The sequence below is a fragment of the Vidua macroura genome, chromosome 3 (assembly GCF_024509145.1).
Source record: "Vidua macroura isolate BioBank_ID:100142 chromosome 3, ASM2450914v1, whole genome shotgun sequence".
In the NCBI taxonomy this organism is placed as follows: domain Eukaryota; kingdom Metazoa; phylum Chordata; class Aves; order Passeriformes; family Viduidae; genus Vidua; species Vidua macroura.
This window is the reverse complement of record NC_071573.1, coordinates 31,891,797-32,025,443: the sequence shown is the minus strand read 5'-3', so window position 1 is coordinate 32,025,443 and position 133,647 is coordinate 31,891,797. Positions and strand designations below refer to the sequence as shown.

General features: G+C 42.9%; 3 protein-coding genes and 1 long non-coding RNA gene across 7 annotated transcripts; 2 read left to right on the top strand and 2 right to left on the bottom strand.

The window, feature by feature from the left end:
* Nucleotides 1-49,043: 49,043 nt before the first annotated feature.
* Nucleotides 49,044-79,971, top strand: PARP1 (poly(ADP-ribose) polymerase 1). The gene is made up of 23 exons (XM_053974280.1): nt 49,044-49,176; nt 53,016-53,178; nt 53,688-53,806; nt 54,542-54,756; nt 60,074-60,170; nt 61,601-61,717; nt 63,181-63,357; nt 63,780-63,921; nt 65,462-65,602; nt 66,305-66,547; nt 67,500-67,568; nt 68,292-68,424; nt 69,596-69,791; nt 71,079-71,207; nt 72,574-72,657; nt 73,461-73,583; nt 74,045-74,173; nt 74,879-74,977; nt 75,529-75,681; nt 75,968-76,095; nt 76,456-76,517; nt 77,588-77,702; nt 79,135-79,971. Exons 1-23 carry the CDS (start codon nt 49,057-49,059, stop codon nt 79,214-79,216), a joined length of 3,036 nt encoding a protein of 1,011 aa, XP_053830255.1. The 5' UTR covers nt 49,044-49,056; the 3' UTR covers nt 79,217-79,971.
* A 2,915-nt stretch (nt 79,972-82,886) lies between these two features.
* LOC128805041 (uncharacterized) lies at nt 82,887-85,589 on the bottom strand. Of its 2 annotated transcripts, none has more exons than XR_008436249.1 (3): nt 85,348-85,589; nt 85,106-85,267; nt 82,887-83,467 (listed from the first exon to the last, which is right to left on the bottom strand). It is a non-coding gene; the product is annotated as an uncharacterized LOC128805041 (long non-coding RNA). The 2 variants fall into 2 exon arrangements; XR_008436250.1 differs by having other exon boundaries at nt 85,106-85,200.
* A 54-nt stretch (nt 85,590-85,643) lies between these two features.
* On the top strand, nt 85,644-124,080 carry LIN9 (lin-9 DREAM MuvB core complex component). 3 transcript variants are annotated; one of them, XM_053974429.1, is made up of 15 exons: nt 85,644-85,722; nt 95,275-95,307; nt 96,334-96,428; nt 98,954-99,058; nt 100,927-101,060; nt 105,058-105,183; nt 110,003-110,160; nt 111,042-111,175; nt 112,099-112,218; nt 112,391-112,492; nt 117,251-117,331; nt 120,598-120,723; nt 121,049-121,231; nt 121,338-121,435; nt 122,727-124,080. In XM_053974429.1, exons 1-15 carry the CDS (start codon nt 85,644-85,646, stop codon nt 122,830-122,832), a joined length of 1,680 nt encoding a protein of 559 aa, XP_053830404.1. In that variant the 3' UTR covers nt 122,833-124,080. The 3 variants fall into 3 exon arrangements, with proteins under 3 accessions (XP_053830404.1, XP_053830406.1, XP_053830405.1); XM_053974431.1 differs by lacking the exons at nt 85,644-85,722; nt 95,275-95,307; nt 96,334-96,428 and adding an exon at nt 97,192-97,272; XM_053974430.1 differs by lacking the exons at nt 85,644-85,722; nt 95,275-95,307; nt 96,334-96,428 and adding an exon at nt 97,292-97,351.
* A 2,525-nt stretch (nt 124,081-126,605) lies between these two features.
* Nucleotides 126,606-127,442, bottom strand: MIXL1 (Mix paired-like homeobox). Its single transcript, XM_053974432.1, has 2 exons — nt 127,155-127,442; nt 126,606-127,078 (listed from the first exon to the last, which is right to left on the bottom strand). Exons 1-2 carry the CDS (start codon nt 127,440-127,442, stop codon nt 126,662-126,664), a joined length of 705 nt encoding a protein of 234 aa, XP_053830407.1. The 3' UTR covers nt 126,606-126,661.
* Between the last annotated feature and the right edge of the window lie 6,205 nt (nt 127,443-133,647).

Here is a 133,647-nt window from a genome sequence, read left to right as displayed (position 1 = left end):
CACTTTCTCTTGGAAAGATCCCATGTAACTGATATGGAGTCTATATTTCTCTGCTGGTTGATCAGATCACAGTCAGATGAGAGATCCTTATGGTATGAATATGGATTAATTAGAGCCTGTACACAGCAGAATCCAAGTTGGAACACAATCAATAACTTGCAGTGACATAATTCTCCATGGGTTCTGGGAATTGTGTGTGGGTGAGCTCACATTGCCTACAGTAAAAGCAAGCAAAAGGCCTTTGTGAGAGTAGCCCAAATAGAAAATCAAAGACAGAGATTAATTAAAACAATATTTTGTCAGAAATACTTAATAACAAGTTGGCTTTTATGGAACACTTCCTTGGAATCTCTCAAAACCTGTGACAAATGTGAGTTAGTTCATTTACTTCTCCAAGATTAGCTGGCAGTATGCAAGGCTTCCTCTACCCACTATTAAAATGCCACCACTCCCAGACTGAGCTGCATCGTTAATTTTGCGCTGCCGGTGCTCGTGGAAGCTCTCGGGCGCCTCAGGCAGAAGTTATGTCTGCCTCCTGAGGGTTTTAAAGATACCATGGTGTAACAAGTTGTGACATTCCCAGGCTTTTCTAAACAAGGAAACTGGTGGCAGCATTACTCTGCTGAGGCTGCTCTGGCTCCCCGAGTGCTGAGCACCCGCGAGCTGCAGGCTTCCCTCTGGCCCAGGAGACGGGGCTGTGCTGGAAAGCTCCATCCTGGAAAGGCAGGCATCCGTGGAAAGGTGTGCTGAGACACAAGCAAATGCGGCCCAGGGCTGAATTTATTTTTTTGATTAAAATAAGGTTATGGTTTATAAAAAGCGGTGATATTTGTGTGTGCTAAGAATACTCAGATTTCCTCAGATCTGATCTTTTAAAATGTTCATTTCACTTCTCAGCATGAAAACAGCTCACAGAACTGCTATGTAGAGATATATATATATATATATATATATATATATATATATATATATATATATATAAATATAAAACATTATTTTTCTGCAGTTAAGACAAAAAATGGTTTTAAAAAAACGACAAACAAACCCAACCTGAATCCAAAGTGGTGTTTCAGACCATGGAACTCCCCTGGCACACCAGTATAGCACCAGTATGTTGACACACAGCACTGGGAACACATCCTCCCCCAGACATCTCTCTGGAGAAGTGCTGCAGGATGCATTGCAAAGCTGCTATGTCAAGGGCAGGCCCAAAGGAAGCTGAGACAGCTGAATCTCCTGGGTGTCTGGTGAAAGAGTAGGTGGTGCTGGCCCAGGTGGCAACAAGGACAAGGACATCCTGCAGATGGCTGGGCCTTCCACACTCTTGTAGCCCTTAAATCCAGAGGAGCCGCCTCTGACTCCATCCAGTCTGGCAAAGAGTAGAGTGCAGTTGTCTTGTAGCTGTCTGCTCCTTGATAAGCAGGCGTGGATGGAGAACCTGTGTGTGAAACAGCCTTGTCTCAGTGCTGGCCAGGCTTGAGCTGGACTTTCTGGTTGATAGTGGTAGCCTGATGGCCAAGGCTTTGGGGTGAGTTACATGCATGTGGATGCTGCTGTGGGAAGTAGGTGCTGGGGCTTTGATCAGTATCCTGAGAATTCCATATCCATCAGGCCTGAGGGGCTCCAGTGTGGGGCTCATGGCCACCAAACACCCAGTCAGAGGAGAATAATATCCTAGCAGAGAGCAGGAGAAGGGATTTGTTATGGTCACTAGCTGACTTTCAAGGAGCTGTCATAGGATTTTATGATGGGAGTTTTTCTCTTTGTTTTCCACAGAGTCTAAATAAGCTGCATCTCAAACATTTTGCAGGTATGGACTTCTTGAGTTGCACACTAAATGATGAGGGAAGTGTTGTGAGGCCAGAGGGAACTTAAGATCAGGTAGTTGTTTTAGTTTACCTTGCAGCTGTAGAATGACCTTTTCTTCTTTCCCTGCTTGCCCTAGTATTTGTGATGTTCTTGTGGAGAACAAGTTGTTCAGTGGAGAACTGGAGATTCTACAAAAGGAAGGGATGGTGCTTCTCTGTTAAAGTGCTCTGAGGACTGGGCACACCACAGGCTGCCTCTGACTTTGGAAAGGGAGAAAAAAACTCCTGCAAACTGAATGAATACCAATGACATACCTACAGCAACCAGGGGTTCATCTGTTTTAAATACACCCCACTCCTGAGCTTGGGTTCTTTCCAAGGCAGCCTTGAGTATTTTACAAGTATGTTAGGAGATACAAAAATAGATGCAAGCACAAATCATTAGAAGTGTTATTAACAAAGACAATAAGGAGCCAAGCAGAGCTGCTGCTCACTAACAATCCCTGAGGGACAGGAGGAGCCCTGCAGTCTGCACTCCAGAACACCAGAGTAAATCCAGCATGGCTCCACACGCTGTCACTGGAAGCAGAGTTTGGCTCAAGGAGTACAGCACTCTCCTAACAGGAAGGATCAATTAATTTCATTCATGTGCAGGAGGTTCGATTTATATCTGCCGCTAGAAAATCCATTGTACCAGCTGGAATTGGGGCTGGCACAACCCTGTGTCCTCACAGAGACAAATGCAGCTCTGTGCAGAGGAATGACTTATTTAAGTGCCACTTGTGGCCCATGGACAAATGTCAGACAGCCCAGACACGGGGCTGGGTTTGTGACTCAGTGAGCTTTTCCTGGTGCAAATGAGAGCTACACTTATTGCTGACATAGTACATGGGTATATCCTGTACACACAAGATTTCTCAGTAGTTAAAAAAAAAAAAAAAGATTCTTTGTGTCCAATCTGGTGGAAATCCTGCATTGATTCCACTGGGAACAATAGTAGCTTCATATTTATTAATTATTCTTCTGTTCCATGACCATCAAAACAACAGGAAATTTTAGTTTCCATAAATTCTATTAGCTTAAGACTTTTAATATTGGCATTTACAGCTGTGTCCTGCTGTGTCTTGAAAACATGTGATGGTACCAAGATCACCAAGAAATGCTTAGGATTCTGGGACAAATCTGTTCCCCTGGCTCCTGCCTTCCTTTCCAAGCTTCAGTTAAAGCATCCCTTCATCCTTACAGCCTGTGCAAAATGCATTGCAGTAATTTCTGGGAAATGTGAGGATCTCATCACAAGAGTCCTTATGTTTTAATGCCTGTAGCCATTTTCTTTCTTCTCAGCTCAGTTTTTGTACAGTTGTTCTTCCTCCAAACAGCTTTGGACTGTTCTATGTTGCCCCTTGTGTCTGTGCCAGGCTCTGTAACATCTCCTAAATTCACCCTGTGTGAGCTGTGTTGCTCAGAGGGAGAAAATCCACAGTAAGTAAATTCTCCCAACAGAGAAACAGAGAAAATAGTCAGGAAAAATGTGTACTTATTGTACAGTGACAAGGTAGCTGAGGAAAGAGGACAGGCACTAGAGAAATGTTCTGGACAGGCCCAAAGCTATTCTGCAAGCACAAACATTCCCTTGCCCTGTTCTGAGTCATTCATGCTTGCCCTGAAAATAGAGCAGATACCCCAGTCCCTAGTATGTCTTCCTGCATTCAGAGTTTCCCAGGAAATGTGAGATATGAACAAAAATCTGGAGCTCAATCTATTGATTATTGCACCACAGCTTTGGATTTGGGTCTGCCTGCAGTTCAGTTGTGGGTTGCTGTTTTAAACTCGTATGACTTAGGCTTAATGTCAGTCTTCGTTTGTGTAGATGATTTGGCAACACCTCTACAATGATCTCTAGAGATTCAGAGATTGATTCTGGGGTTTACCTGTGACTGTTATGGGTTAACAAAGATGTTAACCTTTACTGAAACCATCAATAGTGTCAGGCAGCTGCATCATGTAAGATAAAGAAAGCAACCTGACTAGAATAAATTTCTACCCTGCTTGTCCATGACATCAACTGCTTGTCCAATAGAAGTCCTTTGCTCTGAATTGTATCCTGTTGATAACTTTCTGCCACTGAAATAATATTCTTTGTCTTAATCTTTTGTTTGCTTTTCCCTGTCATTAAGTCTTTTGTGTGGGAATGGACAGAAATTACAAAACTTAGAGGCAGATCTTAATTTATTTTCAAACACTCACACAAATCTATAAGAAAGGAAAGGAGGCCCTTGCTCTATTAATGCTATGCTGCCTGTATTTTCCCTCTCATTTCTCTTCTGCCATTGAAACAAAGATATTTATGGAGAACATCAGGAAGGCTATAAACACATCAGGAACACTAAAACACCAGCTGCCAGTGTCACTTGTGGCACTGGCTATTTGTTTTGCTGCAGATTATTTTTTAAGAGTCTTGAATGTCTCTCTCCGCATTTGAACTTATGGAGACTCTCTTATACTATTTACAAGTTCCCTTTTCTTCTTTTTCTTGCTTTAACCTCATTACCCCCTTGTACAGCACCTTTCTCTGTGAAACTTTCTACCTTGCAACATAGCATAACACTTTGTTACTGATTTAGCATTCTGTGCACTTCCATCGTGCTCTTTGATTAGAGCAATCCTCCCCAACATGATCTAATTATTGATCACAGGCATTATGGGATGCTCCTGGGCATTCACTTTTGTAAGTGTGGGCGGTACAGTTTCTCGGTGTTCGCTCTTGTGACATTTAGAGCTTTGGATTATTCAGTCCTCTCATACCATGGTTCAGTAGATCAGTTACCGTGCTTGGAAATGCCCAAGGCTTTCTGGCTTAAAATGTTTGTGTTTTCCAGATTTATTCCTACACCTCACAAAATACAGTGTCCTTTTTCCCCTCACCTTCTTTTCTGCTGAGGGGAATCTCATTGCCAAACCCACTGTCTCCACATGCTGATCCATTTTTCTCTTTCAGCCTTGTCCTGTAGCTCCCAGTACCAGTCTTATTCCAACACAGCCAAATTGCTGCTGAAGGCCAAGAGGAGACCCTGTTCCTTCAAGAGCTTTTTAGCCTTGCCCAAAAAATCCAGTTTCTTTACACAGCTATGTACGTTCTGTCCTGCAGCTGGTGGAGAGGCAGATTCTTCAATCTTCCAGGAACGATCGAGTCTGCTTAAGTTGAGCATTTGTTTCTATGGTTAAGTTTAGGTGAAACCTGTAGGAAAAGTAGGTATCTTCATCCATTTGGCATCCTTTCTGCTTTTCTCTCTTTGGAGGACAAGCATCTAATGGTTTAGAATACTTTGTGCATAGTAGAACCAAGCATCTGTGTGTTTGGTTTCTGAGTGAGTATATTTTGCCAGAGACTATAATTTAAAAGCTGAGTGCTGTTACCATCGTGCTGTGGTCAGGGCTACTCTGAAGGACATAGGAAGGATTCAAAAGCCTAAAGTAAATCACAGCAGAGCTGCAGGTGATAGAGAAATACCACTATTCATAGAGGAGCACTAATGAGCAGCAGGAGGCACCTGAAATTATGTGACAGGGAAATAATTTGTCTGTGTAATGAAGCACCTTTAAATTTAGGCGCCTGAAAGATTAAACAATCCTGAAAGGTAAGTGGGAATGGATTACTGAGTGGATTTAGTGGCTTTAGGGTATCTGAGTTACAACTTAAGGCAGTGTTTGGACAGATGAGATTCCCTTCATTTTACACTTGGATTGGCCCCGTTAAGGTCATTCTTGGACACGTTTTCTAGTAGGAGTGTGAGATGAGATGGGAGCTTTTTGCACACAGTCTGTTTCTCTCAGATTAAGTCTGAGTGAGGCAAATGATCTTCTGTAGCTTGAGAAGCACAGCAGTCTATCAGGTAAACTACTGCAAAGCTGTCACACTCTGCCTTAAATGAAATTGCTCCTTAGATCAAATCTTTTGCCTCTTGCATAGTACTTTTCACTTCTCAATAAAAGCTGGTTCAGACAGGTTCATAAATGTTATGTATTGTAAGACAACCCTTTCAGAAAGCTGAGAAACAGAAAAGCATATGCTGCTCCCCTTTCTTGGGATTTGCCTGAATCGTGGTGGTGACAGAGGCTGGTTTACCAGCACACAAAAATTTTGATCCTGGAGAAAGGTACCCATCTATTTGACAGCTGTGAGGAACCAAATTTACCAACACAGCAACAGTGGAAAAGAGTTCTCTTCCTTGTACTGTTCTACCTCTTATCTGGAGGGACCAATACAAAAAATTAGTTAAAGGTCCAAAGAGTGAGTCATTCAATCTTTGTCTCTATGCTGCAGCTGCCCATAACTTTGTAGTCTCAGTTGGATGGAAATCAGCAACTCTTGTGACAAAGGTCACATCAGATGAGGTGTAAGCCATAAGCACTGCTGGATAGCTCAGGGGTTTCCAGCAGGATGGGGAATGTTATGCATGGAATAGATGTTTTATGTTCTCTTAAGCATGGCTGCCTGGGCTCTGGTCCATGCTGAAGGTTTTGACCAGCCCTTTCTGGGACAGCAGTAGGTCTCTGGCCTGTTCCAAGGTGTAGATATCCTCAGCAGGAGTTTAATAGTTTCAAGCAGACTTGCTGAGAACAGATGAAGGGTCTTGCCTGAGGAATGCTTTAGTGAGGTCACTGATAGTCAGTGATGTGTAAGAATTTCAGGGGGTTTTATGATATCACCCACTGGACTTCAAGCTTTCCAGTGGGGATGGGACTCGGTGAGAGGGCATCCTGTGATCCAAAGGGGAGGCCTCTTGTTATGTTCAAGAGGGAGAAGTTTTAGATATGCACTATGCAACATGGATTTTCTCTGCTGCCAGTTCTTTCCCTTAGGAGCAAGTAGGGGACTTAATTTTCTGAGACTGTATTAGCTCGTTTTGCAAATGCTGCACTGACATACAACAGATTGTAGCAACGTTCTGTAGCTATTAGGAATTAAAATAGGAGAAAAATGATATTTTTAAGCTTGTTCAGCAAAAGAAGAAATTGCAAATCTTCACTCGAAGCTTAATGCACTCAACTAATGTTGGCAAGAGTTGTGAATGTAGAAGTGAAGGTTGTCATAGTCAGGAAGGCAGTAATGACAGAAGCTGCTGCTCACGCTCTGGGAGCTGACATTAGCAGTGTGCATGGGGACTGAAAGTCCTCTTGTTAAGTGGACTCAAGCAAGGACATGTGGGAAGGAAGGCTGGTTCATTTGTTTTAGCAATTGATCCAGCTGCAAAAGACTTCTGGTGCTATCAATGTGCTATCAGTCTAAACCACTGCCTGCAAAGCTATATTTCTTTTCTTCCTGAGATCCATCTACTTTTTTATTTCTCCTGCCAGAGCTGGAAGATTGCTTTAAATTGCTTTTTGGCATAGAAGAACACCTGCTTAAATTCCTTTTAATCTAGAATGGGATTAATGTTGCATTTGCTGATCTTGAGTTATTCTTGCTGACAGGAAGCCTATACCTGGTACATTGATTTAAAGAGATGAGCCAAGTGCAATGGGGACTGGGCAGGAAGTATTCCCAAAACCCTAAAAGGGGTGTTTATGGTGGAAATTATTCCATTTCTGGATTTCTTAGGTAAAAAGGGGTAGCAATTAGATAGATGCTGGGTAGAGGACTATGGTGAGCTCAGGGAAGGATTACCATAACTGCTTTTGGTTTTCAAAGGCTGAGGGACAGAGGACAGCCTGCACTTTCCTACCCTTGAATAAAAGTGCCTAATTCAATCTGAACCACTTCATTTCAGGGAGATTGGAGTTTTCAGTGGTGCTTTTCATCCCAAAAATGATGATTTTCTGTGCTAGAGGAGACTTAGGGCTCTTCGCTGCAGAAATCTGCACTGGGCTCTGTGTCACAAATAGCTGGAAAAAATTTCACTGTCTGATTCTCCTGGGCTCTATAGGAATGCTGGCTGAGGCAGCTGGAATACTTATTATTGATATGGCTGTAGGGAACTGTCCAGCCATGTCACCAGAGGCTGAGATTCAATCCCATGATCTCACCCTAAGCATTCTAGTGCCTTATCTGCAAGGCCAGTGCACATTCCTCTTGTGAAACTCTTACTCTGGTTGCTTTTGAAGTTTTGCCCCAGCGTGCTTCTGCATCGAACAGACTTCTCAGTTGGATTTCAAAAAGAGCATTTCTAATGTCCAATTGAACTGGAAAATCCATGCTCAACAGATTTAACTATGATTCTCCATTTAGTCATTATTGTTGGTGAACTCATAATTTCCTGAGTTGTTCCTGTGTGTCCTTAATTAACACCTCTGTTCTGTGTCCACCCCCTTGTTGTGCAAGTGAAGCTGTGGGGTGTTTCCTGGTTTTTGGATCCCTCACAGACCTCAGAATGCACCAGCACCTCCACAGCCCACCAGGTCCTGTTCACTTCTGGTCTCTGTGGTTGGTTTTTTAACACTCTCATCCCCAAAAAGTGTCCACATCCCTGTTACTCAGCAGCAACACAAAGTGCTGTGGACAGCAGCTTTCCCCAAAGGTGTTGGCTGTCTTTTGAGATGGACACCTTGCAAGTGGCTGCAAAGGGCTGCAACTCTGTGAAATTTTTCCCTATAAGAAGCTGTATCCTCAGGAGTTCAACCTTCCTGTGGCACATTCAGCACGGCTTTTACTGAGCTCAGGCAGGGCTTATTTCACTCAGTTCTCCATGTGAAAGTGGCAAGGGTGAAGCATGATGGACCTCACTCCTTTGATTCATATGCTGCTGTGGTTTTTTGTATTTTTGGTTTGGTTTTTTTCCCCCCCTTTTTTTTTTTTTTTTTTGGTTAATGGCTTGATTTTTCTGAGACAAATCCCATCTGGCCCTGATGTTTTGTCAGCCTTGTGACATTCTAAAAAATTTTATAACTATTTCTGGCATTATCTCAATTTCTGACTATTTCTGCTTTCTTCCCAAAAATATATGGCTGTTCTTGGCATCTTCTCCACATTCCCCATTCCTTATAAACGTTGCATAGAAAACTTGCTTTATCCACATCTGCTCCTTCTGTGCATAATTTACCTTTCTACTCTGCAGAAGAGCTGTCCCCTCAAATATGCCACGTTCTCAGCTATCTGTAATTCTTCTTTGTCAGAGGGAGCAGTAGTTCTGTCAGCCTCCACTTGCTGCTTTGCCCATCAGCTTCCTGTACACTTCTGATTTTTGTCTCTCTTCAGAGGTTTCTGTTCACTTCAGGTACTCTGCATGGGATTTTGATCCCAAACTGCCTTGCAGCACTCAGAAAAGGAATATTTGTTACCATAAACTTTGAGGTGTTATCTTTATTTCCAAACCAGGTTTTTTAATACTAGAAATCCTTAAAACTGCTTTCAAATTATCGAAGTGTGGAAAACATGCCTCCATGGGAAGATCAACTGAAGACTTGATCACTTTGCATAAATATATCCATGAAGAGAGGTGATCTGAGAGTGGGTAAGGCTTTTCTGCCCTGTTGACAGAGGCACAAGCAGGTGGCTAGTTTGCCATCTAGACATTTCTTAGGGTGACCTCTTTGATGTCTGTCTGTCTTGCTTATGAATGGAAAGTTAAACTTGTAGACGTGGAACAGAAGCCCCAGTTTCCCACAGACTGGTCCCAAATCTCTTTGCTCCCTTTATTAATTAATAGTTTTCCCATGGGTATTTCTGAAGTTTTTTGCTGCTGTACCCCAAGCTCTACTCTCTCTGTAAAATCAATCTGGAGCTCTTTGGCCAGTTCATAACCTTGAATTTTTTTTTTTTTTTTCTTTTGAGATACAGTCTTCTGTCTCCATAATCTGTTGTCCTTGTGCCTCCTTTTCAGCTGGAGGAACTTTCCAACCTAAGTGATTTCTGTGCACATATAAAGGTATCATGACATCACCCACTTCACCCACTGGCATATTTCCATGGCTTTGGTGTGGTGGTTGAACTCTCTCCATGCATACTCATGGGTGTCTCCAATTTAATAGAGAATTAAAAATCCAGCAAGTTGCAGGTGGTGTGCAAAGACACAGGCAGCAAACAGGCCTTGAAATTGTGAACTATTCTGAGTCTGAAAAAGTCTGTCACTGCTATCAGGGACTGAAGTGATTTGATAACTCTGTCAGCCTAGCAACATGACAATACTTCAGGAGAGTTTTAAAAACTTACTCTATATTTTTCCCTTGTCAATAATATTTGTTATTATTTGGTGTTTGCTAGCCTTTGCTAGCCTGCCAGAAGTGTTGTCAGAGTAAACTCCCCTGCATTCTAGGGAGGAGGGGGAAAATCAATCTGAACACTGAAATGAAATCATAATTAGTAACATTTGGAGGGACTACATGCAGTAGAGCAGTCCAGTCCTGTGCTGTGCCAGTTGCTGTGACTTTTAATGGCCCACTTGTAGCTTGGCTTTCCAAGGATATTTTTGTGAACCTGTCTTGACCTACAAGATCTAGACAAGATCTTGATCTTTTAGATCTAGGCAAGGTCTCTGATCTCTGGCCTTGGTGGTTTCCCACAAGAGTAGATTGCATCTGTATCTGTGCTAATTCCCTAATGACATGCCATCTACTGTAGTATCATATTTTGGGACTTCCTCAGTAGTGCTGGTCAGTGGGAGAGAACATCCCATAAAACCCATATGCATCTGTTGGATACCAAGGTTGCATCAATGGTATCTCTGTAGGGCTGGGGAGTAGCAACAGGAGGAATACTGGGATTTGTAGGGGAATTTGAGTGGGTAGGATCTCTCTCTCTCTCACTTAGTCTCTTAGCAACAGCAGGCCCAGCAGGGTATGGCACTGCTTGCTGGGGGTGTGCAGTCCCCTTTGTCAGAGAAGAAGAGCAGAACTTCAGCACAGAGGAGATGGGGAAAGGAGGGGAGGAAGTAAGAGCGTGAACCCTGTGGGAGAAACGATGAAAGGCAGCTTACCTGGTACACAACCATCAGTGAGCAGCTTATTCTTCTAGCAGCAATGGGATGGCAGTGGGGAAAAGGTGTCCTAGGCTCTCACAAAGCGAGGTGTGTGCAGCCTTGGCCTTCATTTATTTCATTCCCTTCCCCTTAATGCTCCCCACAGGGGCTTTTGGCGTGGGTAGGTGTCACTAGTGAATGTCTGAGCTGGGCAGCTCACCTGCTGCCTTTGCCTGCCCCAGAACACGCCTGGCTTCCCTGTGCCTTGCCTGCAGCACAGCAGGGTGACCCCAAGACCTCCTCCTCAGCCCATCCTGCTGCTGCAGCACAGAGCAGTGGGAGATTGCAAGAGCACAGGCCAGTGCTGAGCTTTGGTGCATCTACCACTCAGATTTTCCCTTTGCATTATAAACTCTTGCAGAGCTGGTTTCTGAGGGTCTGTCCCAGTGTGTTTCTTGGGCCTGAGCAGTTCAGAGTGCAACACTGTGCCTAAAAGCTGTGTTTTGCAGCTAAATCTGTGATCCTCTGTGCTGTGTTCACTCAAGTGATGACTGTGGTGATACTAATCTGCATATTGGAACACAAGACTGAATCACACATGATCAGTCATTTCCCACATTATTGCTCTTCTGAAATATGGGGTATGTTTGCTATCTAGCAGGTAGGCTGTGTTTTTTTTTCCTTAATGTAAACAGTGGGCTTTTTGTATATAAACTACCCTAAGTCATCATGGGAAGGCAGAGATGAAGAAAGGAAAATGGGACATGAATACCAATGTTCTGCTTAACCTTCTTTCTCCTTCTGAAAAAATAGCAATGCATTTTTTCCTCGGGAATGGTGCAGTTTGCTTCTTTATACCTGGAGAGGCATTGTGTTAAATCTACTATGAAGCATTATAGGTGGTGGTGGCAGCATAATGGCAGCTTCCAAAGACCCTCTTTTTCATAGCTGACAGGTTGATGCTGAATTCAAGTGTGTTCAGAATGGCAGTATTATTTCTTTCTTACCTTTACATATTTCCTTGGGTTTTTTTTCTTTTTTAATGCCACATTAATATATAAAACAGTAGAGGGAAAAGGATTCTCTCTTTTGCTGTAAACCCTCTCTTTGTGGCTGTTAATGGCACAGGGAATGATGACATGTAAAGGATTCCATAAGGCAAAATGAGATCTGAAAGTCAGAGTTGTAGACTCAGCTGTTTATCCTGGAACTGGCTGTTATAGTTCAGCCTCAGCTTCTCTGCAAACACAGACCCTGAATTCTCTCCGAAACTGATCCAGAATCAGCTCTGAGCACTGTGACAAACCTCAGATCTCCTGTTCAACATGTTGACATTTACTTCTGACTGCAGAAGGTGTATCTGCCTCCACTTGCCTTCCAAAATATCCCCAAAATGTAAGTTTTTAAGGTGACTGGTACTATTGTGCAAGGGGAAATTCTTCATTGCTGGCAGCCTGAGAGACTGTCTTCCATATCTGATTTCTCTTGAAGGAGACTTATGCATCTACAGCATATCTGCAGCTGCCACTGACTCTAGATGTCACTGAGGGTGCCCTGAATTGTGAAGAGGCCTGACCCTTGGCATCTCTAATTTAGACTGTTCTCTGCTTGGCTTTAGGATGTGTTCCTGTGTAAATTGATCTGTGTAATAGCTACAGGTGAGAGGTCTTTTACAGTTCTCCTTATGCTGTAAGTCACTGTAATGTCTGTTCCAATATTGGATGCAAATTCTCCTGTGTTATGTTGCTGTGAAGCAGGCAGTGAGAGAGAGCAAAACCAGAGCTGGTGCCATTTGCCCATCAGGGTTAAAAGGAGAAATTAACAAAACTGAATGTACTGGAAGGGAGAGAAGGGATGTATGTGTATGAACCTCCAAAAGAAAAGCTCCTATTCTGTGATCAGTAGTGATCTGTGAGTGGTAAGAAGCTGATTGTCAAGGGAGATAATGGAAAAATCTAGTAAAGGAACTGAAAATCAAACTGTATTTGTCAAAAACGTCTGAAAGCATGTAGTCAACTGGCAGATCTGCTAGGGCTCCACAAGCTTCATTAATAAAATCAGTAACTACTTCCAAAAGGCAGCCAGCTTGATTCCCCTAGTGAAAGGTGCTAGGAGGGATCCTGACAGCCTTTTGTCAGGCTGGAGTTTCCTCCAGAGAGCAGGAAATTCTGTTTAAATGCTAGCTAAAAATAAATCTGTAAGAAGCCTAAAAGAAAATAATAGATAAAAATCATCAGGACTCTTTAAACAGAGATTGATTTCCTGTAGTATATATAAATTGATGCTGCTTCAACCTACATTAGTGAGAAATTTGGCTCCATAGCCCTGGCATTTGTCTTGTAAGTTTGAAAAATTGAGGACTTACTCTGAAAAACATTGAGTGGAAAGAGTATAGCAGTTCACCATTACTTCTAAAGTGGCATGACTGTGCCATAACATTGGCTTTGAAATCCCTGAGTCCGTGTTGCAGCAGAGAATCTGACCCACAGACTCATCCTCTGTCCAAGAAACGTGTTCTGTCTCTCACATCAGCCAAGCAAGAGAAAATCTACAAATAGTGCTGAGCTGACAGTTCTGCTGGGAGTGCCAGAGACAGGACAAAACCCAGCTCATTCCCCTGTGCTCGCTGCTTCATTAGTAAAGATAAGATTTACAAAAGCACGTAGAACAGATAAACTGAGTAAGAATCCCTTCTGTAAACTCAGAATTCCCACTTGCTTTTTAAGGTGTTTCCAGCAAACTCTGCTTCCAGAGTTCAGAGGAGATGCTGTCAAAACATTTTGTGTTTATTGTGATTATTGCTCAGGCAGTGTGGAGAAGGTGAGGCCAGTGATTTCCACAGTGTTGTCATGAGCAAAGGGGAGCTGCAGCATCATCACTGAATCTCTCAGTGAGGCTGATCTAAGGGAGGGTGAGAACTGACTTGCAGCTGGTATTTGTATCAAGGTGGAAATTATCCTCTCATTTCTTTTCACATAAAGTGGCCTTCTGAAATGTGTACTCAGCCAGAAATCGCTGGGCAGTGTAAAGGAGGCTCACTGTAAGGAACACAAGGGTCTCTGTGCAAGGCCTCTGTGCATTGACCCACTTCTGACTGAGCAATGCTGCATCACTGTCAGGGCTTTGGTTTTCTCACTTGGATGCTCTGAAATAATTGAAGGGTTTTGCCCACTGTGATCTAAACTAGTTTTGAGATTGAGTTGGAACTCTGGATCATGGCTATGTGCACCTAAAGGCTGAATCAGAGAGTGACCCCTCCATCCAGGAACCTCCTCTAGGGCAGATGAATTATTTAATGGCGCAAGGTGAACTTCGCAGGGTACCAGTTCAGGAGAGGATTTCTTCAGCAGCACAGGTGCAGCCACTGTCCCTGGAGGCCTTTAAGGAAAGGACTCAGGGCAATGTTCTAGTTGACCAGGTGGTGTTTGGTCATAGGCTGGACTCAGTCTCAGAGGATTTTCCAACCCAACTGATTCTGTGAAATGCTCTTCACCTTGTCCTTACAGACAATTCAGGAGGCAGCAGGTCTCATTCTGACATGACTCAGAAGTGTGAGCAATCCTCTGCACATCAGGTGCCTCTTTGTTTGCATCAGTGCACAAGTTATGCTGTCTCTGCCACGTTCCTGAGTTTTATTTACTGCTCTAGTCTTACTCAAAGTTCCACCTTTTCTAAATGGCCAGCTGAAACATTTGAATTTCCTTCTCTTTCAAATTCATCAGCTGCACTTGACCCTTTAAAGTACAGATACTAAACCAGTGTTTAAAATAAAATGCCATTTCTAAGTAAACACCCACAAAGTTAGTAGGCATTTGCTCAACGGAGCACGTCCAAGTTACATTAAAAAGACCAAGCTGAGACCCATCTGCTTTTTAAATATTAATTGGCTCAGTCCCCAAAACCAAAAGCACTAATTTTTTTTTTTTTTATTGGGAGTTGTGATTGTCTTTTGAGAAATTTTACAAGAGAAGATTAATTTATCTCTCTAGCAGTACTTGGCATGACCCACAGCTGTTTCTAATGTGACTGCCTGGCTAGGAGAACCTGTTTTTACAAGTACTCTAAAGTGCAGTTAGTAGTAATGCAGAGAGGATTATGCTTGCTTTTGCAGGATCAGGTTTGCTCTCCTAATGGAAGAGGAAAAAAGTTCTGCTCAAAACTTCCTCTGGGTAGACTTAGGAAATGATGTGGCTTTCTGTGGGGAGGACCTTACAGAGAAGCAGGATAAAATTATTATATAAAAATATGCTTCTGACTTAAAAATTAGTCAGTGTTTTTAAAGCAAAGGAGAAATTGAACCGCTCCAAAATGAAAACTGCCTTGTGCCATTTTCATGTTATCAAGAATTGCTTTGGAAAAGTGTGGCAATGGTTAATTTTTAACACTTATCAACTGGGTTTTCATTTTAAAAATTGTCATTATTAGCTTATATTTTGGAGTTAGAAAATTAAATGCCTTTCTAAAAGTATCTTTACAAAAGCATCCTCCAGGTTGCAACCCTGTAAGAAGCTTTACATTTTGTTTTTCATGAATGAACTCTACTGCACAGTCCTGAGGAAATACTTGAGGAGTATCTGTGTTTAGGTGAAAAAAGCAGAGCTGAATTCAATAATTTAGTACCTGCATCTTTGTTAAGGAAAACAAAACTGCAGTATTATAAAACAATACGTGTTAGTTGGACAATGAAATGTTATTCTCTTCGGAGCTAATGATGGATTTGCTCTTACTGCAGTAAATCCAGTATTCTTTTTAAGAGATGACAGGCATGTGCAAGAACTTTTCAGAAACAAAAGAAAGATCCAGTAATTTGGACTAAATATTTATTTATTTATTTAATAGCCTTCCATTTTGGACAAGCCTTCAAAACTAATCCAAACTTGGCCAACATAGGAAGGATGAGTCCATGTCACTGAAAAGTGTCCAAGTTGTAAGGCATCAAATGTAAGGAGACATTTCAATCAAAAGTCATGCAACCAGTTCTCCTTAAAGGATCTATATGCACAAACACAAACAAATTTGTCATTTATCCCTCAGATAAGGTGCTCTCTGAGCAATCCCAGCAGACAGCTCCAGCAGCTCACTCAGTGAGCTCCAGCCTGGATTTTTCACCAGTTGATCTGAGACCAAGGGACCAGCAGCTATTGAATCACTCACTATAAGAAATGTGGTTCAGTGATGCATTTTCAGCTGCGAGGGCAGAGCAGTGGTGCATTGCATGGAGCTGAGTGCCAGCACCAAAGTTTTGACACCCAATCACTGCTGTGACTTTCAAAGCGAGCTTCCTTCTGTGCTTGTTCTCAGTGTCACCACAGAAGATCCATTTGGTGTCACAGCCACCAGCAGGAGCTCAGTGCCCCACGGCCTTTGTGTTCACTTCTAGCAAGTGCCAGTACTGGAGCTGTAATTTAATGTTGTCCCACCTGCTTATGAAATCTATGAACCCAAGGATGAGAGGGAGGACATAATTTTACTGTTCCTTGAAGTGGGCAGCCTGCTGTCTGCCCTGTATTATCCTGGGCTGTGGGGCATCACATTCCCAAGCAGGTGATTCTTAGTCTGTTCTGAACATGAGTAGTTGTCCTTGTGAGGTACCTGTCATTCATTATTTATTTCCTTTCAAAGCAATAATGAGAATGTAACTTTGGATGTTTTTCCTCAAAAAAAGGAACTTAATACATCCACAAAAATCTTGCAAAAGATGTCATCAAGATTGAAACTACCAGTGTTCAAGTGGCAGTTTTTAATTGTACAGGACTGTTCTAGGAAAAAAGGGTTTGCCAATATTGTTCAACCATTGTAGACATACTTCTCTGTGGTTTGATACCCTCATGGAGTTCTCAGAGGAAGATATACTATTTGTGTTCCCAACAAGATTGTACAATGTGCAAGGAAAACAGCTGACCAGGCTGCTCTGCAAACTTTTCACAGAGGTATGCAGGAATTGTTCTTCTGGTGGCTCTTCATTGCAATATCAGTTTACCTTTCCTTGTGGTTTTAGTGTCAAAACTAGAAGAGAATCAGAAAATTTAGAAGCAACAGCTGATGAAGGAGCTAGTAAATAGCCTGTCTCTGAGTATTTTTGCTTTTCTCTGAGTATGGTTTTCATTACAAAACAAGAAGCATGTACCAGGACTTTTAAGGGTGGAGATAATGGATATTAAACTGATGTTTTTGTCAGCAGTAAGTTAAAAATTTTACTGCTTTTTGTAAGTAGCAGTTTGTCATGCTTTACACGGGAACATCAGAAAGGCCACATTTGCTGAGAGTAAAGGTCCATCTGGCTCAGCATCCTGTCCCTGGGTAGTGGCCAAGAAATTATGCCTAGGGGTGAGTATGAGAACACAGAAAATCAATAGTGATTCTTCAGGATGTGTCTCCAGCCATGAGCTGCCAGTGACTCGTGAACTTCCAGTTTTTCTCTGTGCATATTCCAAGACTAACAGAATCCAGTTTTGTATCTGAGGGGAAAGAAAAGGGTAGATTTTGTAGATCCTGAGACATGTCTGTTGTTAGTGATGCCCATGGCTGCTCAAAGAAGACAAGCTGCCTGTGTTCCCCAGGGAGTCTGTGTGACTCAATGACAGCAGTGGTTCCCATTCCTTCTCCATCTTATCTCGTTCCACAGTTTCCTGCTCATATACAAGCTGTCTCTCTGTTCAGAAACAGGATAGATTGCCAATTTTTTCTATTTGTCCCTCACCATCCCTTGGCTCTCCCCTGTTCACTCATCAGGCAAAGATGAACCATTTCCCCACTGCAAACACCTCTAGGCTGGCTGTAGTATGTGACAAGGGAGGGTAAAGCCAGCTCCCATCACAGTATTTCCAGCAAGAACAGGAGCAGGTTCCCCAGGGACCTCTGCACAGGCCTGCTGATCTCCCCAAGGCTGGAAGACTGAAGTTGGGAGCTTCATCTGCCCGCTAAATTGGTCCAGGGAAAAGTATCAGTGCTCCTGAGCACACCTCCCAGCACAGAGTTTTCCTGTAAAGCCTTTGACTTCATAAAGTCTGTGCTGAAATTTGATCCAGGACACTACATCCAGCAAGATTAGTGGCAATCAAAACCTTGTAGGTGAGAAAAGCAAGTACTCATTCAAATATGAAGTAACTCATCTGGAAGGCATATCCTGTGGTGTAGTTTTAAATTAACAGCCTTTTTTTTCAATTTGCTGTAGACAGCAGACTGGTGAAGCTCTGGATGCAGACCCCTGCATGATCTAAGATTTGCAGGTGCACTGTCTTTCTGAAGTGAAATTGAAACGTTTCAAAAGTTGATACAGCTTACAGATGCAGTGAAGGAACATGTAACTGGAGTGAGAGAATGCAGCCAGCAGAAAAATTCTCAACTGTGGTGTTAATAGGTTGTTAGAATGGGAATAATATATTAGAGAGCTTTCCCTGTTAGTGCTTTGTCACAGGCATAATTAAAGGGGTGTGACACACAGCAGTGGGAGCCTGGAGCAATCTGCTGCGTGGCTCGAGTTTGATCCAAACTACTGTCATGCTCTTCCTTGTGTCAGCAGGACATGGGGGTTCAGGCAGTTTGAAGCTGAATTTGCCCCTCCAAGGAGGGACTTGGATGTGCATGTGCAACAGCAATGTGTAGGCAGGGCTGGTGTTGAGTCTTGCTGCTCCTCACAGCTGAGTGCACACGGTGAGCACACCCTCAGTGGGCAGGGATGCTGCTGATAGACATCTGCTAAGAACTGGACTGAGATCCTCCAACCTCTCCATATCAGTTGCTGAACAGATGGTGAGCCATCATCCTTGTTATTTTCCATTCCAGACTCATGGAGAGATGTAAGCTGGCAACTTCTTTTTCTCAGCTTGGGACCAACAGATCTTTAGAAGTCAAAACAATATTATTATCCTATTAATTTCTAGGGAACCGTTGAGATTTGGGTGCCTCATTCTAAGTACATAGACAGGATAGAGGCTAGTAATAGCTCCCAAATAGTTTAGGTCAGTATGGATCTAATTTTGGCATAAACCTGCAAGATATACCTAAATTTCCTTTGTGCCAATCCCATGTTTTGCTGAAAGGGGAGTCGTTCAGGTGGGATTGCGTGGATGAAAAGTTACTATCTCTGCTCCCAGCTTTTTCTGGCAATAACTGTTCATGACAGACTCCTGATTTTTGTAGTGACCTGCTGGAAGTGCCTTGCATGTTCTCATTTTCTGTCATGTTGGAACAGAGTATGTGTGTGCCTGCAGCTGGTTATCCTTTGTTGCAGCGCTGTGGGGGTCTCTGGTTCGGGCTTGGTTACTGTTAAGCCCCTTAGTGTGATATCAAGCATTCATCTGACGACACCATTCGAGTCAGATGGGTACAAAAGTAAATAAAAATATTTTGGTGAACAATTCCTAGTGCCAAGGCTGAGCTGAGAAGCTAAAACCACAAGCATTGTCTCTGTTAGACAGCAAGGCAACAGAAGCTACAACAAACCGCTCTTACATAACGAAGCAATTATGATTTCTCAGTCTCACAAGTTTTTTGACAACACAGCTTTCTCAGGCTTTTCACTGATAACACTTTGAGGCTCTTCAGGGAAAATATGATAAATAAGCAGTCACTGTTCCCAGCGTAGCTTTGATCACCAGTTTTTACTGAAGAAATATCTTACGTTTTACATCTACGCTGATACGCTCTCACACCTGAAAAATGTCACGTAGCTGTCACTGAGGGAAGTAACAAGTCAATAAGGGACGATCCCTTATGGAATCAAAACCAAAACAAAAAAGTCATTGTACCTGTAGGAGGGAAACAAGAAGCCTGGGTTAACTTTCATGGTTAGAAAGAGAACTAAGTAATGACGCTGTCATAGAGTTTCTACAAGCCATTTTTATCCTATCTTCCTGAAATATTAAATTACATGAGCTGCAGTAGCAAGATCTCCAGACAAAACTGTAGCATACATACAAATTAAAATTAAATTATAAATGGCTCTATACAGGGAAATGTAATTCTTCCCATCAAAGTATTGAATGGACTGGGGAGAACATGTCTCTTAGGGCTTATAGAAACACTTGGAGAAGGCTACCATTTGTTGTTCTAAAGCAATAAAAATTAATATTTGTGGCTGAATTTTGCATTACTTTTGCAAAGCAACAAAGGCAGCTAGGATTTGAGCTAATACTGTGGGAAAATAAAAATGATGCTTAAACCCAGGTTCCAGGTGCAAAAGGGTGTCGTGTGGGCGTTTTTGAGATCCAGACATGAAATTGTACATGTTGTAATTTGGCAGCTCAAGCACACCTCTGTGCTAAGAGCAGGGGCCCCAAGGAGTCAGCCCATTTTCAGAATGCATCACGTCTTCAAACCCTGGGAATGCCAGGAGTGTGTGCAGAGAGACTGAGCACAGGATGCATCAGAACCCCTTTAGGTGTGCAAGTGTGGATTTCTTTCTGCAGGAACATTCTCCTGGTCTTAATTGCTCTCAGAGGGGGAGGAGGAGCTCAGAGTGTTCTGCAGTGCTCAGCTGCTTCCAGAGCTCACACTCCTTTGGGGCCAGATTCAGAGATGTATCAAGCACCTGCAGCTCCCTTCCACATTCTCTAGAAATTCCAGAAGGCTGCTGGATGGGTCAGCATTTGGACCTCTTTAATAGTGGTTATTCCCAAGTGCCTGGGAAAAATAAAACCTTGTAGGTTTGGTATTGTTTCAGGCAGACAAAAGGACAAAATTACTGAATCCAAGTGAAATTGCTGGCAGGATTTTCTAAGGTAAAGTACTGCCTGCTACCTGTGAAAAATACCTATATACATAGTTTTGTTCTTTGTGAGGTAATAATTCTGAGCTCTTTAATGACCACAGATGTTAAGGACTCCCTCTGGATGTATCTTGAATGGTAGTAACTATAATAACTCTCAGCAAAGAACCTCAGCCACCTAGCTGAAATCTTGCTGTAAAAATGACTTGGGCAAAACTGATGATTCAGAAGGTGAAATATTACTTCACATGGCATGTGGGTGTTCTTCTAAGGTTTCCATTCAAGGATCCACCTTGTTTGGTTTTATGAGAGCTGACAAGACTTCACAGCTCTCACTAGCAGACTGTAATACAAAGCACGGCACTAATTCAGAGGTGTCAGATCTGCCACCTGAGATAAAATAAATGGGAACCATTCAAATTTCTTATTAAGCCCTCAGCCTTTTCTGTAGGAATAATTTAAATAGGCAAATTGAGAATAAATTCAAGTTACATATGGAAAATGCTGCTCAAAACAGCCTAGGAAAAAGAAAGCTAGTAAATAGCAATGTGAAGTACAATGGGAAGGTCTATTAAAATAATTAAATTTACACGTATATCACATTTAGTCTCAAAGCACCTCGTAAACATTAATTAACCTCTTGTGCTCTGGAAATATAGCACCAATTCCTCTGTTTTATAGAGCTGCTTCAGACTTCCAAGGAAGAGATCATACATTCAGAAAGCAGTAAAGAACTGGCTGTGGCCCTGGAGACTTGGTGACCTTTGTCCATCTGGAAAAGGTTAGGACTCCTTTGTAACTCGATTACTCAAGTAGGGAAAACATATAGAAAGGTCCCTGTCAGAGCAGCTCTGCAACAAGTGTGGTTCTTACTCCAGCTACATCCCATAACCACCACAGAGAACGAAGAGCCATTGCTGGGAAATTCCTCTTTCCCAAGAAAAGGAGAAGCCAGGCAGTTCTGGGCTCCTGTTTGTGGGTTGCTGCGGACCCCAGCCACGTGCCCGTCGCAGTGTCACCATGTAGGGCAGCCCCTGGCAGGCTGTGGCTGTTCCCTACCTGTGAAGGTGTCCCTGAAACAAGGGATGGGTGCCTGGCCTCTGGATGAGCAGCCTGGCAGGTAGCTCGGGCTGTTGGCTGCTCCTGCAGAAGAACTTGCCGTGGAAACACTGCATTATTTCTGTCAGACACTAGAATACGGCCATCATCATGTTAGGAAATAGCCACAAACAAGTGGCTTTTAATATTAACAAAAAAAACCCAAAAAGGTAATGAGATAGGTACAAGGGCACAAATTCATGATTAGGGCTGAGCACGTAAGGAACACAGGGAGATGGACTTGGAAGAGCATCATTAAAGACCTCTACAGGTAACTGGTTTTTTTAGCTGGGGAGCTGCTTGGAGTCAGCTGAGCCCAGTTCCTGGCTAAGGTAGTTGAGTAGGGCCCTGGAGAGAGAGAAAGAAGGGTGGGAACATGTGGAGGGCACCTCGGAGTGCAGTTTCCCATGAATGATCTAACAGCTAGGGAAGGGAATGTTCTTCCCTCAGCCCCTGCATGGTCCTGTGGCTTTCCTTTTACTAGCTGTGGCATTTATTTGGCCACAGAGAAATTAAGTTCAGGTAGCAGAGCTGGCAGAGACCAGCACCATGGAAGAGGAGGAAGAGATTTTCACTGATTCACAGTGGCAACAGGCTGGGAAAAGGAATGGAGCAAGGCTGGCTCTGAGCTGAGACCAGCTGTGATGAGAGAGGCTGTGATTTCAGTTCCCCTTAGGTTCTCTTTGGATTTTACTTTATTTTGCTTTTGGAGGTCTTTTTTTTCTTAATTTCTTTTTCGAATCAAAAATATTTTATGTGACTCAGAGAGTCAAACACTTTGCTGTAACAAAAGTGAATGTAAGATCTTGTGAAAAACTACTGACTTACCTGTGAAGGCCTTTTATTTCCCCTAGCAACTCCCTGGTTAAAGAGAGCTGTGCTGGAAATATGCTTTGAAATTTTGTTTTCAGGAGATTAAAGCCTGATGGAAACATGCAGCTCTTGAATGAATGTCCTTTTGTTATGCTAAGACTTCCTACAGAAATGCTCGCAGAAAATCTTCAACTGCCACTGTGTTTGTAGGGAAGGAACAATTTAATTGCAATAATAACAAGGTGATTCTGAAAGAATAAATCATGTCTTCAGCAAGCCATGCCTTAAGTGTAGATCATTGTTGTAGTGACATCTCCAAACAATTACTCAGCACAGGAGAAGTCAGCATGGACTATGAAACTCAGAGACCCAGCAGTGGGAATGTGCTAGGAACAGTTTTCCTGTTATATTTCCTACCCTGACCCTTTCCCAGGAGTGAGGGAGAAATGATGCTGTGGAAGCTGAGATTATTTGCAAGAGGTTATCACAAGCAAAATGGCCTTTTCTGGATGAGCTGGACAATTCTTAGGGAAAGGGGAGAACCTAATTAAAGCAACTGTTATGTGTGACTGGGAATGGGACCCAAGTTCTCTTGCTGACTGACTGCCAGCTTGGAGCAGCAGCCACTGTAAGCCTTCATCTTCTGAGACCACAGGATTGGCTCTGGCAAAGTGAGTCTGAGCCTCCTGAATCAGCTAAGGACAAGCTGGGAAAAGAAAATGGAGACATAAACATGGAAAAGCTCACCCTCTTCATATATGCTCTGTGGGCAAGTGAAATGAGGCATTCATTTACATTTTTTAAAATTGGATATATAATTGGAGTAAATAATGCAAACTGCACTTGAATGCAATGGTAACACATATTTCTGGAAAGAGTTATTAACTTCTGGGAAGTATAGGTAAAAGCTGTACAAATCAGGAAAGATTTCATTATGTAGTTTGGTGTAATAATACAATGGTTTCCTAAGGCAACCTTCTACATAAGACTAGCTTTTTCTTCCTGCCTATGATTGATTGATGGAGTTTATTAATTTCTTTATTATTTGTATATAGTGTGTGTGAATAATCTCCTAGTATGATTCTTGGTCACCAGGTGATTTATCAGCTCTAAATTTCAGAGGGCCAGAGCCGATAGAACATGGTGGTCCAAGGGCAGAATCATAGAATTGCAAAGGTTGGAAAAGACCTCTAGGATAATCAAGTCCCAACTATTAACCCAGCACCACCACCACGTTCACCACCAAATCATTTTCTCAAGTGCCACAGCCACACGTTTTTTTGAACACTTCCAAAGATGGTGAACTCCACTGCTTCTCTGGGTAGCCTCTTTCAATGCTTTCCTAAAAATTTCCTAATATTTCCCTGGCGCATTTTGAGGCCATGTCCACTCATCCTGTCACTTGTTTCCTGAGAGAAGAGACTGACCTCACGTGGTTACAGTCTCCTTTCAGGCAGTTGTGAAGAATGATAAGGTCTCCCCTGAGCCTCCTTTTCTCCAGGCTAAACAACCTCAGCTCCCTCAGACACTCCTCTTAAAACTTGTTCTCTTTCATCAGCTTTGTTGCCCTTCTCTGGACATGCTCCAGTGTCTCAATGTCTTTCTTGTAGTGAGGAGTCCAAAACTGAGCCCAACATTCTAGGTATGGCCTCACCAGTGCTGAATACAGGTGTAATTCTATTCCATTTTTGTTGATCATGGAATTCATGTATTTGGCCTGGGTCTGATTCACTTAGTGAGTTAATTTAAAACCTATTGTGCCTGTGCAAGCATATACCAAGGATTTAATTTGCTTGAAGACCGAGAAGTGAATGAAGAATGAATTAACAAAGCCAAAGCCATTCACTTCTTCATTCAAGCAAATACCCAGGTAATATAATTGGGCAAATGTCTGAACTGAGCACATATCTGGGGACTAAGAATCATAGATTCTGCTCTTACTCTGCCAGGTGCATAGAGCACTATATATATTCTGAATAACCAACAGGGACATGTATTACATGTGCTGAAATTAAACAGAGTTGCAATCATGCTGCAATCATGCTGCTTCCATCAGCTGCTGCAGCTGCAGCTTATTTACACAAAGGGAGGAAACCTTTGGAAGCTCTTTCCTTTCCTACGGGAGCTGAGAGGGCCAGCTCTTTCTGAAACACTGAAATAGATCAGCCAGTTCAAATAAACCAAAGCAGGCCTGAAATTCTGTATTTGGGTTCACATGTGGCCCTGACCTTGGACCTGGCTTGGTTAAGCAAGCCAGCACAAAGTCACTGACTGGAGAACAGGGGAGTTCAATGCTGAGCTGTTACAGTAGAATGCAGATGGGCCCTGCTGTTTTCTTTCCTTACAGGGATGAGGAGATTTGCTTGTTTGTTTGTTTTTGGCAGGTTATTTTTTGGTGTTTTTTTTTTTTTTTTTGGGGGGGGGGGGGGGTTGGTGTTTTGGTTTGGTTTTTTTTGGTTTGTTTGGGTTTTTTTTGGTTTTTTGTTTTGTTTTGTTTTTGGTTTTTTTTGGTTTTTTTGTTTTGTTTTTGTTTTTGTTTTTCAGTTCTGAGTACTGCTTTGCTATGACTTTAACCTGGTGGGAATCATAATGGGAAATGCAATGAGCCCTTTGTTTCTCTGTGCCATGGCTCCTTGGGGGCCCTTGGAATGCAGAGCAGCACAATCTGCCCTCACTGAGAAGTTGTGAGGATAAGGGAATTAAGTCATGAAGGGACTAGGTTAACTGGTGACTGTTGCCTGAGACAGATATCAAAGTATAGCTTCCTTTTGTCTCATCTCTTCTAGCTACATGAAGCATTTGAAAGCATTTGCTATTCTGTGTATTACACTGGAATATAATTTGTGAGTAGAAAGTGACAGAAATGCTACCACAGCAACAGGCTGCTGAAGTAAAGTTTGATCCTTTTTTTTTTGTGTATGTGTTATTTAGTAAGAAATACAAAGAAGTTTCTACATTAATTCCTGCTGATTTTCCTCTATGTTGAATCCAATGCTTTTTCACTCAGATAGTTTGTTAGACATGCTCCAGTAAACAGACATCCAGAAAGAGATCAGGGTAATTTACTGCCCAAAAGATATTTGTCCCCATGAACACATGCTAGAGCAAAGATGGAGCCTGTCACTGTGCAGCAGAGGCTTCTGCATGCCCAGTATTCTGTAAGATGAGACATCTAAAACTCCACCTCAAATCCTGTGCTTTCTTTTCCTCATACTTTGTGCTTGTAAAGACTGTTTCTAGTAAAACAAGGTGTTCTGCCCTGACAAGGCTTTCTCTTGTAGCATTTGGTTAAACTCTGTCACTGTGAGCTGGGGTACAGTGGCTTGGCCAGATGATAGCATTGCCTCCCAGAGACACCACTCTAATCTTCAGTCTCATTCCATTTTGTGATTTTTTTTCTTGCTGCTCTGTGCTCTTGTTTCGATAATTCAGAAGGAAATGTTTTCAGCAAGCATCCAAAGTGTGATCAAATGCTGGTGTAGGGTTTTTTGTGGTGGCTTTTTTTTCTTTCAATTCAAACTTCATTCTCCTTTTCTTTTGCAAAATTGAGGGTGAAGATGTGCAATGGCCCAGATTCATTCCCAATCACTTCACTGGGAGTCTGCCTGCTAATCAAATGTGGGTCTTTCTTTACCTGTTGCAATTCCTACTGCTTTTTTTTTTTTTCTGTCCATACACACCTCCTTCCATCCCCTCAATTCCTCTGCAACTCCAATCACTTCTGTTTCATTTCTGTGTTTTATGGCTACTCCTGGGGTAGCCCCTGGGATCCAAGAGCAGTTACAGGATTTGGGACCAAAGAAGGCTGGATGAAAGCACTTCCCCTGAAGCTGATGCGTTTTGTCACTCCTGCATCAGTGACATGAGAGGGCACTTTAAAAACACTGAGCTGGATCCAGACTGAAAGGCTTGACAGTTTTGTGATTCTCAAAGCTCAGCTGCCTGGGAAGACTTTAGTAGTTGCTGTGAGGGTCACAGGAAGACTTTAGTCAGGTTAGCACCTAAAATTCAATGCAGAAACAATTTATGCAGCCCTTATTCCGTGTGCCAGCCCTTTGCATATCTTTGAGGCCTCTTCAGTCCTTCAGAGTGGCACAAATGTTCCACCTGGTCCCTTCCACAGAGACAGGGGAGTTGGTGAATGAGCTCTCGGTTTTAATCTGAGCCATCAGCTTTAATGGAAATCAATGTTAATTAAAGAAAACTCATCCCTGTTTGAAGCAAAGGCTGGTTCATTTGCAGGATTAATCACTCCAGGGGCAGACTGGCATTTCCCCTTCTCTCTTGGCATGGGTGGAAACCACCTACACATTTGGAACTTCCAACTCCTCCTGCTGTGTGATGGCACAAAGGGGCAGATTTGTCACTCTCTGGGGACCAACCATATGAAACTGTTTTATTTGCTCAGTCATTTGCAGAGGGTGGCTGGTTTGTGCCTGGGAAAGCCAGCTGGTATCAGATGGCTGCTTTAACAATTAGGAGAGTGCTGTTACTGCTGTCTCCATGGGGGGGGTTATCCATCAAAGACAGTAAACATCTTTTCACCCTCCACAAATGACCATCCCCACGTGCAAGGAGCTAGGAGAACCTTCCCAGCTCACTGCAAAAGAAGACAGGGCCAGTGCAATGAGCTACAAAAAAGCACAAATACTGATTCTCCTGGGAAACACAAATGTGGAGGGGACAGAAACTGAAGCCTCAAAGGGCTTTTCCTTTCACTTGTGATAAATTATTAAATGCTAACCTTGATTACAGCATTAGTCTAAAATCCCTGTGTCCAGAAACCCTTCAAATAGCAGTTCTCCAACCTTTCCAGTGGTGCCACCTTTGAGTCTCAGGCCCCAGCAATGAAACTTCTGGCCCCCATTTTCCTCTTGCTCACCTCTTCCCCTCGGGCTCAGATTTAATGTTATGTTCTCCATGCCACTGCCAAAGAAAGCTTTTCTTAACAGGGATGAGAGAAGGGAAGAGGTGAGAAACAGGAGCTGAATTCCCTGAGGTTGCTTCAGCCCTGATGGGACTTGATACACTCCTGTCACACCTGTGACCAGCAGTACCTAAGTGGGTAAATTCGGTGTTCATCCAGGAAAAAGAGCAGCTGGCAGCTGTGAGAGAAGCCCTGGGGGGGAAGGAAGATTTGTCACTATCTATTGACAAATGGTGGAAAATAACTGACAAGGGCAGGTCTTTTCAGGTACAGGGAAGTTTGGGGCATTTTGTCAGCTAGTGAAGGGAAACAGCCACCCTGACAAAGCTTCAGCCCCATGCTGCATTGCAAGGGACCCTAAAATAAACAAATAGGAGATTGAAGATTTTGTTTGTTGGTTTGGACTTGTCCATTGTTGATTTTTAATGGCAAAATCTCTGATGAATTTCACATGGACTCTTCCCTAGAGGATTTAGATGGATATTTGGGTGGATCTGAGGCAATGGACTAGCACTTGGGCCATGGTAAGTAGCTGTGATGGCTTTGAGGAGGTACCCCAGCTGCTGGGGAGCAAGCACTGGAGGTGCCTGAGGGATGGGGATGGGGCCAGGACAGCCAGGGCTGAGCAGACAGCCCTTGGTGGAAGTCTCCTGTTGTAAGAAATATGTACTAAATTTGTTCTCTAGTGGGGGTAAAGGGAGTCATTCTGGGGTAGAACAACAGTCAGGACTGCTGGAGACTGAAAGAAAAAGTAAGTGAGGCATAGAGAGGCAGTAAATGCAAAGCATTTGTCCTGTTAAGAGCACCTTCACAGCCTGAGGACCAGGATTAAGAGAGCTGTCTGCTGTCTTCCCACTGCCTCACCCAGTACCCACCTGCTTTATCCCAGCAGCCTCCTGATGTGGGGGGCTCATTGTCTGGGCACCAGGCTGAAATGTCACTGCTGTCCTGTAGAGAGTGAAGGGTGTGGCATTCACATTCTCTGGACAGAGGGACATAATTCTGTCTCTCAGGAGAAACACAGAGAGAAGAAGAGAAAACAATCTTTATCTCTACTCCTTTGTTTTCCCCATGTAGAATTTAGTATAGAAATTGTTTACCTGAAGTAATTACTTAATTAAATTCTGGTGAAGGTTGTTTGGGTTCAATGACCAGTCGGATCCAGCTGTATCTCCAGCTCTCAGCAGAGTCACGAGTTTGTTAATTAATTGTTAGTTAGGTAAGTAAGAAGTACCTATGTAGAATAGGATAGTCTCTCTTTAAATAGTGTATTAATGTAATATAGTATAGTTTTAATAAAGCAGATCCTTCAACCTTCTGATCTGGAGCCAGACATCATCATTTCTTCTCAGTCGGGGTTGCCTGTTTTACAATAGAAGGGTAGCACTGTTCCAGCCTTTCCCTGCAGTGCTCGAACCCTCACCCCATCAGAGCCTTCCAGGAGGCCTTCAGGTGCATCCACCAAACAAAATTTTTCCCCTTCCTACACGGATTGTGGCTTAATCAATACAGCCTAAACACAGAGCAGCCTACAGCTGCTTTCCATGCTGCAGAACAGCTCTGTGTTATAAACTCTGTGTTATGAAGTCTGTGGTCCCACAAGCCTGGGGGGGGAAAGAAAATAAAATCCAAGTGTGGACACAGCAGGGAAGTGAGGCCTGCTGATAGAACAGAGCACAAAACACTGGCAGTGCAATTGAAGGGTCTCCAGGGCTTCCTTCTGATCCAGGGGATAGTTTGGAACAGAATACAGAATATCCAGTGGCCTGGCCTTGGCTTAATATCAAAGAGAGATTGATTACTGTAGGAGTGGTGGTGAGCCATGGGCATTTGAGAATCCCCACATGTTAGAACTTCATGTCAGCCTTCAGCCAGTGCTAATCAGAATCTGATTTAAATTCAAAATTTTTTTAGCCTATACCTGGTCATGCTCAAGTTGTATTTGACCTTTAAGCATCCTTTCCCAAGTTACGTGTTCCTTTTAGCCATTTTCTTACCAGCCCAAACACAAAAGGTCTCGCCAGGTGGGCAGAAGTCTCAGGCTGTTTTCTTTCTTTTTTCTGTCTGACTTGCAGCCTCCTCTGTCTTGTAGCAAAGGCAACTTTCCCTTTTATGCTCCCTACACCAGATGGATAAATTAGACTTGCTTTTGCCCATTTGCTGGCAACTGTACTGCAAGATCTCAAGCACTTGATATTAACAGAATTATTATCAGTTAATAACAGCTTTCTGTGCAGCATAAACTGATATGCTAAGGAAGAGTGGGCCTAATAGTCAAGCATTTTCTAGATTACTCTTCCATTTACTAAAAGCAAACAATTGCTGCTAAAAAAGAATGAAAAGAAAGACAGATTTCATCTTGCTGTGCAAGATGTGCATTTCAACAGCTGCAGGTTTCTCAGAAGGCTTTTTGGAGTTAATCAGCAAAAGGGCAAAGGGTGGGCAAAATCTGGGCCAGGAAATTTTCTTGGCAGATTTTCAAGTCCATTAATAACAGCTCAGTCACTGGCAGGGTGGGGGAGCAGAAGAGATGTGGGGGTAAAGCCAGGAGTGCTGTTCTGCACTGTGATAGCTGAGGGGGCAGAGCAGTCCAGCTGCCAGCCTGGCAAAACCACAGCACCAATATGTGGCACAAAGCACCAAGCAGCCACTGGAGAAGGACAAAATCATCCCTGTGACGTGTCCAGCCCCAGGGATGACAGCAGGGAGCTGCCCCAGGAGCCACTCTCCTGCACAGGACTGCTGCCTCCTTGCTGCCCTGGCTTCTCGCTGTCTTAGCATGGGCTGGGAGGTTTTTCTGCATTGTTTTTATGTTCTCTTTGCTGCCTCAGAGAAACAGGGCACTTGGAGCTTTGCTTCTCTCACCACACCTGGCTGGGGGGATCAATAGGTACCTGTGCCAGGAGGAGAGGTACATATTGCTGCTGAGGGCTCCTTGGGAGAGGTTTCCTGACCTATTAATGGCACAGATGTGGGAGTGGCACGGAGAGAAGCTCCTCTGTATCCCTGTGTCCTGGCTGCTGGGACCAGCCCCTGCCTTGCAGCTCCCACTCCCTTCCATCAGCTGCTGCTCTCAAGCCACAAGTTCTGTCACAGAGGCCATGAGGTCTGTGCCTGGCTCTTGCTCTGCTGTTTGTGTTGTCAGAGGAATTTGAGAAGACTTTCTGATGCCAGAGTGCATGCCTGCACTCTGAGTGTTGCTCCAGGCTGACTCCTTTTCTCTTCCACGGGCCAGGAAGCCTCCCCTCTGCAGTTAGCAGGGCTGGCACCCACGTGCCTGTGTTCCATCCCTCACTACCTCCCCTTTGCTCTGTGCCTTTGGCAGGAGCTGGGAGGATGTTTTCCTAATTTTGCAGCACCAAAGCACAAGGAGCAGATGGGCTGAGCCTGTTGCTGAGTCTGCTTCCTCCCCTCTCAGCATATTTGGCAAAGGGGAGGAGATGCTGGAAGCTTGGACTCTTGCTGGACTTGTGCTGGGGCCAGACCCTGGCATAAAGCTGGTGCTTGCTGCAGGTTCACAGCTGAGTTTGCAGGCTGGGCTCAGCCCCATGGATCACACTGAGGCACAGCATGAGAGTGTGCAGAGTTACACAGATCTGGCTCTGGCTCCCAGGGGTGTTGGTTAGAGTGAGATCCCTCCTTTCTTGCTCACACCACTGCCCGCAGGGGTTATAGGCATAAACCAGCCATGCTACAGCAGCTCAGGTGAGCAAGCAGAATTTTGAGGTACCCTGAGGTGGTCCCACATGGACAAAATTGTTCTCAGGGGTAAGCTGAGCCTTTCAACTGACAAGAGGAGGAGCCTAGAGATGTGAGTCTTCACGTGAAATACCTCAGCTGGATGTCTTGGATGGGATGAATCCCCACAGAGACTCTTACACCAAGCAGGTGTTTTCCAAAGCACCTTTCCCTGGCAGTGTTTGTTTTCCGTGGTGGGTCCTCCAGCATGCTACAAGTGCTTGGTTTGCCCTACCCACAGCATCCTTGTTCACAAGATTTATCTGACCCTACAGCCTTCACTCTGGCTGCTGCTTAAGGAGTGTGTCCTCCAGCTTGTAGAAGCTCTCCCTGGGCACTGTACAATTCCTGTGGGCCAGCATGGAGACAGGGGATAAAATGAGCACCAAATTGCACAGTACTTTAGCTAAGGTGCACTTCTCAAGGCTGGTAGGGGATGAATTTCATAGAGAAATAATGTGTACCTCTCCAGACAGTGAGGAGTGAGCTGCTGCAGATTTACAGCCTGTAGCATCCCTAAACAACAGCTCTGCGTCCTGATGAACTGAGCAGGGAGTTGAGGAGGCTGCAGCAAAGTGTCTAGGCTCAGGTGATCAGAGACAGGATGGAGGCTCTGGATGCCTGTTTGGATATTTCTTTTATTCTTATGGTTGTTCGAGGAATGAGAGAAATGAAATACATTTTTGTGGCTCCACAGCTGGCCTAGATGATATTGTGTTCCATGCCTGTCAGATTCAGGCAGTTTGTTAAAATTAGAGATGATAGATTTATGGCCCAGAAGGGATTGCTGCAGCAGGCCAGACTTCCCCCTCTGATTTCAGCTTCTCTAGTCCTCTTCCACTCCCTCGGTGTTCTCCCCTCTAGGGACAGAGAAGCACAACTCTAACATAAATAAAGAGGAGCAGTAGCCCAAAGGCTCCTGTTTTGTGCAGGCTTCACCATGGCCACTGTGACACCAGCAGTCCCTGGGTGCTGTTCCCTTCTGGCCCAGAGAGCTGCCTCAGCACCTTCTCTCCATGTCTGTGGCTCAGGACAGAAAAACAAATATTTGAAGGTTTGAGAGGGAAATGAGAACAGGGACAAAGATCTTCACTGTTCTTTTAAAGAAGACAATGGCTCACAACTTTGACCTCCAGCACCAAGGGTTTTTCTAGACTGTCAAACTGGGATCAGAACATCATTCCTATAGCCCATTTTCAGCACACTTGCTTCCTGCTTGGACAGAGTTTGGTTTTCCTCACTTCCTTTAGCAAAATGTGTATCTCAGTACCTCATCTCCCCTTGCCACAGCTCTTTCCCACAGGCTTCTCTGCTTTACTCAAACTGCTGTCACTCTTTAAGTGCACTCCCAGTGCTTGACTCAGCCATTGTCCAGCAGGGTGAGATGAGGTATCAGGCAGTAGCTGTGGTGTCTGAAGTGGACAGGCTGCACACAAGTGTAGCTCCTTTGCAGGTTACAGAGCTCCTCTAATTGCTGTGCGTCTACATTTTTTTTTTAAAGCAACGTTTCTACCATAATTCCATGGGGCAAGAAACTGATTAAAATGTATCAAACAGTATCATCTTCAGTGCTTTGAAAATCCCTGCAGCTGGTGGGTGGCTGTGGGGGAGGGAGTGATTGATGCAAAATGTCCCCTCTCCCCAAGAGATCTTTCTCCCCCACGCCATAATCCTGCTACTTCGTACTTATATAACGTTGTCATCTCCTATAGCACGTATGCAACTGATTTGTCACCAGAGAGCATGGGACAGAGACTTGGAGGGTCCTGACTTCTGTCACTGCCATGCAGTGGGCTCTTGGCTTCAGTTTCGCTCTTTGCAAAGGAGATGCTATTGATTTTTGCCTTGCTCAGCTGATGTGAGATGAAGTGTGCGTTGACAGAAATGTTTTGAGATCCTGTGATGGAATGTGTTAATTTATTAATGGAATCTTCTCTAATCATCACATTTCTTTCAATCAACTAACAAAAAACATTTGTGAGGGTGCAGTGTGCTGTTCAGCAAGCAAAACCTGACCCTCAGACAGCCCCCCCAGCCATGTGGAGAGAGACAGTGCTGGAGTCCTGAAGGGTGGCAGGACCAGAGATCTGCTGCACTGGGGTCCAGTAGCCCACAGCACATGGGATGGGCTTGGAAAGGGTGGGTATTTTTAGGGAGAAGGAATTAGGCAATAAGGACAAAGCGAATCTCAGGAGGGGAAACACTGAGAGATGCTTCATGTGTGCGTGCATGATGCATGGGTGTTATTTTAGGAGAAAGCTCATCTGCCTGTCCCCTAAAGAACATGACAGTGCTCCTGAGCTCTGCCAGCCCCCATCTGAACTGGGAGAGTTTTATTCAGTCCCAAACACCGCAGATGTGCCGGTGCTCTCAGCTCAAGGGGGCTAAGAGAGTTGGTCAGCCCAAACACATTTATAAAACGTTTTGCATCCATGTGGCAGCAATGGAAATGTTACATTCCTGGCACCACTGCCATGGATCTGGGATATGACCAGAAAAGGAAAGGCTGCTACCCTGCCAGAGTGTGGAAGGGGCAGTAGGGGAGGGAGAGAGTGTGAGCAGTCACTGTGCAACAATGGGGAGGCAGAGTTAATTTTGCCTGTTATACAGTTTCAGTGTAACACCACTGAATTAATCTCCTGAGCTTTAATATTTAAATCCTGGTATTTTTGCATATTAAATCAGGAGAAGCAGTCCTTGAGGCAGGAGCAAGGATTGTCTATGTTCCTGCAGCATCCAGGTTGGACAGCTGCCATATTCAGCTAGCAGCAACAACTATCATTAGGTTTAATTAGTGATCAGTGTGTCATCTTAACTAATGTGAGAAAGTTTACCAGGCAGAGTGTATTGGATTTTCTGTGAACAATATAAGTAATAGGAATATTTCAAGAGTCCTTATAATAAGCAGAGTTTGCTGCTAGGCCAGGTTTACCTTCATGGTGTGATGTGCCTACGAAGCTGGAGCTCAGCCTTTGTGCAGGGTCAGAGGGGAGGTTTTGGTCCCTGGCTCCCAAACCCCTTCTGCTACTGCTCAGCAAACTCCCTTGTGAGCTTGCAGACTTCCCTCTTGAATGATTAGGGTTTCTGTCTTTGAAATACATGCTGTTTGTCTGCCCTCTGAAGTGTAGCCCATCACTGTTAGAAACACGATGTCTCTGTAACTTCAGCCAGCTTTTTGTCAGAAATTCCCCCCCAGGAAGGCTCCCCCTGCTTTGTCAGAGCCATTCCTCCTCCAGTCCTGCACGCAAGGCATGCACTGTACGTGGTCCTCACAGTGGGATGTCTGGGAGGGCAGCAGGAGCAGCTACAGCTGGTCACAGTCCCAGCATTGAGAACACATCCTGTACTCAAAAAGTTCTGACACACAACTCCAGCGAGTGGCTGTGCAGCAGTGTGTCACATCATCACACCCAGTCTGAACTTTACTGAGTCTGGTTTCTTTCTGCCTTTAGGTTCATCAGCAGCAGCCCTTTTCACTCCTTCTCCTCTATCCAAACCTTGGATCTGGTCTTTATTTATAAGACAATATCTCTTAAAAGGCTTTTTTTGTGTCCCATAAAACATGGGTGCTCAGCTGGAACTTGTACTGAGTAGAAGATAAGGAAGTCCTTTCTTGGTTGATGTAGCATAGATGTTTTGTAAATTGTTTCTTTCTTTTCTCCTAAAGCTTTACTCTCTAGTTAGATGTTGGATTGTGATGATATCAAATTTACAAATACACCTGTCAGAAAGAATTATAGTTCAATTTTGAAGGCCACATTATTCATGTGGGCCACTGAGTTTTACTGGTCTGGGGCTTTTGCTCTTTGCTAGGTCCCAGCAAGCACTTTCCATGTACCTTTGGGAAATAGCACAAGCTAGGGGAAACAACTCCCAGCCTGTGCTTCACAGGGAGAATCCAGAATCAGTTACGCCTTTCTGCCTACAATGCTGTACTTCTGAGAGGCAGCAAACCAAAATTAAATCTAATTAACAGCCTCTGGGGCCTGGTACATTTTGCGTCTCTTTGGCTGGCAAATTGGAGCAACCAAGGATGACTTAGGAGTCACTTCAGAAACAGGATTCAGTACTGAAACAGAACTACAGAATGGGTTTGGATTTAAAAGCACAGCACTTGCACTTTTTGCACAACTTCCATCATTCTAAGTAGCAGAAACCAGCTTTTTTCAAAGGCTTCCTGCTAATGTTGGTTGAAAATTGCATGCTCCTAACACTTCTGTCTACCCAAGAAATAAAGTGATCCTTTGATTCTAGATTAGAAATGGGGGTATAGTTTAGAAAATTAAGTCTACCCTCTAAAATCCAAAGACTCTCCACATATTTATTAAACTTTATTGTAACCAAAATGTCCCCAACAAAAATGTCAGTCATTGGTTTGTCAAAGCCTTTTTCCCTTACCAGTGGAGAACACCCAGCCCGGAGAGATCACTGGCTGGCTGGACTTCTCAGCATATGGGACTTGCTGCTCTTCCTCATTAGCAGATGTCAGCAAGCCATCAGCTTGTCATTTTTCTGGCTTCAGATGCCCAGGCTTGCACACCAAAAGGTTCCCATCTAATAAGTAACATTTTGCTCAATGCAGCCTAGTGTTAGAACCATGGAACGGTTTGGGCTGGAAGGGACCTTAAAGATCAACCCCTCTGCCGCGGGCAGGGACACTTCCCACTACACCAGGGTTGCTCAGTGCTCCATCCAACCTGGCCTAATAGCCAGAGACATGTCCTGAAAGTGGAAAATACGCAGATCTGCAAAGAGGAAGCCAGAGGCACGAGGTTGCCACTGCAGTCACGTTTTCAGACCTCGTAGCTCACCTGCCCCTGAGCCCTGGCACCCACGAGCCTGTCACGTGTTGGAGGAAATCCCGAGCAGGGACAAGGCAGTCCCACTCACTCTGGCAGCACGCACAGGCAGCAGCATGTCTGCTGAAGTCACACTCAAGCAGTATTTTTAACGTGGCTGGAAAGAACTGCCAGCTCCTCTGCTGTTGAAAATGGGGCTATTTTTAGCAATTAGCTGTATTCAAATGTTCCTTCCACGATCTGCACAGGCAGTAAATGGTTTAGTAGATTACCAGATATTCCCCTAGATAAAAGCAGTTTTTGCAGTGTTAAAAAATGTTAACTTAGATGGAAATCTTCACACTTCATAGTACCAATTCACACTGAGGCAGGGCTGGGAAAGGGATATAACCTTGGGGATTCCTGGTAACATTTGTGTGCCCCCATTCTGAGAAAAACTTGACTATTCAGCTATGCTCTCTGGTTCCTGGTAGTGCTTTGCATTACTATAGCTTCTTTCAGCTCACAATCTCAGACCTTTCCCTCAATAACGTTAAAGAGGTGGACAAGATAATCGGTAGGTGAGTGGGATCTAGTCCCATCTGGCAAACTCTTGCTGTTGAATGTAGTCCTCAATAAAATCCTTTTGAGTTTCCTGGCATGTGGCAGTCTGTGCCTTCCTATAAACTATATGGTGATATTAATAATAACCCTAATAGTGGTTAAGAATAATGTTTCTCAAACAGGTCTTGCATCAGCCATCAGGCTGCCATGGGGTGGCAGGAGATGGCTATGATCTGGAGATTACATGGATTGTTATGGAAAAGGAACAGTGCCTCAGATGGCCCTGATTCTGCAAATACTGGAACTGCTTTTTCTCAAAGCATATGCTTACACTTGAAGCCTGTAGTCGAGGAGCTTAAGCAGACACACAAAATTAAACAAGTGTTCAACAGATTTGTTACAATTTTAAGTCCTCTATTTCAGAGGGTCTGGCATTCAGTACGGCAATGCAATTGTAATGCCTCTTGCTTGATCTGTAAAGCTGGGGAATTATTTAGCTGGGGAAAAATGTAAAACATCGATTGCGTGCATTTGGCAGCTTTCCCTGATTTTGGACAGGGGAGAGCCACAGGCCTGCCAGATTCAGCATTTCTTTGAGTTCAGCATGAGAATGCTGGAGGCAGCTCTCCCATCACTTGGAGTCCTTCAGGAAGGACTGGATGGAAAAAGTTCCTTTCAGCTATAAAATCACCTGTGCAATAGGTTAGCAGAGCTACACCAAGACAAATCCCTTCTTCTGCAGGGCAGGAAAGGGAGGCATAGTCTGCCTTTTATTTCTCTTGATGAAAATCTCTGTGAGTCAGGATTTCCTTTGCAAGCCAATATGGAAACTTTAATGCCTGACATTAAATATTCTTTTTAAAGCTGGGCTGAACTGAAAATAAAAGTTAATTAGAGCTTCTTGCAAAGGAAATAAAAATGTATATTACTTAAAGTAGTGACATTTCCTTTTGATAGAAAGCTGGTGTTTCCAAGAGTCTGAGATAAAGGCTAATAGGCAAGCTAATCAAAGAACACAGGAACAAGTCCTTATGTAATACCTCTCCCGTCTGTTCAGTACAAATCCATTTGATCTTTACCATTAAGGAAGGGAATTTAGCTTCATGTCACAAAAAAAGAATATCTGAGAGTACAAGAGAAGAATTGTGTCCAGGCCACAAGCTTTCTGTCTGGGCTCACAGGCATCTTTCTCCACAGTCAAGTTGCAGTGAGATGTGGAGCTTTTTTTGACGTGCTGTAAAACCAGTCACCAGCCATAAATGTAGGTCTCAGATCTCGAGGATCTCTCAGAACTCAAGGAAGTACTAGAGCCTGAGCCCCAGACTCAAATTTATTTCTGAGATGTGGGGAAGTGCTACTCTGCAGCCCAGCTCTGGATCTTACATTGTACTTGATACTTCTCTTTTTTCTGTGTTTCTCTTCTGTTCTTTTTCACCCTCCTCTTATTTATCCTCTTCCTTATCTGCAGATATGTTTCTCTGTAGCATCTTGCTCTTTCACTACTTCATATTACCAACACCAAAACCCCTTATTCCAAAAGTCAGAGGTGATAATTTCTTACTCTTAAAAGCACTGCATCTAACATAGGAGGAATGCTGTATTAGAACTCAATTTTGCGGACAAGATTTACCAGGTGGAGAAGTAGGAGCTCTTGTTTTGATGCAACCAGTGGTGCTTTGATTACACACACAGCACAGCATCCATAGGTAGAGCATCAAGGCAGGGTTCAGGCTCAGAAGGGCAGAACCATGCTTTCTGCAAGTGTGAGGATTTTTTGTAAGTTCTTAAAAGATTAGGGTTCTGCTGCTTTTCAAGCAAGCTGAAGAAGCTGCTTTCAACAGGTTTTCCTCCTCACCCAAGAATGAGATGTCCAAAGAAGCATTTGGAAACTTCTGGGGTTGTATCAGGAAGTCCAGTTCCTTCACAGAATGCTGCTCTGATTCTGAGTTCAGGCAATTTCTGTTTCAAACACCCGGTGGATTTTCTTTTCTAATTACACTAATTAGCCTCAATCGAGAATAAAAAAATCTGATGCTTCATCCTCTGGCACTGCATGTTCCTTGAAAGAAAAGAGACAAGCTGGTGTTTGTGTCTTTCCCCATGGAGAAGAAAAGTTTGAGCATGTTTTGAAGTCCAGTGCGAAAATAGGTTTTGCTGCAAAAGTCACTGGAAGTCAGAAAGCCATCCAGAGCAGCTGAGGCCACCAGGGAGGGACGTAAAGGGAAATGGTTGCAATTTCAGCTTCCTTCCAGGAAGGCACGATGCCACCTTTGTGCAAGGGCTTTCTGGTTTTAGCTATAAAAAGGGATGGGGTGGAGCACTGTGCACACACCTTTGTCAGACTCCAGCACAATGCTGAGCTTGGAAACTGAGGCATCCACCCCTGCTTGCATTCACTGAACCTGCTGGACATTTTGTCATGCACATTAGTATGAAGAGGATCTCATGTTGGTTCTCTTCATTAAAAACTGATATTACAAAATGATGGACAGCCTCAAATTCCAATAAGTTCAATGCATGTGCTCAGCTACTGATAGGATTTGATATCTAGGCTTATATGAAGTTTATGTCTCTTTCTCCCTGGTGGCATATCAAATGCCATATTACTCCCTCAGTTCTTCACCAGGAACACAAGAATTGCTACTCCTTTAAAAAAAAAAAAAGTGGAAATTTGTGGCAAGCACATTTCTCTCTCAGGATTTTTCATACAGGTGCACAGAGAGAAAGAAAGATAAAACAATTTCTATTTCTGTTCCTTGTTTTTCCCATGTGAAATGTGTTTGGAGAATTGTTTACCGGGGGTGATTGCTTGATTGGATTCTGGTGAGGATTGTTTGAGCCTGATGGCCAATCAGATCCACCTGTGGCTGGACTCTCGCAAGAGGGTCATGAGTTGGGAGTTAGATTTGGTAGTTAGAGAAAGTAGGTATGTAGTTTTAGTATCTTCCTTTATATAGTATATTAATGTATTATAGCATAGTTATAATAAAGAAATCATTCAGCCTTCTGAACTGGAGTTGGACATCATCATTTCTTCCCACTGGGTTTGCCTTCATTTTAAAATAGAAATTCTTACTTTTTTTTTTTCCATGTGCTGCTAAGAGGCTTCATAACAGAGTCACAGGCTGGGGTGAATGGAAAGGGAGCACTGCTGGCGTCTGCTCAAATCTAGTCCAGCAACAGCAGGATGCTTAGGGCCTCATTCAGCTGAATTTTGAATTATCTCCAAGGATGGAGATCCCACAGAGTCTGTTCAATTGCTTCACCACACTCATGATAATCCTTTTTTCCTCCTGTCAAAACCACAACCTCTTCTTTGTTTCAAATCTATCACCATTCATCCTTCTGCTGTACACCTCTCCAAAGGGTCTGGCTCTATTTTCTCCAAACACTCCCAATTAACAGAGTTTGTGTCACATGAAAAAAAGATGGGCAGAGTTGCAGGATGCATATCCAGACTGAGAGTTCAGATATTATGACTCCAGCTGAGTGAATCTGAGCTACTGGCTCAGATCATTGGTACACTGAGGATCAAAAATGTACAAAAATCATGTTTGATCTGAGAGTCAAACATGGCTCACAGCTTTGCAGAGATCAATGAATTCAGACCAGATTTGTCACTAGGAGGAGGCAAAGGGAAACCTCTCCAAAGAGGTTTCCAAATCAATTGTCCGAATTTCTCTTGAAAAACCTTGTAAGTGCCCCAACACTTTGTGGTGGTCATGACTGAGATGTCTCTTTGTCCTTCCAAGTGGATTTGATATGTGATGTTAAGTGCTGATCCCCTCAGGAATGCAGATCCCCTTTAAAACTGGCAGGTGTGATAAGTCAAAGTCAAACCCAGAGTAAGAGGCTGCAATTCTGTCACTGCGCTCAGACTTCAAGGGCAGCTCTGAATTTGGCTGCCTGCATTGGTCACCTGATGGCAATGGCAGCAATGTGGGATCATGAGAGTGATGTCCATGAAACAGGAAACCTCAAGGAACTGTGAGTAAGAGCTCCCCTGGGAACTGTACTCTCAAGTATCTGAAGAGCTGTAGTCAGTCTGTTCTCCTGCTGAAGCTCACACTTTTGGGTGCTGGAGCTACCTTGATAAATAAGGTGTAATGCACAGCTAGGAAGGAAATATGTGCTGTGTGTCAGGTTTAAGGATCCTACAGAGTTGTTAAGTGTATGTTTGACTCCAGACAGGCATAGCAGACTCGCACACTTGAGCGAGCTCAGAAACATTGCTGCATCAGGATTAGGGTGGGCCTGTTTCAGCAGCTGAAAGTTCAGTCAGAGCTTTTCTGACACCTCAGAAGCTCTGACCTCTGAGATATCAGGAGGCCAAAAACTGAGAAGCAGTATGAAAGCTATGCCACATGAAAGCTGGTAGAATCCAAAGTGCTGCTATACATTTATTTTCCTTTTTTCTGTTTTGTCCTGAGAAGCATACAGTGTCACACTCTGGCCTGTTTTGATTCCTGAGGATGTAAACATAAATATGATTCATGATAACTTATTAACACTAGTTGCAGAAGGATTAAGCTAAACAGTATTTTCCTTTGGGAGAACCACAACTATTTCATGCCCCAGATAACTGATTTTTATATGCTTTCCCTTGGCTAGGAAATGCAAGTTCCTTGATCCACATTCCCTGCTGGTTTTGGTCACTGAATTCTTGATGTTTGAAAAGGAGATAATTAAAGTTATCATATCCCATTTATTCCTAGAGACTCTCAGTTCAGTGGGGGGTCTGAGCATTTCTTGCCATCAGCAGTAACCATGATGGGTCTCACTTAATGAGCAGCCACTGAGATAGGCATGCACAGCTAACAACAAATTAGCAGCTATACTTGCAGCCTTGATAGAAGGAAGACCACAGGACTCCAGGATCTCTCCCAGAGGTCATTGATTTGCTGGTTCTTCAGTGAAATTGATGATTGCTGGTCCCTGCAGTTAGTTGACACTGTAAAGGAGGACAGCTCTTTCCAAAAGCAGATTGTGAAATGTAACTGTAGACCGTGGGATCAGCAGAGGAGGCTGAGAATAGCAATGAGGCCTCTGCCAAAGCTGACCCTGGGGCAGGTGAGAATAAGTCCCTTATTCAGGCAGAGCTAAAGCAGGGATGAGACAGTAATTGTAGACAAGACCTCCTGAGCAAACTTGGAGCCTTCTGCTCTGGGAAATGCCAAAGGCAGTTTCTCTGCAGCAGCAGCCAGCACATCAAGGAGGGCAAGAGCTGCTTGTCCTCTGCATCACCCTCCATAGCACTGGACCATGGCCAGCAGTGCTGGGGGAAGTCAGGGGCATTTAAGCTCCCTGTAGGTAATTGAAAGTTGATTGTGTCTAAAATTAGCTGGCAGCAGCTGAATGTGTGCTAAGCCCTCCCCAGGTGGGTGCCCGGTCTCAGCTCTCTCACGGGCGGGGACGTTCCACCTCTCAGCACCCCCAGCTCAGCAGCTCTGCCTGCCTGCAACTTCAGCAAAGAGGTGCATCCCCTCCTAGCCCCACCAAGAGGCCAGTGTGCCCAGAAATAAGATATATTAGTGGTAATACTGGCCTTGTACTGCCTGTGTGCAGCTTTTCTCTGGGTGAAAAGAGGACTCCAGTTTCCAGCACTGCTAATCCTCTGTAAAGTTCATTTGGTAGCTGGAGAGATTGCTGCAGCTTTACTGAAAACAATCACCTCCCACTGAAATGTGTTGCCTTTGGCTGGGCTGATGTGTCTATCAAGCAGTCACTTTTATAATTGCTGCCTTTATTTTATGCCATCTATTACCAGTGCCCTGTGTGCTTTTGCTCTATGGTGTGTTTTCTGCATAGTTTGTCTACAAACAGTGCAAATGAAGTGCATCTGATTGTAGCTGGTTTGCTCTAATTAGAGCAACACTGGAGCGTGGGTCCTCGGTGTTGACACTGTTCTCCAGGGTGAGGAGAGCAGGCTCAGGGCTCCTGGGCTCTGCTGCCAGCCTTCCCTCTCTGCCATTCATTGTGTAAATGGGGTCTTTAGAATCAGAAACCTGAATAAATGAGAGCTACCTGGATTAGGGACTGAATATTTCGCATATCTGTGAATGCATCAGATGTCCTTAAAAAGTGTATTTTTATTAGGACAAAGAAACAAATTATCATTTAATCAGGATATCCCCTAACAGTAATTAGTCACAAAGGAGAACTAAGATTCCCCGTCATGTATATACATTACAAAAGAAGACTGCCAATATCAAATCCACACTCAGAGATACTTATTGTCATGAAGTTGTGTGATTGTAATAGAGCTTAGAAATACTTCAGAAAACGAATTTTATTAGATAAGTGGTCAGTGCTCCTCATTATGGCACTTACAAGCAGTTCAGAGTTTTCTGAAAGCAATGGGTTACAGAGAAGCTAGATTGACTTTTTTGCAAGTTATCACTCAGGCAGAAATATTTAGCACTTTCAAATAGTGCAACCACTGCTGAGCTCTTAGCTAAACCCAGGGGTCTAAAGGCAAGTAGTACCATGCAGATTTTTGGCAATTGAGGAAAGAGGGCATTCACAGCTTCTGAGACTGGACACATATGTGTCTGAAGGCAACTGAGAATGAGAGAGAGCCTGTAAGGAGAGTGAAGAGGACAGGTCTGCCCAGTGTAACAGGAAACCTTCTCATCAGGAGGCAAGGGAGATGGATTATTGGGTAGGGTAACTTCCACTGTCACCACTCATTTGTTGCATTTAATGAATTACTGGAATCAGTCACATAATGGATGCTCAAAGACCAGAAAAAACATCCTGCTGCTCACCTGGGCAGAGCTGCAGAGCACCCAAACAAATGCCTCAGGCCTTTGCCTGACAAAAGGAGCCAGCATGAGTACAAGCAAAGTTAAGCCTGTTTTCAGCTGCACCAGGAAAGCAAGGTCTCAGCTGTCTGTGTCCATCAAAATCAGATGGGATTTAGATTTTGGATAAATTATGGGGACTAGTAGGTTACTAATTGGACATGTTTCAATTCCCTGTGCAGTTTCACTGCTCTTCAACAGAATGCTGTAAGAAATCCCCATTTCAAAAGTGGATTTGTTTCAGAGGCTGTGGTATCTCTGCAAAGGGCCTGTGCAGCCTCAAACTACCACAAAGCACTCACAGGACTGCAGAAATGTCATCTTCTTCTCTACCCCAATAGCACAATGTTGCTGAGAGTTTCATTGGCCACTCTGTCCCTTTTAGCCCTCTGGCTCTTCTGTTTTGCTTTTATTTATTCATTTTCAAGGACCCAAACTGGGAACCATACACAGACTCTCCAGCTGGTATCTTGTGCTGCCCAATATGTATTTTGGCAGCTCTTCTGGGCCAGAGGATACCCAGACTGGTGGCACAGGTAGGGAAGGTATCTGCCACCCCAGGGATGTGGCCATCTGCCCTGGGGTGCTCTAGTCAGGAGTCACAGCTTGGCTTTGAGCCTATGTGGAGACAACATGTATTTGGGATTACAACTTCAGATGGGGAAGCTGCCATCCTTAATTAAACTCCTCCATAAGGCTGTAGCTTGGGATTGGCACACACAGATCTCTGAGCGTGAACTTTCTAAATCTCTCTCCTTGTTTTTGCTCTTGAACATTTTCAGTGCTGCAGCTGGTGCCTCTTTCCTTTGGCAGCAGAGCCTTTTACAAGTGGCATCCACACAGGCAGGATGATTAACAGCCCCCCTGCACTACAAAGGGGAAAGATGATGCTTGGGAACACAGGTGGGAGAACAAGCTAATGGGCAGCATCCACACAAAAAAAGGTAGCCAGGTAGCCCTTGAAGAAGTTTGCCATCATTTCTCACAAACTTTGCCAAAGGCTGACTGAATGGCTGTGGGATTAGCTCAGGGTTTTGGAGACTCTGCTTTTCCCTTGGGTGTGATTTTTTATTCTTGTTGGCAGGTAGCAGAAATCAAGAATGGACTACAGCTGCTCATGGCAAGTGCTCCTCTGCCTCCAGGTCACTGGGCTGAGCATTTCAAGTGAAGGACCCATGGTGAGACTGAAGATCATCTCTTCCCTAAGTTATGTCTCCTCACTGTCATCATAAATTAGGTATGGACTTTATCTCCAAAACTCGCTGTTTTATGTCCCTTTTAACATTTGCAATTAGGAGAACTCTAAACAATTCCTTTCAGCATTACTTTGCCACAACATCTGCCTTTGGCTGTAGCCTCTAGTTTAATTAACTTGCCATGAGAACAAATTTCCTTTTACCCTTTTTCTAATTTCACACTCTCTATTTTCATTGCACAATGATTTGTGTCTCAGGTGCCACATGGGGACAGTAAAACAGGGATAATGGCCTTTCCCATGTGGGGATAATGTCAGGGTGAACAACCTCAAAGCCTGGCAAGCACCCAGATCCTAACTGTGGCAAGTACTGTGGCTGCACTTGGCTCTGCCACTGGCTTTGGAATATTATCTTCCCTAGACTCAGGATATGTAGTCACACCACTGAATTTACTGAGAGAAAGCTACTCAGTCATGTTCCCAGGCAGTCTGAAATACTGTTTCTCCTCTCTCAACTCCTCCTCCCTTACCTCTTCCTACATCTACTTTCCTGGGCATCTGGAAAACTGAAAAAGCAGGTTTATTTAAGGGACATGTCTAAAGAACAGAGGAACCACCAGAGATGCTTCACACAGACCTCTGTGCTGGTCTGTAATGCAAAATTATTTAGGGGGACTGAGAAGGAGGCCAGCCCTGGGCACCTCTGCCCAGCAGGAACACTCTAAATTCTAAATAAATTCTAAATTCTAAATAAAGCCAAAGAGATTGCATATGTTAATGATCAACCAGGAGAGAGGAACCACAGGAAGTTATTAAGCTATTCAAAACATATTTTAGAACCCCCAGACAGAACAATAAGTCCTCTGATTTATTCCATGGAAAGAAAAGACAGTGAGATGCTCAGTTAAATGGGGTGCATGATCTCACATCCCTTTCCCACTGGTGTAGTCTCAGGGATGCCAATGGGATGATCACTTACATAAGCAAGAAGGCACAGCTGAGCCACAGCAGTGGTTGCCTGTAGCCTCCTGCCTGGATGCAAACAGGGTCATCCCAGCCACACTGATTATGTGCAGTGGCATGAAAAAATGGGTCATCAACACAGACAGGATAACCTAGCACTGAAGGGGGTTTTGTTACAAAACTCTTGAGCTATCAGATAGCAAAGACCAGATAATATAAAGTCTCCTGAAGCAACAAATCCAGGCTTGAGCGAAAGCAGTTCTGACTCCCCTACAGGCTGTAAGCAATCGTCTTCCCTGTATATGTCCAACATTTTCTCACCCTTTGTGAGATGCTTAGCAGGGTGGAAATCTTGCAGGGAGACATCTTGAGCATGTGTCAGAAATGGAGCCCAAAGCAAGACAGTCTGGAAGACTTAGTGCTCAGGGTTCTGTCAGCACAATCTGAGGGGAAGCATTTGGTCCTGTGACACTGAAGAGATAACTTACGTCTTCCTGGTGCCAGAGTTTGACCTACTTCCCTCTGCCTTTCAGAGGAATCAAATGCAAAATGGCCCAGAAAAGAAAATGTAATTCTTTGTGGTGCTCTGAAGTCACAAGCCAGGCACCTGAATGCTTGACACTGAATTTCACAGTCTGAGAGACTCAAAACTGCCATAACTGGGGTTTCTTGGACTGTTCTTTTCTTCTTTACTGTTTCTGTGTGCTTTGCCTCTGGAGAACAGAAATTTCTGGGGGCGTCCTAGAGGTGAGATTGCAGAAACAGAGGCTTTAAGAAAATTCCAAATATCCTGACATTTATGATGAAGCCTGCGGAGCAGACCTTTTGATTACACCACCTTCCTCACTTATGCTCCTGTCTGCAGCACAGTGAGCTGTGGGAGCCCAGGGGCATGTGTGAGATTTGGGTTGGATACTGGGAAGTGCTGCTCTGCAAGCACCAGCAGCCAGTTTGGCATCTCAGTATGGATGATACTCAGAACACCTCTGAGGATAACCATGAGTTCTACTTTGGTCACAGAGAGGAAAAACAAACCATTGGTCTCACACATTGGTGCAGCACTCATCATCCAACAGGATCCCAGAAGTCATCAGTTCACTGAGATGGGAATATTGTTAGAAAGGGATGTGAGGGATCACAAAGATCTTTCTCTCTTTAACTGTCCTTGCTCCTGCATGCAGGCTCTGGTAAAACCCAGCAGCTAAATATGAGGGCTCTGGAAAAAGTGGATTTACTTAAAGGGATGATGATTCCCCAGAAAAGTGGCCTTGCAGATGCCACTTCTCTCAGCTTCTGCCAAAGCATTCCCTGTTTTATAACAAAACTTGGTATCCTCGGTGCTGCTTGTGTTAGCACTGACTCATTGGGCCCCCACTGCCCTGGGAGAATGGAATGGATGTGTTGTGATCCACATGTCACACTTGGGAAGACAGAGAGCAAGGCAGCTTTGTTGACATCAATAGATTTATGGGACTAACATGATTTGGCAACTCTTGACCAGGATGACACTTAGCCTACAGAGGAAATTACACCACAATAAGAAGAACCATAACAATGTAATTCCTGCTATTTAGACGTTCCTGTTTCAAAGCAACACACTGGTTGTGACCAGACAAACTCCTGTGGAGTTCTCAAGTAAGGCTGAAAGGGTTAAGTGCCCAGAGCTTTGAGCCTGATCCTGTCAAGCAGAACCACCTACCCCTTTCAAAAAAGAAAATCCACTAAACCCCATTTGGACTAATGTTAATGTAGTATGTGTTCATAACTGGAAAAAAAAAAAAAAAAAAAAACAAGGTTAAGCTTAGAACAGCCATTTGTTACAGTCACTTTCTTTGCTTGTGTTCATGCTTGCAAGCCTGTGAATGTCTATGTACTGCTTTTCATGACATCCTACAGATCCTCTGCAAGTGTCTAGGCTGCAAGCTGCAGAACAGCATTGTAGTGTTTGGACAGGGCTGCCTTTCTTAGGAGTGAAAGTGGCCCCAGCCAGAGGAAACACCAACAAGCACTCATTTCTCTTTTGCTCAAACACTATAAATAAATAACATATAAACAAAAGAGGTTTTTTTTCAGAGAAACTGGACAAATCCTTGGAAGAAAAATTCCCCCCAGGATAATGGCATGCAGGAAATCCCTGAGCCACAAATCTCATGAGGCTGGGAAATATTTGGAAGTTCAAGCAGAGGTTGTTTGGCCTTTCTTATGTCAGCTCCTAACAGAGGCAGAATCAGGGTTAAAGAGGCCATTGATTTCACTCTTCCCAGTCAAGCCTTAATTGTTTATTTGCTTTCCTCCCTTGGATGGAGCAGGGTGGCAGCAGTTCTGTTGAACGGGGTGAATGCCACTCCACACATCTTTGCTGGTCACCTTCAAACAGGGCAAACCCCTTGGCAAACACGCCAGGCAGAGTGACAGGCAACCCACCATATCATTCAGATGAACTCCCTACGTTTTCTCTCCACTTTTCCCCAGGGTGGGACCAAAGTGATCTGTCTCTGAACCACTGGTGTCTGGGCCAAGAACTCCTGGAAGGAGTGATCAGCAAGAGCGAAGATTCCGCTGTGTGGAGCACCCGGCTGTCTGTGTGCTCGCAGCACCATCTAGTGCTTCGCAGAGATTGCTTTTCCTCCTTCCCCAAATCCGCAGTGATGTACTCAGGACCCATCCTGTCCTCCCGGGCACGCCGATAGTCCCAGCCTGGTGGGGGACTCGCAGTGAAAGTAAACCCTGCACAGCACACGTGTGACAGCCCGGAGAAGGACAGCACAGGATAAAAGGTGTGTCAGCATCTCAGGTTTGCTGAGATGCTGGTGTGCGCCTCTGAGTGACACCTGCGAGCTGCCTGAAGCCCACCCGGGGCTGCATATGCTGCCTCAGTTGAACCCTGATTTCAGAATCTCTGTAAAATTAATGACAAATACTTGGCAAGGGTTTGGAGTAACTTCAGTGCTCTCCTCTGCCTTCCTCCAGGGAAGCTGCAGAGCCAATGCTCTCTGCTGATAGTAGAGGATAATTATCTACTGTGAGTAGGAAAAAAAAAATCCAGGTTTTATTTATCAAACCGCTCTTCTTTGATTTTGTCAGCAGCCCCACTGTTATCCCCAGGGGCTGGAGGAAACAGAATGACAGAATTGTCAAGGTCGGAAGGGACCTTTGGAGATCACCAGTCCAACCCCCTGCCCAGGCAGGGTCACCTGGAGCGGGTGACACAGGAGCGGGTCCAGGTGGGTTTTGGCTGTCTCCAGAGAGGGACTCCACGACCTCCCTGCGCAGCTGTTCCAGTGCTCTGCCACCCTCATGTAAAGCAGCTCTTGCTCATGGCGGGGGGGAAATTCTCGTGTTTTAGTTTGCGGCCATCGTTCCTCGTCCTGTCGCTGGACACCACCGGAACGCCCGCCTGGAAGTAGCATCACGAGGCCAGTATTTGTCTGCGGGAGAGCTGCTGAGCTCAGGTTCTCCCAAGAGGCGGGAGCCCGCTCTGTGTCGCTCGGGTGCGGGACAGGGAAGCGGGGTGAAGCGGGGGGTGGCGGCGGGACCCGAACCCGCGTCCCTTAGGGCGCAGCACGAGCCGCGCCGCCGCGCCCGCCTCCCATTGATACACGGGAGGAACCTCCAGGCATGCGCAATCAATGCCCGAGCGGAAGATCCGCCCGGCCGGCGAGGCGGGGGTGCGCGCTCGGCGCTCGGCTGGCGCTGCCGCGGGCGGGGTCGCGGCGGGCGCGCGGCGCGGGGCGGGGGCGCGGCGGCGGGAGCGGGAGCGGCGGCGATGGCGGAGCCGGCGGAGAAGCTGTACCGGGCCGAGTATGCCAAGAGCGGCCGCGCCTCCTGCAAGAAGTGCGGCGAGAGCATCGCCAAGGACTCGCTGCGCCTGGCGCTCATGGTGCAGGTACCGCGTGGCGGGGGGCGGGCTGATCCGGCCGGTCCGCTCGGTACCGCCGGCGGTGGGGCCAGCCCGGGGCTCCGCTCCCTCCGCGGTGTTCCGGAGCCGCTCGGCCGCGCCTTTCGCTGCTGCGGGGGCGAGCGCAGCCTATTTTTAACAGAGGCGCAGCGTGTCCGCAGAGCGCCGGTGCCCGGGGCAGCCCTGCCCGCAGCGCTCCCCGGGCGGGGGGAGCCGCTTCCCCCGCTCCCGCGGGCTGCAGGGGCGGCTGGAGCCGAATCGGTGCAAAGTTCACCGTTTGTGGCCGTGGCGGGGCCGGGGGGCGGCCCGCGGGCGCGCACAGAGGCGCTTTGTTGCCGTCCGGGGGGCGAGGCGAGCTCCGCGGCTCGGCTTTTCCGTGCCCCGGAAAGCGTCTGCCGCTCGCAGCGCTCGATGTCGGCGCCGGGGAATCCCCGCTCGGTGCGCGCTTTGCATACGAGACAGAGGAGCTGCGGCCCGAAAGCTGTGAGAGGTCTGGGGCAGCCCCGGGGGCCGCAGGATGAGCGGCCGGGCCCGCGGGGTCTCGCTGAGCTGGCTGGCATATGGCAGGCGTGAGCCGGCTGAGCCGCAATTGGCGAACGGGCTGCGGAGGCACGGTTTGCTCTCCGCCGCCCTCATGCTATTATTTGCCTTTTGGGGAAGAGACTGCTCGGCTTACTTTTGGAAGGAACGGAAGAGCTCCGTCCTGTTTTGGGGGCTGGGAGCTGTGCGCGGACCCGGCATCCCTGCCTGCTGCGGGAGGATGCGGGGGGAATCGCCGCTCCGCACGGGAGGCACACGCCGCTGTCCTGGGAGGGGGGACTCTGTCCCCGCTGGCTGCATCAGGGCAGAGGGGAGGGGGCGCCTGCAGCCTCCTGGGGACGGGCTGAGTCTGGGGGTGTTGCTGTGAAAAGTAAGCAAAGGCATACGTGTGCGTGTCTACGGAAGGCGAGAAAGGACGTGGCAGCGCAAAGCCCTGCGGATGGATGGAGGGATGGGTGGGTGGATGGTGGGAGCTGCGGCTCCCGGCCGCCCGAGGAGCCGGGTCTGGAGGATGTAGCTCGCTTGTGCCCCTGGGAGAGGCTCCGCTTGTACGAGGCGGGGAGGAAGGGCCCGGTCCCCCCCTCGCCCTGGCTGCCGGGCGGGGCTGGCAGGTCTGCCGGGATTGGAGGCAAAGCTGCTGTCCCGGAGGGGAAATACCTGCCTCTGCCTTTGTTCCCCAGAGCCTCCTCCCCCTGGGGAAGATGCGGGACCCTGCAGTGCCAAGCTGCAGCGTTTGCTCGCACGTGTTCCTGCTGCCTGTCCTTTTGTCTCCCCCGCTGCACTCAGCGCTGGAGCTGCTCCTCCTCCCCTGCTCCGGCTGCTGCTCCTCGGCTTCCTCACGTTTGTTACCCCTTCCTGTCTTGCCTAGCAGTTGAGGTTGATGCGAAGCGGGTTGCCCTTCTTCAGTGCGGGGGGTAGGAGTTGTGTTCTGGTTCTCTAGGGTTTGGTTTATGGAGTGAGCTCCTGGGGACCGACATTCCTCATAGAGCCACTGCCTTTCATTGCCAGACATATCCCCAGAATTGCCGGTCTTACACCAAACATTTGTATTTTTATTTATTTTCACCACAACCTCTTGAATTTGCTTGCTCTTTCCTCTGCTAGTTCTTGTACCATCAGAGCACACCCTGCTGCTGGGCGTCGTGCTGTAAATGCCTGAATTTCACCAGAGCACGCAGGTCCCTTACTTTTTCCAGGGAAATCCCCTGTAGAGCAGTCTCTCTGCCAGCGTCAGTGCATCGAGCTCTTCTGCAAATTGTGCTGAAGAAATCAAAGGGAGATAGAGACCAAGACCTTAGTTGTGTCTGCTGTAACTTCGCTTTTGTTTTGGTTCCTCAAGTGAAGAGCTCTGAATGACAGTGGGATTCTGGGTGCTTGGCACAGGCCAGGCACCCATGCCCTGCAGAACCGGCACAGCTTTGTCTTTTGCTTCCAGCTGGAACTGAGTGGTTTCTGTTATCTGAACGTGCACTATGAAAGTGAATCGGTCTCTTTTTTCCTTAGTTTGTTTAGGAAACTATGGTCTAGAGATAGGTGAGCTGAGAGAAGTTGTTTAAACAAGGCCCAGCTTGCCTAGAGGTTTCATTTTCCACACAGAGAAGAGTCTGAAACTCCATGTTGAGGAGATTACTCACTGCTTGTATTGTTGTCTTAAAGATTGAGCTAGCTCTGCTCCCTTTTGTACTCCCCAGTGCCTTGTGCCCTCAAAGCCTTTGTGTTGGGAGCAGCCCTGGGTCCTCCTGCAAAACTCTAGACACAAGCCCAGAGGTGTCCATGTTGCAGTGCCAAAATCACATGTGACTTACAGACACATTGAGAGCGACTGCAGGGTGGCTGCGGTGGTGCTGTGAGGGTAACTGGGTATCCAGTCTTGGCTTGTGGGAAAAGCCCATCTGGAAATAAAAATGTCCTCTTACAGTTTGGTAGATGGTTGGTTGTAGTTTGGGCTCTCAGCTCTCCTGGTTCTATGCTGTGGTCTTCGAAGCCCTTGCCTTTTCCTTCCTGCTCATGCACAAAGCTCTGCTGTTGTTTTGACTTGGAGATCTCCCTCCTGTTAGTGAGTGACACGTGGAAGGCTTTCCTAGGTCGTTAGTTCTGTATCATCAGTAATAGTAATTATACCACACTTAGTACTATTAGTACAGCAGCTGTTTGTGTGTGTTATTTGGAGCCAAACCACTGTACAGTTATTTTGCCTGATGGGTAACTGGAGCGATGCCAGGATGGTACCTGCTGTGTCTGAGTTTTAAACAAGTTGGGTACTTGCAAAACAAGTGCTTGGTGTGGGGCAGGGAACTCTGGAGCTGCACTTCAGGGAGGATTTGGGTGATGCTTCTGTCCTGATCACAGGATCATGGAATAGTTTGGTCTGAAAGGGACCCTGAAGATCATTGAGTTCCAACCCTCTGCACTGGGCAGGGATGCCCCCCACTAGATCAGGTTGTTCAGAGCCCCATCTAACCTGGCCTTGAACACTTCCAGGGATGGGGCATCCACAGCTTCTCTGGGCAACCTTTCCCAGTGCCTCACCACCCTATCACTACAAGCCCTTGTGAAAACTCCCTCTTCACCTTTCTTGTAGGCCCATTTCAGGTATTGGAAAGTGCTGTAAGACAGCCCTGGAGCCTTCTGCAGGCTGAACATCCCAAACTCTCTCAGCCTGTCTTTACAGCAGAGGTTCTTCAACCCTCTGATCAGCTTTGTGGCCTCCTGTTGACCTCTGATGCAGAACTTTAATTGGGCTCTGGTGTTTCCATTGAATTTTGTCTCTACCTCCTGCAGGCCCCTCAGGAGTTTCCTCAGGCCACAACCCTTGAGGCCACAATCCTTGGAGGTGCCCTTCTTATCTTGTGCCTGCCATGGGTTCTCCAGTATATAGACTGTTTACTTGAGAAGTGGCTCTCAAAGGGATTGTGGAGTGAGGCCAGCAGCCTTTTGTGCTGCACAGTCTCGCAGGGGCTGGTGCAACCATGCTGAGGTTGTGACCTTTTTTTTCAGTAAAACAGATGGACTGAGCAGCAGGGTGATGAACTGGTTAAGCTAGCTAAATGCTCCTTCCATGTCTATCCCCTTTGGGAACATTTCTCCAGCAGCTTGTCTGTCTTATTAGATTTTCTTCTTAGACTTTGTCCTAAATAGTATCCATCTCTTGATTTAAAGAAAAATAAAAAGAAGAAATGTGTGTTTACCCAGGTACTCCTTTTTTATCTTGGGCTTTGTTTTGTTTTGGTTTTCCCCTTGATTCTGCTTGAATTGTTTCATCTTGGCCTAATGTGCTTTTTTGCTAGTCACCTATGTTTGATGGCAAAGTCCCTCACTGGCACCACTACAGCTGCTTCTGGAAGCGGGCTCGAATTGTGTCCCATGCAGACATTGATGGCTTCCCTGAGCTTCGCTGGGAAGATCAGGAGAAAATCAAGAAAGCCATTGAAACTGGAAGTCCTGGAGGAGGTAGGCAGAAGCCTCACGGTGTTTGGAGGTTCTGGAACTTTGCTCTCTTCTGTTGTGCTGTTATTATGGTGATTTGATGTCCCCGTTGCTTCAGCAAGTGATGTCAGAAGAATTGTTGCGATGTCTCCACACTCCAGGGCTAGGATGCTCACAGTATTATCCAGCATGTTAAATCAGTGAGGAGAAAAAGCCAAGTCAGTTGGCAGATATATTGAAAAACACTTCTTGTTATCATGATTGGTGTATTTAGTTTTCAGTTCTTTAATGTTAACAGATGCTGTTGTACTCTGTTTTCTTAACGGTACCTTCAGTTTAGTGCATGGTTATGGTGACTCTTCGGTGCTTTTGCGCATGGACTGCTTGTTTTACTCTCTATTCAAATTCTGGACAAATGAGTGGCTGGAACCCAAGACGTTTATTAATGCAGACTGCTAACAATCTGGGACAGAGAATAAGAAAACAAGGGAATGCATATTAAAGCTGAATTCTGTATTTGCTTTGTTCTCCAGGTAAAGGAGGGGAACAGGAAGGAGGTGGTAAAGCTGAGAAGAGCCTAAATGACTTTGCTGCAGAGTATGCCAAGTCTAACAGAAGTACTTGCAAAGGCTGTGAGCAGAAAATAGAAAAGGTAAAGAAGTTTTCCATCTCATGTTTTCTCTCACCAGTTTTAATTCAAACAGTGGCTTTTATAATTGTTTCCTGTCTGTCCTGCATATGGAAAGCACTTGCAGAGCTGCATTTCTGTGTCTGAGGAGCAGCTGTGTCCTGGACAGCTGACAGTAAAGGCATCCCTCAGGGACGGTAGCCTCAGTTTCAAGCCTGGTGATCCCTCCTTTCACTTGGGTCTTAGAGCAGGCTGGGAATGCTGCTCACCAGCATTTCAGTGGCAAGAGAGTCACCACTAACTGCAGCTTTTCCTGCTTGTTGCTGCCCTGCAGAGCATCTACCTGTTGGACATCTGAAAGGTAATTTGCAGTAAGACAGGATAAGATCGTATCAGCATTGATGTTTGAGTGATAGGGACATAAAGTTAATTTTGAGATGTGCCTTTATGAGGCTTGTTCATGTGAGTTTTACTTGGTAAGCTTACTGGAAATTGGAATAAAGACAACAGGATTATCCAGTTTAAATGGATTTTGAACAGAAAACTGCCTTAAAAGGTGACTTTTTCAACCTAGCAAGAGTACATGAAAATGGTAGAGGAACTGTGTTGAAAGGGTTTGAACAGGAGCTGCAGACTTTGATAGGGGAACTGTTACTGCTTTATGGGTTTTTAGGAAGCATCATGTTGGTAACTTGTTAACATCCTGCTCCTTCCATAGTGGCCTAAAAATTGCTCCTGTGTCACTTTAATCTACCTCAGGGCCAGATCCGGATTTCCAAGAAGATGGTGCATCCTGAAAAGCCGCAGCTGGGAATGATAGATAACTGGTACCACCCGGACTGCTTTGTGAGCCGCCGAGCAGAGCTGGGCTTCCTCCCGACCTACGGGGCCACCCAGCTCCTGGGCTTCAGCATCTTGAAAGCTGAAGATAAAGAAACTCTGAAGAAGCAGCTCCCAGCTACCAAGAGTGAAGGGTAGGTAGTTAGTGTAAGAAATTGTGTTGTCTGGAGGAGCCGTTGCCTTTAAATACATCCATGATAAATGCTGTGGGATATTGTTGTCTCTGTTAGAAGAATATTGGTCATAGGAAGGTTTGGTCCTTCCTGTGACCTCAGGCAGATGACATCAGACATTCCCTGTCCCTGGGAACCTGCAGTCCAGTTGCCCCCTGTGACTGCCTTGAGGAAATGCAGAGACCTGCAGCTGTGACTTGGAGGGCTGATTCAGAGCTTTCAACCATAAAATAATGCTTGTGTAGTACAAATGGATACTGGGCCCTGCATCTCCTTGTGTGATACTGTTATCAGTGATGGTTTCTCTGCTCAAACCACTTGTTAGAGAATTGATTTGACATCTTTTATCTATGAGCTGCTGAAGTGTGACAGGCACTGAATCTGATAATGGTGTTTATTGGCCATGTAGTGCTTACACTTGGATGCTTTTGTTTGCTGAATCTTTTATAGTACGTCTGAAATTTCATTGCCTTGCATTGAGATTTTCAGTGGAGGCTCTTGACAGAACTTGTACTGACAGAGAAGTGTTTCCAGGTGACTTGCTAGCTTTGTGAATCTTTTTTAATGAAGGCTTTTGTTACTTGTTCTTGAAATGACTTTGCCTGGAGTCATGCTTCATAACACAAACCAGTGTTGTATTGTCCCCATGAAGGAAGGAACATTAGGTATTTCTGGATCCTACAGATAAGGAAGATCTTGTCATTGGAAAACATTGGGCTTCTCTGTGTACATTTTAGAATGAATTCAACTTTGCTTTTGCAAATATTCACCTTGAAAATGTCCAGTGAGGCTGATGTCTGTTCTGAGAAGCTATGGCCATGTTGCAGCAGTACAGTCTTTGTCAGTATTGGAACTTGATGTGTGTTGTGCGCAGTTCCTTGGCAAGCCATTGCTCCAGAAGCATTTGGCAGTGCTGTGGGGAGAGTCCTGCAGCACCCCAGGATGGAGGCTTTGGCCAGAGCCCTGTCAGGTTCTGTTCCGTTCACCTCGCTCAACTGAACTGGCAGAGACCAAGAGGAGATGTGTGCATCTGTTGGGCAGCCTGCTGTCTTTCCATTCAGGGATTTTACCTCTGTGTGCATTGCTTAGTGTAAGCAGAATGCTTTTAATGCATTTTAATGCACTTACAAGTTTTCAAGTAATCCTTTGCTTTTTGTGCTGAGATGTGAGTTCTGCTTTGTCCTAGAACAGAGACTTTAATGGGGTTATTTGTAGTTTTCTCCCAGGTTCTCAGCAAAGCTCTAGAGATTTGACTGTGTAAGTGCTTCTCTTGTCTGCCCTGACTCTGCTTTTCTGGGCCACTTCTGGGATGCTATGCAAAATATGAAGGCTTTGTAAAGAAAGGCCACAAAGTAGTTTGCCAAGTCACTGTGTAAATAAAGGCCTAGAATTGCAGTGGAAAAAAGCTTGCACTGGTGATGTAGGGTAATGTGAACCAGGACCTCACTCCAGAAAAGCAGCAGGATGTCTCATCTTTCCTGCTTTCTAAGCACTTCCTGAACAAGCTCCTCAGCCGTGAAGTTGCTGGCTGGCTCTTATGTTCCACTACCTTCTGCTCTTTGGGCTGTGCTTGAGCCAAGGGTGGTAAGAGTCAGTTGGAAAAATCGTTGCCTGTCAAACAAACGGAATGGGTGAGAGTGTAAATAAACAGCCTGAGTGGAGGAGTGTGGTGTGCTAACTATCTGCTGGTTTTGCTGCCAAGAAAGCACAGGAGTTATGGAGAAGCCAAAGGAAGACCACTCCAGAAACCTGAATGAGATGCAGTTACCTGGGATAATTCACCTTGTGCATTTGATCAGATAACAGAAATTAACAAGAGAAATTACAGCCTCTTGCAGAAATTATATTAAAGTGCCTGTTGCAAGTAAGGTTATCAAAATTATCTTTAAAGATATTTCTAAATATGCTGCATTCAAATTGTATCCTGACTGAGAAGTCTGTGCAATTCAGATGTGACACATCCAAATTCAGGTGCTGCTACTGCATGTCCAGCCCATACTTCGAGAACAATCTCAGACTTGGGGACTGCCCTGTCAGCCCTTTGTGCAAAAGTGGCATTGAGACATGCCTTTTTCAGATGGGAGAGGTGAGGTGTTGAGCAGGGCTATGAAGAATAAGTTGGAAAATCCTTTCCTTATGAAGACCAAATATGGGAGGATTTACTGCAAGGATCCTGCCTCTTTTCCTCAGCCAGTTCTGGGTGAAACATGCAACCCTCCCTTGGGCTATGGGCTGTCCTGCCTAAGCACTAACACTTTGTAGACCTGGGAAAGGAGGCTCTTGTGTCCTTGCCTGCAGCTTCTCTGTGGAAAGAATGCCTGTGTGCTGGTGTAGGAAATGCAGTAGCAGCTTGTGAGCTCCTTTTAACAGTATTTCTTTGGTAGTGTGTGTTTTGTCCTCCTGCTCTGAGCTGTAATACTTCCTGTATTTTCTGCTTCACTTGTTTAGATGGAATTGCTGCCCAGGTCAGGAGTAAAGTGTCACTCTGGAGATGTCATGCAGCACTGGATTAGCTGCAGAGGTGACCTGAGGCAAATGCTAAGTGCTCAGGTCACTGACAGTCTGGCAGTGCTTCACAGGGAGGAGGTGAAAAAAGGAGTTCTTGTTCCTCCCTGCGTGGGCTTCTTGTTTTATCCAGGTTTGTTGTGACTGTCCTTTCCACCTTTTCCTTGTAGGGAGGGGAAGAGGCGAATGTGAAAAATAGAGTAGATGGTCAGGAAGGGCCAGGCCACAGTGGGACAGCTCACTTCCCTCTTCATCTCCTCTGAAGTTGGAATAAATCTTTTGTGGCCTCCGTGAAGATGAGAAGTAGTTTGCATTGCCTGGGAAATACCAGTCCTTGCAGGCAAGCTATTGGGCTGTACCTGTCGGAGGTGGAAGGCTGTCCCTTCCCCAGCAGGAGAAAGGGTATATGCAGTAGCACCCCACTGCTGTGGGCAACACATGGTTTTGTGGCCCAAGGATGGAAGATCCTTGTGTGTGTGTTCTTAATTTGTGTCAGTGAGGTTGTAGTTTACAGATTGTTCTAAAATGTGCTGCTTTGGGAAGCTGCAAGATGAAGTTAGTTTTGCCATTCTCTTCTCCAGGCTGTATAAAATGATTGGTGTTTGCTTTAGCCTTGGGCACGAAAGAGAAGGTGGTGACCAATAGCTTTATGCCTCCCTGCAGTTGGGATGATCCCTCCCACTCCATGGTTTGTTCCAGTGGCTGGAGCAGGTACAGTAATCACTCTGTACAGCAACTGCTGTCCCCTTGACTGTGAGGAGAAGCTGCCAAAAGAGTGAGTGGCTGCTGGAATTTGGACGCATTCCCTGGGTCACAGGGTCTCTCAGTAGAGTGATCACCTTCCAGTGGCTGCTGTGCTGGACTTGCTCCCTTAGGAGACAAGTTACATCATGGGAGTGAGTGCTGGCTTGCTGGAGGCAGCCTGACTGTCAGCAGGCACTGCAGATACACAGGGCTGGGCACCCCTACCCCTTCTAAGCACTGACATCATTAATCCCTGGTTTGGAAGGTGCAGCAGAATGCTTTGCACTCAGGCTGGTAAGTTTTTCACAGATTCTGTTGTGTACCCCTGACTCTGTTAAAACTTAGGGAAGTCATTGTCCTCTTAATAGGGTTCAGTGGATGCTCTGGTCTTGCTCCCAGGAGGGGCTGCAGCCAAGGAGGAGAGAGGACTTGCTTGGCCTGGGGACTTTTGGGGGCACTACTGTGTGTGTGCTGGAGCCAGTCCTGCCACACTGGTTGCCATTTGCCTATTGAGAATACTGGGTGAAGTTTTTCTCAAGCAGTTGCTGGCAGCACAGTGTGGCTGTTTCCCCCCACCACGTGGCAGGGAGATGTACAGCATAGCCCCTGCTCACTGATGGCACCTGGCAGGGACACAGCTGGAAGAGGAGATCTTCTGCCAAACCAGTCTCTCAAAGTGCTCTGAACTATGGTTTGGTCAGAGGTGCTAATGGTGGGCTGTTGTGGCCACTGCAAATCAAGTGAACAAAGCCCAGTTTTAGGGCCAGGAGAGTTATTAGAAGGTACAGGTCTCATGCAGGAGTCTCTGGGAGGAGAGTACCTCCTGACATCCTCTTGAAGCAGCTTTATAGCTGTCATACAGAGTTAGTCTTAATGGGAGCAAAGTCCTAGAAAGAGAACTGTTTAAAACTGTAACTAGGAGAGCAATCAGAAATGTCAACTTCATGACTTAACCCTCAGCCACAGCTTACAAAGTTGTGAGAGGCTTTCTTAAAAAGAGAACTGGCTGATGTTTCATAGCAGAAAGCATCTCTGTCAAAATGGAGTGTGTGATCCAAGCTGTGTTCATGCTCTGCCTCGAGTTGCAGGGCCATCCTGTCTCAGCTGGGATAGAATTTCCCTTGGCATCCTCACAAGGAGAACACACTCCAGGCAGAAGAAGGGGATGACATGACTCTGGAAACATAAACGATCTTCTTCTGAGGTCCCTTGTCACTCTGAAGTCTGACAAAAACCCCCCAGTTTTCATTTGGCTTTCTTTTTCTAGTCTTTCTTGAGCAGTGTTTCCTGTAACTTCTCCCTTCAGCTCTAAGGCCTAGCAAATAGCAATAAATTTCCACCTATGCAACTCCCAACAGTATGTCATAAACCCACTGTGAGCCTGGAAGTATTTTCCAATGCTTGCACCTGAAACTTGTGCAACAATGCTTGCACTGAAATTTTCCAGAAACTTGCACCTGCTTGGTTTCAGAGGCCTGACTTAATTCCAGTCTGAAGAGGAATTAGGTGAGAAATACCTAGTTTCCCAGTGTGTTAACTCATTAAAGTTACTGTGTTTGCTCTCCTTTATTTCAGTTTGGACTATCTAAGCCGATCAAGCTGTTGATTCAGGTGAAAGACACTGTGGTCTTTTAACCTGCATTACTACACCTCCCCAGATTTGGAGAGCTGTTCAGTGATCCTTAGGTATGCCTTTGGTGTATAGATGAATAGATGAGATGAATGTAGATGAATATGCCTGAGAGTGTTGCAGTCTTTCACGTGCTCTTCTCTCTCACCACACGGTTACCCCGTGGAAAACCTCTAAGTATACCTGACCTGATTGAGGCAGATCACATTGCAGAGCCAAGTTCGGGTCTGTAATCCAGCACTGAGGAATTTGAAAAATGGATTTGCCTGCCAAAACCGAGGATATTCATGCCTCTGCAGATACTGGCAGTCAGTAATCTGAGCTCTGGTAACTGCTGGACAGCCGTTTCAACAACTTCCTTTCATGTGTGTGTGGTTTTGTTTTGTTTTTCTCTATTAGAAAGAGAAAAGGAGAAGAGGTAGATGGCAACGTGACTGCAAAAAAGAAGCAGAAAAAAGAAAAAGAGAAAGAAACAAAGCAGCAGAAACAGCTGAAGGTGAGTTTTAGCTGCTCACAACCTAAGAACTGCTTTGTTGGGAGAGTGCAGTGTCAGGCAGTAACTGAAGAGCCTCCAGAGAAGGCAGTACCTTGTGCCCAGAGAGAGCAGTGGCAGCACAGACAGTCCTTGTGTCCTGGCGCAGGAAGTGCCCTGTCACTGAGGCTTTGCTGAGGGCAATTCACCCTGCCCCTTTCTCTCGAAAGACAGGAAGGATGTTCTCTAGGACTTGGGCTTATTGGATTTAAAGAGATTAGGTTAAATGCCTTTTTTCTGAGAGACTGGTTCTGTGCTCCTTCCTGTATCATCTGGCTGTGGTGGCTGGAGCTTGGAGCCCGAGCACTATTGCAGAAGAGTTTGGAAAACAATAAATAGGTCATTGTAAAAATTAAACAGAGATAAAGTGTGCAACTAGATTAATAAAAAATCAAATCTTTTTCACCCTCTGGGGAGATGTGTTCAGTTCGTGGGTACAGATTGTGATTGATCTCAGCTTTCTACCTGTCACTTTTTAGAATGTTGTGGGAAGAATCCCTAGCAGAGTTTCAGGAATTTTTTATTTATTAAAAGTTCCCAAAGAAAAAAAACCTAACAATCTGTCTTTGCTGCAACTGAGGTCTTAATGGAGCTGTATTAAAATGCTGGCTCTGGCTTTGTACAAGTTTTTTGTTGTTGTTGTTGTGCGGCAGCACCATAATTTTCAAAAAATATATTTTCAAGGTTTTGCTGCTGCAGTGCAGTTGTTCAGGACAAATTGAGGCACTTTATAGATTAGGGTTAACTTTGGGTTCACTTTTTTTAACAGCATTTCATTAAGCATGATCATTAACATGGAAAATGATACCACTTAACCCAGTAAACCACTTCTTGCAGGGCAGACTATATTTTTCACTGTAGCCAGTGGATAACATTCAGAAACTATTAGAGATATTTTAGGATGCTACTTTGCTTCCCAACCCTTTCAAGTTTTGTAGAAAAGCCCAAAAGAATATGCATGCTTCTCCACACTGCTGCAGGTGTTTGATCTGGTAGAAGTTCCTCTAATGCTTAGTTATCTTAAAAAAGGAACAGTGGCAATCAGCAATTCTGATTTTTTTTTTTTTTTTTTTAATGGAAGGCTCAAATGCAGCTACATCCCCACTGTTCTCAGTGTCAGCTAGGTAGGTGAAATTTACAAAGAATGTTGAGATCTTACTAAGTAAGGGCACTGACGTTTGAAGGGTATGACTCTAAGGGTCTGTTTTAGGTGTTTGGTAGAAGGTGTGACTCTCCCTTTTGGTAAAGTTACTGGTTCTTGGAGCTCTTAATCTCACAATCTATGTTTAAGATAACATGGACTTGCTAAAACCTTGTGCACATACTGCAGTTTGAGGAGTGTTCTTTGCTACTTGCAGTCGATTGCTTTCTAAGCTGCTGGGTTTTATCAACAGGAGCAGACAGAGCTGATCTGGGGCATCAAGGATGAGCTGAGGAAGGTCTGCTCCACCAATGACCTGAAAGAGCTGCTGATTGCCAACAAGCAGGAGGTCCCCTCAGGGGAGAATGCCGTGAGTTTGGTTGTAGTTGCGGAATTGGTGAAGCTGACCTGACCCAATATTGCTGCAAGGTCCACAAGTCTGAAGAATGTTCTAACGTAACACTTAAGAAAGAAATTTGGTGCAAAGCTCAGTCCTGCTGTCCCAGGACTCTGGTATTGCTGTTAAACTTGCTTGTGAAGGGTGGTGTGGTGGCGAGTGATGCTGAATTCAGCATCTTTGTCCTAGTGTAGTGCCTTTATTCTGCTGTGCTCAAAGTGGTCTGTATTTTTCTATGGTGCTGACTCTTCATGAGCAGGTTAGTTAAGGCACTTCACATTGCCTCCCTCAGCTGTTAAATAATGCAAAAATAAGCAAAAATTGTACAAATTCCGAGTTTCTTTTCTAAAAAGAGTCAATTTTGATCTATGTAATTTGTGAAAGTCTGCTCTCTTTCAGAGCCACATACTGCTTTAAGTATTTGTATTTATCAAGACTCTTTGTAGAGTGTGGGCTGGTGTGTGGGAAGTGTCTAGACTCAAAATGGATATGGAATACTCTTAGGCAGGAAAACCTGGACTTGTCTGAGCCTACTTTCCCACCTACCTACTCATGTGCTCAGATGCAGTAGCTTGTCTTCTCCCTGGCTGTTCTGGCATGGCAGCCTGGTCAGGTGCTGTGTGGTAGATTTGTTCTCCTGAACCACATGATTATAGAATGGGTTGGATTGGAAGAGACTCCAAAGATCATCTCTTTCCAACCCCCCTGCCATGGGCAGGGATGCCACCCCCCTAGGTCAGGCTGCTCAAAGCCCCATCCAACCCAGTCTTGAACACTTCTAAGGATGGAGAATCCACAGCTTCTCTGGGTAACTTGTTCCAGTGCCTCACCACCCTCAGAGTGAAGAATTTATTCCTAATATCTAATGTAAATTTGCCTTCTTTCAGTTTAAAGTCATTGTCCTGTCACTACATGGCCTTGTAAAGTGCCTCACCGCTCTCTTGTAGACCCTGTTTAGATTCTGGAAGGTCTTGCAAGAAGACCTGGAGACCTTTTCTCCAGGCTGCACAATCCCATATCTCAGCTTGTCGTCATAGGAGAGATGCTCAAACCCTCTGGTCATTTTTGCAGCCCTCCTTTGGCCTCACTTCTGCAGGTCCATGTCCTTGCTCTGGTGGGAGCCCCAGATCTGAGTGCAGCTCTCTAGGTGGTGTCTCTTGAGAGTGGAGCAGATGGGGAGAATCACCTCCCTCTTCCTGGAGAGGAGAGACTGAGCCAGGGGTGTGAGCAGAAGGAACCTTGCGCCATGCCTCTGAGGCATCATATATCCATCAGTGCAGCTGCAATGCATGGTTTATGTTCAGAGTGTGTGTGACATGCTGGAAAGGTCTGTGCCAGCAGCCTGGCAGTTAAGTTCTTGTGCAGCCCAGGGTAGCACTGTGTGTGCTTCCAGCCTCCTCCTGCCATGACATGCTCTGTGTTCTTTGTTGCTTTAGATCTTGGACCGAGTAGCAGACGGGATGGCCTTTGGAGCTCTGCTGCCCTGTGAGGAGTGCAAGGGGCAGTTTGTGTTCAAGAGTGATGCTTATTATTGTTCAGGGGATATCACTGCCTGGACCAAGTGTGTGGCTAAAACACAGACTCCCAACAGGAAAGACTGGGTAATCCCAAAGGTGAGTGTTTACTGCATATTTGACGTTCTGAAGCACATTTCCGAGCTGACTGAACAAGCAGCAGTCAGTGCAGGATGCCAGAGAGCAGAGTGTGCTGCAGCACTGAGCAGCTGTGACAGCGGGCAAGTCCTGTCACAGCCACATCCCTTCAGGAGCAGGCAGCTAATGCATAAATAAATCATATTTCTTCCAGTAACATTAAATTGAAAGAGACAATGTTGATTTGATTTGAAACTCATCATTTGCCCTCTTCCAGCTTTGTTTTTTCAGTCAGTAAAGTGGGGTTTTGTCCACCTTAGCGTGAATCAAAATAATTTCCAAGATGTGCAATAAATTCCAACATCTGGCTAGCATTCAATTTGTCCTTTAAATCTTACAGTAATATTTGTTGGTTTTAAATTGTTTATGCTTCCATCCCACAGGAGTTCCGGGAAATTCCTTACCTGAAGAAATTTAAATGTAAGAAGCAGGACAGGGTGTTCCCTCCAGATGCTGCGACTGTGAACTCAGCACCTCCTCCCTCCGCATCTGCTCCTTTGTCAGAGACTGTGTCTGCACCCAGAGGTAAGTGTCTGGCTGGGCATACATTGGTGGAGTTCAGGATGATGTTCAGGCTGGCATTCCCAGCCAGACAAATCTGCCACCATCAACAGTCCCACTGGTCTCCTGCTCTTGAGCAGGCAGAGCTCTCCTGATAAAAAAGCATCTCATGTGCTTTATCTTCCTAGCACAGGTAGGCCCTGAGTTGTCTGGGGTCATGGGCTTGAGGTTCTGTTATTTACCCAAAGATCATTTTGAGTGTTTCTTGATTGTGAGGAAATGATGTGTATGCAATGAATCAGAAATGTAAAGGCTGATGTTGCAAATTGTGTCTCAGGGGAGACCTGCTTCAAAATGCCACCTCACTTGGTTTCTTTGGGACCATCCAGGGATATCCGTGCTGCCAGATATTCCACATGAATTTAGGTTTTGAGGGCAAGAGGGTTTTTCAGGGGTTTGTTTTGTTTCTAAATCATCTACTGAGATTTAGCCTTACTGATCACTGGCTCCCCTTATATACTATAGATATGCTGTCTCCACCTAGCAAAAGGCTGAACTTAAGAAACTCCATTGTAGGTTGCTGGAACAAGTTGCATGCTTTGGTGATAAAGCCTGTCTGTTAAGAACTATGCTGACTTCTTTCTTATTCAGCCTTTCTAGTTCTGGCCATAATTTTGGGTGCAGGGCATTACTGTAACTTGGTTAAAAAGATGGGAGTAATTCTCCACAGTTAATTTCAGCCAGATCATGTTATTTTAGCAATGAAGACAAAGTAACCCCGGTCTTATTTTTGATTAGCAATTGATTCCAGCCCCAGTGTCCCCTGAAAGTAAACTCAAAAGGTTGACCAGATTTAAAGCCAGGTTGCTTTGTTTGCTAGCAACTAAACTAATCTGTGTTGAGGGGAGAAGAGGAAGCACAACCCTCAGCTGGTCAAATAGAGTTGATAGCATTTATCTTATAGCAGTGCAAATATGCTCTTAGGCACTTGCCATGTCCTGGACCAGCCTGAATTGCAATGTGATGGAGCCTCAGATGGTTACCAGTTTGCTCCTGACTTCTTATGGGGTTTGCATGGTAGAGCCTTGTACTGTCTGTAAGATCAAGACTGGAACAGTGTTGCTTGAGAGATAATTCTCTCTGCAGCCCCTCAAAGAAAGATTTCCTTTTGAAAAGGCAGGAGCTTTCATGTGACAGTGAATTTCTCCCATGCTATCTAGGCATTAAAAGAAAAGGGAAGCAGAGCACAGTCCCTAGTAGCACAATGCTGAAAGAAGACTGATTCTTCTTAGTTAACAAAACAAACCAAGAAAAGGGAAATATGCCTACATACCATTTCCCTGTCTTCCATCCCTTCTGTTTGTTGGCAGCTGCTGAGCTTTGTTCCCTTTCCTCTGGGAAGGGGAACTCCCTCCTGCTTGCTTAGCACAGGTCAGACCTGCTTGGTCCCTCATCTCCCTGCCAGCTGAGCTGATTGTACAGCAAGGGGGTGCTGTCACTTTGTGCTTGGTGTTTGTCCAGGGACTCTGTGCCTGTGGCTAATGTGTCATTTCCAAACCTTTAGACAAACCACTGACCAACATGAAGATCCTGGTTGTTGGGAAGCTGTCAAAGAACAAGGAGGAGGTGAAAAGCATTGTGGAGGACCTGGGAGGAAAGATGACCACAACAGCTAACAAGGCCACCCTGTGCATCAGCACCCAGAGTGAGCAGCCATGCTGTGGTTACTGGTAGCAGTGGTAACAGAGCTGAGCAGATTACAGAGGACACTTGTCCTCAGAGCTGTCTGGGGATCAGTGTTTGGATTAGGGGGAGTGTTTTGTGTGCACACATGGCCTGAGTGTGCTTGGAAAAGTAGACAGATGTGTGCTGTTTGAGTATTGCTTATCCAGCAAGTTAACCTGGCAGGCTTTGCCTTAAGGCTCTCATGGGTCAGTGGCAGCTGGGGTTTGTGTGCAGACCATAGTGGTGTGCAAGGCACCTTTGTTGGGATGAGAGGTGCTGAGGGCTGTGTCCATGCTTGTCTTGGAGAATCCCCAGAGCTGACTGTGGGGCACTTGTTTGCTCTGCTGACAGCTTAGAGTCTGCTCTTGCTCTGTGTTGGAGCTGTGCAAACTGACTGCAGAGGTGGGAGATCTGCTCCCATCCATCAGAAAGTGCAGCTGAGATTTGGGAAAGGGAGATTTGGACCAGCCAGGTAGAACAGGAGTGTTCCTGCTCTAGCCCAAGCTGTATCTTTAAACCAAGGAGGAGCTTGGCTCTCCAAAGAACATGGTGAATCCAAAATGTAGTGGAATTGTGTTTTCACAAAGTGTTACAGAGCCCTGAATCATGGCCAGAGACAGAGGCTGAGGTCTAAAACCTCATGGATGCATTTTTTTCTCCCCTTCCTATCCTGCCTCTGCAGAGGATGTGGAGAAAATGAGCAAGAAGATGGAAGAAGTGAAGGAGGCCAAAGTCCGTGTGGTCTCAGAGGCATTTCTTCAGGATGTGAAATCTTCTAGCAAGGATTTCCAGGAGCTTGTGTCTCTCCATGCCCTTTCACCTTGGGGTGCAGAGGTGAAAATGGAGCACGAGGAAATGGCTGTGGATGGGAAGAGCAGCAAACCCCCAAGCACAAAGAGTGCTGGGAAGGTCAAAGAAGAACAAGGTGAGGAACAAAACGGTTATTTCTCCACAGGCCTGTTCAGTACTGTGCATGCACAAAGCAAACCTGGGTATGGTCTGTCCTTACCCTTTCCTTGAATTTTCTGCCTTTTTTTTTTCTCATGGTAAGTTTATATAATGGGCCTCAGGGCAAGACTTAGCAGTCTCCTGAGCTGGCTCTTGTTTCCCATACTTCAGTCTGCCTGGGCTCCCTGCCATCAGTCCAGTCTCTTCCTCATAAAACATCAACTTCACTGTCAGTTTGGGTTAGTGTTGCAGCTCCAAGGAGGTCCTGGGACACCAAAATGACAGACACTACTCAGGGAGTGTTGGCAAGTGAGAAAATACTGAGGTCCAGAGCACTGAGTCTCTGTACTACTTGATTTAGAACATAATATTGTTGTAACAGTGTGAAAATATTGACGGCATTGCTCACCAGTGCCATAGAGAGCTTGCATAATTAACCCTGGATGGGGAACAAAACCATCACATTTGCTCACTTCTCTTCAGAACCTGTTCTCTGTGTCCTCCAAGTGGAGGTTTCTGTCATACAGTTGGGTGTGTTATTGCCACACTGTCTCACCACAGTAGCATCCCCTGGGAATCTAAATACTCCCCATGCCCTGTGAGGTTTTTAAATCTCACTTTCACATTTGTGGTTGTCTTTATCTGCAGTGCAGGTGAAAAATGACACGGTCCACCCCTTGGGGCCAGGAGAAAAGAAATAGGTAGATAGAATCGGGGGAAATGTAATTTCTCATTTAGTTGGTGGGTTGGGGGCTGTGATTTGGCTGCTAGAGCTAGGTTAAAAAAAAGCCACTGAAGTCCGTGTGCTCATATACTGGGAATCTGCTTCACCTTAGAGTGATAATTATGCAAATTAAGAATTTTAAGGGTGATTCAAGTCAGACTGTGTTGCTCACCTAAAAAAAAAAATTAACTGTCTTTCACTGCAGGACCTAGCAAGTCTGAAAAGAAAATGAAGTTAACAGTGAAGGGTGGAGCAGCAGTAGACCCTGATTCCGGTGAGTGATAACAGTGCCAGTGCCTGTGCCTGCACCACCCACAGTCTTCAGAATGTGTGATGGTTTGCAGAAGGGTTTTTCTGTGAAAGGATGAGGGTTCCATAAAGGAGCATGAATTTTTAAACCTTTGATAGCAAACTTAAAGGAAGCATATTGATTGACATCCAAGGCTGAATATTCCAGGATTTTCTAGTGCAGCTTTCTTCAGAAGGACCAGTTAAACTAAGGCGTGCACCTTGTTCAGCTTTAGGATCTCCTGTCAGTGGAGTGAGTAAAGGCCCAGCTAGCAGAGGACACGGGTTTGGCATAAGCACCTACTCTCCAAACCTGTGGTGCGTGGATGTTCTGACAGTTTGTACTGCATCCAAGGCCAGCCTTTGGTTTTCAGTCCATTTGCTAATGTGACACCTGCAGAGCTGCTTCCTTCAGCTGCTCACATGGCATTAGATCCTAGATTTTTAGATCATCCTCTATCAAAGGTTACAGTTTTTTTTCCTCTAGTTAGGATTGATATTCACTCCAGTTTATCTAAAGGTGTATGCTCACAATTCATTAAAAGGAAAACATGCTCCAAGTAATTTCGAATGAGCTTGTGGTCACTGTTTTTGCAGTATTTTTGTTGAATCATACTGCTGCAGGAAACATTTGGATGAGTGCAAATGCAGGAAGGAGAGCTAAAACAGTAACCTCCTCCTCTGTGTTCTAATTTTTTCTTCTCTGCAGGTTTGGAGGATTCTGCTCATGTCTTTGAAAAAGGTGGGAAAATTTTCAGTGCGACCCTGGGACTAGTAGATATTGTGAAAGGAACAAATTCCTATTATAAGCTGCAGCTGCTAGAGGATGACAGAGAGAACAGGTGAGTTTAATTTTCCCTCTAAATACTTCCATTCACTTTTTTCTAATAAATACTGGATTTCTGACACTCCAAAAGCCAAGTGTGAATAAAATGTCTTTGGGGAGATAACAGATTGGTTACTTGAAGAAAAAAAACACTACAACACAAATGAAAAAAAAAAAACCCAAACCCAAACTAAAATAACTCCTCCAAACCTACCAAACAAGCCACCCATGGAGAAATCTCTGCTCTGCATGGAGACATTCCTTGTGAGTGGTGATAAAACCTAAGGTGGGTTTTTTTCCCCCATATTCTCTAACTTACTGTTGTCTTCTAATCACAGAGCTATCACCTTGGGAACCAAAACCAGATTCTAGCTGTTCTACCACAGTATTAGCCTGAGTTGTGTGCCCTGAGGTATAACAAAATGCATGAAATAGTCAGGAGCTGATCATGTGTTTAGCTTTCCAGTGTCATTGGGTGCATGGCAGAGCTGTCCACTGGTTGCATTGCTGATTAGATTAAGAGATTGAGAAGGTTCTTTAAAATAAAACTGCCCCTGCCAAACACATAAGTTATACAGAAATCCAGGGTAGCAATGACTGTGGTTCAGCTCCAAATTTACCATATTTTTAATAAGCTTTTGTTCCTGTCTCATTTGTGTGAGGTTGTATCAAGTCTGAGATTCAGTACGTGGAGGGATGTCAGTGCCTGCATTTCATACCTGACATATTGGAAAGGTTGATTGATTGTATCCCCATAAATACTACAGAAGCTCACCCAAGGTGCTGTCAGCAGTACAAACAAATATTTGATTTACTTCTGGTTTCTCTAAAATACTGAACTCTGGGGCCTGAGGCTTAAAGATGCTTTGTCTTTGTTTTTCAAATATATGACCCCTATAGTCTGAAGATTTGTATTTGCAAAACATGAAGACTGAAGAGATGTTAGCCTCTCTTTTCCTGCTGTGCACCCATTTATCCTCAGGGCTGTGGTTCTGGTGTGTTAACACTGGGCATTTTTCATGCCAGTTCTTGGATATAGGGTGATTCCCCTGTTGATTTCCCACCATGAAAAAATTGTAGAAATTCTTTTCACACTCTGATGGAGAGTGTGTTCCATAAAATTAATGGTATGGAAATAGCACTGGAGTAGCTGATGCCTGTTCTTTTCTCCCATTCCATTTCTCCAGATACTGGGTGTTCCGATCCTGGGGCCGGGTGGGCACTGTAATCGGCAGTAACAAGCTGGAGCAGATGCCATCAAAAGAAGATGCCGTTGAACACTTCCTGAATTTGTATGAAGAGAAAACTGGCAATTCTTGGCATTCGAAGAACTTCACTAAATATCCCAAAAAATTCTACCCACTGGAAATAGATTACGGACAGGTAACCCTGAAACTCCACCTGTCCCAGGTGGAGCACTGCTGAGATTCCCTGTGTCACTGTTCTCTTCTGCGTGCTCTTGGATCACTTGCACTTAACAAACCAGGGGAATAAAAATGCAGCTGTTGCATCTTCTCTCTGCTACAGGGGAAAGCTGTAGATCAAGGAGTGCCATCCATTAAAATAGACCTGTTGGGAAACCAGAGTTTTCTGTTATCAAATCTGATATCCCTTGAATGCTTGTTCCTGTTTACTCCTGTTAACTTTAAGGATATTAATTTGTACTTTATCCAGCAGTCAGTTCACAGACATCCTGTCTGAAAACTCAATTTTTTTAAATTTTAAAATAGATGCTTCTCATCTGTCTGCTGCCTCCAAAATCCTCCCAAATGCTGTAGCAACTCCAATGCAATATTCCACTTAGTGTGTATACTGAGCAGGCTTAGAAAGAAATTATTCACTGCCAGTAAGATTTGTCTTTTTAGACAGCTAAAAAAAATAAGAATTCTCTTCCTTCTTTCCAGTGGAGGTTTGTGTGTTTATTGAAGGGCATACTTGTTACCTGAACTATTTTCAGACTAAATAGTTAAATGCTATTATATGTGCCGGAGCACATATTTTCAAGACATTGTGTTATTTCAAGACATATTCAAATTAATGGATGTCATCTTCCAGTGCAAAGCACTCAAAGCTTGGCTTTAATTCTGGAAGTTTGAATATTTCAGTGGCAAAGTGTCTGTCTCAGTGTAATGTACAGTGTTACTCAAAGCACCTGGCTGATGATTTATTTGTGTAATGCTCTCTCCATGAAGGCATCAAGATGGTATTATGGCAAATTGATGATTCCTGTACACATCTATGGCAGTTTTTATTACAAAAACTTGGTGAAACTAGTTATTACGTCTGTTTTGTCATAAAATCAGCAAAGTAAACAGTCATTTTTTCACGTGAAAGTCTCTATGCAGCAGAAAGCTTGCAGAAAAAGTAATTAATAGTTGCTTGAAGTGAAGCAGCAATGCAAAGAGAGTTCCTATTCCCTTAATTCTACTTTCTGCTTAATTTTTACAGTGCCATCTCTTGAAATAGTATCTACCAAATTACTGAATAGGTGTTGTTTTAAGACCATTTTGTTCCAGAATGTCAGAGCAATGTCCCACGCTCCCCATGAACTTCAGGCTAGTCATAGTATGCACACACTAAATTGGTTTTGAATTGTTGCCATGGCAGCCAGCCTGTTACTTTTTAATTCTTTGTGATTTTGCTAATTCTGATACTATTTTTACCTTCCAGGATGAAGAAGCTGTCAGGAAACTGACAGTAGGTGCTGGGACAAAATCAAAACTCCCTAAGCCAATCCAGGATCTTATTAAGATGATCTTTGATGTGGAGAGCATGAAGAAAGCAATGGTGGAATTTGAGGTGACTACACACATTCATGTTTCTCCCTTCTAACCTACCATCATACTTGCACAAACAGAAGCAAGTTCTTTGTAATCCAGAGTGCTTCATACTTCCCAAAAGCCAGTGTGAGTTTTAGATCTGTCTTAAAATAAAAGCAGAGATAATAACAACATAACACAGATTGGTACAGGTGGTACTCAGCAAAAGAGTATTGGCCCCAAAAGTTTGGGAGCTACAAATCTATTGCAGAATGGTTTTCATAGATTATTAATATTGTTTTTGTGCCTCTCATGTCCACAAGACATGATCAGTTTTGAGACCTGTCTTCTCTCTTGCAGCCCATCTTGGCTTTTCTTGGTATCTGGCTTTATCTACACTTAGCTGTCGCTAAAGGTGAAAGTTCTCCTAAGCCCAATACAGGGCATACAATCTCCATGCAAAATCAATTCAGGGCTTTCACCTCAGTCTGTATGGCTTGGAAGAGCCTTGTGAGTTCATCTTGTAGAGAAGATACATACAGCTGGGTTTCCTAGCTCCATAGTGGATAAATAATGAGGGACTTAGCCAGACAGTATGTGATAGTCATGGTTTCATGGGATCTTCTGTCCATGAGCTAAACCTTAAATCCATCAACTTCAGTGAAAACTAGTTTACTCTGCAGAGTGTATGGTGAGTACTGTCAAGAGTCTAGAGGGCATATGTATGATCTTTCTAAAAGACTCCAGTGGGCTTGATTTTTGTTGAACATTTTTGCATTCAAGTGGTCCTTTAACAATATAGCATTTTCCAATACTCTCCCAAGATCCATCAATACACAAAGAAAACCAACATTAAATTAAATCAGTGGATAAATGTGGGCAACCAAGACATTGCTTTTAACTTAGTTGAGGAGTTTTGGCTCATTTTTCATGAATATGAAGCACCTTACAGTATCTTTGCATTTGACCCTTGATAATTGTAGGGTAAAGTTGGAAGAGAGTGTCTGGATTGTACCTAGACACAGATGACCTTATGAACAAGAATTATTTCTTTTTCCTTCCTTCAGTTTACTGCTTTGCCAGCCTTAAGTATATGGTTACTTAACTGATTAAGGAATGCATCTGACACCAGGTTGATATTAAACTTCATGCCAGATACTTAATATCCTATTTTTTGTGTTGCCCTAGCATGTATGCTTAGCGTCCTATTGCAGTATTCCTTTCGTTATAGGATGTCCTCTCAATGGTGTGTCCTTCTGTCATAATTCCTCAATCCACAGAGTCTAAACTGTTTTGTTGGTCAGTCCTATTAGCATGGAGAAATTAGTTCTCTAGAAACCAGAGAGGGAATGCTGCAGTGGTTTAAAAGTAGTGAAAATTTGGTTTAATACTTATATCTTTATCAGATTGACTTGCAGAAGATGCCATTGGGAAAACTGAGCAAGCGACAGATCCAGAGTGCATACTCCATCCTGAATGAGGTTCAGCAGGTGAGCATAAAAGAGATGTTAGAGCAAAAAGGGAATTCAGAAGTTGTTCTGGGCTCAGTGGGGTGAATGCTGAGCTCTGCTTTCTGTCTCTCTGGGGAAGAGGATATGGCTTTCATGGGTAACCAGTTAGTTCTCTTCATTGTTGTATCAGTGTGGGCAGTACTTGTGTCTTCAGCATTTTTGTAGCCCAAACTTTAGGCCATGGCAAACATAAATGGCAGCTGAGCAAATGAAGTTGGTGCCTTGATCTAGTAGTGAGTTTGTGTTTCTACCCCAGAGAAGTCTGTCAGAGGATGAGAATAAAGGTTAAGTTGACACAGGAAAGCGTCTGGTTTGATAACGTTGCTGTATTTACACGTCATAATCTGAACCATTCCAGAATCACTACGTGGTATTGCCTTTACAGATTGCAAAAATGTACCAGCATAACCCATGTTTTTTTGTCACGGGCTCCCTGGCAAAGCATAGATACAGGAATTTTTTCAGTTGCTAGAATAGACCAGACCCTTGACAAGGATATGCACTACTTAAATGTCCTGAAGGCTTTATTTTGCCCTCTGGAAACATAATCCCCATTGAATTTTTCTCATACACAGTTCTATGTATTACTGTGCAGATACTGTGACTTGCTACATGCAAGACAATTAAATGGAATTGTTCTTTTTAGTCCTGTGAGAGTTTCAGCATAAACACTATTTGCATTGCTGCTCCTATGTTAGTCCCTAAGTATCTTGTATGTTTTTATTGCAATGGAGACTTAGTCTTACTCAGTAATTTTCTTCGGTGCTTGTTGTCTTGTCTAGGCAGTTTCTGACAGTGGTTCAGAATCACAGATTTTGGATCTCTCCAACCGCTTCTATACACTGATTCCTCATGACTTTGGGATGAAGAAGCCACCTCTCCTAAATAACTTGGAATACATTCAGGTATTGATTGTTATTTGCAGGCAACAGGTCTTAATGTCAGACATCTAACATAGAGAATATGTGAGGTTTAACACTTACTTGACCTCATAAAAGCAGAGGTTAAAGCATAAAAACCTCACAAGCTAAAAGACGATCTAAAGAAAAACAAGTTTAACCTCATGCTTTCATGAGGTTAAACTTGTTTTTCTTCAGAATATCTTCTTTGTTTATGTGCATGTGTCTGTGTAAATACGTATATGCATAAGGTATTAGAAAATAGAGATGTTATGGATATATATGTGTGTATATTTTAATATATTTGGGTGGGTATATATATTTAAAGACAGTGTTGTTGTGTTATTAGATGGCACCATGTGGCCAGTGATTGTCAGACACTTTTTTAATTTGGGATATCCCAGACTTATTCTGAACATGTCAAAGGCCTAAGTAACATAATATTATTACCTGTTTCAATTCTTCAGGCTAAAGTGCAGATGTTGGACAACTTGCTTGATATTGAGGTTGCTTATAGCCTTCTCAGAGGTGGAAATGAAGATGGAGATAAAGACCCAATTGACATCAACTATGAAAAACTTAAAACAGATATTAAGGTAAAGAAAATAAAAGGCAATGAGTGGCTGTGAATACAAGCTGATGTCCTGTTAGTTTGGAGTAAAATAAATCATCCAAACTGTAACTGGACAGATACATGGAACTGATGTGGGTTAAGGAACTGGAGCATGTGTTCAGAGAGATGCAGAAAGAGCTGAGCTGTTTTCACCTGGAGAAAAGAAAGCTCAAGGGATACTGTATCAATAGCTACGAATACCTGATGGGAGAAAGAAGGCAAGAGGACAGAGGCAGACTTTCTTCAGTGATTTCCAGTGACAAGAGGCAATGGACGCAAATTGAAATACAGGAATTTGTGTTTAAACAAAAAGAAGAAGCTTTTGTTATTGATGTTGTTTGGTTTGGGTTTTTTAGTTTGTTTACTCTGACAGCAGTCAAACACTGGAAAAGGTTGCCCAGAGAGGCCATGGAGGCTCTCTTCTTGGAGGTGTTGAAAGTTGGACTGGACTGAGTGACTGACCCTTCTTTGTGTAGTGGAATTGAAAATCATCTAGTTTCCAGCATTGTCTCAGACATTCTGTGGCTGTCTGTATATCTGTGCTTCTTCTCTAACTAGGAATGTGTTTCCACTTAAATGGCTGTGGAGGTTTAAAGGGGGCGGTTGCAGGCATAGTGTGGATGTTGTCATGTTATAAGATGGCTACTAGTTTGTTTGCTGAGGAAACTTCTCATTTGTCTCTTTGCAGGTTGTTGACAAAGATTCAGAAGAAGCCAAGATTATCAAACAATATGTGAAGAACACTCACGCTGCTACGCACAATGCATATGACCTCAAAGTTGTGGATGTAAGCTGGGCAATAATGGGGTTTATCTTTGGGAAGATGGACTCTCCTAAGTTGACTTGCTTGTTTGCAATTGCCTTATATTTTTGAGTAACTTACCCATTTTCGTCTGTTGAAGGGGTGATTTGCTAGAACGTTTTTTTTTTATTACAATAGCAGAAGTCTAGGCAGAGATGAATCTAATGAGGTGTTTTTGCTTTGGTGTTTTTATTTTAATTTAATTTGCCTCAAAGGGAAGGTGGAGGAGTAATCATCTGAAATTGAGCCTTAGTTCATTGAATGATTTTTTCAGAAAAATAGAGCCTCATGAAAATGCAGAAGAAAATGTGGAGAAGTAATCAACAAGAAGAACCGCGTGATTGCTGCTACCTCTTTTTTGCTAGCCTGACACAGCCAATTACAAACACTAAAACCCATCCCAATCAATTTCCCTAGCAGATCAATGTACATTGCAGATTGTATGATTTTTTTTTTCTCCCCTCTGATGAGTTGCATGAAAGTAATGGTTTATTTGCTTGGTTATTCTTTACCTCCTATCCTCTTTTGAACTGAAGATCTTCAGGATTGAGCGTGAGGGGGAGAGCCAGCGTTACAAGCCCTTCAGGCAGCTCCACAACCGCCAGCTGCTGTGGCACGGCTCCCGCACCACCAACTTTGCTGGGATCCTCTCGCAGGGTCTGAGGATAGCTCCTCCTGAAGCTCCTGTGGTAGGTGAAATAGCTTCTCTGGTTGCCTACATCTCTGTGCCCAGAGATGGCCACAGGCAGGGACAACCTAAGGAAGGGAATTTCTGTGTGGGGAGCCCCCTGTGTTATCTGCCACCATTTAGACAACATCGTGTCCCCCGAGTGAGGTGCGCATTGGGGTCCACAGGAACTTGAGTTGTACCTTTGCTCTCCTGGGAGCCCAGCCAGGTGGATTCAATGCTGCCTTTGGGTTATTTTATTGCCCCTGTTTTATTTATTTATTAATTTATTTATTTCCTTCTTGCAGACCGGCTACATGTTTGGGAAGGGCATCTATTTTGCAGACATGGTATCCAAGAGTGCAAACTACTGTCACACATCTCAAGCTGATCCCATAGGTTTAGTACTACTGGGAGAAGTTGCCCTTGGAAATATGTACGTAACTTACAACGAGTATCTGCCAAATGTGCTTAATACATCCTCATAGAAGGTGATGCTAAGATCGCAAGCCTTCTCTTCAGTGTGAAGAAGAAGCATGTGTTTTTACTTCAGAAACAAGATCTGGTTTTTCTTACAATAACAGCTATTGTTGCAGGTCTAGCTGAATCTTGTAAAAAATGCCAACATCATTAAAATTAGTGACAAAGAAAGTTGGAGTTCCAGAAGACTAGAATTTAGATTAACTTTACATTAACTCATCATAAACTAAAGCCTGAAAAATTTGTGATTTTTTTTTTCACTAAGATAGCTTAAGACAAATGTAAAGTGCTATTGTGTGTTCTTTGTGCTGTCCAGGTATGAACTAAAGAATGCTTCCCACATCACAAAGTTGCCCAAGGGAAAACACAGTGTCAAAGGTAAGCATTAGTTGTTGTCACCAGTAATCTGTAGTTGATGGCAGACTTGGTTGTGGCGCTCTTCTTAGTGAAGAGAGCTGTACTCACTTCTTAGCTGTACATCCTTTAAGAAGTTGCATAATGTTATCCTTTAGTTGCATCAGGATGTGTATGGGGTGTTTTAAGATGCAGGTTAATACACTTGGAGTGTTAAGACTGAAGGTGCTGAAGTTCAGGAGGGAACTTCTATTTGATATTACACTTGAGAAAATATAAAGTACATTCTCCAACTTCTTACTCGCTTTCATCGTAACAATACTGTGTATTTTAGAAGAGAGATTAATAGATCAGAAGAGTAATTGTTTAGCTTCCAAAGTGGCTTAGAAGCTTGGACAGAAGGGAAAAGCTAGGAATAAAAGTTCAGATGGAACAACTGCTCTCATTACACTTCTATCTGCAAAAAGTGTCATATACTGAAAAAGAAGATGAGAGAAAAGACTTAGCTGTCTAACTCAAGCAAAATAAATGGTAATTATGGCTGTCTTCTGTACCAAGATGGGAGAATGAAGAAAAGTATCTTCAGTAATGAGTGGCTTATCTTAAACTATTCATTTTGAGAATCTTAAAAATAGGTTGCCTAAAAGAGAATAAAAATTGATTTTGCACCTTTTTCTATACATACTACTCATGTTCTTATGGATATCAAATCAGATTTATATTGAAAATTTTAATGAGAATAAGAATTGGTTTGTTGTACTTGTCTGAAAATGCTGCGATGTGCATGTTTTCATTAATGGAGTTAGGATATGAGAGCTACAAATCTGTTCTGGTTTAGCTTTGATCATATAGATTAGACAATTAACAATTCAAAGTCTAAAATTCTCATTTTTAATGTAGCAGAGTACAACTGCCATAAATATGGTGATGCTGAATTGAATAAATAAACTGTATTTTTCATGTTCTGTTGAAGATACTTCTACACTTGATTTGAAAGTATATGTGAAGTAGTATTTGGCTGGCTGGATCATTTTCTTTTTGTGCAAAGTCTGTTTGCCTCCTCGATTTGTAACTAATGTTGTTTCCCTTTCTAGGCTTGGGCAAAACCGCGCCTGATCCCACAGCCACGACCACCCTTGGTGGCGTGGAGGTTCCCTTAGGGAATGGGATCTCCACAGGAATTAATGATACATGTCTTCTGTATAATGAGTATCCTTTGCTGTTACATTGGCTGCACACAGTGTTTGAGTGTTGCTGCATTTGCAGGAACTCACTAAGGCCAGTTAGGAGTTTTGCCTCACTGTGTTTTGTTTTGTTTAGATCTGCTTTGGGGAGTATTTGCAGACAATCTCTTCTGCAAGGGGGATGATTTTACAGTTGCTGCACTTAAATTGTCATTCTGCAAAAAAAGGAAGTGATACACATACCAATAGCTGTTCCCAACAGGAACAAAATTTACTGGAGTGGTCAGGCAAAACTGCCCTGTAGTGTCTTGCCCAGACATGTGCCAGGACAGGGGGAGGGGAATGCAGCCTGTGGTTGCTCATCGCTCCAGTCTGGTTTCTCCCTCATGGTGCTGTGGTAGGCCAGCTTGGCTAGGAAGAGGTGGGGGAGCCAGCTCTGTGCTCTTGCGCTCTCTCAGCCCATCTTTTATGTTCCCTAGACCTCTGCAGGTGTTGAGGTATGGCCCAAATGCCCAGCAGAGATGCAGCCATTAAGTCTCTTTCTAGGCAGAAGTGCCTCCAAATCAATTAGTGCTTTAAATCTACAAGAGGTCATAAGAATGCAAATAAGTGATGTCTAAGGTCCAGCTCGCTCTCTTCACTGCCAGTGAAGCAGGTAACCCAGTAATGCAATCTTTGGGTTTGTAGAAATTGCCTTTGGCCTTGCTGAGCTGTTTTCCCCCTACAAGGAGTCTGGGCAACACAACTCATGGCAATACTGGTTTTATCTTGAGTTTTCTTGCATACACCATTGTCAGATGATGAGCTATAATACAGTTTATATTGGCTAGTTGAGGTAACATGATGTGTATTTATTTTGTTTTGCACTTTGGGATTAGAGGTAAGTTTGAGGCCTAAAGCATTGTGAAACAAATAGATGAGCTGGGACTGTCTCTGGAAAAATAAGAATGACGCTGGCAATCGTTGTAGAGCTCTTCTCTGTGATTCCAGTTTGGTTTTTTTAGTGGGAAATTAAGAAGGCATTAATGACTCTGTGCTGGAAGGTAGCAATAGAACTGCAATTACAATTGTAAATGCTGGGTCTGAATCTGTAGCTCTCATTTAAGCTATATGACTCTTCTACCTAGATATCAAGAGAGAGATGTGTTACTCTGACAAAAAATAATTTTCAGGAGCTACAGCCCCATATCTAAGTCAGTTCACCTGCCTGTCAGTCAGGATTCCTGCTGCACTGTTCTCCCCAGAACATAATTGCTTGTTCCTAACTATTGTATAAAACATTTTCAGATTCATAGAAAAGTCAGATTTAAAGCTTTGTGGTTTGAGCTCTTAGAATTGGTTAATCACCCAGGTATCTGTATGGTAACTTAAGTTCAAAGGTGACGTTCACTGTGTTTTGAGGTTTTTCTGTGTCATTAATATCAACTACTGTAATTATTCCTTAACATTCTTCCCAGATATATTGTGTATGATGTTGCTCAGGTAAATCTGAAGTACCTGTTGAAACTGAAATTCAACTATAAGACATCACTCTGGTGAACAGTATTTAGAAGCCCTGTTAGAGTTATACTGTAGTTACACTATAGCGTTGACTTCTGACATGCTTATGCATTGACTTCTCTTACCAAGATATCAAGAGCTAAACTGCAGAAGAAATTACTAAATCCTATTTAGTACAACACTTATTGAAAGTTTTATATAAAAAGTGTGGCAATACATGGGCCTGAATTCTGATGAGAAAAGTACCTGGTTTTGTTTTTTACCACTTCTGATCTGGTGCTTTAAGTGTTTCTTTTAATTGACCAAACTGACAAGAAAGAAAAAAGGAAATTATTCTGGTGTTCTTAGCCAAACAGAGCTGGGCAAGAGCAGGAGAAGGAACTTGAGCATGTTTGTGGTACTTGCTCTGTTAAGATTCCCCCTTGTTTAAGATACTCTTTTTCAGTTTTCACTTGACTAAATGATAAATGTGCATTTATTTTGAGGTAAAAAAATAAAAGCTAATTTCATACTAACAGTTTTATGTTTCAAAACTTCCAAATTGTTTTGGTTTTGAGTCATAATTTAAATGTATTTGGTAGAATGTTCTTAAACATGGTATCTCTCTCAAGGATCTAATGCCAAATACTGAAATCTGTAGTCATGTTTCCGGAAGTTATGGTGAAATTAAAATTTGGACTTTCCACTGAGACTTCATCTGTCAACAGCTGGTGTGGTAAACATGGAAAATGAGCTTGTGGCTGTTTGAATTTAGTATTAGCCCAAATAAACCTCCTTTAAATACCTACCTTCGACATGATCTAAGTTGGTTGTTGTAGACTCACATCCTAACAAAGCTGTAAGTTGAGTTTGGGCTCAAGCTTCATTCAGCAAGACCTGGAGTGAGGTCTGTTGCTACGCTGTTGGTGGTGTTGAAATCCCCGTCTCAAAAGAGCTATACAAACTGATAATTTCAATGTTTCATGACATTTGTTACTTCTCACTTTTAGTTATTGAGCAATATGGGAGCACTTTAACCATAAAGCAACATCAGATTATTCTCTTCAAAAATTACTGATTTCTCTGAGGCATTACAGAAAGTGATGGCTAATTCCCAAGAAGGGGACAGTTCAAGCTCATTATGACAGTTGTGACTTCAGTCTTTAGTAACCTGTGTTGGAACAGCAGATCTTTTTCCTAAAATGATGTCGTGTCCCAGGGCCTTTTGTAAAAAGAGTTAAACCGAAGTGATTGCTAATGGTGCAGGTCTTCCTAGGACTCCTGAATGAGAAGAGAATGAAGACTGATAGATGAAAAATAAAGCTGTTTCAGGGAGAGAAGGAAATGTAGAAGTACTGGGTAAGTTGTATGGCTCGTAGACAGCTGAACAGAAAAAATTGATTGAGGTTGGTGATTATGGATTCTGAGAGGAAGTGAGGAGAGTAGCCTGTCTTATGCCTCTTAAGTAGCTTAACCAGTGGCTAATCATTGTTTTGCTTCCAAAAATCCCTTTTGGTAAGTCACTTAAGTATGATGTTGTCAGTCTCTGAAAGAGAACATGAGAACTTCTTCAATTTAGTTAAAAGATAGATAATTTTTCCCCCTCTAAAAAAGCAGTTTACAGTTCAGTTTGGGACCAGGAGTTGAAGGCAGCACAAGCAAGTGCATCCCAAGCTGTCCCTAACCTCACAAATACAGCAGGAAAAGCTACAGGCCTTTCTGAAGAGGCAGCAGATGCCCTTTGGGGACTGTGGGAGAGCCCTGTCACCATCCTGTAGTGAAATCTGATGTCAGTCCAGGTGCTGCTTCTGCTGCCAGCTTGTCCGAGCAGAGCAGATGCGCTCTCCTGGGGGTGGGCGCTGGTGCCACTGGACCCAGCGGATGAACAGCCTCTCCCCGGGGCCAGGCTGGGAGGAGCAGCATGTGCCAGTCACTGAAAGCACTGCTTTGGCAGTAGGAGCACAGAGCAGAGCTGTATGAATAGGCAGCCCCATTTCTGTCAAAAGCACTTGAAAGGAACGGCTTTTCAAGACATTAAGTCCCATGACATCCTGTGCTTTTTCAGGGGAGACATGTTGAGAAGTGGCTTCTGATCTAAATGTTAGACTACCAAAAGCAGCAATTTATAAATATTTAACCATTTTGTCTTTATTTGGCATGGCTGCAGGCTCTCTTGTACAATGGCTCACAGACATTAAGATAGTCCTTGCAGTTAATTGAAGGAAGCCAGCCTAGGCTTACTGATTGGCAGTCAGTGTAAATTCTTTGTGACTTGCTTGTGTTCATGCAGGGAAAAAATGTCTGAGAAAAAAAATTCAAGCATAAGTTGCCCATCCTGGTACTTTAGCCATAAAACAATGACATTCAGCCCCTGCCTCCCTTCAGTTTCTAATCAGCAGAAAGTGGGGGGGAAATCCCCAAACAAATAATTTCTATATGAAAAAGACCTCTGGACACATGAAACTTTGTCAATGCCATAAATAATTGTACTCCTGTTCTTAAATGAGGCCTGCAGTGTTTGTAACTACTGAGGTCTCTGCTTCAGCTTGCTTTCTGGGAAACTGTTACAGACCTCACTCTGTGAATTCTGGGGACATAATGATGTAATTGTCTGCTGAAGTGTTATTGCAGCCAATTTATATCCCACTTAGTGTTTTGCCTGAAATGCTTTTATGTATGTGTTGAGGCCCCTAACTTAGTCCATTATACTCACACTCCTGTTATGCCCATAAAAATAGTTTCCACTGTTGTGGAGTACATGTATCTGAACAAGAGCTTGTGTGTGCTTTAACTTTAAAATTAATGCCAGACTGCTTCTCCAGAAATGGTCATTTTGGAGATGAAGTGGCACCTGTCAGAAGAAATGCAGATGTAGGTCCCAGCCAAGATGAGTTGCTGTGATGATTTGAATTTGTTCTAGTGTGAAGTTAGCATGTGGGTCTGTTGTGGGCATTGCAGATCACTTCCACAGAAGTGAGATACACAGGGACAGGCAAGGAGAGAAGAAGGAATGACTTCCTAACAACTCAAAGGGGAAACTACTACACCCCCTCATTAAAGAGTCTAATTTCATAATGTGATTAATGCAGCAGGACTCAGACTTCACAAGAAGGTACTTCAGTGACTAAAGAGCGCTCTCTTCTGCCAGCTGTCTGTGCTTTTCTTCCTACTGCCAGGGCCTGCCTAGGGGAGAAGAGAAAATGACAGCATAGCTGTCCCCTGGCCGCAGCACTACCTGCTCTCTGCTGACAGGACTCTGAATGCATTGGTCAGTAGGTGGTGTAACCCATGTCTTACTATCATCTGCAGCAACTGAGGAGCAATGGGAGCGTGGCAGTGCTCTCTGCAGCATTTCAGCACACACCATTAGGAGCAGTTGCCTAACGTGACCCTGGCGAGAGCAAATGGCAGCAGTGCAGCCATTTAGAGACCTCCCTCCAGCTATGCCACGCAGGTGAGTCAGCAGCACCTAAGGCAGGTTGTTGGCAGCAAGAACATGTTTTCAGTCACCCTGCCTGTCAGAAGAGTTGTGTCATTTCCACATCACCCAAGTGCAAACTGCACGTTTGCCAGCATGGTAAAAGGATGCACTGAAAACATTGTGTGTCTGTGTGCACGCTGACCAATGGCCCTGGCTGGGGCTTTGTAAATGGGGTCGCATTTGTGTGACTTGGAAACAGCGAGCACAGGACAAATGAAAAACCAGAACACGGAGATACTGCAGCGTTCATTAAAGGCCGAGATGTAAAAGGTTCTTTATCCAGGAATCATAATACAGTGTTGATTGTTACCCTTTCAACATAGTAGATGGTAATGGCTTCTGTTAAATATTTTCCAAGTGCAGCTGTTGGAATGAAATGAAGGAATAATCATCACTGTGCTGTTGGGAGCTGAAGTCTACCTCCACACCTGTTAATTTGTGAGATGATTGGCAGGAGATGTTTGGCGAGGGGGAAAATCTCACGTTTATCATCTAGTTTTGTTGCAGTCTACAAAGACGCCCTGAAAGGCACTGGATTTGTTTCCTTTTTCTTTTTTCCCTTGTAGAAATTCACACTCTTGAGGACTGTTGCGAAATGTTATTGTGGTGTAGAACACTTTTCACCCCTCCCATGCAAAGCCCTTGCTCAGGGAAAGCTGCAGCATCGGGGTGGCTCTGGGCAACCCTGGCAGCCACACCTGATTACAAGGTTTACAAAGCACAGCAGTAAAAACTTCGCTAGTGATCGGTGTCTTCTGTCAGCTGTGGAAGTCTCCGTGTCGCCAGTCTGAGCTGAGCATTACCATGCCCTTGGAGCAAGGGGAGCACAGCTGAAATACAGAGAAATATTGGTGTCATTAACATGTTGTTTAACTGAGCCTGGAAGGTCTGGTCCACGTCAGGCGTTTTGGGTGGTGGAACTGTTTTATTAAAAGGGGAAAATTGTGCAGGATTTAATGTTCAGGGGAGGGGGGTTGGTGTTTGATGTAGCACAGATTACTATTTAGTCGTATTTTGTTACTAGTTTCTGTAGTGTTGTGCCTACAGTGCTTTGCAACTGTCTACTGTAGCAGCTTTCTTTGGAGCTGTGCAGTATGGAAAGCTCTGACTGAAGTGTCTTAGGCCCTTTGGGGGCTAAGGGGAGGGAAAGCTGTTTAAACAACCTTTCAGAATGACCTGAAAAGGGGGCTGGAAATGCAAGCTAGGCTTTGTATTTTCTTTTTCCTCTTTTTTTTTTTTTTTTTTTTTCTTTTTTTAGCTCTGCTACAATGTACATAGAAAGCCCTGGGGGAAATTTCTAAAGCATTTCACTCAGTTTGTTTCTTCACTTAAAAACTGGCTTTTTTCCTTCCCCTTGAGCACAAGGGCAGCATTGATTTTATATATTTGTGTGTTAAAATTGTTTAATAACATGACCTATATCCTGGCCCTCTCAACCTGCTAGAGTGCCTAGTCATCTGACTTCATTAGCAAATTAAGAACACAAATTAAACTCTATTCCATGTCCCAAGATAGACATTTTCTGTATTGTGTAGAATCTTTGGTTTCACCTAGGTGCTTTCAAAGAGCTGCATACAACCAGGAATAGCATCTATTTTGTATTACACCACTGTGCTCTTGACAATGTTTAACATGTGACAAAGACTTAGCCTTTACTAAGATAGACTGTTTATTTATTTAGAGGCTCAATTTGCATTTTCATATTTATTTTTATATCTTAAAAAAAAAGAATTTTGGTTGGTATAATAGCAGTAGACACCGTTATCAAAGCCAAACCTATGTAGAGAGTCTGGTCCATGAGCAATTAAGGTGCTTGTGGTTCATGATGCTATTTCCATGCTTGTATTCCTTGATGCAGAAGCTTTAGAATTCACTGTGATGCAGAGATCTAAGAAAACTACACAAAAAAACCCCACTGCTGTTGCTTGAAGAAAGCTATCAGGGGTGAGATGGTGGAGGACAGGCCAAGACAAGGAGCTTGTTAGGCAACAGCAACCCACTTCTGGGGTTTCTTGGCTTTCCCTGGCACCGGGTGAGAACAAGTGAGACCTTGACCTTCAGGCCTTGGGCTCGGTGAGCATTTCAGCCGGCTTTTGGGCGGGGTGCCACAGGCTGTGACAGCAGGGCCAGGGCTGGCTGGGCCGGGACTGTTGTGATCCCTTACTCCTGCAGCCTCACCTCTGCAGTTGTTTATGAAAAGCGACAAGGAAAACGGGCACAGTTTAGCCAAAAGTTATTACTCAGTGAAGGAGGACGGGCATAACGTAATGGGGTTGTTAAAGACTCAAATCACCCTTTGGTGATTTGGGGTGACCCTTTGTGACAGCCAATACCTCCCCGCCCTTTCCCCCCATCCTGAACTGCCAATCACCCAGTCCCCCTCATCCCGCATCGTAAGAACGACAGGGAACTGCTGGAGTGAGTTTAGAGGAGGACCATGGTGATGGTAAGAGGACTGGAGCACCTACCCTATGACAACATGCTGAGAAAGCTGGGGCTCTTCAGGCCTGGAGAAGTTTGCGTGAAGACCTCATGGAAACCTTCCTGTATCTGAAGGGGAGCTCTAAGGAAGCCAGACAGGGACTGTAAGGAACTGTAGTAGTGACAGGACAACGACTAATGGGTACAAACTGAAAGAGGGGGAAAATTAGGTTAGGTATTAGGAAAGAAGTCTCTACTGGGAGCGTGGTGAGACAATGGAACAGGTTACCGAGAGCAGCTCTCGCTAGCCCAGGCCTGGAGGCGTTCAAAGCCAGTTTGGATGGGGCTCTGAGCAACCTGGAAGGCGCCCTGGCCAGTGGCAGGGAATTGGAAGTACTCCTTAGTGATGGTGGTGTGGTCCCGCCAGGCTCCGGGACGGCGCTGTTCCCTTTCCGCCCTGCCGAGCCCGCTCCTGCCGCGGGAGCGGCGCGCGGGCCCCGCCGCCCGGCCCCTCACGGCCCGAGGGCGGAGGCCCCGCCCCGCGCGCGCGCCCGCCGCGCGCCCGGCCCCGTCTCCTCCCCCAGAATGCCCCGCGCCAGCCAGCCTTTGAAAAAGCGGCGCGGCTCGTTCAAGATGGCGGAGCTGGATCAGCTGCCTGACGAGAGTGAGTAGGGACCGGTGCCCCCGCTCCCGCCGCCCCCTCGTCCCGGCGGGACACCCGCGCCGCGTCCTGCCGCCCGCCCGCCTCCCTTCTTCGCTCCCTCCCTCCCGTCGCGGGCGCTGTGCGGGGCCGAAGCCCGAGCCTCCTCCCTGGCAACCGGGCCGGCCCGGCCCCCCCCCCCACCCCCCCGCCGCCGCCGCCGCCGCCCCTCCCGAGCGAGGCCCCGGCCCGAGCGGCGGGCGGGGAGCTCCGTCCCGAGGGTGCGACCCCCGCTGCCCTCGGGGGTGCCGGGGCTGGGCCCCCCGCCTCGCCCGGGCGGCACCTGCCGGGCAGGCGGGGCGGGAAGCGGGAGCCGGGCGGGGCGCAGTGACAGCCCGCCCTGCCCGCGGGGGTCGGGGCAGTGCGGGGGAAGGAGCGTCCTGTCCCGGGGAAGGGTGAGCTGCCCGGCGCTCCGGACCTGGCTGTCGCCCCTAGGGGCCAGAAGGGCTTGTGTATTCGTAGCCTGTGCCGTGCACGGTGCGAGCAGCTCCGCAGGGTTGGGGGTGAGGGCATGCACACACTGTGTCTAGGGGCACTGATGAATGTGCAGGGAACAGCTCAGAGACCTTGTGTTGTGTGTCAGAAGCAGAAACCTGGCTGTACTGGAAGACAGCGTGTAAACATGTGTTTTCATGCCTTCAGTTGTGTATATCTGTGTCCAATTCTGGGCCCCTCACTGCTAGAAGGACATGGAAGTGCTGGAGAGAGTCCAGAGAAGGGGAATGGAGCTGGGGAAGGGTCTGGAGCATGAATCTCATGAGGAGCAGCTGAGGGGGCTGCGGGTGTTTAGCCTGGAGAACAGGAGGCTCAGGAGTGACCTTATCGCTCTCTACAACTCCTGAAAGGAGAGTGTAGCCGGGTGGGGATTGGCCTCTTCTCCCAGGCAACAAACGAGAGGGCATAATGTCAAGCTTCAGCAGGGGAAGTTTAGATTGAACGTTAGGGGGAATTTCTTCACTGAAAGGGTGATTGGATATTGGAATGGGCTGCCCAGGGAGGTGGTGGAGTCATTGTCTAAGGAGGTGTTTAAGGAAAGACTGGATGTGTCAATTAGTGCTGTGGTCTAGTTGACATGATGGTGTTTGGTTAAAAGCTGGACTCCATGGTCTCAGAGGTCTTTTTTAACCTCATTGATTCTGTGATCTCCATAGGGTTTGCATGGATGTTGTTTTGAAAGAGCACAAGGATTTGATAAAAACGTAGCGTAGCTAAAAACCAGACATGTGTTGCTGTATGTGTGGATTCATGCACAAAGTACTTGAGTGTTACAGAAAAGGAAATTATTCAATGTAAAATGGGTCTAGCTGCCATCTTGATATGTCCTCTTACAAACTGTGAACTGCCAAGCTAAAACTAGGCCATTTACTAGTTTCAATAGATGTGCACAGAACAGGGCAGACATCTTTTGGTGACACTGTTTTGTTCAGCACCACACAAGTTCATCAAGTTACCAATTCCTTCCATATCCTAAGAATCTCAGAGAGAGGTGACTCAGAGTGGAAATGTTGCTTCTGGCTGCTCCATGTGAGTCTTTGTTACAGCTCCAACAACTGTCAGGAGAAAAATTGGTTAATGTGCCCACATGGCCGGTGTCATTGTGTTAACTGAACAGATTTATGGAGGATCATCATAAATTATGGATAGAGCTGACATTCTCAACTTAGCACAGCTCAGTCATGGATGCTGTGCTGCATTTAGAGACTGATTAATACAAGTCATGGGCCACTTGATATGACTGTAATTAATAATTAGCTGTGGTTTATTGCTTATTAAATGAACTTTCCCTGTTCACTAGAATGGGCAATGTTTAAGTTACTGTTCCTCCATTTGCCTTGCCCATTTTCCAGAGAAAGCACTGTGTGTTTGAAGAAGTTAATGTAAGGATGAAAAATAACTTCTCTGTCACTTTTATATTGCCTGCAGTGACATCAGGAAGGTTTGACAGATCTGTCACTTCACCTGTAGCAGATACCATAGTAGAGTGTGTGACTCAGTTTCCCTTAGGACTGGGCTATGCTGGTGACCCTTGCCAGCTGCATCGGTGTTACAGTCTCTGCTTGGCAGGTGAAGCAGACACTGTGTAGTTGTAAAGGCAGTAAACTTCTGCTGTGCTTTGACCTTAAGGTTTGTATTTACCTACATTTGGTGCAAGTCAGGGGTGTTTTCCATCAGACAGGGGGGTTCATGTTTTCTGTAGCACTGCTGAACTGCTGGAATTGTGAAAGTTTCAAGGAGTGGCTGCATTGTGCTTCCATTCCTATGCTCTCCAGTTTTGGTGATCTGGATGTTTTCAAATTACACTAGTTACTGCAACACATAGTTCTTTCATTTCCAGTCCTGTACTTAAAATTAAGATGTAAACTTAGTCCTGGCTAATTTAGCACTGACTTCATGCAGCTCTCAGTCTGCAGCTTAACGTATAAAGGATTATAACAGTAAGTATTGCAAAATTGGTTTTTGGAATATTCTTATGTATAAAAAGAAGTTCCAAAAAAAGTTGGAATAGTTCATTGCTAAGAGCCTTTGAGATTTATGCATCACCCCTGTGAATTTTCTCCAACATAGTTTATAGTAAAGTAGGAGACCATAGCTGAGCTTTCACATAAAAATAATTACCAGTAAACACAGCATACTTGGTGACAAGAAAACTGATAATTCGCTGTATGGTAAGAACCACACAGTTTTACTTTCAGATTGGATGTCTGATGAAGTGGAATTCGTCCCAGAGTATTCTAATAGCACCTACTTGCCCTCTGGCAGGTTCTGTAATGCAGCTGGGCAGTGACTGTTCTTTAACCCAGGAGTGAGATAAATGTAATGCACCCAGTTGTCTCTCATGAAATGTACTTGTTTTATCTGCTAAAGTTGCTATTCTGTTCTTCTCTAAAGCTGCTATTCTGTCCATATAAAACAGTGAGAGGCTTCATGTTGACAGCCTGAAATGGTGCCGAAGTTTACATGGATTTCTTGTAGTTTGAGGCCTTTCCTGTGCTGCCAGGGGAGAGCCATGCAGTAATTTGGGATGCAGGTGAAGAAAGAACAAATCTGTGGCAAATCCTCTAGCTGAAAAAGTCTAGGATATTAAAGGTCCCAATTGCAGAAATACTTCAAATACTAATAATTTGATTTATATTTTGAAGACAAAAAATTGTTTCTGCAGGCTGTTGGGTCGGTGCCCAATGAGTGACTAATTTTAGTCAATGCCATTTTTTTCCTTCTTATCTCCTGGTAACTTTGCAGTGGAGGTAAATGGTGGGCAGCCTTGGTGCTGCAGACCAGATGGCTTTTTCTCTGTGTCTCAGAAGAGGGAATCAGTGGATTGTATTGGAGTATACATAATGCTGCCCTGTCTCCTGCTACTGGTAATAGCAATCTGATTTGTGGGCTGCATGGTTCTAAAGCTTGTGCAGTGAAGCTGAGGGGAAGCTCTGATGTGAAATGAACTTTCTGCTGAGGTGAGACTCTGCTAAAACAGACAGCACGTGCAGATGTGACTAAAGATTGTCCTGGTCCCGCCGGAGGCAGAGCTTTGCCAAGACCAGCACAGGCAAAGCCACCTCTTGGTGCATCCTTTGGTACAAGCTGGTCTGAGGGAGGAGGATGCTGCCATCTGCTCTGTAGAAGGGAGAGGGAGGTGCCATTTCTAACAGGAGGCTGCTAACTCAGGGATCAGGGGCATGGGGCTGTGCCAGCAGCGAAACACCGGAGTGCAGCATTCCTGTGGGCAAACTCCAACCAGCAGCAGGAGAATCGGAGAAAAAATGCAGATTCCAGGGGTGGTGGGGGTCACGGTTCAACTTTTACAAAATCTGAAGTCAGTGTTTTGCCAAATACCATGTATTGGTAGGCATAGGGCCTTAGGACAGGCAGAAGGGAATCAGGATAAGGATCTTTCTGCATGGTTTTTTATCACATGGGGGGAGGCTGCAGCATAAGGGCGGCACTTCAAGCATAAATTGTTGTCTTTACCCCCAGCATGACCTTTTGCTGTGGTTCATGGGTCCTCTGCTCTGCTGCTTTCCTAGAGAGCTGCAGGAGGTTGTGGCACTTCCATTTTTCAGCCCCAACGGACTGTGAGCCCAGCACTGCTGTGGCCTGGATGTTTGAGACAAAGAAAAACCAACAGAACTGTGTGAGATTGCAGTATTTGGGAGAAGCCTCAAGGTTAGCTTTGTGGCTGCTATACAGTACTCACAACTAATAGTTTTTGGGATTATTTGTGCTGCCTACCTTTAAAATTGTATGTTACCATGGTATCCGTGTATTGTCCATTATGAGAACGCAATTTCAAAAAGAGGGTTTTGTTATTGTAGTTATTGTCTACAGAAGTCCTGTAGAAGGGTTCACATGGCTGGAAAACCTACTTTCATCCAGTAGTTAAAGTAGGATTTGGAAATATACATATGTCAATTTATTGGTGGGCTCATAACAGGAGGAAAATACTGACTCATGCTTGAAGTGAAAAGTTAGTGTTTATTTATTTATTTATCTCTTCAATGAACCCAAGGTTTGGGGGAAGCCTTAAAACATCCCCAAAGCCACTTCTCCCTCTGATGTGTGTTTTTTACTTTCAGAGTTTTTCTGAATAAGCTTTCCTTGCAGTGGCCAATTGTTTGAGATGCTTCCTCTGCTGAAACAACTTGTGCCATGCTTATGTAGATGAATGATCTCTTGGAGGATTAATGACTCAGTTTATAATAAAGGCTCATGTTTTCCCTTCTTCACCAGGAGATTCTTCTGTCACACCATTTTTAGTGCCAGCAATGCAGATTAATTACATAGGTTTTTGAGGTAGCCATGCAACCAGTGTTAAAATAACTGCTCACCTGTGCAAATTTAGACAAAATAGTGTAACAATCTGTAGAGGAAAGGCTTTACATCATGTAATTGCTGATCTGGATCCTAGAATTTTCTATATTGATTTAGATATGCCCCTTTGTGCTCACATATTAGTGAAATCAGTAGCTATAGAACATCCCTGTGGTTACTTGTAACATTTATTTTCAAAATTATCAGCTGTTATAAATTTATTATTAAATTGAAAACAGTTTCATAGACCTAATATGCTTGTGTGTGTTCCTGTTTAGATTTTCAAATCAGCAGTTGAGAAGCCACATTTAAACTGCTTTACTTCATCTTAGTACTGAGAATGTTCGTCAGGGCATTCACAGCTACCCATATTGAATAGTGGTCAAACTCCTCCTCTTTTGTTCAGTTCCAGTGTTTTAATAGGAGGGGAAGCAGTAGGTGCTTGGTTTTAACTTAAACCTGTCTTTTATTTTTCAAAAGGGTAAAAGCTTTTGCACTTTTCTCCTACTCCTCAAAGCCTATCTCCACATCAGAAATACTTTTCGGGAGTTCATATGGCCTCTAGAGCAGATAGAGGAGGTTTTTTAAGATCTCTTTATTGCAGTGCTCTGTGTGTCCTCCCTCCCTGGGAGCAGGAGGCTGGGGCTGGGAAGGATTCCTGGGGACTGTGTGCTCAGAGGGAGCAGCAGTTCAGGACTGGAGGAGCTGTCCATGCTCAGGGACCTGCGCTGGCCGCCGCTGCAGCCTGTGCGTTTCTGAGCCAGCCAGACGTGAAAGCGTCAGGGCCCTTGTCGTGTCAGCCTTGGCAGACCTGGGGTGGTTTTAACCTTGGTGGCTTTTTATCAATTTGGTTTTATCTGGACTGGCTGAAAATCATTTCTTGCAAGTGTTACAAAACACATAAATACACTTATTCCTGACTCTTAGCTACTGATGAGCTTCCTGTTGTGATACTATTTAATACCTCATAATCTAGAACACAGTTATTTTTATTGCACATCTGTGGTGCACATATTTTACAGAATCATAGGGGGTTTTTTTCAGAGCCAGGAAAGACCATTATAATCATCTTAGATTCTTCATTAAACATGCTGGATATACTTGTATTTGGAATTTCTGTGCATCAGTTTCAAGCTTCCTTTTTAGCTATAGTTCTCTCTTTAAAAATGTATTGGTTTAAGATTGGGAGTTACAGGGTACTCAACATGCCTTTTCTTGGTATAGTTACCTAAAATCTGTTAAACTTTGCATTCATTGCTAATCTGAATTATCCAACATAATCTTTCATAAAATAGGTCTAGTTATGCCTTTCCATATAAAAAAAAAGGCTGCAGAGCTATTTACCCATCTGAATTATCTTCCTTTGTAGATACTTGTGATCGGTGCAGCTCTTTACCTTCTTTGGGAAGAACAGGATAGGAGTGTCTTGACTTTCTCACAATAAAACATGTCTTTAGATGTTGAAATCCTAGATCTCTGCTGAATCTTTTCCTAATTTTACAGACTTAGTCAAGTGTGAACACTGTGTTCAGGTAATTAATTTACTAACAGCATATGCAGAACACTACTTGGTAGGATAGTAAGACAAAGCTAAGGTAATTTACAGTTTACACTGGAGCCACTGGAGCACTGCTGTGCTGAGCTGCCTGTGCTTCCTCCCTAGGTTAAGGGTTTTTTTACTCTCAGTATTAAGAAAGTCACCTTTGAGATCCTCTGAACCTGAAGGAACTGGAAGTAGATTTTAGTTGTAATAACCTGTATGAATCACAGGCCTTATTTCTTGCTTTCCACCCATTTGTTTTTTAAGTGTTTCTGGAAATGAAGTCTGTGTCATTGTCACAATAGATATTTACAATCAAGTGTGTTTGTATTCTACTTTATTCTCTATTTATAATTAAAATGCAGGTTAAAAAGACTGCCTGTGATTATACATTTGTTATTCAGAGCAGGAGTATACAAGATTACTGGCATTCAGTGTGAGGCTAGTATATTATAAATCTAATCATTATTGTAAGTAAAGTCTTGTATAGTTTTAATAAACTTCATCTGTCCTGCATCACTTTGCAGTTTTTGTAGTTCTTGAAATGCTTCTATCTGTATTAAGTGTTGGTTGATTTTTATTGTAACACAATATTACTTCGATCATCATCCTAGTTTCTGGTTTTGTGGTCCTGGTAAGTAATGACAGTACTGCCCAACTAAAAGGAAAACATGGGGAGATGTACCATATTCTTTGGAGTTCGGTGTTGTTGCAGGTAGCCCTAAAATCAATATAGAAGAACTTGACAAGAAAAGCCATGTTGTGTCATGTTGTTTACCTTTGAGGTAAAATGAAGCTTATGGACATCTCCATTGTCATTTTAGTATCCTACGTGTATTCTAAAGCTTTAAGCTACAGAAGTGTTGATGTTAATTTTCTGTACTTTTTTACAGTAAAATAGTTTCATTTAACTTTTGAATTTCCATAGATCAGGAATATTTGAATTGGACACTTGTATTCCTAAATACAGATGCCCTGGATACATTAATTACAGGTCAAGTGAAAACAAATGAGCAGCCCTCTTCTAACATGCATTTATAGAAGATTAACTATCCCATGTGGAAAACTCCTTGGCAACTAATTCTGTTTTGGAATGCTAATCTTGTAAAGCTAGGAAGTAGCACAGTAACCTTCTGCTGGCCCATCATCACCCCCACAGGTGAAGCATCCCATGGTTAGCAAAGCATCTCAGGCACTTCAGCTGTGAGATTGACACCGCCCCAGATAAAGCTTTGCTGCCTCTTGCTGAGTGTTTCTGTTCCATTGTTAACAGTGTTCATACTCACCCTGGACTGGATTGGTTAAACTTGGCAAGATGGCAAGAAAGAGGAAAATGCTTGTGTGTTCAGATGAAGTGCCTGAGATGTCTCAGAAGAGGGATCTGTTCTGCAAAGGCAGCATCTCCTCCATTTGACAATCCTGATGACCCTGCTCCTGTGTCCCCATCCCCAGTGACATGTTCTTAAACTGTGTGTACTTAGCCCTGCACACATTTCCCACTATCCCTTATGTAAATTAGGGACACAGTAGCTCTTCACGGTTCTTAATGTTATCTTTCAGAGCTGTTCGTTCTTGGTTGATAGCAGACTACCCATGTATTTATACAAGCACAGTGTCTGGTATTGGATTTTTAGCATAAAATGAAAAAAAAAATTGTGATACCTTGAACATACAGCTTAGTTTCAAAAGCTGAACTCCCTGTGACTCATCACAGAATTGTCTTCCTGTGCCAGTCACTGACAGGGCTCCAACCCAACAAAGGTGATACATCAGAAAAGAAATGTGCAGAAGCTGTGACAGTACAGCCCAGGTGTGTCACCGTGGTTCTGACATGTAATCCCAGATGTGCTTGCTGTTGTAGATTTGAACAGTTTGGGAGATACTGGGGTGGAAGCTCTCTAAACCCTCAGTGAGTCCAAGTTAGTTCTGTTTCATGTCTTAAACTCTGTTTTTAAGCTTTTGGGGGAAAAGAAATAGAAACTTTATTTCCTTTTTCTTTCTTTTTTGTATTGAAATTTTGTTCTTTAACAGATGGCATAATAAGATGGCAGCAAACAAAATACTATGATGAAAACATAAGGAATTAGGGTTGTTTTTTTTTTTTTTTTTTTGCTGTTGCTGCACCTGTATTCTCTGTGATACTCCCTGGAATGTATTCTCTTAGAGGCAAGTATCTCTGACACTGTGAGGTTAGTGAGGTAAGGAGCTAGATAAATGGCATTAAATGGCAGCTGCAAGGAATTTCTGGAGCTTTGGAGTCAGAAAGTTCTTGGAGCAGTAGTTTCAAAGAGAAGATGAAGGAGAGAGCAGAGAAAGTGACAGGGAGAAGTGGTTGTCACACAGGAACATAACTGGAAAGATAAAATTGATTTGAGAGAAAAGCATGAATCTGGGGAGGCGTTGTCATGCAGAAATATCCTCCCCTGTGCCAGTGCAATTGCTTCAAACAGCTCATTCTTAGACATCTGAACATTTCCAAGCCTGAAGGCCCACTGTAGTCAGGCCTAGTTTTGGTTTTCTTGGCCCAGGAGCATTGCAGAGGTTGTACAGATGCAGTGGAAGGGAAGCAGTGAAATTTTCATGTGTTTGAACAGTTTGAGCAAAGTAACAGTCCTGTCTGCATTTGGGATCCGAGTCTGCTGCCTTTCTGAACAAAGAGGTACCACCAGGGGGCAACTAGCTATCCATCTTCTTTCTTTTGAGCATAAACCACTCCTTTCCTGGAAATCTTGGGCACTGAAGAATTTCGAACTGGTAGAAATCATTAAAAGAAAAAAAAAGTGTTCTTTAGTTTTCTTGTCAGTTGTAAAATACATTTGCCAGCTGCATCAAACAAGTAGCCACATGGAAGAATGTAGTTTGGACATAAAGCCTGTTGATAATTTGCTGTGTTAAACCCAAGTGTTTAACATCTAAAGTTGTTTTGTAGGCATGAAACTAAAGGAAAAAACCAAAATGTGAATATGCTTTCAGGATTATTGGTAAAAATGTATAATTCTATGCTTAGTGCCGTGGAAGGTGTGCTAGGTTTGCTCATTCATCTGTGAAAGATTTTAATATTAAATTTCACTTTCTGCCTGAGAATTAATTAAGAATGAGTAGACTCTGCATAGGTTGTAGGGTTTGAAATAGCTTGTCATTTATGTGGACTTTTTGCTATATTGCAGGTTCTTCAGCAAAAGCACTTGTGAGCTTGAAAGGTAAGAAATTAATATCTTATTTACTTCTATCCAATCTGACTTTCAGGTGTATTTAGTTCCTGTCTTCAGGAAGTTCAAGAAAATCACTTTTTTTTTTTTTGTTGAAATACAATGGGGTTTATTGTGGGCATTTGTAGTTCTATAGAATAATAATCCTTGGCAGTTGAAACTGCATATACTGTGGTGTATTTAGACACTGCTCTTCTGGATGAAATTCCTGAAATGTGTTTTTTCTTCAGAAGTACTGCCTAGGCATCAAATTTGATGAGAAGATTGGGGTAATCTTTCATCTCTTGAGGGTGAGATACGGGAAGGATTCTTAGTGAGACCTGTACATGTGACAAAATTTATATTAGGAAGGCATTTCACAATTTTATGGTGTTCTCTGTTAGAAAGTTGTGGGCTAAATCAAAAACCTGCTGCTTATGTTTTTTTCTTTGAAATTGTCTTCATGAACATTCATACAAATTTTGAATACTTCTAATTTGCCCAATAATTAAAGCTTCTTTATGTATTACAAGGGTTTTATTACACAAAGAGGAAGGCATGGTCTGTTGAATATGTTGTAATTAATGCAGATTTGTTGCAATAAAATTTTATTTACTTGTTGATGTATACCCACTTAATAACTTTCTTGAGCTAGAAGGTTTCTATGTCTTGTAGAGCTTTTCTTTGTCCAGGTTTCAGTTACAGCCACAGTTCAACTGTTGATTTGTGTCAACCTGACAGTGGAAGTAACTGATTCCAGCAAAGGAGGTTTCAAGAAACCTAAACATTGTCATAAATAAAAAATACTTGTTTATGTTCCTCCTTGTGGTGAAAATCTCCTTCAGTTTTTTTTAATTAATGTTAAGAATTATTTAATAAAAATACTGAAATCTAAAATCTGTCTGTTACTGAATTCAAAGATGTTGCAAGTAAATATTTTAGTAGTTGATGATGTTGGTTTTGGACAGTAGTTATGTTAAAGCATACGCATACATATATATATCTAGATATATTAATGATGTGCTTTCTTCACAACAGAGGGAAGTTTATCCAGTTCGTGGAATGAAAAATATAATTCTCTGCAGAAAACTCACATTTGGAAAAGCAAGAATGCTGGTTCTGCAGTGGAAATGGTAAGAAGCAGTAAAAAGCTTCAGGATTAGTAAAAATACCATACAGCGAGTCAAATGTAAGGATCACAAAAAAAGGCTGAGATTTATAGTTTTGTAATGTCCAAAGGTGAAACTATATCCTTCACAAGCACTTTGCACAGTTTGCATAAAAGATGAAAACATATTTTATAAATGAATAATCAAACACATTAAATTGCTGACCTTGTGCAATATAGATCAAAATAATTTCCTCTCTGTTTTTTTTGAAAAGCAAGTGCTGTGTGAAGTATTTATACTGTATCTACCACCTTGAGCTTAGTAATCACCAATTCTGATTAACCATTTTTGTATCTCATGAAACATCTCACTTCTAATTATGGCTGAGAACTGCAGCAGAAAGGAAAGGAAGGGAAGATATCATAATGCACTTCTATCATTGTGCCTTCTGATGGACAGATTTTAATAAAAGTAAAGGACTGTCAGTGAAATTTGTGTATTCTGAGAACTTTCATAGGAGGCCTTACATTAAAGAACAACCTTGGGGTGGGGATATGAAATGAGCTGCAGCTTCCAGTGGGATATCTTGTGTTTGGGTTGACCATTTCAGTCTTGTGGTTTGTTTTTGCCTAACTGTTTGTTTCTTATCCTGTGATCTTCTCCCTGATATTTATTTTGGTAGGATTCATACAGATGCTTGTATATACACATGTTGCTATGTGCTTATGCTAGAGAACATAAGGTCTACAAAATGCAGTTCCAGAGGGAGACCAGAACTTTGTGAAGACCCTTAGTTCCTGCAGTTCATGTCACAGTTTTCAGCTGCTTCCCAGGAAGGCCCATCATCCCACAGAAACAAGCCTTACTGGTAACTTAGAAGATCACATGTGCTAAAGACCTAAAGAGACAGACTGTAATATCTGGACAAAAACCTTGTCAGTCCTTAGGTATGGTGGCTGTGGGTGGTAAAAACACGGAGTCAAACTTTGAATGTAGCTCAATGTTTTGTAGAAAGCTGGGGAAGAGATCAGAGCATAGTCTGACATGTTGGCAGTGACCCATGTTGCTAAGATGTCATGGAATAGTTTGAGTTTACTGAATGCTGAAAGTTTTGAGGACGTGTTTTACTGTTGGTTGAAAAATCTTTCCAAAAATGCCTGATCTATTTAGCCACTGTGGATGATACCTCTTTGCAGCACTTGTTATTTTGCTCTGGGGTGAGGCACAGACAGGGCAGAGTGATGAAACTCTTCTCATTTTGGATGGTTCTTTGGAGCATAGTTTGGCAGTTTGAGGGTTGTAAAGCAGTTTTCTTGGTCTGGATCATGATGATTTGGTTACCTTGTCAATATATAGTTCCTCTGTCCAGTGTGTGTCTTTCCTGGTTTGTAATATCTACCAGGAATTAATGTTTTCTTCAGTGTGCTGCATGTGCCTAGGTGTCTATCACATACAGAACACTTCTGTTACTTAAATACATTTGTGTAGTTCTTTTTATAAAATATATATAATTTAGAGTAAGAGAAGCACATTTCCTGGGAAAGCCCCATGTTCAGATGGCATGGGACAGACAAATTTTTAGCTACCACTGATTAATTTAATAGAAAATATCTCTTTTCAAGCAGTTAACCTGTCACAAATGTATTAAATGTCTTTCTAAAATGCAAACGCTTGTTAATGAAGTTTTATCTAACTCTGTTGATTTATTTTGTCTCTGGCTCTTATGCTGGGCCACAGAACCTTCATGGAAGGAAAAGGAAAAGCTGCTTCCCCTCAGTGCTAACAGCCAGTCACAGGTTCCTCTTTTGTCCTCAGTGAAAGCAGGAGTCTTTTGTCATAGGGTCAGATGTTGAGGAATAACTAAGTGATTATTTCATGACACATTTACAATATTATTTCTTGTTTTCAGTCAGCCTTCTAATTCTTTCTGAGCTATAGCAGTACACAAGTAAATTTCACTTAGCATAAATTCTAAATTCTTTTTTCTGTGATTGTCATATAACTTATTCAAGATGTAGTTTCTTCAGACTCAATCTTCTTAGCATTTTGCTATGCAGATACTTTCAGTGAGTTAAAAAACCAGCAAACACACATCACTTTATTAGAAAATTCTGCTAAAATTCTGTGTAGCTGAGAACGTACAAAACAAATACAGTGTTTGAATAAACCTTTTTTTCTTTGATCCAAAATTTAAAAAAAAATCGCTTAACAGATGTACTACTTATAACCAAGGCAAGCTAAGATACACAAGTGTTTAGACACCTAACTCTAATGGAAACAAGTGGGAGTTAGGCTCTAAATACTTCTGTGAAACTGGGCCAACAGTGTAGTAATGGTTATAGTTAGCACTGGAAAAGCCTGGAATCTTGAACTCCTTCTCTCAGTCCTTAGATCTCTGAGTGCTAGGAGGCACTATTTATTGTGTACCATGTGCCTGAAAACCAACAGGTGATAAGAGAAGAGGCATTTCATTCCTCTCACTGTGAATTCTGTGCATGAACAGAGAAATCAGCTTTCTTGCTTGTAATTCTTAATTTTGTTCCATACAGCCCTTCAGAAATTCAAAACGGAGTCGACTCTTCAGTGAAGAAGATGACAGACAAATAAACACAAGGTCACCTAAAAGAAATCAGAAGGTTGCGATGGTTCCACAGGTACCTAAATACATGTATGGAGATATTTTTACCAAAAAGGGGAACAAGCCTATTTGTTTTAGTTGAAAATTAGAATATATTTGCTTTTCAAGTTGCATTTTTGGTTTATGAATCTTCTTGTGAGGAAAACTGTTGCTAGAAGTAAGCCACAATTCAAAACAGATTAATATTTTTCTTTCTTACAACTGGTTTAAGAACCAGTTTATAAGAACTTTCTTACAACAAAGCAAGAAGTTTGTGTATGGGAGTACCTGTTCTTTGTTATCTTGGACATGAACACACAGAGCTAGAAAGGATTCCAGACTAACTGCCCATCATGCTCCTGCAAACAATCATCTTGTGTAGTCAGCATAAATTTATTCAGCTTCAATTTAAAACTGCCTAAGTTTTTGCACTGATTATATAATTGAGAAGGCTGCTATAGAATTTAATGTATCCCAGCAAGTTAGGGACTTGCTCTAGATTTATAGCCTAACTGTTTTCATGGCCAGCTTACCTTCTTGATCCTGTAATGCTAAAGACTTCAGTTCAAAGAGCTTGTTTTTTCCATCCTCCGCTTGTTTGTTCACTCCTTGACATAGCACAAAAAAACAGCTGTAATTTGTCAGCCTTTATTTGTTATAATAGAAAGGGAAACATCTCTTATTCTCGATTAATTGACTCTGTAGTACCTTTGTCATCCACGTCACTTCTCTGTGCCATCGCCTTAAGAGGCTGAATTTACCTCACTGAAAAAGTACTATTTGAATACTGCTCTGATTTGCCTTCTGAGCTGTGCTGTGCAGTGTCTCATGTGAAAAGCTTGGCACTTGCCATTTAGCTGAGTGAGAACCATGACATTTCTCTTCACTACCATGATTTCTTAAGAGTAGAAAGATTGGGTAGTGTTCTAAACCCAGTTGTTTCTTGCTTAAATGTCTGATTCTGGAGGTCCAATGATTGCCAGATAAATATTTGTGAGGGACTGCAGCTGTTGTAGTTCACGAATCTTGCTGCATTGTTTCCTGGAGTTCCAGTGGGAGAAAGGGGCTTGTATCTAGGGCAGCAGCAGCCAACAAGGTGCCTACCTTATGCTTTATCCTATTATTGCTGCTACTAAAGTCCAAACTACTTTGAATGTTTGGAGAAGGATAACAATTGATGGTGGCAGGGGGACCCTGTTAAACCTATAGTCTCAAAAAGCTGTTATTTTTTGCAGAAGAGTTTTTCTTTCTGTCAGCTAAGACAGCCATCCTTGGAACAAAATTACAGAATTTTTTTTTTTTGGTCTTGTTTAAACACAGGTCTATCTATTATCCAAGCAATCTAAGACAGTGTCTTTTCCATGATTTATCAAATAGCTTTCAAATGTAGTTAAAACTTGATTGCTCCTTTCTCTTGCAGTTTTCTAAGCAGACACTCTGCTCAAAGCTTTGACTGTGTTACACTCCTGTCCTAGTTTCATCCTCACCTTAAGAAGAATGGGCAAGATTAGAAGTTCTAGTGCAAATCAGGCAGGTGCTGTTGCTGGCATCTGAGCTGCAACACCAATTATGCTCACCTGAGACAGTCAGTGGGTCCTCAGAGTTTTGAAGTCTGTATGTATTTTGGTGCCATGCTGTTGTTACCAATAATGTAGTTTTCAGTGCTGGAAAATGTTTCTGTTAAAAGAGCTTTGTATGGAGATAATGGTATTGATCCTGTTAAAATATGCTGTCTGTTCTGTTTGATTGCATTGCTAATATAATGCAGTAAGGGTTGTTACAGATCTGCAAGAAAAACATTGCGATGAAACAATATGTGCAGACTTTTAGCAGGAAAATCAGATTTATTTGAATACTGAAAAATACTAGATTCTCTTTAACTGTTTCTCTTTTTTCACTATATAGAAGTTTAGTACAACAATGTCCACACCAGAGAAGAAAGTGTCACAGAAGATTGGTTTACGGCTTCGGAACCTGCTCAAACTGCCCAAAGCTCACAAGTGGTGCATATATGAATGGTTCTATTCAAATATAGATAAGTATGTTTGGTTTGTATAATTATCTCTTATTAGTATAGAAACAAGAAATTTTCTGAAATTGAGCTGTATAGTTCCATATATTGGTTAGATACTCCAGCTTATTCTTAAATTACTAGTTATTGAAATCTGTTTTGTTTGGTGGTAGCGGTGAGTGTTTCTCTTTTTTCTAGTGAGCAATGTATGTGCTCTTTGTTCTTTGCAACTACCAACTTTAGAAAGTCTTCTATAGAAAGCCTTCCTTCATGGATATAATTTTCTTTTTATCACCTCTACCAGATACCGGATTTTATTCATAATGTTTTTAGCATCTAAACATGAAGATATCAGAACACTTAGACTTTCCTGAACCCTTGCATCAGTGCTATACAGAGGAGATAGGAAGGACACTGCTTCTTTGTAAAGTGCTGCTTTTCTAAAAGGTGTAAATGTTGGTATTAATTTTTTTTTTCCTATCATCCTGTTTTTATTGTGATCACTAACAGAGCTTCAGGCTGTGACTGTTGACTGTTCAGCTCTTGTGCAGATATCAGCATCCTGCTTGGATCTCATGATGTATTTCCTGGACTGTTTCTGCAGTTTGTGCCTCAGAGATTTTGGCACTTGTTCTCTTAATGCCACTATCACAGCACTGTGAATTATTTAAAATAAACAATTTAATTTCTAAAATGTAAAAAACATTATTGATCAATAGAATATTAAAATCTACATTATTTGACTAATAGATGCAACACAAGTATTTAATATTCTAAAGAATGGCTTCAGAGTTAAGGATTATTTTCCAGAATGTACAAACAAAATAATTACTGGTTTTCCTTCCTATTTTAATCACAATTGCTGTAGCTTTTTTTCCTTAACTGAGAAGGCAGTCATAGCAACAGAAAAACATTTTGGCATATATTCATCTGAAGTGGAGAAATTTCATGTCCATTTTAGTTTGTTTTAAATTTATCATCTCTAGGATTTAATTCCTCTGAAAGAATTTGTCTTTTCATGCTTTTTACACCCTTACTTGAAAAAAATAAACAAAACAAAAAACCCAAACCCTACTTATTTCTAGGAGTAATTTTAATATGTGACATTTTTAATAATGATTTTTGCAACAGACCAAGAACTTCTGGTTTATTCTTAAAGAATTATCTACAAAACTGTAGGTCTTTCAGTAGAATAGAATTCGAGTTTAGCGGGTAATACCGAAATCTTCTTTGATAGTTATCCATGTATGCAGGTGTGATGGTTTCTCCTTGGCTAGACCAGGTGCTCATCAAAGCTGCTCTATTACTCCTCAGCTGGACACAGGAGAGAAAATGTAACAAGAGAGTCAAAGGCTGAGATAAGCACAGGGAGAGACCACACCACTTACTGTCATGGGTAAAACAGACTAGCCTTCAGAAAATTATTTTAATTTATTACCAATCAAATCAAAGTTGGATAATAAGAAATAAAACCAAATCTTAAAACACCTCCCTTCTTCTCAAGCTTTATTCCCAGTTCCTCTATGCCCAACCCACCATAAGCACAGGGGGACAGGGAATGGGTGTTGTGGCCAGTTCATCACTGTCTCTGCTCCTTCCTTTCTCCAGGGAAGGAATTCTTCTACTCCCATGGGAGACAGTCCTTTGCAAGGCTCTCCAACATGAGTCCTTCCTACGGGCTGCAGTTCTTCACAAACTGTTCAAGTGAGAGCCCCTTCCATGAGATGTATTCCTTCAGGAACAGACTGCTCCAGTGTGGGTCCCCCATGGGGTCACAAGTCCTGGCAGAAAACCTGCTCCAATATGGGCTCTTCTCCATGGCTCCGCTGTCCTGCCAGGAGCCTGCCCCAGCAGGGGCTTCCCATGGGTTCACAGCCTCCTTTGGGCATCCACCTGCTCCAACTTGGGGCCCTCCATGGGCTGCAGGGACACAGCTGCTTCACCATGGTCTGCAGAGGAATCTGCTCTGGTGCCTGAAGCATCTCCTTCCCTGACCTTGCCTCGGTGTCTGCAGAGCTGTTTCTCTCAGATTCTCTTACAGCTCTGTCCTGCTGCAATTGCACAGGGCTTTTTCCGCTTCCTAACTGCATTATTTCAGAGGTACAACCACCGTCGTCGATGGGTTCAGCCTTGGCCAAGGGTGGGTTCACCTTGGAACCAACTGGCCTTGGTTCTGTGGGATATGGGAGAAGCTTCCAGCAGCTTCTCAAAGAAGCCACCTCTGAAGCCCCCCTCTGCCAAAACCTTTCCTTGCAAATCAAATACAACTTGTAATGCTCATAAGATATGACCATGTTAAGATATTATAGCATTGTTCAGTAAGAGACTACATATCTTTGGAAGGAAAACTTTGATATATCTTGTTTGGAGTGATATGATCAGGCTTAATGAGAAGCTTAAAAAAGTTTAAATCACAGAGCTATCAACTGACAAAATATGGCTCACTGTACAAGTCTCTGAATATTTTCATCAAATTATTGCATCCAAAATTGAAATAATCAAATCAAATGCCATATCTGTTGTAAGTTTTGGAAATATTTTTATTTCTACAGCTGTCACCTGTGGTTATTAGATTATTGAAGCTGTTTCACTTGCATTCTCTATATACTACTGCAGTGGACTGTTTTCTGTAAAGTCACATTGATTTTGAACATCCAGAGACTTCTGAAGTGCTACTTACTATTACAGTGATCACTGGCCCTCAGAAGCAGATGCACCTGTAACTTGCTTCCACCATTTTCCAGAGCTTCCAATCTTGTGGGTTTAGAGTTTGCCTGCTTAAGGACAAGAGTTAGTAAGAACAATCAAATACAGATTATCTTTCTTAGAAAAAAAAAAAAAGCCCCAAAAAAAAAACCCCAAAAAATACCAGGCTAGTTATTCTTTATATAGATACCTTATGTTAGCAATAGTAAATATAGACAAAATGATACTGTTGTATACTCTTCTGTGTCTGTTTCCTGAGCCTCATTGCTCATTCTTTTTGGTTTTTTTTCCCACTTCATGCCACAGCTGCAGGTCCTCCTACTGCAAAACTATTCTCTTCCATTCTTGCCTGAGTTTCCTTATATCTGTGCACCTTTCCTCTCTCCTGCTACCCCAGACACTCAGTTGAAAGCAGTGTTGCTTCCAAAGTCCTCTTTGTTCTGTGCTGGGGTATATTCCTCTCCAAACCCCAGTGCCCTGCAAAGAGTGGAGAAAAGCAGCTTTCCTAGGATGCAGTTATCCTTTTGTTCTCGCCAGGAGGGATCTATTTCAGTTGCACATAGTCTTTTATGATTAACCTTCTATTAGATGGGCATGTCTCTTGCTGCTCCCTTGTCTCCTCAGCCTAAGAAGGATGTGGTACTACAAAGAAAAAGGCAGTCATAAAACAGAAATAGAGATGGGTCATAGCATCAGAGAGAAATTTGAGTTGTGCAGGTCTGTTCTCTGAACTGTCACTTCTCTCATACTGATCCTGTGCTTCACCATGGAGTCATGGGATGCTACAATAGAAGTCTCACCTGTACAGCTGTAGAGAATGATGAGTTGATTCAATTTCCTGTATTTTGGAAAGTTCTGTTGAGATTCTGAGTTACAATTGAATGAATTGATGAAAAAAGGTTCTGTCTGTTTCTCAGTACCATGCTGTCCTTTCCTTTAATCTCAATATTTCACTCACTGGTTTCCTTCAGTGTGTTGCAGTATCCTCATGACACTGAGCTGACTCTGCTGAAGTTTCATTTGGTGTCTTTTTATCCATTATAGAGCAGGATGAATTATGTGTATTTCTCTGTAGAAACTAGGGAAAGGAGCATTTTTAAATGTCAGTGGTAGTAAGAGTCAAAGAACAATAGTCCTGGAAACTTTCTGATTTTGTTTTTGGCTGAATTAAAGTTGTTTTTTGAATAAAAGTGTCTTGTTCATGTGACTAATTTATATTAATTTTTTAAATGAGTTTCTGATGATGGATGTTTTTTGGAATCTTGTGACAAAAGTTTACTTAGTGTGGTTAACACAGGACTATAATTATGTTTCAACAGGCCACTATTTGAAGGAGATAATGATTTCTGTATATGCCTGAAAGAATCCTTTCCAACTTTGAAAACCAGAAAATTGACAAGAGTAGAATGGGGGAAAATCAGGCGATTAATGGGAAAACCACGGAGGTATTTTTTTCTTTCTTTTCTTTCAGCTATTACTTACATGTAATTTTGATGTTACTGAAATTATTCCTTTAAAAAATGTTGCATTCAAATAGTAAACAAAACAATATCTTAAGAGCAATAAAACTCATTGTATTGAGGTCTTCTCTGAGCACCTCTCTCCCTCACACACCCTATTGCTTAAATGCATATGTCCATGTAGTTTTCATGAGCCTATATTTGAAATGTTCTCTTCCCACTCCAGATAACTGAGTGTCCAAGCTTTAACTGATGTGTTGAAGTTGTTATTGTATCTTTTATACTGCAGTGCTTCCTGGCCTGGGAGAACTGGCCAATTTTTCACTCAGATTTTTTCTTCTGTCTATAACCAGCTCTTCTTGGGGAAAACAAGTGTACATTTTCACCTCATTTATTTTATTATTGTTTTTAAACCATTTTGTAGATCCTTAACTTTTCATATATTGGCTATCAAGACAGAGAAAAGATAAAGTCATCCATAAAGCATTGTCCATTGTGGAGAAGAAGCTAGAATTTAATGAAGGACATAGGCTTTTTTTTATTTTAGAATTTTTAATTCTTAAACCCTCTGATTAAGCTCAACCTTTTCACAAAACCTACACAATTTAACTTAGAGAAGGCTAAGGGAGGATCTCATTTTTGATCATAAATATTTGAAGGGAAGGTATAGAGAAGATAGGGCCAGGTTTTTTTCCAGCATTATCTGGAAACGGAAAAGAGGGAACAGGCACAAATGAGGTGGTAGAATCTCCATCCTAAGATGTACTCAAAGGCCCTCTGGACATGGTCCTGGGAAGCCTCCTGGAGGTGATTCTGCTGGAGAGGTTGGAGGAGACAGCCTTCAGAGGTCCTTCCAAACTTGACCACCCTGTCATTGTATAAGTAGTGTTTCATAAATAAATCAGCCTTTTATTTCCATAAATGCAAACACCAAAGCACTGAATCCATTTCTTCATAGATCACTGAGTCAAGTTATATTTTGCATGATAGAGACTATTTCATCTTATGTAGCTGCAAACATAAGTAAAAATTGTCAGTCAAGGGAAGGCAGCAGAGCCACCTTGAAAATAGCTCCTCTTGGAAAGATGTTCATGTAATTTGAGCTTAACTTAGATAGCTTTTCCTTTGTTGTCATGCTTCCTACTGGGAGAGAAATAGTGTCTTTGGAGGTTAGGTCATTAATTTCTCTTTTGACTTTTGCCAAAAGAGGTTACCTCTCTAAAAGATCAGCTTGCCTCTGGTGGACCAAACTTCAGAGTCTTAGAATGATGGGTTGGAAGGGAACTTAAAGATTGTCTGGTTGCAGGGGATGCCCTGGGCAGGAACCTTGTCTACATCAGATTGCAAAACCCCATCCAGCCTGGTGGGCTGCAAACTCCTTTTGTTTTTCAGGGATTCTTTGGATTGGTTTTTTGCTTTGATTTTTTTAAGCCATAGGGAGAGTAGTTTTGGGTTAGATTTGAGGGATTTTTGTTCAGCTATCATGGAGTTATTTTTTTAAAAAGAGAGACTTGTGCCAAAAGAACCAAAGGTCTAAATAGGCAGGAAATTGCTTTATGTAAATTCTGAAGTAGAAGTATTTGACTGCATAAAGAGTCTGATTTTTTGTTAATGCAAACTTTGAGTTACTGCTTTATAGCTACATAAAGTGAGCATTCCTGTTTGCTTTTTATTTCTTTACTAATACTGTTTTTTAAATTACTGGTAGTGTCTTTCAAGATGTCATGAGTGGTCTTTGGCCTTAGTTTTAAAAGACTTTGAATTATTCTAAAATATTTAAGTGCTTTTTCAAGACAATTTTCATCTATCTCTAGAGCAAAGATTTTTTTATTTTACCATTCTGTCAGAAATTTCTTCTGTCTGTCCTCATCATATGGAGGTAAGCTATATACCATGTCAATACTGATATCTCCCCATGAGGGACTAAAAATAAATAAGATATTTTGCACCCACAGTGTTGATGGCAGAGGATAATAGTGTCTCTGTGATAGTTATGCACATGGTTGTCATCTTTTTTTTGTTGTTGTTTAAATATATTGTAGTATTTTCTTATGTCTGCTGCTACCTTAAATGTCCTATCACACATCAACAGTGTGTTTGATTGGCACAGCAGTATTCTTCATGAGAGCCTGCAAAGCTTGTAAGATTCCTGTAGACTGTGGGGAAAGATATGCTCCAGGAAAAGGAAGAGGTAATAGTTTTGTGTACTCTGTGTAAACTTAATTTGGCTTGTGAAATAGCAGTGGATATGAATTAAGCTTAGATCTGCTTGTCCTGCCACTACATGACGGTGGTGATTCCTCTGTTAGTTCAAATTCTCACAAACAAGTTTAAAACTGAGAAGAATGTTCAACCTCTTAAGAAGTCTCTACAGATAACTAATGAGTTTGCAGTTTTGATCTGTACTGTAGTTTTAATCTTCATTTTTCCATAGGATGGCATGAAGATGGGATAACCTTTATTAAATGCATTTGGGGAATGCTGGGGTGGAGGTTTTCTTTAACAGAAGCCCGGAATATATTGCAAATACTTTCGACATAAATAGTTACAGCATTTGGGACAAAGACTTTTTAAGACCATCTGAACTATCAGTAAAACAGTAATTGCTGTTGTAGGGATCTTCCAAGGTCAGTGATTAGTATATCAGCATTTGAATTTGTGTTTCTAAGACCATGAGTCAAAAAACATCAGGTGATATTTGCTGTTCCTAGTCCAAGACCCTGGACATGATTAGAAGGACTAATACAAAGTATATATTACTTTTTTCCTTTTTTTTTTTTTTTTTTGCCTATTTTGTTGTCTCGGTGTGGTTAGCCATTCTTCTCTTCAATGGACTTCAAAAGCTCTGACCTGCATTTTGCAACTTGATAATCACAGCCCGCTGCAAGCATTATTTCACACCTGTTCCTCCCCAGTAGTAAATATGAAGTCAATAGCATTAATAAATAAGAATATCCCAGCAAGCTCTTCATAAGTTTCCCAACCTCTATCCCTCTCTATGTCTGCCACATCCCTTTCCAGATATTTTAATTTCCTAAGAGGACCACTGGAACAGTACATAATTCCAGGTAAACACATTCTGCTCTTCAGTGGTAAACTGGTGAGTGGGACACACACCTACAGCCTCAATCTACAACAGAATTTCTAGGCTATACAAAAACTAGACTATACAAAGTGGTGATTTTTGTGCTGATAGTGGTTGGAAAGCCTCATATGGGAGCCTTCAGTGCAGTGCATTTCTGCATTACCTGACAAAAGTACCTCACAGCTTCAGTTCATTCTTGCTTGTGTTTTTCTCCCATGTCTTGCTTAGGACTAAGATCTCATTATGTTAACTCTGGGAGAAAACAGGTGGCCTATGCCCCAATAACTTAGAAAATATGTATATGATAAAAGGCAACTGATGTGTTCATATAGAGTGTGAAACAGCGTAAAATAAAATGGTCTCAGCATCCTGGCAGCTTAGTGCTTACAGTCTTCTTGCATACAATGCCAGGAAGAGAAAAGTGGAGGAAAAGGTGGAGAAAAGTGAAAGGGCTTTGTGGAACTCTCCCAGTGAGGGGTACACAGAAGAAAACCTAGGAAACCTTTGTTTCAGTATGTAATAGGAGAGTAGTAGAAGCAGACTTGGAAAAAGGAGCTGACTTCTTAGTAGTACTAAGTTGGAGATGACTGAGGAACATCTTGAAGGGATTTATATCAGAAAATAATTTGTAGTGTAGTAGAGGGAACCATCAGCAGAGTTGACAATGTCTTCTAAAATAAATTTATAAAATAAAACTTATTGATCAGTAATCAATATATAACTGTATGAGTTCCACAGAAAATGTTTAATCTGCATTTGACTGCAGTAAAGCAATTAACAAAGGTGGCAAATTATTTGATAGATAACTTTCTGCAATCAGGCAGACTTAAAATAACATTAGTGCACTTCTTTAAAATTACTTCTTTCATTGCCACAAGAATGAAGAAACTTTTTTTAGTAAGGAATGAAAGATATGATTGAGTCCTTAATGTCTTTGTGCTTATCTCCCTCATGAATCTTGCCTATGCAGTAGGTTAGAAATGAAGATTAATAAAAAAATAAGCACTTTGGGAGTGAGCCTTCCATCTTTTAGATTGCATTTTAAGAATGACCCTACCCCCCAAAATGGGGAAGAGGACTACTACAGATGATCTGATTTTACGCAGTAGCCCAAGATCAAATAAACTTTTACTATGCTCAGTCTCAGAACAGTTCATCTGCGTAACAGAGATTTTGGGGCTGAGCTGTGCTCTGCACAGGTGCAGGGAGATGAGACAGAGAAGTGCCCTTTTATGTGCTGAGTCTGGTGCCCTTTCATACTCAGTTAGCTTAATTGAGTTAATAAGCACACATGAAAGGGATCTCCTGTGTATCAGTAAGTGCTGGCAGCCAGGTGCTCACAGGACGCCTTCCTCACGTGCATTGAACTGGCATCCAGAGCAGACTGGGGCCAGCTTTAGCTTTGTTGTGACCCTAGAGGATCCTTATAAGCAGAAAAAATCCTAAGAAGTTGTACTCTTTAGATATACTAATGCAACAGCTAGTATTCCTGAGTATTATTTTAAAACAGACTCTTATTTTAAAGGTGAGGATTCTGAGGAGTAAGCTTGTCTAAATGCATTAAATGAGAATTTTTTTCTTGAACACAATATCCCAAGCTTTTTCATTTTCTAGCACTGATTTTTTGAACTGTGCCTATTTATTTGATGTGCCTTCACACATAAATGTTTTGAGTGATTTATTTAAGTGTAATATATATTTTATCTAATGATATTGCAGGTGTTCCTCTGCATTCTTTGAGGAAGAGAGGTCAGCGTTAAAACAGAAGCGGCAGAAAATCAGACTTTTGCAGCAGCGGAAAGTTGCAGATCTTTCACAGTTCAAAGATCTTCCAGAAGAAATTCCATTACCACTTGTAATAGGAACAAAAGTTACAGGTAATTTCTTAAAAACAAACAAAATAAGCAGCCAAATGTATTTTGCAAAGATTTTAATAAGTCATAATCCACTTACTGCACATAATTATAATAAATGTAAAACATCAAAAATTGCATTTTTTGTTGGTTCATTGAGAAGGTGCTTGTGAAGATTAAGTGGTATTTTTAAAACAGTGATAAGGTTTTGAGGTGCAAACTTAGTATTTCTGCTGTTCAAATTGTAGGGTTTTTTACATGTCTAGTATGTCTAACACATTTTGGAGAGATGCTTAATTTCAAAATACTGAGTGTTGTCTTAGTTTAAAATCTGACCTAGTATACGACTTGAACTTCATTTTTCCATAAATAGAAAGCTACCTGTTTTGAAACAGATATACAATTGATATTGCAGTGTAGTTGGACTTGTATGCCAAGCATGACATTGCCTTACTAAAAAACCTTACACATAACAGAGGAAGGAATATTATTGAAAACATTCCACAGGTTTTGCCTAGTTTTATGAAAATTTGAATTCCTCCCTCCTGTCTGATTTTGGTCCAGGTGCTTTTCACTTTAGCATCTCCTGTTCAATCCGCTACTGTTCATTGCATTTTTTGTGTTGGACACTACTGCCCTTAGCTCTTGTTGAAGAGCAAATGTGCACTACACTGTCTCTCCTCACTCTCCTAGACCTCCTAGACCTTAACTTCTGTAAAAAATTTGGTGCTGTTTCTACTACATACTTGTTTCTGGGTTTGCTATTTTCTTCTTTTCATTTAATATATGGCCTTTAAGTATACAGATAAAGAATTATTTGCAAAAGATGTAATAAATCTGTTTTTGTTATTTATATCATAGCATTGTAATGTTTGGTTTCTTGGTTCTCCTGTTGTTTTTTTCAGCCCGTTTGCGAGGTGTCCATGATGGTCTGTTCACTGGACAAATAGATGCTGTAGACACTCTTAATGCTACCTACAGAGTGACTTTTGACAGGGCAGGTCTTGGAACACACACAGTCCCAGATTATGAAGTTCTTGTAAGTATTAATGACACATTCTAAAAGTAGCTGTAATAAGAAAATGCAATTTTAAAAATCCATAATGACATGCTTTAATGAAAAATAAGAAAAAATGTTACACCCAGGTGGTATTGTCATAAAGTAGAAACAAGCATAACAGATGCATGGGAAATTCCAGGATAATAAAATTTTACAGTTTATGGTTTCACGGAACAGGATAACCCTCTATGATTAAAGCATAATGGCTCAGGGTGGAATAATTTACTAGACCAACTGTTGTAGGCTGTTACAATAGCCTGAGTTCAGTATGAAGAAATACAATGAGTAGTGTAAGATCCCAGAGAATTCTGCAATGGGATCCTGCGAGGATTTGCAGAAAATGTTCAAGAAAACCCTTACCCTTTGTGACTAGCCAAAGTCAGGAAAGGCCTTTGGGAGTTGCAAACAAGTATTATGAATTGACTGAACTAGATTTTGAAATTTCTTGTGCTAAGGAAGCTACCTGGGAAGATGTAGTTTTGGTCAAAAAAATTGGAGATTATCTCCCAGCTCCTAGGCTTTGTTCCTGCCAGACAGTCCAGCTTGGACTACAAGATTTCTGGAGCATCTCACTTTCTTTTGTATCCTGTGTGGTGCTGGATTTATGTAATTCTTGTAGTTTCTGTCATGATCTGAGTTTGGAGTCTCTGCTGAATTCCTGTTGTGATTTGTCTGCCAATAGCATTTTTGGAAATGTCCATGCCGGTTTTATTGGATATGATGCCAGAACACTTTGAAAACTCCTAGACCAAAACCAAAATGTTAATCTTTTCCTGCTGTTGGGCTGGAGTGTGGATAGGCACAGCTAGTCCAGATCCCAGAAACAAATTATGTGTTCCAAAAGGGTAAAAATTAATGAAACACTGAAGTATATCCTTGCCTTCCCTTTCCCTGTCTGGCAGAGTAATGAGCCTCATGAAACCATGCCAATCGCTGCCTTCGGACAGAAACAGCGGCCCTCGCGCTTCTTCATGACTCCTCCCCGATTGCCATACACTCCTTCACTCCAGTCTCCAATCACAGTGAGTTACTTTGTTTGAATGATGTGAATCACTGAAGTATTTTTGATACCTGTTGAAGCTGTTACCTTAAAAAGTTTTTGAGATTGATTTTCTGATGTTATTTAGCATGATCAAAATCTTACCAAAACCCTCTAAAAAGAAGCTATTCATTTAGATGTTTTATCCTTTATAGGACAATGATCCTTTATTAGGACAATCTTCATGGAAAAACAAAATTTCAGGCACAGATAGTGAGACACTAGGAGGCTTTCCAGTAGAATTCCTCATTCAAGTGGTAAGTATTAACTGCAGGTCCTAATTTTGTTGTTTATTGTTTATTCTGCCAATTCTTCTGCAGCTCAATGATCTTCTGTTAATTTATGACAGATACGGTAATAGCCAAATTAACTTCCGAAGAGATGTTCATATTTTTTTTATCCCCCCTTCTTCATTTTCTCACTTGTTTATAACCTTTGAAATATGCTGCTTTTTAGACCACAGAGGTCCTCAAAAGTGTCTTATTTTCCCAGCTCTACCATTTTATCTTCAAAAAAAAAGTGTTATTTTTACATGCAGACTTTAAGACTTCTTTATGTATTTGAAATATACTTGCATCGTGCAAAGAACATTTGCCTATATGCATTATCATATATATTTTGTTATATAATGTTCTACCCTCTTGGAGAAGTAAAGCAGCACTCATTTCCATGCAAGCAAACATTCATTTTATAGATAACACTAAACAGAAAATACTTTTTTGTTTTCACCTTTGTGAAATAATTCCTCAGTGGTTTTGTGTACCAGTTCAGAAAAGCACGGACAAGTAATGTTAGGAAGCTGAGGTTCACTGAATATTAAAACACATTGAAGCATTTTCCAGGATGATGGAGGAGTGTAATTGCTCATGTTGGCTTAGCTTAAGATCAGTGATTGAAGTCTTTAACAAGGAAAGCAGTTTTGAACATGCCAAAGAAGATTGGAATGATTCATGTTTAAAATATTAAGAACTAAGAAATAAAATGCCTCTCAGATTTTAAAGTCTGTGTAATTGGTCAAAAGAATAAATTTGTGTCAGTAGCTCACATGACACACTAACATTTGGGCCATACAACATAATGAATTTTGTTTGACAGTATCATCTATTCAGATTTTTTAGATGAAACTTGTATGAAGCTAATTTTGAAAAAGATGGCATGGCATCTAGCTTAGCTAAGAAAATTTAAAATAGGTGTAGTTACTATAAGATTAATTATGGTAAAATTGAAATACACAAAAGATACAGTTTTATGCAGCTTAACTGTATCTGCAGCTGTCCCGTTTGTGTCACGGAGTGTGATCAGTGAGACTTGTAACTGAAGTGTATTGAGCTTTACATCTACTTAGTACATCAAATTGATCTGTTTATGATATTGTTTCTGCATTTTAAATATGAAAATGTGTGATTTGTCAGTCACATGTGGTTGTGTATTACTACTCAGTATAAGGAAATCTGAGTTTTACAAGTATAGGCCTCTTGCTTGTATTGCAAATGCTGGCATTTTACAAAGATACTACATTAATATGTATTTTTGCTTGAAGATTTTCAAAATACTCTGAACAAAATCAATCCACAGATTTTTGATATTTGTCTATTTGAGCAACGACAAAGAATCACAGGGCTTAAACATTTATTGAAGGACTTGAAGCATAATTTTTAAGAATCACTTTTTTAATTAGAAGTTTGAGGAGGTACTTAAATTTGGTGTTGTGCAATACATGAGACTGGTGAATGCTGATTATTGATTGTGTTGTATTCACCAGTCCAGATGTATTTTTATGTTAAGGGCTGCTGCTCACAATGTTTTTTTAGCCTTTCTGATACATGGGTTCTTAAAAAAAGTCAAATTCCTTTTTCTCATTTAATATTGATTCAGGAAGTAAATTGTCAAAAACAGTTTGATTCCAAGAAAACTTTCTCAAAAACCAGACCACAAAGAAACAATTTTATGGGAAGAATTTTGAACAAAACAGAAAATACAGAACACACTTTGATTAAGGTTTCAAGCCAGCCCCTTATTTCCCTTATCTGAAATTAATTTGGAAGAAGAGGAAGTGAATCCAAAATCACATGCATACAATGACAAATGTTAGGGATATTCTCTTTTCCTATAACTTGAAGTTGTAAGCAAACATTGGGACTTATAGCAACTATTTTAATTATTGTTCTACACTGTGTTCTTTTTTCTAAATCTTTATATTTATTACTACACGTTACATTTTGACATCTGAGACTGTGGACTGATGCATTAGAAGACTGGCTCAAAAATTAGCATGAAATTAAGAATAAAGTCAGCAATAAATGTGTTTTAATTTTTTTTAAAGTCTTTCATGCTTAATTAATTATGTGTGTCATTAAATATTTCATATGCTATATGGTAGTTCAAAATCAATAGATTGCATTTGTACATTCTAGCCAGTATTTAAATTTGGAGGACATTTTTCCAAGTATTCAACTACAGCTTTTTTAATTTTCCTTCCTCCCTGCTTTTGTTTTGGGGTAAAGAATTCAGTTGGAAGGCAGCACTGTAGGACAAAGCAGATGTTGGCAGGGTCGCTGCATGCCCGGTAGAGGGAGTGTGGTGATGCAGCACAGGCACCGCAGTGACCTGGTCTCTGCCTGTGGGGAAAGGAGGGATCTTCCCAACTTAAATGCAGGAGGAAAATAAAAAAAAAAAAAAAAATCAGAAAAATCTGAAAATGGGTACTCGATTTTTGGCTGATTTCTCCTTATGAAAATTTTGAAAATATTGCATATCAAGTGATCACACGCTGCATTTTGAAATGCTCATATTTTATGACTAACAGATGAAATCAGAAGTGAAAGTCTAAACATTCTGGTTGGGTTGTCCCTTCATTTCTTTTGATGTGGAAAAGCATTGTACTAAAAACATGTTTCCAGTTTATTGAGAACTATAAATTGCAACAGTAAACAGGATGAGTTATGGTGAAAATAGAGTTGTTAGGCAAGAAATTCTCAACACAAAGAGGGCTAGACTGAATTATAGCATTCACTGGCAGATGAAAATTGAGGTCTATGTAATAAAATGTACCCCTGAGAGAAAGTTGATGCACATGATAGATTCAGTGAAAATCCTCAGAATCAGATTATCCTGGTCACTGGAATATATCTTAGAGTAGGATGAATATAATAGAAAATCCAAGCTCATCCAATGGAGAACTGGTGTTGTGCATCTTCACATATGTCTGCATATCAAAGTAGAAGTTACGAATCAAATGCCTTTCAAATTCGGGGAACATATTATATATTCTGCATTAATTTGGGGACTCATCAACTTCATGAAGGAGAAGAACGTGTTAGGCAGTTGCTGGATGGTGATGACAGCAGAGCTTGACAAGGAACTTTTTGGCAACAGTGGCAGATGGTGTAAAGTGCTTTTCTTCCTCACAGGTGTTTTATTGGCAACACAAACACTTGTGTGGTGTGTTAGAAACTAGATCAGAGAGGCAATCCAGCTCACAAGTAACAATTTTAAACCTTTTCTTTCTTGCCCCTTCTGATTTTTTTTTTTTTGTCAGTATCTCTTCTGTGATTGAGTTCTTCATGCAAAATACCAAGAGCAAAAATGCAAGTGCTGTCACTGGGGACAGCACAAGGGCAGAAAGGAGCAGCTGGACTTGGGAGGCTGATAACCCATGCAGTGTTGCCTCTGTGCCTCTGGCCATGGCTCACCATCCATTCATAAGATGGCATCTGGCAAAATATTTGGAGTAGAAAGAGAGAAACACTGATGCCATTTTACAGGTTTAGTTTCCTGGTGTGTCATTCAGAATACTGTTACAGGCTTCCTGTGCTCACACACAGGAAAGATGGCAGTGAATGGAAAAAGATATAAAAAGGGCCACAAAAGTTCAAGAGATTAAGAGCCCTTTAAGGGAGTGGAGTCTGAAAAGGCTTAGGTTGTGCTTAGTCTGGTGGAAGAACAGTGGAGAAGAGATGCTTTTATTATCTCTGAATAAGCAGGGATAAATACAAGGAGGGAACACTATATTTAGCTGAAAACCAGCTTTGGCTGTTTGGCAATTCTGAACAAATTGCTATGAAGTGAAAAAGAATACATTTAGCATGGAAATTCCCAGACTATTCCTCATTAGCTGAAAGAGATCCTGGAACAACTTTCTAATTACAATTACAATTTGTAGGGGCAAGCAACTTGGCTGCATTAAGACTGGACTTGAAAATCACAAAAGGGATTATATATAAATCAGATGTGTGTTGAACTAGGAGTTCCTATTTCTTCCAGTCACGTGTTTCACTGCTAGGATGTAGTTAACCCCTCTGGAATTTATAAAACCTGAAATTTTTGCTCTGTTTATTCGAGTAATAAAAGTGTTGCTGGTTGTAGTGAAGCTAGGATTTCTCTCAGGGCCCTAGAGTATGAATAGTTTTGGGAGAGATGAGTGTGTTGAAGGTGCTCCCAGTGATTTCCACTTCAGCCTGCTAGGTCCCCAGGGCAGGAGACACAGGGTATTCCCATTACAAAAAAGGGAAATGGAAAGCCCAGAGTTGTTCTCTATAAAATAGATCCAATCTCTATGCCAGGGTTAACTGCGGGAATTTGCACAAAGGGCTGGTGCTCGGTGGAGGGCACAGCTGAGAACTGTTGTGGGGGAAAAAAGGTGTAGTAAGGTGAGTGATACTAATTGTAGTATCATGACCATAACAACCTTCACTCTCCTTCAGCCTATTAAAAAAAAAAAAGGTTCTTCAGCCTCTAGCTGGCCATAAATAATGTTAGTCTTCCTCTGGGGAATTTCAGCTGATGGATTTTAGCACTCATCAATTGAGGGCACTTGGAATTGCTTTAAAAATCTCTGGAAATTCCATCATTTAATTTTAATTAATTTTTATTTTTGCTTATTAACTTGATAAACAACTGAAAAATACATTTAAAATTATGAAAGAAACGGGTATGGTTTTTCTGTCTTGAATTTTTATGGTGTTTCAAAACTGCTTAAGGACCTATTCTTTCTAAAAATAGTTCCTTTGTTTTAGACGAGGTTATCTAAAATCCTTATGATCAAGAAGGAACACATCAAACAATTGAGAGAGATGAACACGGAAGCAGAAAAGCTGGTGAGAATGTTTTCTTTTTGGTTATTAAAACAGGATATGCTTTAACAGCTAATGCAAATAAATTTAATTAGGAGTATAGTCTAAATAAAATCTGTATTTTATTGCTTTCTATGACATGAAATGTCTTTATTATTTTTAAAGACAAGTCAGAGAGGTCAATTCATATATGATTCTCCTTTGAAAGCACTGTGCTTTGGAAACTGATGAATGTTAACATCAGAATAGCACGTCAGTTAACACATAAAGTAAGGAAATACTATGTACCTTGAGAATTTGGAGTACAAGTTTATATGGTAAGACATTCATGCTAAAACTGTTCTGCAGATGGTAGATACTTATTATCTCAGCTTTCTGGTTAAAGCAATTACTCATTTCAGAGATTTTTCTGTAAAGCTCTGAGTGCCCTTGACTGGCATTTAAAGCTACAGTACCACAGCAGCTACAGCATAATTAGCAGCAGCAGCAGAATAGTTTTTCTTGTTAACTTTATCTAATCAGCAGTCAGTAAATTAAAATTATAAGAGTGGCTCTTCTACCACCCATGGCTATAAATTAACTTGAGAAAGCTCTCAGTCTCAGCCTTCTGCCAGCATCCATCCAGGCTGTTGTCCCTGCAGTGTACAGAAGGCTAGAAGTTTGTGGAGAAGAAGGGAAAACAATTTGTTTATTTATTGAAACAAAACGGTTTTGTAAGATATTTGAATTGAAAAGATGTCTTTTGTTGAAAGGTGTGATTTATTATGGAGAGATTTCTCTTTGTGCCTTCAATGATCATGTGCATGTGTGCATTCTGTTACTCTGCTTCCTGCTGCCCCATCTCTGTGTGTCTAATTTTCTTCTACTGTGCCATGGTGTTGATCTTCAAATCCTTGTTTCAGTTACTACATTATTTTTCCTGTATTTTGTGTGTTACTAACTAAACTAGATGCAAAGAGAAGCAAGATTAAAACATGTCACTGCAACCTGCAGCTCTGATAATGAAAAATTACCAACTCTTCTTAAATTATTTTTTTCTGAGGTATTTGTACTTTTGTGTAGATAAGGAGATCCATAGGAATGACAGTATCCTTCATCTAGCAAGAACCTGAATGTTAGCTCAGCTATTAAGTCATAAATTACCTATATTCTTACTTTTCTTCGTCAGTCTCCTTATTCAATGGAATTGAAAGGGCAAAAAAGCAACTGGGAGGGAAATCTAGAAATAGCTACTAAATTTGATACATTTTAACCCAATTGTAACCCAGTTAAGGACTTTGAGATACTCTGACATTCTTCCCTGCTCTATTTCGTTTGAAAACCAGCAATCATAAAGCAGCCCCCCATTACCTCCCCTGATAAATAAAAATAGAAGATGTGATACCTTCCTATTGGGCCATATTCTTAGCCCATCTTCTAATCCTCTTTGTACCTTGGCAATCCCATCTGTGTTTGTACCACTGTGTATGAGTTGCTTCTCCTTTAAAATATATTTTCTTTGAACAAGAATCTTTTTCTGACCACAGTTCACTTCCTGAACATGAAGGAAATTGAATCCTTTGAGTTCATTCAGGTGTACCTTAATTGTCAGACTTTGGTAATAATTCATATATTTGTCATTTGATAATTGTTAGAGTTCCACTGCTGTTTGGTTTAAAGTAATCCTTTTATGAAGACTTCTGTTTAATGACTGACTCAATATAGAAATAAATGGAACTGACCAAAATCAGAAATGGTACTGAATGTAGGCCATTCCTATCTGGCAAAAATAATAAATTTACACAAGTCAGGGGATGCCTTCAGAGGAGCTATTAATGCATACAACTGTACGTTTTTTGTCTCATTTTTCTTGACATCACTGTACTACTCTGGGTTGCGGGCTATAAACAAATTACTGTGGACATAAAACAGTAAACATTTGGATAAACAAGTATAAATTGAAAGGACCTGCAATAAAAACAAGGTAAAGGTCATGCTGGTTGTCTCAGAGAAGCATCTAGATCTTTGGTGACAGAGGTGTTATCTGCTTCCCTCCACTGAAAGCCATCCATCTTTTGTCAGTTCAGCTGTTCATCAGTGTTTCCAGGTCTTGGGTTGTGCCCAGGTCAGAAATAGTGCTGCTGCTGCTGAGAAATATTTCTTTTGTTATCACTAGCATAGAATGCCCTTAGCCTTTCCTCTCCAACAGGGAATTCATAATTGTCTGCAGTTTTCACAGCTAAGCTGGAGCAGTTCAGTTTGCTCTAAGGGAACTGGTCACTGGAGAAGGTCTGAAAGATTTGATTTTTTACGTTACACAGCTGCAGAAAGTATGCCAAATTTATGCCACTTTCCAGTGAATTCTGAAATTATGGTGTTAGTTTAAAGCCCTGTTAAGTTGGTATTCAGATTGTAAATCCCTGGAGATCATCTCAGTGATTAGGTTTAATGGGGAAATATGAACTGAACTCATAACTGAAACCTTTTGAGCTTCTGACCACGATTGTCCTGATGGAGGCTCTTGACTTTGCAGTTTTCTTTATCTTGTGTGTGAAATCTATAGCTAAAAGTTTTGCTTGTAGGCGGTACAAGCAAAATCAGCCCTATGGCTGGAACTACCTCTAGCTTCTCTTGCAAGAGGCAATTTGGAGAGGAAATTTTATAATATATTGTATGTTTTGTTTCAATTTCATAAATATCACCCAAACAGTGTCAAGCTGTATTCTGAAAAGAGTATAAGAAAAAAGATACTGTATTTTGGTATTTATTCTTTTTGTGGAAAATCATGCTTACAAAATACTGATACCAAATATAAGCTCTAGTAACTTAGTTTTTCGGCAGAGCTGTTAGCTGTAACAGAAGGCGTGTAGCACTGAGTCATCCTCAAGTGACCAATAATTTACTAGCCAAATGTGCCTCCCATCCTGCAGCAGAGGTGGTTGAGGCCATATTGTCCTGTACTGTTCCCCTCCTGGCAGGATAGTTTTTTGCTCAACCAGTAGGGAGAAGCCATGCCCAGCTACTGGAGGAATAAGCAGGTCAGACCACAGTCATCTTCTGTAGCATTTACCACCATCGATTATTGTAGCACTTCAAGAAGGGAATAAAAGCATGGTTGTTGCCTACACAGTTTCTGGAGTTATAAAGAGTAATATTGCATTTTAATATTTTGTATGTTAAGGTTATTCTATTTGACACCAGGATTTCAAATATCTCAGTATTGTTTTCAAATAAAAATTCCTTTTGGCGAGTTCAAAATCTGTAACTGTACAGCATTGCATTAACTTTGATATGCTTTTTGTTTTCCACAGAAATCCTATTCCATGCCATTCGGCATTGAGTTTCAGAGGAGATATGCAACTATTGTTCTAGATCTAGAACAACTAAACAAAGACTTAAATAAAGTTTTGCATAAAGTTCAACAGTATTGCTATGAGGTGAGATTTTGCTGAATTCTCTGTGTACTTGGTGGTTTTGCTCAACCTAATTAGAAAACTTAATTTCCTGGGAATAGGGGGTGGGTGGGGGTCACACTGAAATGAAACTGTTGGTAGCTGTGTGGGATTCCTTCTCTGAAATTTGAGCTGCCTTTGAGCAATGCTTTTCATGATACCAGTGGCCTGTTCTTAAGTAGACATACATAAAGAAAAAACCCTGTGTGCTATACACACACAAACTGTCTTTGAAATAATCTCATTTCACACATCCACCAAATGCAAAGGACATCTTCATTCTTAATTTCTCTCCTTCATATCTCTGCAGCTTGCTCCTGACCAGGGCCTCCAGCCTGCTGACCAGCCCACGGATCTGAGGCGCAGATGTGAAGAGGAAGCTCAGGAGGTCGTCAGACAAGCAAATACCTTGTCAACAGGACAACTCTGTGTGGAGAGTGAAAATTTAACTGATCTTATCTCTAGACTTACAGCAATATTACTGCAAATTAAGGTAAACAATTTGCACAAAATAGCTTCTCCCATACAATACATAGTATTAAAGCTCTGCCAGTTTTTGTGCTGAACTGTGAGAACACTTTTGTTTTCTTCTTCTACAGTGTCTAGCAGAAGGAGGTGATCTGAATTCCTTTGAATTTAAATCACTAACAGATTCATTAAATGACATTAAGAATTCAATAGACTCCTCAAATATCAGGTATTACTTTTTGAATATTTAATTCTTAATTACACGCTTTGTGATAGTTCTTATTGTATTTTAGGGGTGAACATTGATTATAATTAAGGGGTTTAATCTGCTAACTTCTACTTATAGGAAGGGTCCCATCTAAAAGGGGGGCTTCTTAAAGGGAATGTGAAATGAGCAGTTTTCTGTTTGAACCTCTCAGTGAAGTAACATGTTAAAAAAATTTAAAAGTGCTAAATTGATGGAACAAAAACTAGACTTTCTTGTTCTTTAGTAATTTATGACATCTAAAAACTTATTTTAAACCATTGTCAGATTTTGAACTCTCACTAGGAATAAAAGTTTTTTAAATCAATAGAATTTCAGAGAACAGTAGAATTTCAGTATTCTTTTAGCATACTCAGCCTCTTGTCTGTAAATATCAAAAGGTGGCATATGAGACAATTAGAGGTTCTGATCAGCTTCCATTGGCAAGATTTTAAGCCAAGAAGCAGAAGAGCAGCCATATTGTGCCAGACCAAAGGCCAATCTAGTCTAGATGGGCCATTTTTCAACAGTTGTCACAAGTAGCTGCCTGAGGAGGCATCATAAAAATAGCAAGAATGTGGTTGCAAGAGTGTAGTGATACTGGTCTGGAGTACCCTGCCGCCTCCAGCAATTTGTGACAAGCATTTTATGCTGCTAAATGATGTCATTTAGAAAATAAACCTAAATGCTAAGTATGTTTTTATATCCTTACTACCTGTATTGCTACATAATGATGGGAGGCTGTACACATGAATTTTAAATTTTTTTCCCAAAGATAGTAGGATGGCCTTTTGATTTCAATATAGTTATTGAGAAATTATGTTTTATAGCAATTTTCATTAGGAAAAACAAAACCAAACCTCAAACATTAGTGAAACTTCTTTATAGTCAACCCTGCAAATTGCATATTGGAATTGATTTAAGTAAAGGTTGATGTACCCAGCAAAGAAAGTGATGATGTTTCAATTTCATGGTACTTATTTTGGCCATTTTAGCATCTTTTCATAATATTTTAATTTCACTAACTCTGGTCATGTTAAAACCTTACTTTAAGTGTTTAAGTCAGTGACTCTTCATTTCTGGCAGCTTTTTGTGCAAGTTGTGTTTTCCCATGTTTCTCTGTCAAGTTGCATTTGTATGTATTGCTCTCTGAATCACCTGAATTTTTATACTGGCTAGGCTCACATCTTGATTTTTCACTGTAGAGATATTCAGACATAACTCTTACCTATGGGGTTCAACATTTCTTTCTTTCCTTCTTTTTTTCTTCCCACAGTTGTTTTCAGAATAACGTTGAGATCCATGTTGCACATATTCAGAGTGGTCTGAGCCAGATGGGAAATTTACATGCTTTTGCAGCCAATAACACCAACAGAGACTGAAAACTTTCTTTCAAGTGTACAGCAAGTAGTTCTGGAAAATCTTCTTCCTTTCTATCGGCTTCACCAAATACCCTAACTGCCAGAAGATAAGGGAAGAGAAAACTTCTCGGAAAGGACCCTTTTAAATATATTCTATCTGCTTCTTAAGGAAACCAGCATTTCTGGCCAGCGTTACATTAGATTTCTCCATTTGTTATTCACATGCAGTAGTTTTGCTAACTGGTAATCTCTTAGTAATTGCATTGATTATAGTAAACTTGAAAGCATACTTTCATATAATTTGAACTTCGTTTTTAAAAGTTCAGATTAATTCTGCACACCTCTTGCTGTTGGATCTCCTGGTATGTTAGAAGTGCTGAAGAGGAAATGGCTGGAGTTAGTAGCCACATGGCAGGTCTTTGTTGTGTAAAGCTACGCCTCTGTGTAGCTCTTCAGAGCTGCCAGGTTAGCCCTTGGGAAGCCCTGACCTAAGGAAGCAGCAGCAGGATACAGCCAGCAAACACAAGCTGTAAACTGGAGGATGTTGGGCAGGTCTGTCGATCAGTCAATGTCTTGTTGGAACTCTTAATTTATCATAACTTATAGAAGGAGTCTAATGAAGGAATATAAAAATGTAACTGTTAACTTTCCAGAAAGAGATTGGTTATGGCTCTTTTCCCTTCACAGAGGACAAAAGTTCTTTAGGTGGTATTTTATATAAGTGACTGGTTAAACTTACTGTTTTTCCAAATTCTTGTTCATTTTGCACAAGTTTTAAATTAGATCACTGGTTATTCAACAATACCCACCATATATAAATATGAAGTTTTTTATAATTAAAGATAACCAGTGAGGTAAACTGCAAAAATAAGAAGTGATAGCCTGCCTATACCTTTTGGAATGTTAATCTTGTAAAAAGTGTGTATTGGTTTGTTTAAATAGTCTTGTAAAGCTTCTGTGTAATGAATTGTTTCAAGATATGGATTTTCAGAGGTAGCTGTAGAGATGGTTTTGATTCTTTTAGATGCCTCATTAAATAAGGTCTTTTATATGTTAATGTATAAAGAATATGTAAACAGGATTATTTTCAATTTTAAAATTTTGTATAGTTTAAAGATGCTTCTGTATTCTGTGTTGGTATTGTGCCACTGCAAAACTTTAGTGCAGAGTTTATATTTGGCTAAATTTGTTCTGTTAATTAAGAGAAATGCATAAATCTTTTATTCTCAATGAAATTTGTAACTGAATAAATTGACCTATGAGAGTTGATATATTTCACAAAAATGCAAAATTTTTTGCAGATTGTCTCAGGTCATTTTTTTAAGAGAAGCTAATTGCTGAAAATGAAGTATTATGAGGATGAGGTGAGTAGCTGTTTTAAAAGGTATTTAAAATTTTTACAAGGGATACTATAAAATAATGATAAACAGTAATTTAGCTGAGTTACCCAGGAAAATGTACCTCTCATAATGCAATAGAACATCATCGTGGTCCTTGCAGTTGCTTTTGTAATTATATCACTCCTTATTTTGTGGTGTTACCATCTGTTTGATAAAGAAGACAGAAAGGAGTCCTCTCCCACCACCCTCTTCATGTAAAAAAGAGAAATGTGCCAAAAGAGAAAGGCACCAAAGCCTAATTTAAGGTACATAAGTTTAGTCAGACAGGCAGTAATCTGCTCTACAGCTAACTCAGAAAGAAAGAACCATCCCCTTGTACCCCTATACTCACATCCCTGCTGCTCCCTCTGCACACCTCTGCTCTGATCCCTCCTGCTGTTGGGACTCAAGCTCAGCATGTGCACTGAATGTTTTGAGCAGCAGGACTTCCCAGTACAAAACACCAGGAGGGTCATTTGGCCCTGTTGATGGCAAACATCCCAAACTGAGAGGGAGACAAGTTGTAGACTATCTACACACTAGTAGATACCAGAGGATTTAGCAAGCTGCTTTTCATGACAACCCTTTATCCTACTGGACACAGAATACATTGCAATAACCACCACACTCCAATCTCAACTCTGATTCCTTAGGTATGATGGTTTTTACATGTGGATACTTAAATGTGCTCTCCAGCATGTTTTCTGTTGCTGTAGGTTTTTTTAATTATTGCAGGGTAGTGTATCATAGAAAGATCTGTCATTTGTGATTAGCCATTTACTTTCACATGTCATTTGTCCCACTCATGTAGACAATGTGAACATGCACATCTTTTCTTTTCTTTGAAAGGCTGCATTTCTCCTTGGGTACTGATGTGTTGGTCAGAGCTAATGTTGAATTTTGGTGACAGTAACAAATACAAATGCGTTTGCTGAGTGTACCCCAAGCATAGCAGGAGTCTCAAGAGCTCACTGCAGCTACCATACCTGAAGTCTGCAGGAGCAGAACAAGTTTCTTTGATTTATTATAATCAGTAAACTTGAATTTACCCTGAGCCCCCAAGAAACCATGGTCTTATTTTCTGTCTTTTCCTGCAAGTGCTTCTCTTCTGGGGTTTTCCTGATCCCCAGCATAGCACCCAAGTCCACTTGGGACAGATGGTGTCTGAGGTAGATTGGTTGGTTTTTGGTTTATGTTGTTTTTCAAGTATAGCTCTGGGGTTTTTTTGATGGAGAATACTAATCAGCAACCCTACCATGTCTGTTCACCATGCAAGCTTGCAGTCCAACCAGCATTCAGCTATCCCAGATCTCACAAGCATAGGTATGTTACAGAGTGGCACTGAGGGATTTTGTGCACTGATAACCTTATTCTGTGGGGCATGATTCTTCATACAGGGTATTTCTGCCACCAGTACATGGGTCATTTTTTCCTGTGCTTCTGGCATTTGGGTGTTTTTCCATAACTTGCAACTTGCTCTGCTAGGCTCTGAAGTGCTGTTTTGTAAGCAGGAAGAATTTGCCTTATGCTCAAAATACATACAGAATAATGTATCCTTCCTCAATAAATTGAATTGGAGGAGAGAGTTCTGTTGTTAATGATTTTGCCATTCTCAGTGCAGAGCCATTCAGCCCAGGAGCCATCATGTGAACAGCTTCTGTGTAGTCCCTGCCTACAGCTAAAGCACCCTTATAATGGCCACAAAATACTCCCATTTCTCTTAGTTTAACATTAACCTTGGCTTAGCTGGCAGACTGGAGGCTTTTGTCTGAGCACTTGAGATGTGGGGGTTTGTATTAATTAGGTCAGACATTTCCATTTTCATTTAGGAATGGGGGTGTTTGTTTAGTTTAGATTTAAGACAAATACTGACGGAGAAAGTTTAAGGCAGTTTCTGTAACTTGTCCTTCGGGCCCTTTAGGTCTCTTATTGACATCTGAACTGCAGCTGTAGCTCTCCAGGACCTGGGAGGAGAACCTGCAGCTGGGATATCTACCACTTCTCTACCCCACTGTCAGCCAAGGTAAGAAACCTTGCCCCTGCACCAGGTACACACAAAAGCAGATGAAAAATGTAAAGCTTTATTTTTTTTCCTTGGTCAAAAACCCCAACAGACCATCACTCTTTTTTAAGACCAGTCCCCACCCCTATAATACAGTGGATTTGGGTTAGCTTTTTGGCTAAAGAAGGTTAAATAGATATACTAAACATGATACAAGAAAACTTTAAATACAGTGTAAAAAGATGCCCTCAGCTGATGGAGCCGACCCGTATCTTTCTTAAATAAATAGGTAAAATCAGTTACTACCGGATAAAGTGCAACAGTGGCAGAGCAGCAGTGGTGAGGTAGCGCGGTGTGTGACTGCTCCCCGCCCGGGCAGCGCACCGCGGGACGGGGTCCGGCGGGAGGGCTTCGCAGCGCGGCCGGGGCCGCGTCTTTAACCCGTCCACCGCCCGCGCCGCGGCGGCGCTCAGAGGGCGCGGAAGGCGCCGAGCGCGTTCTCCTCCCACTCCGAGCCCGACTCCGAGTAGCCGCTGGTGTCCTCGGCGTCCGACACGGGCGAGTACTGCCCGCAGAAGGCGCGGGCCGGCGGGAAGGGGCCGGCGGCGCTCCCCGCGAACGGGCCGGGCTCTGTCCCGCCGGGCTGGCCGGGCGGGAAGCCCTCGAAGCCGGGGCCAGGGAGGAAACCGGCGGCCGGCGGCCACGCGTAGGGTACCGAGCCGTCGTCCGTGCGGGCCACCCCGGAGAGGGCGCAGCGGGGCCGCTCCGGGGCGCGCAGGGCGGCGAAGCGGGGCGGCCGCGGGCAGCCCGGCGGCGGCGCGGCGGGGCCGGGGCGGGGCGGGCCCCGCTGGCGGCGGGACTTGGCGCGGCGGTTCTGGAACCAGACCTGGGGAGAGAGGGCGGCGGTGAGCGCGGCGGGGCGGCCCCGGCGCGGCGGGCGCGGCACAGCCGGCGCCCCTCACCTGGATGCGGGACTCGGGGATCTGCGTGGCGTCGGCCAGTTTCTCCCGCAGGTAGATGTCGGGGTACATGGTGTCCTGGAAAACCAGCTCCAGCGTCTCCAGCTGCGCCGCCGTGAAGCTGGTCCGCTTCCGACGCTGCGAGGCCGCCGGCGCCCCCTCCGACGGCTCCACCGGGGGAAGCGCCCTGAGGGCGGGCGAGGCCGGGCCGGGCCCGCCGCCTCCCGCCCACCTGCCCGCGGGGAAGGCGGGCGGCTCCGCCGGGGGCTCCCCGAAGCGCAGCGCGGCCATGGCAGCGGCGAGGAGGGGGCCCGGCCAGCCCGCCCCGCTTTATAGCCGGGGAGGGGGCTCGGCAGGGGCGGGGGTTCGAGGGGGCGGCACGGCCCCGCGGGGAAGGTGAGCTCCGGGCACCCCGCCGGGCCCCGCGCCCCAGGCTGCCGGTGGGGTGCCCGACTGGGGCGACCCCTGCCTTGCTCAGCCCAGAGGAGTCAGTGATGCCCTATGCGTGCTTGACGGGGGTGGGTGATGGCTGGCAACCCTCGACTCCCCGCCCGAAAGATAGACAGCAGGAGGGAGAAGGGAGCGGGCTTTGCATCCACACGCAAAACAACTGGGTGTTGGGAGTTTGGCACCCCGGAGAGGACCAGAGCAGCGGCTGGGTTATTTCTGATAGAACATCTGGGCTGGGAGGGTTATGGAGTTCGCTCTCTCCAGCTCTTGGTGTGGAGGTAGATGCTCTCGAGCTGCTGACTGCTTTGGCAAGTAATGGATCGTGCATGGTGTGAGACATAAAGCAAACAGAAGTTATACCTCTTCCCTTAGCCGCAGCTGTTCCACTTGCAGTGCTTTGCTGCCAGCTATGCGGGTGGTGTACAGCTTCCTGCTGCTGCAAAAACATCTCTTTCTTTTTAAGATGTAAGTTAAATGCACCTGGAGAGCCACAGCAGCTCAGACAGGGTAGAGGCAGACATTGGTGTCATCACCTTTTCCACCACTTGCTAATGCCTTTACACATTACACTGGCACATCCCGTGTGCTTCTGCCATAGCTGATTCCCAGATGGAGAGGTCTTTTGCTGAAATGCTGCCTGCACACCCCAACAACACCAAGGCACTTAAAATGGTTTGTCCTCATATTACTTTTTACAACTGTCTCCCCAAGAAAAATTACTTTGTACAGAAAAATCACATTAAAATTGTTAAAAGCTGGTTTTAGAAGTTTTGTTCATAAAACATTCGTACCTTTGTGCTTTTACATGTGCAGCAGCCCAGATGCTTTCATGACTGTAGTTTCTAGGCTGTTCCCAAAATCATGGGCTGTAGCCTGCAGACAGCAGTCAGGCACATGAGACTTGTACAATGTTCTCAATTGGGCACAGTGGTGAGCAAGGGCACAGGTGTGTGGTGATCCAGAAAGCACTGACAGCATTATTTAAGGTTTTTAGTGAAAAACTCCTGAAGGGTTGAATCACTCTGCAGATTGCTTGCAGATTTAGAAGATGCCACAGGTGGCAGCAAAAGAGAATTATTCGAGGTTATACTTACATGTTGAATGATTTATTGTATTTTACGTCAAATAATATTCTGGAAAAACATAGCAGAGTTTTTTTTTTTTTTTTTTTTCTGAAGGAAAATCCTTCAGAAAAAAATCCTCCTTAATCCTGCTTGGAATTATACCATTATAAGTATATAGTTTCTAGGATGTGGTTAAGGTTGATTAAGGCTGCCAGACAGAGAGAGCAGGTTTTTGAGGAAATGTGTTTTTTCACACACATACACGTGTTTTTCTTTCAGCAGCAGCCCAGGCTTAAAGAGCTGCTGGCACCACAGGCCCCCCACTGTTCACACCTGTCCTGATGCCTTCCCTTTAGCTGAGCATGTGTCAGTCCACACAGTGTGCTCAGGGGATTAACCCAAGTTAAATTAACTGTACAGTAACAACAGTTGGGGTTTGTTGGTTGGTTTTTTTCAGTCCAGATCTGGGATTCCTACCTGTGAAATTCCTACCCATATCCCCAGGATGGCTGTACAAGCGAGAGGACACTGCCAGATGGAGCAGGAGGGAAATGAGGGGATCCCATCTGGGCTGCTTCTAGGACTGCCCCACCTGGATCTGATTCTGAGCTAGCAGAAAACAAAACTGAGACACACTGCCCAGGAGCATGGTGGTTTTCAGTGTCAGACTTCCCATTAAGACAACTGTCAATGTATATTGAACAGATACTCAGGAAAGAGTGAGTACTGGGAGCTAATAGACCTGTTCCCAACTCATAAATCTGGAAATGGGCTGACTCTTTGATCTCTGACTGCTGTGACATCCTTCAGACCAAAAGCCTCCTCAGTTCCCTTGCCCTTTATGGTTCCAGAGGTGTTCCAACAGCTATCTTGTGACAGCAGCTGACATGCTTCCCTTGGTGAGGAAAAGAACAATGAGGCTTCCCAGGCCTGAAAACTTTCATTGGGAGACACAGATGTAACAACTAGACTTTTTTTTTAGATGTAACAATGTAGACTTTTTAAAAGCCTACATTGTTACAATGAAAGTAAAATAACTTCCACACACTACATTTTGTGGCATTCCATGTTGTCCATGGATGCAGTGTGATCAGTGGCTCTGCAATGTGGAACAGGAAACCCTGCGTGAGTGAATTGTGGGCAAAACCCTTGGTGCAGCCCAGGACTGCACACACAGGCCCCGGGCTGTGGGGTTCCCACTCAGACTCTTCATTACCTGGCTGCAGACAATCGTATTTTCTAGCAGACATACCTGTGAGTGGATGAGACTGCTCTGAGCAGGTCAGGCTGTGCTGCCTGTCTGCAGGTGCTGACTTCTATTTACTTCTAGTCTGCCTCAGTTTCCCTGTCTGGGTTGGCTGGCTGTTACCAGCATGTTCATATATCTTGGTGATGAGTTCTTTTCTGCTTACCAGTGGTATGTGCTTTTGCAAAAGCAAAGCAATTCTGGAGCGGGACCAGAGCCCAGGAATTATATTTTCTCTTTCCTATTGCTCAGAGCATCACACACTAATTTTGTCCATGGGATCCTCGTGGCCACCCTTCTGTATTGGATTAGTTTGAAACAGATCTAAGATTGAATAAAAGCAGGGGGACAGTACTGATTGTGAAGGAGTGTGCTGTTAGGTGGACATCAGAATAGGAGGCTTCTGCCTCCTCCCAGGCAAGTAGGATGACATGAAAGACAGCTCCTTGCTTCCCTCTGGCAGTTCTCTCCCTTCCCAATGCTAGCATACTTCTCCACAGCTCCTGCAGAGTATTATCCCACTGATGTCCTAAAAGCTGTGCCTGTGGGGTAGTGCAGTGTGCCTCCTGCAGCAAAGAAGAAGTGCTGTGTCTGGATTCAGTGGAGTTTCCTTTCCCTGACAAGTAGGTTTCCATCCTGCTGTGCCCCTTGTGTTCTGACAAAGAAGTTTCTGATGCCTGCATAGAATGATACCCAGGTAAGGGCTGGAAGCATTTAGAAGACATTCAGTTTTGTTCCTTCCTGTTTTGCACACTTGCTTTTATTTGTGTCCCACCAAGGCAAAAAGGGGGATTTTATGTCTTCCCTTGAGAAGCAGAAGCTGTGACAGAAGTCCAGAAGTGGCTTGCTTTTTTAAATTAAGATGGCAAAAACTGAGAGAGCTATCTGTAAGGGAAAAGCAGACTGCCTTGTGTTGATATGAAAAATTACAGGCTGCTTCAGAAGCTGTTTACACTGATCTTCACTCTATTTGTCAGGAGAGAAACTTGTGCTTTTGTCTGTGCTGGGAGCGCCTCAGCACTGAGGCATCTGTGCCAAGAAGACTCACAATACAAAATGTGCCTGTACCTGCAATAAAACAGTTTTAAGCTTCAGCTGGAGAACATGCTCTCACATCACTGCTGCCAGCTCTGAGCATCCAGCAAGGGTAAGACAGGCTGTGAAACACCAAGGCTGTGGAGAAGCAGGGGGAGATAGGCCCTGTGGTGAGTTTTTCAGCTAGCTGGCTCTTCAGCCTTTTGCATGTCAAGATGGGGAGGTTCTCTCAGGCTCTCAGGGCTACAAAGTCATCTTTTCAATGTGCAGTTTAAGATCCTGCTTTATGTGACTTGAGGAACTGGAGCTTGGGAAGCATCACAGAATACATGGCAAGAGTAGGCAGCAGTGTGACATGCAGTCATGGTTTTGCTGAGAAGATAACTAAATAACTAACATGTGAGCAGTTCTGCTGCTCAGTCCTGGAGGCAATGGGACACCTGGCATTTTACCATGCAGTGATTTGTAACCAGCTGTGCAGCCTTGGCTGTGTTCAAACTCCTCTGGCTTGTCAGATGTCACATCACCCTGTTCCTTCTAGGACTCTACAGGGACACAGTCTGTGCTCAGTCTTGTCATTCCAGCAAGGTTTATTGTTTTTTTTTCTTTTTGGTGGCTGACTTCAACATGAATTCTCTGGTCACTAAACCCAAGATTGAGGTTTTTGTAAGTGAAGATTTAGCAGTCTCTTGTCAACCTGAGTAAATTTGCAAAGATTTGGTATCTTGGAGATCTCAATTTCTACATCAGTTTAAATTGAAATTGGCCAAAAAGTTCAAATCTTATCACAGAATCACAGAAAGGTTTGGGTTAGAAAGGACCTTAAAGATCATCTAGTTCCAATCCCACAGCCATGGGTACCTTCCACTAGACCAGGTTGATCAGAGCCCCATCCAACCTGGCCTTGAGCACTTCCAGGATGGGGCAGCCACAACTTCTCTGGGCAACCTGTGCCAGGGCCTCACCACCCTCACAGTGAAGAATTTCTTCCTAATATTCAATCTAAACCTACTCTCAGTTTGAAGCCATTTACCTTTGTCCTGTCATGACATGCCCTTGCAAAAAGTCCCTCTCCATGTATTAGGAGACTGACCAAAAAAAGAGACAGTGGTCACACAAACCTGATTTCATTAATTTAGAGAAAGTTTAAGAAAAAATAAAACCATATTTTTGCTGTTAAGAGTTAAGTTCAAGCTATCCCTGGATAGCTTGTCCCTGAAGAAGCAATCCCTGGATAATTATCCTACAAATTAAATTAATTATAGTCCAGACATATTTTTACGGTTGCATATATAACTACATTTGCTCCAGAGTTTCTGCTGGCAGGAAAATACCATATAATTTCCAGCTTCTCTAGCAGGGCCGTGATAGCAAAAATTGTTAATGCATGCTAGGCTTAGGTTTTGAGTTTTTTTCATTCTGCCTAGGAGGAAATCTTTATATGAATACTTAATCTCCCTTTGATTGCTTCTAGTCATTGTGACAAAGCTCTTTACAACCTCCAAGTGCTTTTAGAGGTTTATCAGGTCTTCCCGATGTACAGACACAAGATCTATATATTGAGGTCCATCCAGGCTTTTAGGTAGAGGTCTTACAATGCTGTCATGTTTTTCATTTAGAGTTGTCATTTTTCTAGTTCTCACAGAAAACAAGGAAGAGCTTTAATAAGGAAGAGCTTGAGCAGGGTGGACTGTGTCTAGTCCTCACTCTGGCATGGTTTGCAGATGCCTTGAAATATAGTCTTGAAAGGCCCAAGCTACCCGTCCATTGTGGATATTCAGCTGTGTCCCTGAGAGCCCCTCTTTGCCAGAGTCCTCTACAGGGAAGAGGGGGCTTGCCTTGCTGCTCAGCCCAGGGAGTGTGTTCACCTCCAGCTGGGACACAATGAGGGGGATACAGCCAGTGTATAACTGCAAAGTCAGGAAAGGGACTTGGCCATGCTCCAGGCTGTCCCAGTGGGTGTCCAGGTGCCTGAGCACTGGGGAGTGAAAGGGAGATGGTGCTGTCACAGTGTCCTGAGTGTGACCTGTGACCAAGGGGCTGGGCTGAACTCCTTTCACTTTTGTACTGGTACAAAAAGTACATTGGGCACATCTCTGGTGTGGTGGAGCCCATGGCATTGGAGAACCAGAACAGTGTCAGAGCCTGGTGATATCAATCCCAAGCACAGATTATTTCAGATCACCAGGCTTGTCCAGCAGCTCTGTGCACAGACAGAGGGTTAAAACAAATGCAATGTGACAAGAGGTTATGTTCTCTCTGAAAGATGCCTGCCTTGCTTGGCTCAGACCTGACTACCTCTATATATGCACAGTCTATTTTCCTTTGAAAATTCAGCTGCCGTGTCCCCTTGGTTTTGGCCATGAGGAACTAATAGTATCTTGTGACTTTAGCCCTGTGCTTAGGAGGGGGATGTGACCTGGTGGGGTGAGCCATTTCCTGAGAGGTGTGAGACGCGACTTCAAGACCTGGTGGTGCCATTCGTGTATTCTGCTCCGAGGAGTTGATAAGAGCTTCAGACACACAGAGAGCGTTGAAGGAAGCGGTGGTGGAGGCGGGGAGGCGTAAAAACCCAGCAAATGCATATGAAAAGATCAAGGGGCTGTATTTGCTAAATCCCAACAGCAACAGATTTGGGGCAAGATGCCCAGGTTCAGAGAGGACCCAGACACAGCAACAGGGCAAGAGCAGAGTATGTCTG

Coding starts and splice junctions, on each gene's coding strand:
- PARP1 (XM_053974280.1), top strand. CDS start 49,057: ATGGCGGAGCCGGCGGAGAAGCTGTACCGGGCCGAGTATGCCAAGAGC. Junction 49,177..53,015: donor GCCTGGCGCTCATGGTGCAG/GTACCGCGTGGC, acceptor CTTTTTTGCTAG/TCACCTATGTTTGATGGCAA. Junction 72,658..73,460: donor TCCTGAATGAGGTTCAGCAG/GTGAGCATAAAA, acceptor TGTCTTGTCTAG/GCAGTTTCTGACAGTGGTTC.
- LIN9 (XM_053974429.1), top strand. CDS start 85,644: ATGCCCCGCGCCAGCCAGCCTTTGAAAAAGCGGCGCGGCTCGTTCAAG. Junction 117,332..120,597: donor ACACGGAAGCAGAAAAGCTG/GTGAGAATGTTT, acceptor TGTTTTCCACAG/AAATCCTATTCCATGCCATT. Junction 120,724..121,048: donor TTCAACAGTATTGCTATGAG/GTGAGATTTTGC, acceptor ATATCTCTGCAG/CTTGCTCCTGACCAGGGCCT.
- MIXL1 (XM_053974432.1), bottom strand. CDS start 127,442: ATGGCCGCGCTGCGCTTCGGGGAGCCCCCGGCGGAGCCGCCCGCCTTC. Junction 127,079..127,154: donor TCCCCGAGTCCCGCATCCAG/GTGAGGGGCGCC, acceptor CTCTCTCCCCAG/GTCTGGTTCCAGAACCGCCG.